We start from the raw sequence: 144,179 nt of genomic DNA on the forward strand, positions 1-144,179 counted from the left end.
AGTGGAGCTGGGGGCTCTGGTGGGGAACTGTGCTGCTCCCCCTGAGTGAGCTGCAGGGCTTGGCTGTCACATTGCTCATTGCTCCCAGAGTAATTCCAGAACAAAAGCCACCACTGTCCCCTTTATGAACCCCTGCATGACGACTGCAAGGGCTGCATCTCCATCCCCAGGCAGATTTGGAGGTTGTACCAAGCAGTGGGATTAGTCTTGGGCAACAACCATCAGAGCCTTTGCAAATGTGCAGAGATTTATGTTAAATATTCGGGAAAAAAAGTCACAGAAAGAGTTGTAAAGCTCTGCCCAAGGAATTGTAGTCATCATCCCTGGAAGTGTTCAAAAACTGTATGGATATGGTACTTGAGGAGACAGTTTAATGGTGAATTTGGTGCTGATGTGGGGCTGATGGTAGGACATGATCTTTTCCAGCGTTAATGATTGCATGATTCTAAACGGGGGTGGTGGGTGTGAAAGCCTTTCCCAGGTTCTCTCAGCTGAGTGGTTGCAGCCGTGCACTGTTGGGACAACACAGGGATGTGTCTGTAGAGGGCATGGAGCAGGGAATCCTGCCTTTGGAGAGAGGTTGGTGGGGCACTGGCTGCAGGATAGTGGTGGCCCAGCCCACCTCTCATCCCTGGAGCTGCTTTTCCAAAGAACATCATGCTCTAATGCCAAAGGAAAGAAAAAATGTATTTCTGATCAGTTGCCTCCTGCCTGAGCTGAATTTTGGGCACATGTAAACTTTATAAATATGAGACTAGAGGTTGAACATGGACAAATATTAATTCAGCAGTCTCAGAGTGATTTTAATGGATAATTATAGGTTCTCAATCTGCAGTATTTATACAACCTTTCCAGTTAAAAAAAACCCAAACAGTTTCCATGCAGTGCATATTCTCCTGGAGGATTTGTTTGACCTTGAGCACCATTTTTATCTGCAGGATATAATTACAGTGAAACTAGAAATATTAAGCATTTGAAAAGGACTGTGTATCCATGCTTAACTGGCTCCCTCCTCTCTGGCATGGGAATGAAATTGCACAGGAATAGGGAAACTTGCAGAGTGATCTCATTTGACTTAGAAGCACTGGGGCTGGGATCTGGGGGAACTTGCCCAGTTGGGACAGGGATTGACTGGTGTGTGTGTGCCTTATCTGGGGGTTCTTTGAGCTTGTGCTCAAGCCATTGCCTTCAGGAACAGTCAGAAGCAAAATTATTTTGTGCCCTGTTTAACCCTGGTCACCAGGGGTGCTTCTGGCCTAGAAATACTTCTCAAGAATCACAGATTAAGGAATAATTGCTTTTTAATTCTCTTAAAATAGGTGGCTTTTCTAACCATGTGTTCCCCCAGCCTTTTTTTTTTTTTTTTTTTTTACATCATACTTCAAATCCAGTGATAGGAGGGAAATGAGTATCCTCTGGCAGAGAGAAAGATTCATATGGAAAAGGGCTTGATGTAGCTCCATCCTGGCACAGCTGCATTGATCCCAGTGGCCTCACTTCTGACCAGCACTGGCAGATGGAGCCACATCCTCTTTGCCTGTTGGCTGATGGTTGGCATACCCACGAGGAAAAGGCTGCAAAGGCACCAGCTCTGATTAAAAGCAAACCCCAAGCCTTGAGCCTTCTGCTCAGGTTTGAGTGCCCCTGGTTCCTGAGTGTGTTGGCACCCCGTGGGTTTTAACCCAGCCCTTGGCTGCACAGCTTTCACTGGGCAGTCATTGTTCCATCACACAAAACAAACAGCTCTTTTTGCAGTTTTAAGCCCTTATCCCACAGGCACTAAAGTGGTGTTTGGGGAGAGTCACCTGTGCTGGCCCCCATGGAGCAGCAGACACACACACACACCCTGCTGTTGGCAGGGAGGAGACAAGACAGGCTGGGACATCCCTTGGTAGCCAAGGGATGCATCTGGGCAAAAGGATCAGAGCACCTTGGATGCTGAGGGGCTGCCATGGCTTTGCTCCCCAGCTTTAACAGGAATTTTGTCATGAGCTTCTGCTTGTGTGATTGCATCAATAGCAGTGTTTGTAGTTACATCCAAGCCCACAGGACCCATGTAAATGGGGCAAATACATCAAAATACCAGCCCAGCTCATACTTGTGTTGGACTAAAAGTGGTGGGAAATGCCAAGGCTTCCTGCTGGGCATGGAAATGAGTTCTGAAATCCAAGCTCCTTCTCTTTTGTCTGTGCTGGGGCAGCAGGGCCATGTGCCAGGGAGGAAAAACCAAAAACCCTCTGTGGGGCAATGGCAGTGAGAGCCTGGGTATTGCACAGAGGCTGTCACCTGAAATGGGGCTGTGTGCCACTGAGTGTGACAGGTGATCAGAGCAAGGGGCTGTCTCATGGACCTGGCTATCTCATGGCCATGGACCATGGGCAGTTCCATCAGATCACTTCCTGTGTCCCCTGTCCTGGGTGCAGCTGGAGTTGTGGGGTGAGTTTTTCTCTCTTCACATCGTGGAAGGTGGGTGGGAAAACCTGTGTGGGAAAAAGCAAAGTCTTTGAGAGCAGTGACTCAGCTTTGAGAGCAGTGTGACTCTGCTCATGACCAGCAGATGCTGTGTGTCCCACTCATGATCCTCAGAGCAGCTCCCTTGGCATCAGGGATCCCTTTATGTGGGGTCAGAATGGAGATGCAGGGTGGCAGGAGCAGAGTGTAGCACTGTCCTCACTGTGGGATGTGTCCTCCATGAAAACACAGTGAGGAAAGGAGCTGGGGAGTACCTGTTCTGTGGGTGGGGTGCTGCTGATGGTCAGAGCCTGTGAATTTGTGTGGGAGGGGGAGAGTTTTTTGTCTTGCCTATCTTTGAATTAATGGCTGGTAAAAGAGCGAGATGTTCCACCAGGCTGGTGTGTGTGATACCTTCAGTTTTGTCATAAGCTGGTTTATGTCTTCCAATGTAAAACCAGCTGCTTTCAGTCCTTCTAAGCTCTTGTTCCCAGCACAACGTGTTGTGAGGTACATAGAGGTGCAAAGATGTCTTTGAAAATCACTTAATGTCCTACCAGCCAGTGATCTGGGCCTTCAGAAAGTGACAAAAAATTTGGAATTTGTGCTGGTGTAGCCTACTGATCAAGGAGCCCACCCTACATCTTAGAGGATGTTTTACATCTTTTCACCTCAAGACACAAATATCCCTGTGTCTGCTTTTCACTTTTACTGACTGCAGTACTCAAACAGCCCCTGAATTTTCCATGTTGGAGAGGAGCCTGATACAGGTGGTGGTGGGAAGGAGCACTGCCAGGCTGATGGATGCACCATGTTTGACTCTTGCTCAATGGATGGACTAGGGTGGGAAGCTTGGGCAGCAGAGCATTTGCATGGAACTGGTATGGAAAAATCTTAAACCAAAGCCTGATCCATCCCCATCCATTCCATGGAAGAAACCAGAACTCCACACATTTTCAATGTTTTTTCAGCAGGTTTTGCTCTCCATTTTTCTGTCATCACCACTTAATAGTTCAGTCATACATTTTGTGAGCTCATTTTTCTGCTTTGATGCTTGTGCTCATGCTTTGGGTTTTCAGGATGGGGAGTGTGGAGAATTGCTGTGGTGTTTGGGGGGGAGGAGGGTTAGGAAGGGAAGGCTGAGGCTCAGCAGCAGGAGGACGTGGTGCAGTCAGTCCCCCTTTGGGCAGGGGACAGAGAGGGGACAGGTCTGGCAGGGTTGAAGCTGGTGGGAGGAGGGGATCTGCTCACAATGGGTCACACACTCAAGTGCCTTTCTGGTGGAACATGGGAGTGTTTGGGTCTCTCCTCCCCTTCTCTTTGCCACAATGTCAACCTGTGCTGGTGCCACCCTGGTCTCCATCATTAGAGGAATGAGACCCAGAGGCTGGGCCAAGCCTCCTGGGAGCTGTGGCATTGGTCTCTTTTTGGGGAGATGGTAGCATTCCCTGTGGTGTTACATTCATTTCCCCCATCCTGCCTTGGTGAAGAGGGGGAGCAGAACAGTAGGGAATAAACAGGAGGCAAAGTTTAGGGCTGCTTTGCTCCCAAGCTGTTTAATGCAGGCAGCTGTGTGCCAGGAACTGCTGAGCACCAAGGGGCTCCCAGGAGCTCAGCCAGCAGCAGCAGTGTGGAACAGCATCCACAGGCCAGGAAAAGGGATGGTCACACAGGGATGGGCCAGGCTTTGGTCCTTGAAGGTGCCAGAGTTGAGTTGCTGTGTAGGAAGTGATCAGCTGGGATGGAGCAGCTCATCCTGTCCTTGCCCAGGGAGGGGGGTGATCATCCTGCCTACATCCATCCCACCTGCTGTGAGTGATGAACCTTTAAAGAAAGGTCTGAGTTCCTGAGGTGCTGAAGGTCCAGAGCTCCCACACATCAGCTTCACTGAAGCCATGTTTGTGCAGTGCCTTTGCCAATGGAGCTCCCACAGCCTGAGGAGCAGGCAGGGGCTGTGCCCACCTGGAGTCACCAGCTCCGTCTTGCTCTGCAGCTCCCACTGGAAGAGCTGGTGGAGATGCTGCTCAAAGGAAATGGACACTCATCTGTGCAGCACAGACCTGCTCTGCTCCTGCTGCTCCCTGTCTCAGATGAAGCAGGGAGCAATGCTGATCCAGTTTGCCCAGTCCCTTTGTATCCCCCATCACTGTTCTCCGTTTCTGGAGTCAAGTCAACATTTTCTGGAGTTCCTCTGACAAAACGAGCCTCTCTGCTGGTCAGTCATGGTTTTATTTATATGTTCTTTTCTTTGATTAGAAAGGAAAATATCAAAAAATTAAAAAGTTTCCAATAGCTGTATTTCTAGTAGTTATGATTCTTGAAGCAATACTCATATCCCTGTGTGTGCCTCTGAACTATCCATGTATTTGTGCAGCTTTTTCAGGTCTGGGTGTGTGAAATATCTCTAAAGAAGATAGCTCTGTACGTGATGGTGTAAATGCATTGTTTGTATGTATCTAAAGTTTAAATAGATTGTACATATGGGATTGTAAATGAACTGTAAACAGCAATCTATATTTTCTTGAATATATTATATAGCAGTATATATTTGTTAAATAAATATTCTTGTATACTCTTCAATAACCTTTTTAATATTTTGTACAGATAAGTTTATTAAATATTTTATTGATAAATAGACCTCTGCAAGATTTTCTTTTGATGACTTGTGCTTGTGTCCTAAACCCAGATGTCAAGAGCAGCCTTTGTAAACCACCTTTATTCCCTGGGCTACCTAAGGCGTTAAACCAAAAATGAAATACCCATTCATTTTAAACTGCCTTCCAGGGAAGCCACAGGTATTTTCCAATAAATAAAGTCATAGAACAGTGAGTGTTTGTGATGGATTTATCATCAAATGTACATCCTTTTTCTTCCCTGTGTTTCTGAGTAGTGTTCACCCGCCATGATGAGAAGCTATCAAGCCCCAGCCAGCCAGACAGGATTCCCTCCATTGACTCCATCAGCCTGGACAAGAGAAGGCTCCATGGAGACCTCGTTGTGGACTTCAGTGCTTTAAGCAGGGCTTGTAAAAAAGTGGGAGAGCAAGTTTTTGCATAGGCAGATAGTGATAGGACGAGGGGGAATGGTTTTACACTAAAAGAGGAGAAATCTAGATTGGATATTAGCAGGAAATTCTTTCCTGTCAGGGTGGTGAAGCACTGGAATAGGTTGCCCAGAGAAGCTGGGGATGCCCCAACCCTGGAAGTGTTCAAGGACAGGCTGGACTGAGAGTGTGGTGCTTTAGCAGGTGCTCCTGCAATGGACATCTCCCAGGTGCCTTGGAGACAGAGAGTGAAGGCAATAAGGATTGTGACTGTCTCCTACATCCCTAAGCACACAGTCCTGTGAACATGCAGGTGTGGAGTAAGGCACATTTTGGAGGCATGGAAGGCATCAGGTATGTGCTTTAGACATAGCAAAGCAAACTGAGCTTTCAAGACCCAGAAGAAACATGGAGAACTGAACTGGAGTGAGGCATGGTCATTTCTATTCCCAGTGCACACTGAGTGACTGACCAAGCAGGACCCACCTTTTGGTCAGTGTTCTGCATCCCCACATGCCCATCTTATGGTGACACTGGCCAAAGCAGAGATCTTTTGGTAAAGGTTCCCTGGGCAGGGAGGCAGGATGGCATTTTGCCCCTAGTCCGCTCTGTGAGCAGTTTTACAGGAATGTGCTGTTGTAACAAGCTATTTTCAACAGAGCAGTGAAGGGTGAGAGCAAATGGTTGTTCACCACGTCTTCACTGAAACTGGTGGGAGTGGTGGGGTTTGTGTTCAGTGGTTTTCACTCCACAGCACTGCAGACTACTCAAGTGATTGACAACATAAAGTAGGCAATTTGTAACTGAAGAGAAATCAAAGGCACAGCAAGGACAGAGGAGATGTCCAAGGTCAAACATGAATACAAGAGAAGAAAATGCATAGCATTGGTAAAACATGATCTGAATTGGGGCTGAACCACTCTGGATACTTAAAATCCCGTGGGTTTATCTTGTGATAAGATCTTTCCTATAATCACCAATGATTTGCAGTACCCCCTTCATGATGAGAGCATGTTAGGACATCAAAACATTTATTTTCTGAAAATGGCATTCTTGTGTCCTACAAGTTAGGTCAGAACAGCGGAATACTTTCCAAATTTTAAGGGTGCTGGTTAGGGAAGAGGAGTAGATGAGCCTTGGCATTTGGAAAGCCTGTTTTTCCCAATCCTAAATTATCTCATCCCATGGATTCCTTCTCAGTGTATAAAGCACAGTATTTCCAAGTCTGGGGGCTTTGTTGAAGATGTTCAAAAAGGGGGGGAGCACGAGGCTCTGAGTGTCTGACTGGCAAACCCTGCAGTCAGGTACAGCCAGTCACATGTTTAAAAAACACCTGTATTTTATTAGCTGCTGCAAACTACTTTCTGTAACACAACTATTCTCCTGCAAGCACATTCCTGCAATAGGCAAAACTCAGGCCTTTTACTATCTCAAGTACTCTGAAAGAGTTTTTAATGAAATCCCCCCGTGTCTGTCCCATCTGAGCATGAGTGTCAGCCTGTTCCATAACTTCTGGGTGATGCTACCGAGAGCAGCAATCGCTCCTGGCAGCTGCTCGTGCTGTTACTGCTGGGTTTGCTGCTTGTGCTCAATCCCCATCAGCTGTTCCAGAAATATATGCTGTTCTAATAGTGCCTGGTCACTCACAAACGCTCTCTGGATCCTTATTTTGTACATGTGCCAGGAAAGAGAACATGCCTGCAAGTGAAGAGATTCAGAAACTTATTGTAGTTGGGAGTCTGAGCATGACCTGTGACAGAGTAAAACAAATCTCTTGGGTCTAGTGAGTCTATCCAAACCCAGTAATAGTTTGAGTGACTTTAAAATGATAACACTGAACATCTTGTTTAAAGTCGCTGGCAAAAAGAAAGGGATGGGGGGGGGGGGTGGATGCACACACAAACCCATTTTCTGTAAAATAAATACATAAATGACCTCAGCTGCAGAGAAGAGATTATCTGCTGTGGCTCATGTATGCAATCTGTCTCTGTGAGTCAAGAATCTGGTGTTTAGCTTGGAGTCCAACTCCAAATTCTTCACCATAAACACTGGGCAAGCACTCATCCAGCTTCCTGAAGGGACAAGCCTCACTGATCCACACACTCTATAGCTCATTCAGAGCAGCAAACATGGAGCTGGAAGCAGCAAGGGGAAACTGATTGATTATTTTGGAGAGACTCTGGATAAAAATGCTTAAGCAAGTCAGGTGCCTACCACCCACATATCTTCTGTGCACTTGGCAGATGTCTGCATTGCATGTGAAATTTGGGGTTTGGAAAGTATTTTTGTAGATTTTGTATGCATGAAGTAATAAAGGAGCTGAACTAGAACTAAACAAGTTACCAAAACAAAGAATCAAGTTACATTTTACCATAAATTTCTTTATTTTTGTCATTGGAGTCGTGTACTTTTATTAAAAGGTATCGATCTAGCAAAACACTTGCACATGAGTCAAAGTCACTGCACTAGCAGGGTCACTCGTGTGGTGAGAATCAAGCACAGATGTGAATGACAGTGAGTAGGTGCTACAGCTTACAGTCAATATATTTGTGATAGGTTTTCCAAGAATTCTTAAATAGTCTAAAATAGGCAAAACCACACTGTGTTTTCATGGTAAATTGGCACATTTGGACCACGAGCACTTTTGACACTCTTTGCCTGGGGTGACAATGAACACCATGGGCTTCTGAGGAGCTGGATTCTCACTGTGTGGGATCTGCCCCTCTCAGGAAATACAGCTGTGGAAAGTAGGCCCGTGAGTTTTAGCAATGAATAGAGTAGCAAATTTTCAGATCTTTGCCTTACAGTAACAGCTTCTAGGCGGAAGGTAGCAATTGAATCAATATGGTTTTTATTTTTAATACTAGATAAAATTCTTTTAAGAAAATTGTAAGGCATTCTTCTGCAGTAGATCTGGTCATCAGTGACCAGATCTAATCTCAGTTTAGGTCTTAATGCAGTTAGGATTTAGTAGAACGGATTAACTTTTGTATAAAAGGCATACACAAGTCAAGTACAAGTATTGCTAAATTAATTCCTCAGACAAAGAATACGCATAATGCACTGTAAACAACTGCTTCTCATAGGTGCTTCCAGGCTGTAGTAGTTGCTTGTCATCTTTGGTTAATGCAAGAATCTGTCTGGTCTCAGGAGACCCACTACAACAGCTGAACTCCCACAAACTATGTCTTTGTCCATTCCCTGACTCCACATACTTTGAAGAACAAACGTTTTGTTCAACCAGACCAAGGTGCAAACCAAACCAACCAAGTGAGCTGTGGCTTTTAGGCTGCTGACATACAGACAGGTGCACATGTACATGTATGTGTACATTAATGTATCTCCACCTACGTGCACGTCCTCCTGGCTCTGCCCCAGGGAGCACCTCAGCCAGCAGAGGCAGGGAGCATCTGCCACAAGGCCATCCAGCTGGGATGATCCCAACAGCTGGGGGCTATCACACAGACACAACTATGGATTTCTACAGTGAGCACTAGGATTGTTTTGATCATGACTGAATATGGACCTGTAAAGACAGAAAGTCCCGTGACTCCCCAGTAAGCAGAATCAGTTGCATGGGCATAGTCTCCTCACTTTGAACGTGTCTGGTTCCTCCCCACGCTGCTGAAACTGTGCTCCCAACATTCCTGCCCCACTCATCATGGCCATTTCATTAGGTGGCAGTGTAATTAGAAGATCCACTGGCTAGTCTCAAAACCTAAACCGGCTTCTGATACAGAGAAGGTCACTTAAATCCACTGTCAGTCTGCAGGTTTGAAAACTAGTCCCAAATATCCAGGAACTGAACTCTATTACAAGTTGCTCTAAATATTAGTGAAAGGTTCAAGGGGGGCTTTAGAGAGCATATAAGTGTATAATTGTGTAAGAAAACGAAGCAATTAATTAATCTTTCTGCATCACAGAGAACATTCTCCAATACCATTCTCACATGTATCAAAACTGGTAATAAATCATGTAAGTTTGATACTCAGTGCATCATCTAAATTCATCTTTCTGCAAGGGCAGGACCTCCCCTGACTACTCTGTAGTGTTTTGCTTATTTATAAATGTCTTTATGAACTCCACAGGGAGACTATTTCACAGGTTCGTGGCTAGAAAGCTTTTCCTGATTACACTTGGCTCTGTTCCCCTTACTTGCAATATTTTCATTTCTAGCTATTCCCTGCAACTTCTTTTGTTATCACAACTGGTAGGAAGTTTTTTCTTTTTTTTTTTTTTTCCTATCTGTAAAGGAAAGGGTTCACCAAATGTGAAGAACAGGCAACCTGTCAGCACCATGCAAGGGGTCTGGTTCTCAACAGTAACGTTCATGCCATGTCATGGGTGCAGCCATGGCACAGTAACAGATGTTTTCTGATGGTGAATGTACCTAATTTGTGGCTTGGCAGAAAATTTCATACTTCAGTCCTTAGAGCAAAGAACTGAAATTTAGACATGCATCAAAAGTGGTTCAATTCTTTAAAGTTGCTGAGCAAGCACTGTTCTCATGGACTTCATTAGGAGAGCCAGGCCACCTAGAAGTTGTTATACATGGATTCTGCAATCCATTTTAACTTTTAAATGCTGGCATTTTTGACCAGTGTACTTTGCCTTCTCTACAGTCAACTTAAAAATGAAACACTTGGCCATGTTCCAGGTAAGAGATCCTTATTCCCTTGCTGAGCAGCCACAGATACCTTACAGCATTTCTAATACCCTGTGGAGTCGTGGCAGTGCCCCAAACCCGTGGTGAGACTTGGAGAAACTGCACACCTGATCTCCACATCTTCCCTGAACCCAGCCCAAACTCAGCCTGACCACCGACCCCTCTGACCCAGAGGACACAACGTCAGGGCTGCCCAGGGCCTTGGGCTGTTCTGGCTGCCATGACCTGGCTTACACAGAGGGGTGAGACATGAGGAGAGGGCCAGGCCTTTCACAGCATAGCAGGACCCATTGCCAGGACCCAGCCACATCCTGACACCTCCAGCAGAGAGTGGGGTGGTAGCAGCTCAGGTACAGTTGTGTCAGCATTTTCTAGAGCACCAGCAGACAGTAAATATTCCACCCATTGCCAAGTCTTCCAGAGTCCTGAAGACTCAGGATGAAACTACATAAGCACTGAGTCAATAAAACTATACTTTGGACCAGCCAGTCTCTCTTTAACTTTCTCTAAAACATCTCAATAGAAAACAAGCCATAATCTATAGTAAACAGAAAAAAAATAAGACAGACTCTCTCACAAAAAAAATTACAGATTCACAAAATAATTACACCATTTTCTTGTTGATGACTGAATTAGTGTTTATAATTTGGTCAGATCATCCTGTAGCCAGTCTGTGATCATGGCAGCCATCTCCTTGCTGGCATCGAGCACGAAGGCGTGGCGCAGCCCCTTCTCACAGAGCCGAATGTCCCCGTCGGGAAAATCCATTTTGATCTCATCATAGTAGTGCTGGGGACACCAGCTGTCTCCAGTTCCATAGTAAAAAATCAGCTAGGAAGAAAAGCATATAAATAATCAGTGTGGAATGCTACTGATGGAGCAACCAAAACAATAGTTTGGAAATAAGTAAGGCATCAAATCCTGAGATGCACTGTGAGGAACAGCAGACTGGTACTTCTTGGTTGTTTCCAGGTCTGCAGGTATGATGAAGACAATTAAATGCTTTGCAACTCAGTTTCCTCACCTGCAAAACTGTGGAACACAATAAAGGTTTAACTCTGAAAACAGAAGTCTGCAGATGATAGCCTGGCTGACTTAGTAAATTTCTTACTACGGCTCAAAACATCGAGTTGTCCATGGAGTTCACCCCAAGCAGCCTAGCTGTTGTGTTTTCCATAGCTGTTAGCAGTTTTCTGTGTTAGCTTTCCAGTTATTTAAAAAAAGCAATGACCAGGCACATCTTCACCTATATTATTACATTGTTCAAATCTCCATCCAACCTGACCTTAAATGTTTTCAGGGCTGGGGCATCCACCACCTCTCTGGGCACCTGTGCCAGTGTCTCATCACCCTCACTGTGAGAACGCTTCTTCCTGATAGCCAGTCTGAACTGATCCTCTTTCAGTTTAAAACTACTGCCCCTTGTCCTATTGCAACAGGCCTTGCTAAAAATTTTCTTACATTCTTGATTTTCTTACAGGCCCCTTTAGGTACTGGAAGGTGCTCTAAAGTCTCCCGGAGACTCCTCTTCCCCAGGCTGAACTGTCCCAATTCTCTGTCTTATCCTTGTGAAGTGCTGCCTGTGTGGAGTGCAGGCACCTCCCAGAGACCAACAAACAACTTTCTTCTGGGTTGGAACATGGAACTAGAATTCTGCCAAAGTCCATTTTGTTTTGATCTTGCCCAAACAACCCTGGCTCATGACATACATGAAGCAGGTGCTACCTGCCCTAGAGCCCACCTAAACACGAAAGTTGTAAATTCCAGTTAAATACCATCTTCAGGGAAGTGACTTTTCTCTCTCTTAGAAGCAGTGAATGCCACGTTTCCCCAAGTCTTTGTTTCTCCTCATTTTCATCTCAACTTTGCCTGCTATAGCTATGCTTTTCAATTTCTACAAAGTATATGAGGGGAAAGTAGTTTTCTGGGAGAGAGTAAAAACCTATGGATTTCAGACTGTACAAGAAGAAGATTAATGGGGAGCACTCTTCATACTAAAATGTTTGAATGCAGGTACCAGAAGGATGCTGATTGCTCAACACATCACACACAGCTTGGCCCAGTTCCATTATGCACATTTGTTTCATATTTCATTTCTGTACTTCAGTGAATAATTGAGCAATGCTAACATAAATTAAGGGACAAGAAGTTTTCCTTTCATCACAAATATCTTCAATTCCATCATTTTTGTAGCCATGTGGAATATAAATAAATGGACCCACTGGGGTAGAGGTGGGCTAAGAGCCCAGACTGCATTTCACAAACTATTACAAGGTTTTGTCTAACTCACTTTTCTCTTGCTGAGGTTTGCCCAAATATTGTACTATTGGCTGTATCCAAAATATAGTATCTCAGTTGCACAGACACCAACCCCAGTTATACTTCTATTTATGTGCAAAACATAGAACATAAACCATCCCATGTTAACAAACATTATTGGTTTCCTTCGTCACTAGCTACCTGCTGAATACAAGGTGTGTGTTGTTTGCTCTAGCACAAAATTTCTTTTGATTTTGCCTTCAATTCATCAATCACAAGATATCACACTAGCAAAAGTTCTTCAGAAAAGCCAATGTAAAATGTCAAGATGCATTCAAGCCTTTTGGAAGCAAAACATCTGACCAAATTATGTTTAATGCTGGGCTCCATTACCAACAGATACAGAAATAAAGATTATGAAACTGAGATGGAAAAAAAAGCAATGGAGCAACTCACAATTTAATGGACTAGTCCTTGAAATGATTAGATTTTTTGAAAGGCAAGTCACAGAGACTCATCACAAGATCATTTAGAAAAAGATGAAAAGCCATTTACACTTACAAAGGTGGATAAAATACTTGGCTTAGTCTGCATGGGCTGTGAAATGGGCTGTTCTCCAGGTAGGGTTGTAAACTTGAGAACTCACAGATTTGAAAATGTCTAAATAGAAGATTTATGTGCATTCTTAGCTTGCCCTTGGTATATTTGCATTACAGTTTAATCTTTCACTGCATGATCCAAAGGATCCTTGATTCACTCAGTCCACTGACAGGATGATGTTCAGCTGATGAGCTGCTATTTGATAGTATTTTTCATTTTAAATTCTGTGTGCGGTCTGAGGATTTATTTACTACATATTTCATGGTTTACAGACAGGATTTATTTTCTTTATGCTCTGCATTCCTCTGGCATGCACTACTACAGGATTCACATGCTCCCATTTATTAATTTAGTTTTGCAACACCTTAGTGGCAATTTTTATCTTCATTTTACAGGTGGGGAGCACAGAAATTAATCTCAAACTACATTTATTAATATGAAAGCATGTAGTGTAGAGTGAAACACCTCGAGCTGGTTTTCCAGCTTGTGCAGCATTACACAGTATTGACTGTACTCAAAGGACAGCACTCCTGGACTGCTTTTGCAGGTGCTCTGAAACACTGTTTATCTGTCTGTAATACACATTTCAAGGTTTTAAATGAGATACTCAGAAAAATGAGAACAAACTGTGACTATCTATGAAAAATACTGATGACTTCACCAAGAGCCTATTCTCTTCACAGTTTAGGTGCCTCTACCATCAACTTACTCACTTTCATTTCAATAGGCATTTTACCCCTTCTGCCACAGATGAGGTTGTACATCCTGCTGTCTCCTCCACTACACAGCTCTTTTGGTTAATGAAAGAAGAAAAAGGAAAAGGGATGTTTTAATGAAAGATCAGCACTGCATACTTACACAAAAGGTGTCTGAATTGAGGTCAGTGCTCCCCAGCTGTGAAATGCTTGGTAATGCAACTGGTTTTAGCAGAAGCTGTGTGTACAGTCTGCTGGGCTTCCAGGAGGTAAACCAAACCCCACGTATTTCACATGTGGCACCTACAAGTACTGCCAACAGTGTCAACACCTCTAGATTTGCTGCTTTAGGCCTCTGTTCCTTAAGGTCCTGGTGTAATTGAAAGAAGCAGAACTGTCAGCTTCTGGCCAGAGGAGCATGGCACACCTTCCTGCTGGTGTCACACTGGAGGCATCCAACACAGAAATTAATGATTTAGTTTGAAAATCTATGGTGTGTTTTTGAAGCAAATGTCCAGTTTGTCCATATTTACCATACTTTGGTTACCATACTTTGGACCACATGGAGTCCTTCCAACTGAAACTAAAGCAAAGCTGCTCTTCAGGATCACACTTAAAAAGCTCCAGTCACCAATGGACATTTAGCCAACTGTTGGCCAAAATAATAACCCTCTCAAGTACCTCCAGGTACCTCAGGACCTGGAACACCAGGTCCTCACTACTTACTATCCATCTCTACAAATTCTCTTATGTTGTTCTGCTTCTGTTCTTAAGGCAAACATAGTAAATGGCATCTGCTGAGAACAAGAACAATAAGATTTTGGAAATTTAGGTTCCATTCCAAGCAGAAAAGGGCAGAACTTTTACCAACTACTGGTCTTGTTGTCCAGTCATTTGCTCACTCTTTACAGGTATGACTTCTTGAGATCCTTTCTGGTCTCAAGACTGCCCTACACCCCCTTTGGTTCTTTATTTCAATTTTATTCTCTATATCTCATTATTACCAATTCCAGCTACCTCTGCTTCCATTCTAGTCAGCCTTCTTGCCCTGCAAAGTCCAGATTTCAGTCTCCTGGGTCCTCTATCTCATTTTGAGTCCCAACTCCAACCCTGGTTGTTTTTTCTAGAGCCCCTACTCCCAGCACTGTTCCTCAAGCACCTCTCAGAGTAGCAGTTGTTCCTGTCAGCAGGGCTGGGTTCAGTTGAGCATAAAACCATCTATGTACAGGTCACTGTCGTGTGGTGTTTGCATGTGTACCAGGCACCCCAATTTCCATCACACATTCAGGAAAGATGGCCTTCCTTGGGTAGTTCCAATCCACCACCTCCTATAGCAGCAGAAGCTTTCCTTTGGCCAAACAAACAGAACCTTTGGTTCTTCCTGCCTCCTCCTCCTCCTCCTCTCTGTTTACTGCTCCCTCACTAGTTACCTCTTTACTAGCTCAGCATGTGTCTCCTCTTCACTGGAATGAGAAGCTTCCCTCTCCAAGCTAGGAACAGCCACCATGAGAAAATAGTTCATTTTCCCTGAGCTTTATTTGTAGACATTGTAGAATCCTTTGGATTGAAATAAAACCAGTCAAGGTAGGACAAACACGTGTGTCATACATGCAACTAAGAAAGGTTTGGGTCTGTTATAACCAACTAAGAACAGTTTTTAAACAGAAGATTTGGGGAACTTGATTTGATGCTGCAGTTATTTTGCCTGCTTATTTCACGTGCAGGTGTTGGTGTGTGCACTCTGTCCATGTGCCCATGCCTACACATGAAAAACTTTAACAGAAGTGATTTTTAATTTCAAATTCTTCCTTATTACTGGATTATGAGAAAAAAAAAGACTGCAACCAAGGTGTAAATTTTCAGTGATCCAGATGTTGGCACAGAGCCTAGGAAACCTGACAGCTACTTGACTGCCATTTATGAGACTGACCATCTCCTTCTGAATGACAAAATGAATCTGCTCTTTGCCTGTGTCACACACAGACATGAAATACACAGACTTTAAAATGTCACCCTCTTTCCTAATACGTTTAAGCACAATTTTAGATATATTTAAATAAAAGTTTCCAGAATCCATCTTCCCATCTTAATTTTAACATCAGGAGCTTTGTTATTGCAGCAGGCAGGCAGGAATAATTAACAAACCATGTGTAACCAGAGGCACATGGGATCTCCATTAGTGTAGGGAACACTGGCATGCACTATATGGCCTACATGGATCTGTAAAATGCATATTTTCCTGTGGATGGTGGATGGCTGTAAAGACATCCTGAGTCAGCACAACCACTGCACCAGCAATGGAAAGCTGCTGCCAATCTAAGCATTCAGAAATGATGAGTCAGGCCCCCAAAATAATTAGACTAGCTTAAAAATAAACAGATTTGCAAAACAATAAATAGGAAGTTCTTTCTGGTTTTGCTATGTGCTTAAACTTTCCAATATTTTAATTTTTTAAAAACTTTTCTGCCATGAGGGTGAGAGGATTATCTTTTTTTCTTTTTCAATATTGAATGGTGAGACTTCCAGGTATTCCTGACTCAGAAGGGAAATGGCACCTACCACTGGACATGACAAAGACTTTATGATTCCTGATGCAATATCCTGCTTGCTATGAGTGACTAAAACATGCCCTCCTTCAGGATCTCCTGATCCTGTAGGCACAGTGAAGGGGACGTGGGCTGTCTTTGCCAGCCATTTCAATGCTGTATTTGAAATAGTTATGCAATTTCTAAACTCCAAATAGCTTTAAAATAACAGCAGTATTCTTAGATGATGATTTATCATTAAATGGCTCAGAAGTATTTTCAGCCTTAAAATACTGTAAAATAAAACACAAGTCTGTAAAATAAAACACAAGTCCAAATAGTGCTCTGTCAGCCTCATACCCTGTAATATGGTATTTGTACTCTGACACTGCACAATGATGGCAGCTGCTAAGTAAACATCAGAAGAATCTGAGATTTGTATCAACAGGATGTTTACATTTTAAAGAGTTTCTAAGAAAATAATAAAGATTTCCTGCAGTTGACTCCACTTGTCATAGTATGTATGACAGTTCACAGAAAGTGAATTACAGAGAGATTTCTTTTCTGCCTCTTCTGTAACTGTCAAAGACCAGCCCTGAAAAAAAAATCAAAAAAGTTAAAACTTATTAATTGATTTTTTTCTGTTTCTCTGGAATTTGGTACATGTTATAACAACTTCAGGATCTTATTACATGGGCAGGCACCACTGCAGCTGATAGCCAAGAGTGAAGGACTGATCTCTGTGGATATAAAGGAGTGGCACACATGCAATAGCAGGACTGCCCCAGTGTCCTTGCTGAAATCCTTGTCTCTGATACATTCACATTTTATCAGTATTACTCCCACATGCATTCACTGGCTGCTCCAGCAGCTTCTCTCTGGGTGACATCTCTCAACAGTAACCAGTTTCATTTGTTCTTGGATGAAAACTAGTTTAAAAGGCATTATCCCAGAATTAATTTTAGTTTCAACCCAGGTTTATAGAAAATTACTTAGCTTCTCTGGAATTACAAAAGTGTCTCCACCTTATCCTGCCAAAAGAATAGGGGAACAGACTCGTTTGGGACATACTTTTTAAAATCTGCTTCAGTTGTACTTTGGCTTCTGGGAATTCAAAGAGCTGGCACTGCCTTAGGAAGCCCTAAATGCTTTGGGATATGGTTCTCTGAGGTACCATCTCTTTCTCTCATGATGCTGCCATGGTTGAGATCAGCCAGTTTGATGGTAAGGTCCTGGGGAACTTGCTTCTCAGCTTGTTTTACAAGAACTGGGTTTTCTCAGCTTTCCAAGGGCAGTGTGAAACCAAATGTTTTCAGTTGGATTGTTTGGAGAAAAGGAAGTTGACAATCTGGGTCCTGATGCTCTTTTACTGCACCTGTAGGACTTGCAGTGAAGGTGTAATGGGTAGTTCCTTGTGCGGAGTTTATTTAACATCATGGTGGTCAGTTGTTAAGCCAGCATAAATAAAAAACAAAACCAGCTTCCCTGTCTGGAAAGGAGGTGAAGAAACATTTTACTATCAGAAAAATTAGGATTCAATCTCTTAGACAGGCCTGATGTAGTGGCTATTTTGCATGTGATTCCAGGTGTGTGAGGGCTCTCCCCAGTGTCAAGTATTCTCACACAGTTTTCTTGCCTTTATCAATGTTGAGACTTGGTACATCAACAAAGGGAAAACTCTGCTGCAGTTTATTATCAACACTACTGGCTGCTCTGCACAAAGACCCATGAGATCAACAGAGACCACTTTTATTTCCACTTTCTCACAGATAATGATGGGTCAAACTCAATGCAAAGTAAAACTGTGCTTTTAAAAAGGATGCACAGGATTTATCAACAAATCAGGATGATTAACTTATTTATATTATCTATGTTACTTTTAAAGACTTAAAAGCATTTTGAGGGTATATATTTAGATGTGTCAGGAACATGAACATTTCAGAAGTCAAGTCTGTATAAATACCAAAATAAAAACAAACAGACCTGAAACCCTTATTCAAGCAATACTACTGCTGGGACAGATTCTTCCAACTGTATTTACTGCAAACAGTTTTTCCTTTTGAGTATCAGCCTGACACAGTCTACATTCAGTAGGACTTAATGTAAGTCAAATGTCTCTTGCAACAGCAGGATCAGAATCTGGCTGTAAAAGGCAATGCTCCCCAGTGGGGTGCACAGTGGGAACTAAGAAATAAAGGGGTAGTAAGTAGTTGATGGTAACTTTTAAATATTCTTCAGAAGGCTGGGGAAATACTGCTATCTTTGCACATTGTGTGCAGCACACACCTTATATCCACCCCAAAAATTTTGGAAATTCTTGTCATCACTTCTTTACTAGAATACCACACAGCACAAATGATGGTAACAGGCACTCAGTTACAGAGTAAATGAAACATCACAGCTAAGTATATAGTGGTACACTGACTTTTTAAAATGCTCACTGGGATCCTTTTCCTCCAAGGAGAGAAGCTGCTGATCCCTGATTAGGCATTCTGGGCACTTCAAAGAAAAGCTTGTTCTTGTGGTTAAATGACACAGGCACCAAAATCCCCAAGCAGATGTGCAAATTCCCTGGCTTCAACTCTGCACCTCCAGGGAGTGGAAGCCAAAAAGGATGTGAGACCAGCCAAAAAAAGAGGTGTTCTTGGCTAGAGAGAACACTTTGCACCTATTCAGAAAGAGTCTTTGGAAGGTTTTTCACAAATGTAGGCAAGCACCTCACTCAGGCTGTGGGCAGGCAAAGTATTTGTAACATTCTTTTAAGCATGTATCTTCAGATCATGCTCCTGTCAATGGGAATCACAACTAAGCCACATGGATGTCTACAGAGACTCAAACAAAAAGACTAGGCAACATCAAAACAGTTGCTTCAGGGGTCAAAATAGTTCTTGGTTGCTTAGTTTAACAAAATTTCTCTAGCAAGGACAATTTTGCAAAAGAAAAGCCTAGCACTTCTCTGTTGAAAGGAAATACTTAGTTCTTCAGCCTTTATTCCACATCCCTGCATGTCACTGTTTAGTTGATACTTTTGGAGAACATATTATCTATGGCATCATTGGTGTGATATAAACTTGCACTGCTATAAATTCTAAATCCGCCACTGGAATAAGCACGAAGTAGTAAACAAAGACTTCATTAATTCAATTTTTTCAACACTGTACTTCTTCCCCACTTAATCATCTATAAGGTCTATAAGCCACCTACAATATAAACTTCCATGTTTGAGTGAAAATAGGTTAATATGTCAATAAATTTCCAGTTTGTAACTTTCATCTTTGTATCTATACTTCAGATGTTTCCTGTCTTTTTCCTTATGCAATCAATGCAACTGCTACACCAGACCACTGGCAAAAAACTCAAGGAACATATAAATGTTTTTGGATAAACATGCCAATCAAAAGAATCCTGATTTGCAGTTGGAGGAGATGGTTTATGATCTTAAAAAATTATGAAACACTACAAAAGTTCACTGATTCAAGAATTCCTGAAGCCTGTGGAAGCTCTTCAATGGATTTAAAAGGGCTCTGGAGCAGATCCTACATTTCAAAATAGGACTATTGTGTATTACACATGGACCAATGAACCAGATATATCTCTCAATAAATACAAAATCTGAGGGGTGATTATTTTAGGAGAATTTCCTCTGTAAGCACCTAGTTTTACCCTTTCATGCAATTATCTTCTTGATTTATATAAGGTTATATTTATTATAACAGATTTATATGCTTAGAAAAAGGCTCAATAAGGCTAAGTCTTAAAAGAGAGCAATGAGCAGGACATGATGCAAACTTAAAAAGCTAAGTTCTGTAGAGAACCTCTATAAGGAAATATCAGTGTCCATTCCAGGCATGCTAGTGAATGCCCAATTTTCCTCTGCCTTTTAAATTTTTTTTATTCTGTTTGTAAAAGCTTCATGATGCCTAGTGCTGATCCATCTTTTAAGAACATGCAATTACACCCACTTCCTTTTGTGCAGGAATTACAATAAACTTCCTCTAGTTCAGTAGTATCTTTGCCTCCAGCTTCTGTTAGGAAAGGGAGTTGGTGTTATTACAGTGAATGAACATAGGTAGCTGAGCTTAGACATGATCAGCTAATAATTAACCTCCAGATGTGAGGAAATCTTCTATCAGTATCCCTTACCTTATTTGTTTGGATTTTCTGGTTTATCACAGCCCCCCATGTCACTGCAATATGAAGCTCAAATTCCTGTACATCCATGTACAGCTGGATCTGGACAAACAGTTTTACACAATATTTTAAGGCTCTGTCATATATTACTTCATTAGAAGACAGGTCTCCATCCTCCTCATACAGTTCCACTGCTATTTAATGTGCACAAGTCCTGACTCTAAAAGAGTTTAAGTGAAAAACCTCACTTAATTATCCAAACAATATTCCAGCTCCCATTCTTTCAACATAAATCCAAGCAATTAACTTTGTTAGACTAAGAATCTGCAGTCTGGTGATAAAATTTCTCCTGCTCCCTAGCTAGTATTAATTATATTTAAACCTGGACATGGAAAGATTGGAATAATTTTGTGTCTCTTCTTTCAGATCACAGAATGCAAATAAGATCCAGAAATAACTTTTCTATTCCGCAGCAGCTGGCAAAGTCAGGTGTTAAGATTGGCTTTTACCATATGATCACAGTGACTACTAAACAGTATAAATTTTTTGAAGTAACAGCTTGCCAGTTCTATAGCAACTTGGACTATAGTTCCTGTTTTTATAAACTTCCAACCTTTATAAGTTAAGCCCATTTTTATTGTCAATACTCTTCAAATTTAACATGATGCCAACTGAAAATTTTTCCCTTAATTCTTACATTCCCAGAAATTACTAGAAGATGAAAAAAGGGAAGGATTTAGCTTCACTTTTAAACCTGCTTTTTCTTCAGTTAACTAACTCTTACAAGCTTGCTGCAGCTTTTTGTTTTCTTGAGTATGTTTGCCACACATGTATGAGGTCACAGAAGAATCAATAAAAGAAAGTTAACACAGGTTTAAAACAGCCCCTGCCTGCCAAGGCCATGCTTAGATTGACAGAGTCAACAAAAGCACAGATGGAGCAGACTAGGACACCTGCAAGCTTTACTGTTAGCTATGGGCCTTCATTCAGTACAAGAAATCAGAGTTTTCATCTGATCGACCACCTGAAGTCACTGGAGCTGCAGCTGATTGTCACCACCACCATCCCACCCAACAAAGCATTCCTGCTTGACTTCAAGCACATGTGCTTGTGATTAACATTTCCTCCAGTCCTGCTCGAGGAATCCTGCTCCTGCACTCCTCACTTGGTACCCTGGCCAACACAGGGACCTGCAGTCCCACCCTTCAGGGCACTGACAGCCCTCACCAGCCCTGCCTGGCCCCAGGGTCTCCAGCTCTGTCCTTTAGTCTCATCCTCCCAAGCTACATTGTGCAGTGACTGCAGCCCTGGTCCTGTGTCCCAGACCAACTTCAGATCTACACTGTACACAGCCTGACTCCGGGATGGCTCCCATCTTGCAGCTCCCAATCTACCATGCCTTTGGTAATCCCTCCTGGATAGACTTGGACCCACATTGTAGCCTTGTCTCCACTCCTGTCTCTGCCCCTGTCCCCTTTTGCTCCTGACTGGATTCTCTGGAGGGATGCTGGACCTGTTACATTGCTTTGCCTTGTCTGGAACAGTAAATAGACCCTGCTCCTGTGCTCTGCTCAGGTGCTGTGGGACTGCATCCTGCTTGGAGAGGGCACTGCCTGTGTGTGGTCAGCCTTGGCCCACGTTTCAGGGAGCAGGCAGACCCTCCAGCTCCCTGACACTCGGAGGAGTGATTCAGTCAATAAAATCAACCATACTCCTTGAATTCACTGGGCTTTGGACCAACCTATGGAAAGTTTTTTTTTTTTAAGAAAATGGGAGTATTTGCAGTCTGCAAGATGAGCCCTTCAGTCTCTTCACTGAGATTCCCCACAAAGTACAGAACGAACTTTGAGTGCTCTGCAACAAAAAAGAGAAAGCCCAGGCATGTCAGGTACAGTACAGGGATCCCTGTTAATGTGTGCTACTTCAACCCCTTTAAAATATGAACATACCTTCTGAAGTGCAGAGAAGGCAAATGGGCTAACTAAAATATAAATATTTTCAGCCACAAAAAGAAAGACTGCTTTATGAAATGAACTTTATATCATTTCTATTTAAAAAGCACAGAGTAATTTTAAAGAGATTTAGGACCTCTGTCCTAGAAAACTCCACTCTCTGAGGAAAATCTTTTCCAGTGCAAACTGCTAGAATTATTCTTCCAGAAAAAGAGAGGGATGATACAGAAAAAGGTAGAGAAGGAACACAGTAGAATATGTTACCCTGATTATCTACTTTCACAGGGGCTATCACAATAAAAGTTTATTAAATGTGACAGTTTTCTGGCTCATAAACCATCTGGAATTGTCTGACCACGGTCACACTATTAAATTAACTCCAAAACATGGTGACCACAGGGTGACCACCTGAACTGCCATTAGAACATGCCACCCTTGAAGCGTGACTGGGAAAATGTGATTGGTCCAGATAAGAACTTTACAGAATCTCTTTCAACAATAAATTCATACAGACAAGAAATTTCAGTGTGAGAAACCTGCCTGAAATGAGTTAATTCACCTGTAGAGCAGTAGCTTTAGCCTCTGAGGAATTTCTCTTACGTTACAGTGCAATGGGTGAAATGGTGGAGCCATTGCTGACTCTTCTCTGTTCCATTCTGAGGCCATGGAAGATTAAGCCTGCAGAATCCCATGATAATAACTGACACCTCACCTGTGAGATCAGAACCCAGGTAACTACAGGCCCCACTGGGAACCACACCTCATGCCCAGCCAGGACACAGACTGCTTCTTCTCCAGCAAGGAAAGCAAACTAGATGGGTTGGTACATCTGATAGTGATGAATGCTACATCATCATAGTGATGAATGCTACATCAATGCTACCAAGGTGTGGATTCACACATTTTAAGAATCAGTGATCCCTTTAATGGAATGACACTCACAAAAAAGCAGAATCAAGCCTGCTGAAATTCTGGTTTTGCATAAATGTAACTGGTTTTAACATCTCCTCATGTATGTGGGCTTCCTTTGAAAACTGAGGATTAAACAGTTACCTTCTTTAAATTTTGCTTTATGGTTGTACTGTCTCTCTCCACCACCTTCATCATTTCTTGGCTTGCCATGTACAAGATGTTGGCTGCAGAAAAAGAAACAGGGAATAATGTAAATACATAGCAAAACTGTTAGAAAGAACAATACATACACAGCTCTGCAAAAAAGCAAAGCAACTAGAGCAGTCATCATCTTGACAATCCCATGGTAAAGAATGCCACTGACAGGAAGAGAAGAGCTTATCTCACCTAAACAAATGATTAAAAAGGCATACAGACTGAATTAACTGACCTCCTATTAATTAATTTCATAATTAATGGAAAGGGAAAGGATTTTTTGACTGTAACTCTATTCATCCATCCTACAGACATCTGGATCAGCCCATGGTGATGACTCTCCTGACCAGAGAAAGAATTTAATGACTAGCTTACACTATGTGCTTTTAGAAAGGTAAACAATTTTCAAGAAAATCTCCCATGAAGGGTTTTCAAGACATTTAAATACAAAACATACATTACAAGGCATTATTGATCAGTTGATGATTAAATTATTGACATATCATTATGCAAGTCATTCAAACATTCAACACAAAAAATAAAAAAAACAATGGCAACTACAAATATGTGGTTGTCCTTTATAAAATTGATGGCCCGTGTCCAGTCAAGACTGGACTGGACACCAAATATCTAAGCCTTAGCTCTATGGAATGTAAAGTATTAAAAATAGCTTAGTGCAATTTATTTTGAGTTGATCAGCAAGATACTGTCTCAGAGACATAAATGACTGAGTCTAACATTTGGACACCTAGTTAATTTTATGAAGTCTTGAGTTCAGGTATGTCTCTTATATGTTAGACAGCAACTAAGCACTTCTGTAAAATGGGCTGGTTTTTCTGGATGCCTAAATATTCACCAATTTAAACATCCTGACACAGAAGGATCACACTCTCCACCTAGCCTGATTTCTCATACAACAGAACCTACAGAAGCTCAACATACAGTCCAAAGTCTGGCTTTGAACAAGGACTGCAGATTATTAATTCTGCTGCTAGAAAAAACCTTGTATTCAACTGCAGAATCAGAACTTGCTCCATGCATTATGAGAATATGGTTTCCAGAACATGAGAAGATCTTCAAAGGGGATTTTAATAAGGGCTACCCATTTTTGTCATCATCATGCTGTACTGAAGAAATGTGAAACTAGCCAAAGAATTAGCACTTTAAACTCTTTTTTGGACCAGTTAGCTAACTGGGCTAATAAAATTACCAAGCCTCTCCTGACCTCTGATCACAGAGACATTCATAACATATATATGGGACCAAATGACAATATTTTACTTTCTCACCAGTTGTAAAACCAATGTGGCTAAATTATCCAAAAGCATTTCAATTTCTAGGTCTCAGAATAACTGAAAGTATTTTAAGATACTAAATCTTCTCCTGAAAAAGAGGAGAAAATGGAAAGACTGATAATTTTAAAAATCCGAACCAATGAAGTTTTGTGCACGAGTAGTTATCGACAGTGTTGGATCTGATGCTGCTTCGAGACAGGAGTAAAACATTCTCACACTGTGGGATAGGGGAGGAAGTGGCAATCACACAGTTCTTTGGTGGTGACCAAAATATGGAGTTGGTTGAATTCCAGCAGTGCTCTAAGGAAACAGAATGCCACTGGAGAGGTGAGTGATGCCACTGGAGATCAAATGTTAATAGACAAAGCCAGTGCTCTCAAATGAATTAAAAAAATCCTAGGAAGTAATATTTACTTCTGAGCCAGCCAAAGCAGATGAAGTTCAGTTATAGGCCTGCAGAGCTCTGCCTTCTTCAATTAAACATTGAATGCGGCTTGTGCAAGTTCTTCCTTTCCTTGACAAGATTGAAGGGTCGTCATATACAATCCAACAAATCTGCTGGTCCCATCCTTCTCTGCTGGGAAAAGGGGTCTCTGTGCAGTTTCACTTTTAGCAACCCAGCCATCCAATCCTGTGGTGCAGCTGGCAAAATCTGTGCATCAATAGCATTACTGAGTTCATATCCTGACACTGATTGTTGTCCTCTCAATTCAGCTCCAACTGATGAATTACACACCTTGTTTTTAGAAGGATGCACATCCTCAAATGCATCTTCAAAAATCATCCAGGAAAAACTTAAACAAGAGATCGGAAAGACAATTGGAACAAGTCCAGAGGAGAGTCACTAAACTGACCACAGTGCTGGCTGGAACACCTCTCCTGTGAGGAAAGGTTGAGAGAGTTGGGGCTGTTCAGCCTGGATGAGAGGATTTGGGGAAGATGTATAGCACTTTCCAGTATCCAAAGGGGCTGCAACAGAGACAGGGAAGGCATTCTCACAAGGGCATGGAATAATAGGACAAAGGGAAATGGCCTCAAGATCAAAGATGGCAGGTTTAGATTGGATATTAGGAAGAAATTCTTAACTGTGAGGATGGTGAGGCACTGGCACAGGTTGCTTCAGAAGCTCTGGATGCCCCACCTGTGGAAGTGTTCAAGGCCAGGTTGGATGGGGCTTTGAACAACCAAGTCTAGTGAAAGGTGTCCCTACCTATGGCAGGGAAGTTGAACTGGATGATCTTTAAGGTCCTTTCCAATCCAATCCATTCTGTAAGTCCACAATGAGGAATTCCATAGGTATGTAATTAATTTCTGACTGAGTTCTGTTTCTAATGTGGTAACTCTATGACTTAGTGCTCAGAACTATTACCTATAACTGAAGCTGTCTGCCAAAAGCCCTGCTCTGTGTCAGAGGCAGGATGTGGAGAGCAGCCCTTGCTACTCCAAGTACTGGTGATTCAGGTGACCAAGGTGGCTCCCTGGATTTAGAGGATTTCACAAAGCACTAAGTGCAATAGCCTGGATTTGGCAGGATATCTGTGGCAAAAGCACTTGTACCAAATGACATATATGAGGATCTCAGTATGTCAAGACTTCTAATTTCCAGCCCAGAATGCAGTTCTTGTTAGCAGGCCACAGCAGACAGCACACAGGCAGTCAGAGCTGCTGCATTACCCTGCAGTACCTGCAGTGGATGGAGGCCAGGAATGACAGTACCAGTGGCCCTCAGGGCAGAACCTGACAGATTCAACACTACTGGGATGCTCCAGCCCCAGTTCAGTCATCCAGTGGGAACAGAAGTACTGTCCTGCTCCCCTTCTCCCATCTTCCTGGCTCCTCTGTCCTACCTCCTGTTCTCCGTGCACTCTGCTCATACTTCTGGGTGGCTTGTGTGGTTTTTCAGTAAATAATAAGAATTGAAGTGAAATTCACACATGTAGTAAGTTGAGATTAGTCACAGAGATACTAAAAGTAAAACTGTAAGACAGCAAAGGCAGTAAGGGCAGTACCTCAAAAGGAAATGTTTCTGAAGGTTTGGGCTCTGTGCAAGAAAGGGAACCAGGAAGGCAGGATTAAGCTAAACCGGATGAACAGCAAGGTTCAAGAGTCTATTTCAACCAAACAGGAATCCTTCAAATTTTGGAAACATGATCCTAGGGAAACCAATAAACAGGAACTTAAACTTCAGCAGGCGTTAAGTAAGAGGAAATTGCAAAGAGCAGAAGTAGGTTTCCAAGAACAAACATTAAAGGATTGAAAAATAAACAATAAAATATTCCTTATGTATATCAGAAACATGAGGCCTACAACAGAATTTGTACAGGCTAAGGGAGCAGCTAAAGAGGATAATGATGCTGTTTGAGAGATAAATGACTTCCCTTTATGGCATCCAACTTTCTTGTTCAATACCTTCAGGAGGTTTATACTCTCTATATTCTTTTTTTGGTGAAAAAGAATATAGAGAGCAAATACAATTTCTTTTTGAGTAGTGAGATATCGAGAAGTAGCTACAGTGGGGAGGGAACACAGGATATATTTAGGGTTTGAAAGAACTCTAAATAGAGAATTGCTGAGTTAATAATAATCTTGCTACACAAGAATCACCCTGTCCTATGTCTTTAGGAGTAGAAAAAACTATCTAATTGCTACTGATTTTACAAAGAAAATAGGGTTTTACTGATCTTTAAATTCTGAAGTATGCATAACTAGATTGCAAAACTTACAGGTGTTTAAAAAACTCTCTCACATATACACAACAAACTTTGGCTAGAATGAAACATCTATAAAATGAAAGGCTGTAATATGATAAGGAGTTTGGAAGCAAATAAAAAAATAGGCTTAGATAATCTGGTATTCATAACAATAAAGAAGGTCTTGAGTCATCACAATTTAAAAAATAATAAATTTATAATAACAAAATGTAAATAAGTCCTAATAAATTATTACAATTTCAAATTTTGTTTTAAAATCTCTAAATAATTACTGAACACACCTGGCAAATTAATCATTTCTACTATTAATCACTTCTCAAGATGACTCTATTTTTAGTGATAAAACCTTTGGATCTTAATCTGAATTAAATTACTAAACTGAGGTGGAATGAATCCTGGCCAAAGATTCTAGTCCAGGTCAATATTAAAAACAAATGGGTTTCTTAATGATCTGGTAAACAGGTAAATCCTTTATTGACAGCATTTACACAGGACATGATGTTAGTCAGGTAGTGAGGAACAGGAGGTGAGAATGAGACAGATCCGATGAGAACAGAGAAAAAAAATCAATGCACTAATGAAGTTCAAATTACAGAAATCAGGATACATGCAAAAAAACCCAGAGTATTTTTTCCAGTGCAAAGAACATAACTGGAATCCAGAGATCCCCAAGATGACTGGTGTTCACTATCCCCATTAACTCTAAAGTCCAATCAGACCATATACTAAGTTTCTTAAACAGTAGGAGGAGGAGGATGCAGAATTCTGCAGTATCACTACAGAAATCACACCATGTGACCACACCTGAAGAACCATTTATTCTGTATGCTGACAGCCACAACCCCTGAAGGACACTGCAAAACTGAGAATGGTGGGGAAAACAATCAAGGAAGTGCAATTAAAGATCTGTTGCCATCACGTTTGTGATATTTCATGACACACTGGTTTCCCCTCTCTTAGAGCACAAAACATTTAAATACAAAACAATAAAAGGAAATAATTTTTAATGTCATATTAATTATGAACCTTGCTGCCACAGGAAACTGATCTGCAACTTATTTGACACATTCACTATAAGTGTGGTGCCCTTAGCTTCTCTAATTGTAAACACAGTTCATAAAATTTATTTTATTTAGATACCTTATAGATACATCAACATCACCTTTTAGATACCATTCTCTACATCTGCTACTATTCTTTCTGTGGATATGACCAGTGGCTCATCTCTCTCTTGAATTTTACTGATGCAGAATTTCAGCTCATGCCAGTGAATCTCCCTCTCTTTAACAGCAGAGCTGCAGCTCTTTCAGCGCTTGTACCTCTTCAAATGTATGAGAATCATGCCTCATTTTACAACATGTTAACCCACATGAACTTGTGACACACAATATTCCCATTATATTTTCTTGTGGAACTATTCCTTAACCAGTAATTTACCACGTAAGAAATTTACACACGGAACAACTTGGCTCTCTGAGGAATGACAGCATTCCCCTCTCCTTGCCCCCTGGCACTTGTCTTAGCTTGTGAAGGTCACTTTGATCCTGTCCCTCTCCAGCACATCTGCAGCCAATTCAAGCATGGTGCTTTCTGTAACCTCAGAAAACACACACACTGGTGTTCTGCTGGTCACATAGGGAACAGCTACTGAATACTAAAGGTATGAAGATAAGATTGTCACAAAATCCTACTAGATACATCTTTCCAGTTTCAAAAATCTTCCTGAATCCCATTTTCCAGGCAGTCATACATCTGTCTAGTAGATGCTCTCAGGTATGTCTTATTTCCCAAACTTTGTTAGAACATAATGGGAGACACTGTAAACATTTTTAATAAAGTCAAAATAACCTAAATCCACTGCTTCCCTCTAATCCACATTACTGTAAGATGTTTAATGTCTGGGGAAAGCTATATTTAAAGCTATACCATTATAAAGCAGGAACAGTAACCTTCTCTCTGGCTGCTATGGAATGTCAATCTGGGCTTCTTCAAAAAAGCTATTTTTCTCAAAAGCTAAGTCACAAGTTCAGGGAGAAATCTCTCTGCTATTTCCTAATACTATACTCTGCTAACCTTGGCATTTTTTGAATATTTAGTTCTTTCCTTTTCAAAAAAACTTGTTCTGTTTCCTTATTTCATGAATACCAAGCGGCTTTTTCTAAGGAAATAACTCAGAACTTACTTCTTTTGTGTGCAACTAGAAAGCCATCTCAAAAGGCTCTCAAGGACTGTTACTTTGAGCTTTTCAGCAGCTCTGAGAATCAGGTTGTGAACTGGGCACAACCAGATGGTGACACTTAAAAAATGAACAGCGTCTGAAATCTGTCACTGAGTTTGAAGAGGGAGGTTGTCCTGTGAGATCACCTGCCCAGCGTTTGCTACCTGTTGTTACAGACTCTGGAAAGATTTCCAACCTGTGCCAATGCTTGCTTTAGCAGGAAATCTCTAGAATCCCAGAATCATTACCAAGAGTCCTGGAAAAAATATTTATTGGGTTTTATTGTCATGATTTCAAGTAGAATATAAAATGCAATGTAGAGCCCACATGCTGAACTTCCCGTGTGAAGTTGTTTCACCCAAACCTGCAGAACCTTTCACTGCACAAAAATCAAGCACATCCAGCACCCTGCAGGACTGTGGCTCAAAATGCAAATGTAGGAACTGCACTTAATGGGCTGTGTGGAAGCTCTGCTGGAGCTGGGACCTCAGTGTCCATGCTGGGCTAGGGTGAGTGTGTAGCTTCCATCTGTTTGGCATCCACCACCATCACTGAAGAGACAAATATCCAGGGTTCAGTAAAGGTAAAAGAAGACAGAAATTAGTATCCTGAAAAATCATTACAAGTGAAAGATAAGACTGTGGGATGAAAGGTCAAGAGGCCTGGAATTTTTGTGAACTATCACTGAAATCCTCTGAGACTCAGTGCAAATTAAAAAATCTCGATGTCTCAGTTTTCTCATTTTAAAAACACGCTTCAGGCTGCGATGACAATGAAGTGTGTTTTGTAGGCTGTCTTAAAAATACTTGCAAGTGAAAAACATTGTGTAAAAATGTCTATTAATTAGTCCTTGAAAAATATATTTCTTTATCCATAGCGAAAATTACAGAGCCAAATTCATCATATTCCCTTAGAATTGCTCACCACTACCTTGAACACTGCTTTTTACAGTGATCAAGTAACAAAATCTTCACAGCTATCTGATGAAGAATACCTCAAAAACAGAGACAAAGGTTAGTCTGAAAGTACCCAAAGTCAAAACATGCCTCCCTGAGAAAACTGTGCTTGTTGAACTTAAAATCTTTCTCTGATCTGGCTTAGTGAAGCCAACACCAAAGGTTTGGAGGACCTAATATTGCACACCCACACACTTCTGCATATGATGTGCTGCCTCTGCTTTTAGCAGGAATGTTTGAAGTGACAGTGTTAAATATTTGAAGGATGAGAACTGTCCTGTAGTTTGAAATTTGTGTATCTTCCACCAGTCCCTAACTGATATTTAGTTCAACTGAAATAAGCTGATCCTGTCATAAAATGAAGGTGTACGCTGAATGAAGGTGGTTGCCTGAGCTTTATGAGAAGTTGTGCTCTTGTAGAGCTTCCTCCCAAAAGCAAGGAGAGACTCAGTGACAAACCATGAGAACACTCAGTAGAAGTCTGAAGAAGCTCAGCACTGCTGTGATGGGATGTGTAAATTAGATGAACACCACTTACATCTGCACTTTTGGTAACCTGGATATTCAGACCCTGAAATGAGGAGGGTGTTCTCACAGACATGAGTGTGAGTGCTCCACAACTCCAGTCACAGACACACACAGTGGATTGAAAGCTCTTAACTGGGCAAGGATGGTTTGCAGTATCAAGGCTGGAGTTTAATCCTAAATCCTATCTTGCAGGGATGTGACTTATGGAGCCATCTCCCTACCTGCTGAGGATACATAAACTGCAGTTCTCTCCTGAAAAGAGTTTAGAAGAAAGGGACAAAAATTATTTTTTCTTATCCTTTGCATGGAACACAAAAGTCCAGTGACCTTGCACTCTCAATTCCTATCTAGGAAACAGGCTCCTAACAATTTGGATTTGAACCAGTCAAGGATTTCTAGGAAAAGAAATATAGAAGCTCTTCAACTTTTCCTGTAAACATCTTTTTGCTTATTCAATATGTTGATCTGGTTTAACAGTCTAACGCAAATTTGAGTGGCCTTTGTTCCTAATATTCATGGTATAATCCCACTCCTTCAAATGGAGTCCATATACTGGACTGATGCATGATGAGTCAGCCTGAGTCAGTGGGATATTCCAAAGCACAGAAAGTGAAGCTTATGACATGAATTTTTTCAGTATCACAGCCTTTGTAAATATTCCTTCATATAGGTTTATTTCTTACAAAACAAACAGAAAAATGTGGTTGCAAACTTACAAAAACTGGCCAAGGTACCTGGTGACAACTGTGGAACCCCCAAAGTGTTTTTATTATGTTCTATTCCATCTCAAGCTGCTCATACCCCTTGTAATTCATAACCAGGTTACCAAGATTTAGTAACAAAAAAAATCTAGTGCTAATTAAATATTACAAACAATTAGGCCTAAGAGCTTAAAAGTGAATCAAAGCTTAAAGAGACAAATACCATAGCTATTGTGTTTTTAACACATAAACACCTTAAAATCCTGTAACTTTTGCAGATCTTTTATATGCACAGATTACCTTGAAAATGAAAGCTCCTCATTTATTCCCAGGTCAGGCTTATGAAATTTACTGCCAAGTTAGCTTCTCCCCATGATCCTGCCAGTGACCTTTTTCCTGCCCTGGTAGGATCATTCCCTCTCCATGGATTAAAGGTGATTAAGGATCAGTGTCAGTTCAGTCTCATACATTTGCTAAGCAGAGACGACAAACTGTGCCAAAATGCATTTGATTTATTTGTTAGGGTTTTGTGATAGAGGAACCCTGATTGGACTCAAATCAAGGATCCAGAAAAGAATAGAGTGCTTTATATCACTGGTAGCTCTTTAATGCAAAGTGTCACAGCAAGGACTTAATATCCTTCAGCTAAATTATTAGTTTTCACAAACAGTAATGACTGAAATCAATCAAGCTTTTCAATGCTTCGGGTTCTTTAATCTCCAATTCAAGCAGCCAGTTGTTAGATGGATACCTATAGCTATTGAGCTAAACTTCAAACACATTGATACAGCCACAGTGTAGCCAAGAAAACTATGTGTGAAATAGAAAACTTCCTGATTTTTAAGAAATGCATGCCTAGAATTATTATCATTGTTTTCTAAAGATTTTAGAACCATAGTCAAAACGAATTTCTCATCTGCTGACTCACTGGGTATCAAGAGATCTATGTTAGAACTTGGGAAGTTGTGCAAATTTCAGGGAAGAAACACATTTCTTACTCAGGACAGATAAACTTTATACTTGATTCGTGAAGCAATAGAGATTTCCTGCACTGGTACAGAACTATGTGTTTTTCCTCAAGTCTTTAAAATCTTGCTTGATTATTGAATATCCAAAGAAGATTTGCCTGCTTATTTGCAAAAAAAAAAAAAAAAAAAAAAAAAATTAGATTAGGGCTAAATTAATCATAAACTCACACTCAAAACTGAGGGGTCACACTATCTTGCCTGAGAAAATTCGAGATGATCTGGAACTATGTCTTTATCGAAAGAATTCTTGAAAAAAAATTACTTGAACACAGTGCACGTACCCATAAAATACGAAAGGTTATGTATTTCTGACTTAATCCTGATAAACTTTCAGAGATATACATGCCCTAGATTAATTTGAAAATAGCTCTGTGTTGTAGTGCTGTGGCTAGAGCTCACTCTGTTTGGTTTTCTCTGTATATTAATTACATAAATATTATTTTATTATTTAAATATAATTTACACATAAATATAAATTTGCCTGTATAGTAGTTACATAAAAATGATACTGTGTTCTTTGCTGGGCTAAGGAAATGAATTTACTGTGATAGAAAGAATAGACAGAAAGAGATGCCATACTAATGAAACAAGTGACAATAACAAAGGGAAAAAATCCTTTTCAACTTCAATGGCTAAGAGTTTTCAGGAAATCATCAAAATAGTTCCTTTTCCAACAAAAATGAGTGGTTGTGAAGATAGCCCCAATCTAGACAACTTAATGGATGCACACACACATTCTTTAGTAGCTTGTTCATCAGACAAACATAAGACTACAAAGGGTTACCCAAGCTCACTTCATTTCCCCACTGCTGCTGGCTTTAGATTATGTTGACTCTATCAACAAGATTGCAGCTGTAGGTGTAAATTTATTAAGTCCTACACATCAAAATATTGTTCTATTTTATAAGTTAGTAGGAGCTATGCTCTGCAATGGATACAGGGAGAAACATAAAGCCAAATTTTTACTTCAAGGTCCAGATAGTACAGTTTCAGCAGCATCAACCTTGAAGAACATACTGTAACAGTTTCTAGAGTGGACAAATTCAGAGGAAAAGAAGAGCATGGCCCTGCTTTCATGATGCTTCCAAAATTAAAATCTGGTGCCACTACTCAGATCAACCAACCCCTCAAGCAGATGAATACAGAGAGTGGAGAGACACCTTACACTGTTTTGTGAAGGTCACACATACTAAGATATTGTCTTTTTTTCACCAGGAAATGAATAAAGAACTGAAGGGGTTTGTAAGAGATCAGTGATCCCCTTGTGCCTGTGCTGCAGGCTGTGGGTATTCTCAGTACTTCTGTAGGGTATTCTGAGACTGCAGCAAAAGTTTTAAGACCCTTCCTAGCCATGCTCACCCACCCACTACTTCTGGCACACTTGATTCTGTTCCTCATCTATAGAGAACCTATTCTTTACATACTTAAAAAAAAATTCTTATGTATTCCATTAGCTTTATTTTTCCAGGTTGAATGTCACTCAGTTAATTCATTTATTCTTCAGTAAAACAATATTTTGCAGCTGGTCTCTGTCCTCCCTTGTGTTTGAGGCTGTCTTTTCATGAAAGACAGCTCACTACTGATTAAAAGCCACAAACCGGATGTGCAGCCAGGCCCAGTAGAGAATTCTTGAGTTATTAAAAATATTTTGCAAATAATTTGTAATATAAAGGAATATTAAGAAGTAGAACAACATGTGAAAGGAAAGTAATTTTACAGTAAGAACCATTACAGTAAGAACCTCTCAAGGCCAAGAAATTAGCAAGAGAGGACAAAGACATTGGAGGTCAAAAAATAATTAGTATTCTCTAAACATACTATAATTTAGGGCTATAGGCTGTAACTACAAAAGCCTCAGGTCTTTAAGCCTTTACCTCAAAGAAGAATGCCTTTACTAACTGGCAGACTTTTCTACTGCAGAATTTTTGCCTATTTCTTGGAAGCATTTTGTTCTGACTATTGTTGGAAATGAGAGACCAGGCAAGATGGACTTTGGACCTCATTTCCAGCTGTTATTTCCTGTGTAAGTCAACAGTATTTCTCAGTATGATGGTGTTTATATTCATCTAATTTTGAGCTAATTTTCAGCAATATTTCTCACTATTTCTTAAAAAACCATTCTTGTTTAGTGTATTATTACAAGTACTGAACATCAGTTCTACTAGACTTGAAATAAAAAATTGAAGAGTGGCTACAATTTACTTAGTTATTCCACATTTCTTACATAGAAGTCTGATCAAAGCTCTTTATTAGTTTGCCCTTCTTTGACATTAGAGCATTACAGGTTTGTTCTTAAACCCAATGCATAGTATAGTTTTCCCAGACATGGCTTGATGGTTTGGAAAATGATGGTGCCTTTCATTGTAACTTCATCAAGTACTTACTGGTTATAGAAAATTTTACTAAATTGTTCCATAAAGGCCAGGCTGTAAAGCACATATTTCCACATTGGTTTGCTTTTGATAGTCCTTTGTCCCTTCACTGATCAACAGCTTTGTAAAAAGCCTTTCCTAGTCTTACTCTTCTGCCAACACAAAATGCACTTTCCCAGCTTCTGCTTTGACAATTGTGAAGTCAAACTTCCACTCTGTTTTCAACAATCAGACTGTTGCTGCTTTTGCAGGTACAAATGTAGGCTGTATCTGCACCAGTGTATGAAATGGAGCCAGAAACTATTCTGAGGCCCTGAGGCCAAGTGGAATAGAATGGCTTGTTTGCACAGAATTAGATTCTTCCCCTACTCAAACTGCTTATGGGGACGATGCATGGCAATGCTAACTCAACTGAGTCTGAATAGCTGGAGAACTGGAGAAGGCTGAAACCATACCAGAATTCAGTCACATTATAAACTTTTATATTTGCTTTTAACTAATGTCTGACATTAGGCATGCTTCACCTTTATTTGGGTTTCCTCAATCATTCTATGTTGCATCTGTTCACCTGTTTTGCTTGGTTCTTCTCTGGTAAACTGTCCCTCGTTAAGGGTTCTGAAATTCTCAATGCTACTCTTGTCTATTTAATCAGTGTGTATGACATTACAGGGCTGGAAGGGATCTCCATTGGTCTTTTTCTTAAAATGAATCAATGGTACTATGTTATTTTCAGCAGGAACTTATGCATCCTGTCATTAGGAAGCACTCATGATGAAAGTTTCATTATCTTCATAGGAAATCCCATCTAGAATTCTGCTCATATGATTAACTAAAATCTAATCTGAATCACTTTTGTTGCAATGTACTCCATTATATACTACCTCATCTACCATGGACATGTAACTTAAATTACTGCCCTTTCCTTGAAAACACTTTCTATGTTCTTCAGTTGTCTCCTGTTCAGTCTAAACAACTCTATTTTATACTTGTCATAGGATTCACCTGATTAAGTGTGGGTATGTAAAGCCTACTTTTTCTTTCTTCACAGTCAGATGAAAGCACATGGTTCATCTCATCCTTAAATACTGACCAAGACAGATTAGCCAAGTGTTACCAATTTCTCCACTGACTATGGCAGGATTTTAAGGGGATAAGTGAGTGAATAGAGCTTTATGTTGTAAATGTCTAGCACAGCTATTACCCTTTTGTAAAAAAGCCAATCTGCCTCAACTTCAAATGCTCTGTATCAAACTGCCATATATTCTCTGCCAATTGCTTTTCTGCTCTATTACATATATTATATATATATATATATATGTAAATCAATGCACTGTGAGAAGTAGCTGAACAGTATATTTCCTCCTCTACAACCATCAACCACATTACATATTGCACTTTGGATACCTCCAAATTTTCTTAGAAGTCCCTTAAATCCATCTGTCCATCTGTCAGCTCTGGTGGATGTAATATTCAACAGGTCTCTTGTCTTTAATATGTGGATGCAAAGACAAGCACATCCATCCTCCTCCTTTCTCCCTCCTCTTCTTTCCCAAGAGTGTTAGATCCCTTCATATTGATATCCCAGCTCTGTCAGTTCTCTCACCTGTCTGTTAAGACAATTAACTAAACATTTTGATGATTTTTAAAGATTTGCAATGTGATCTTATTTTCCATACTTTAGAAATTTACATCACCTGCACATCACCTGCCACATCTACCACCTTCCAGTAGTCCTTTTTTCCCTTATGATTTTCTTTCTCCACCATAATTTCACATCATTCATGAGCACAAATTTTCTCACAGTGATATACAGAGGGATTTTTTATCTTTTCCCTTGAATTCATCATCAAGCATCCTTTACTAAATGTTTCAATGTTAATCACCTTTCCATGGCTAAGGAAGCCAAAGTTCCCATGACACTGGTCTGATTGAAAGTGCTCCAACCACTGTGCATACTTGAAAATATTCCTTTGAGGAAGCAGAGTGATTTCAACAGCCAAGTCTTATGCCCTGTGAAAAACAAGCAACCTCATTACCCTGTCATTAGTCTCTTGCTCTCTACAGTTTGTTTCCATACATCTTTCTTTCCCATATTGACACTGCAGCTTCCCAGGACACTTCTGATGCTCTGCCTTACACAACTATCATTTACTGTCAGTTTTTTTCACAGAATGAATCTGCTATTTCACCATTTGCCATTTAATTTCTATTACTGCTATTACTTCAGACTGTTGTTTGTGTTGGCAAAGGACCATGCAGAGACTGGGGACATCTTTTGTCAGGTGCTGGCAATACAGACATGGAAAAGCCTGAAATGATGCTTTCTTCTGTCACACAAGAGACTTCCACAAAACCTCCACAAATTCTTAGACTCATTCTTCCAGAAAATTTAACTGATGCCTCCTTTAGCAAATCTGCCTCATAGCAGGATAATTTCACAACAATCCATTATCACAAAATGCTTCAGAAATATTTTTAAATATGCACACTGACAACTTTAAATTCCAACCCCTGGCCTCTGTAAAGGTAAATTGGACAATATAAAATTAAATTGATAATTTTCCAGTAATTGTAGTGAAAGGAAAGAGTCCTGAGTGCCTGACTGGATCTTTTTTTTCTGTATCTAAGAAAGAGTTATACTGCATGGGAGTGCAAAAGGCCTCAGTCAAGTTGGCTTCAGCATCTCAGAGGCTACTTAGGCTATCAGGAAAAATAACATTTCTGCTCCACAGATTTTACAGTTTATTTCTAAATTGTTACTGCTGAACATCAAGTTGCAGATACACACACAGAGTTTTTCTTGTCCTTCTGAGGGACTTCATGCAAAGGGTACAAGAATAAAATAATTTGACTTTAACAGGACGATTATTGCCAAAGACTCTCTCTTGAGAGTTGGGACTGTTCAGACTGGAGAAGCAAAGGCTCTGGGAGACCTTATGGCACCTTCCAATACCTAATGGGGCTATAAGAGAGCTGACAGGGATTTTACAAAGGTCTGAAGTAACAGGACAAGATGGAATGGCTTTAAATCAATAGAGAGCAGGTTTAGATTAGATATTAGCAATAAATTTATACTGTGAGGGTGGTGAGACACTGGAATGGGTTGTCTAGGGAAGCTGTGGGTGCCCTATCCCTGGAAGTGTTCAAGGACAGGTTGGATGGGGCTTTGAGCAGCCTTTTCTAACGGAAAGTGTCCCTGCCCACAGCAGGGGGGTTAGAACTGGGTCATCTTTAAGGTCCTTTCCAAAACAAACCACTCTGTGAGTCTGTGATTTTCATGTGCTGCGCAGTTCATCTGAACTTCGACATGCTGCAATACAGCTCTTAATGCTGCAATTGTATCAAAATGACCTGCAGAGTTGACTGAATTTTTGAAAATAAGTTTACCTCAAGAAACATACTACTATCTGATCACATTTTTTTCCTGGTAAGTTGCCTGTCTTACTGTAAGGTTCTTCAGTGAAGTGTAACATTAGTTTCATTTCCAGTTTATCCTTTGCTCTTGAGGAAGCAATCTCTGTCATTCCTCTGAAGGAGTCAGAAAACAGTGGTAAGAACTAATAATACCAAACAGCACTGTAATTTCCTATGAGGAAAACATATTTTCTACCAGTAATTATTGCCAACAGCAATCTTGGAAATATCGTATAACTTATTGTTTAAAACATCAAACAGAAGGAACTGCTTTGTATCAAGGATGACTAATGCAGGAACATGTGCTTCCACACATGCACAGACACATTAGATAAAATGTTGATGTTTAGAGGTTTACAAGATATAAATATTGACTTTGGGGTCTGCTTAAGTTTACACTTGAATTTAGAATGCAAACATAGCAGTTAATGTATAACCATGATGGACACAAATAGGCAGAAACAGCTGCAATTGTTATGGATGGGCTTCTCCAATCTGCTTGGTGCTACAGTTGCAGGAAGATCAGAACTATACAAGAAAATCAGCCAGCTGTGTTTGAGAAAGCAGAGAACAGGCTAAAGGCAAAAATAAAAAGTTATTCAACAATTACACCCAGGTGCTTTGCAAACAATAGATGCTTTGTTGGGGAGTGTGAAAAACACTCATTTACTTTGTGTGATGAAGCATGTGCAGATGAAGTGGCATATGTGATGGAAAACTGAAGTGTCCACAGGCTTAATACTGCCTGAAGTTACTTTGGAACAACTCCCACCATCTTCAAATGATAGAACTGTCCCTTAGGTAGAAAAATTCATCTCCAGCTTAACCTCTCACATACCGTGGCAGATGGCTGTGACGCTGGGATTTCTGCCAGCGTCCAGACTTTGGTTATTGAAAGTGTCTGCTCTTACCCTGCAAGAGGGACACAGAAGGGTCTGCTGCAGGTGGTGCTCAGTCCATAAGGAATGGCCAGGATGGACACTGCCTGCAGCAATTCAGCATCTCCACCCTGCCGTTCCTGCCTGAGCTCTACGGGATTACCCTGCTTGGCTAGACAGGGGTCCAGCCTGGGAGTAGCTACATGGAGGTCAATTTAAGTGACCTTCTGGACTGGGACCTGATCCTGATTCTTTATTGAGGAAGCCTCATGAAATTGAACATCTGAATCACACATCCTTTGAAAAAGGTGAACATTCTTACAACTGGAGTGGCTTTGACTCATAAGAGTCAAAGCTATATCACTTTGTACTTCATAAATATAATCCATTACTTTTAAAGCTCACTTTAAATAGACCTGACCTTCGCACTAAGCAGCAAGCAATCTCTTGTGCCACTGGGTTTGCTTAAGAAAAGCCAGCATTTCCTTCCCAGATCCATGAAGATTCTGTAGGAATTGTCTTCTTGTCAATATTGTCACATTATAGAATTACAAATGCTGGGGGACATCTTCATGACAAGGAGCAGCAGCAAAGTGGATTGCCATATTGTTTTAGCTGATCATAGAAATTAAATCCAAACCAGTGTCCCCTTCAGTCCCCTTTAGTCCCCTTCAGGTACTAAATTAATTACCAGCTTTGTAAATGTCATTTTCAGAAAAAAAAAAACTTATTCCAAGACACAAATGTCTAGAGTTTACCCATGGGGATGGATTTAGCATGAGTTTAAGTGCTTTGCTGGTACTGCATGATGAAGGAGCTCACTGAATCAAGGTAAATTTCTAACCAGTAAACACAAGTTATATCAGAGCCATGAATTCTACTTCAGATATTCCTTGGGGGAGTTTTGGCAGACACGTCTCATTCAAAAGGCATGAGCCTACTGCAGAAGGGAGTCCTTCCCCTGAATTCAGGGGTGTTTGTATTGGCCCAGGAAAAATAAAGTGCCAATTTGCAGATAACTGTCTGGCATAGTTTAACACAAAGCAACTGTAGCTGGTAGCACTTCACTGGCATATACTTATTTTCAACATCCTTTCTGCTTTGTTGATGTTACCTCTTCCTTTTTCATGCCATTTGCAACACATCATTAGACTCACTGCAAATTTGTGGGCGTAAATCATGTCCCTGGGGAATGAAGCCTCGCCAGGGGTGAATAAACAATCTCCCCTTCCCCAACTAAATCCCAACTGTGCCTCACATTTCATGGAAATGATCAGCAGTTCCACTATCAAAACATTCACGCCTTATGAGTAATATTTATGATGGGAGTTTTTATGTTAGGTTTTCCCCCCAAGAAGAAAGAGAGGAATAATTAACCAAAACAGACCAAATGAGAAATTTCCACATTATTACTATTATTTTCATAAGGCTTTCACAGGAAAGTAAAAGCTTTTGCAAGTAATAAAAGTCCTCATTAAACATCTTTCTTTCTTTTGGAAATGGGGTAAATTATGAAGCAGATTAATAAATAAATAGGACTATAAATACATAAAAGTCATTGCCTTCCTCCAGTAATTTAATATGAGCATCCTACTCTGAAATAAGGAAAAGTTTATTCACTCAAAAAAAAGAATAGAGCAGATGTGAGGTTTTTCCATCAGCTGAAGTGCTGCCTTGGTAAGGTGAGTTGTCCGACTACATTAAACAAACATTTTAGTCAGGCATCACACAGGAAAATAAACAGTAGCAAAGGAAACATGAAAATATTAAAGACTGTTATTCTTTGGCACCTTTTCCTGTGAAGCAGGTGATAAAATATTACTGAGTTTCCACAGGTAAGGAAACACGCTCTTAAACACTTTGCAGAAACACATATTACGATCATCACTTAAAATGTCAGAAGTGGATAGGACTCAGCTCTGACAGCACACAAGAGCCTGCTGAGAAATGCTGCAGGACCAGAGGGTTTTGCACACTGGGCCAGGCTGCTGGGCTACCTAAAGCAGACCTCTGGCAGAGCAAATTCAGAGGGGCAAGAAACATCTTGCAGGAGACAGCTGTAGAGTTACCTGATTTCAGGACAGACTTCTCTTGAACACTAATTAATCAGATGTAAGTGAAGAGGGAGAGAGTATTTGTTGTATCATTTCTGGCCTCTTTCTGTCCCACTGAGCATCAAAGAATGCACATAAGAAGAGAGGAGACCTGCTGAGCTGCACTGTTTCTGCCCACCTGTGATATACTGCACTATGCTGCACAGATGTAGCATGGTTTAGTTTATGTAGATGGAATTTATGTACCATGTCAGTAATTTCTGTTCACCATGAAATTTTGTCTGGCTATCTATCATGTCTGAAATTCTACACATATTTAAATATAAAACAACCTTGAAATGGTTTCTGCATTGTAGCCAGAAGTTATCTACAATGTACATTCATCAGAAGAAATAAAGCAATCACTTTTTACTATCAGGACTTGGATTTCCATCAGCCTGGAAAACCAACTTGAAAATGTCCTGGTCTGGGTTCAAAGATCTGCCCAGTTACCCAGTGCCCAGAGTGTAGGGAAAGCTCTTATTCTCCTGCCTACTATGATGGTAGGATGGTAAAGATGTAGGTGTGAGATTGCAAGGTGCTACTGAAATCCTCTGTGGTATCAGTTTCTGTCTCTATTTTAAAATGTGCTGTATGCTCCAGCCTGTCTGGCCAGTGTGGTTTGGGGAAGCTGCTCATGACTAACATCCATATCTGTATTTTTAGGTTAAACTAGTGGCTAGGCAGGTTCAGTAGATCAACTTGCAGCCCTGGGATGCAGGTCTATATAGAGTTCTACTGCTGACCAGCTGTGTGATGCTGGCCAATAGCTCATCCATTGTCTTGAACACTGGGTTCTTTTTTAAACATGGTGGTTCAGCATTTGAAAAATAAAACCTAGATGAGTACATAATGTGCATATCCTCCTTGGCTGTGCATGCCTCAATGGATGAGTTTTATTCCATTCAGCATGGAAGGCAGAGCTCTTCTGATTTTTTTTCTGTAAAACAAAATCAAAATCAATAGAACTATGCCCTCCTATGCTGAATTTCCAACTGCTCATCCTAACTTCTGTTGCATTTTAATTTAAAAAGCAGAGCAAGAAAGAAAAGTAAATGAAATTTTTAGCTGTGCAATTACATAGCTTTTTAAAACATTTTTTCAGGGGAAAAAACCTCTTATTTCACCATTTCATGTGAAGATTTTTATCAAGTGCTTACCTAATACCTTAAGCACTGGTTTTTATATCTGAAAAATACAAGCAGAATAGGTGGAGGTGCTACTGAGTTCCATGAACACAACACGATGCACTGTCCTTACCCAAGTATTTTAATTGGATGGGTATTTCCTCAGCACTTCAGTCCCAGAAAAAGAACTCCAAAAAATTTCCCATCCTACTTGTCAGGAAATTGAGGTGAAAATGTAAAATGTGTTTTCAAAGAAGGCAGGAACCAAACCACAGGACTCTCACTAGAAATAAGCAGCTGTAAATTCTACTGCAGACAAAGTATGAGATATCTGACTGTCCTAGCAGCAAGGGTAAAAGCTGCATAGAACACATTGTTTTCTGGTATCTGAAGCAAAAAGAACAGTCAGTAGATTCTGAGTGGCATTTATCTCCCTCTGCTTTTGGTTTCTAGTAGAGGGAGTCCCTCTGTGATCAGTAAAATGCACCAGTCATTGCAGGGTGTGATTTGCCTTTCCTGCTTTAAAGCCAGCTACTCAGCCAGCATGATGTTCATAGTGATCAGATGAAGACCAATCATAATGTGACACTTCAAATCTCTCTGATAAATAAAAAGAATTGGAAAAGAAACAGATCTCAAGCCATGATAACTCCTGAGGCTGGGTAGTTCAAAACCAGAATGCTACCTCCCAGTTGGCTTCCTCGAAATAAACTTTTAAAATAACTTGAGTCATGTTCCATTTTCATAGCAACTGGAAGCTTACATTTTACTGGCTTTTGATGTAAATTTATCTCAAAGGTGCTATTTTTTAGTTGTGTAAAATTTATCCCACAATAAAACCTTTTACTCTCTGGCACCTCAGGGATTTCATTTAGTCATCCTGTACAACTGACAGGGAGAAGCAGCTACTGCTGGGAGACAAGCCTCAATACTTCAGCTGGGACTTGCTTCCTTTACAGTCCTGTGGAGTGACTGAAACTGCCATAGCCCCTTTTTCCTCTGTAAAACAAGGGAAATTTAAACATTCCACATGAAATCTGAATGTTTCCACACTTGGAACAAGATAAAATTTGAAACACAACTCTAGAGTTTTATCTTAATTATTTGTTTTACAACTTCTGTTGGATGCTTAAATTAACTAGGCATCTCTTCTTTCCAGCTTTCACTCATGTGACAGCCTAATTGCCTTGTTTCAGGCTTCTGAGTCCCCTCCTTCCTAACCTGCCCCAACAGTACAAAGCAGACCTCCCCCTGCCCCAGGCTGCAGTGCTCCCCTGCTCCCCGACCAGGTTAAACAAACAGGGAGATTCCTCCAGGGAAGTCACAGGTTCAAGATCACAAAGGGCCCACCTCATTTGGGCCAGTTAGAGGTTTTTCTTGCTATTGTGCTTATCTGTATCTTCCCTGTCATCCAGACATTAACCTCTGACCTGTGAGCCTGCCCCTTGAAAAAGCTGTGCAGTGTTTACCCATTATGTAATGTCTGTGCTTTTGTGGAAATTTTACAGAAACAAATGGAGGAAGTTTGCCAGTCAAACGGCTGGACAATAAATCCTGTTCCATGTAGATAGAATGGTTTACTGTCACTGTAAGTCTGCTACTGGCATCTGTCACCAAAAAAATGTTTACAAATTTCAGGGCACTGGAGTGCCAAAGTATTCCAGCACTGCAGGACTATACTTGATTTGTAGAACCACCACTGCTGTGTTAGATAGGGGTAGCCTTGTTTTGCAAGCCTGAATAAACAGAGTGACAATGTTTCAGATAAGTCAGGGTCACTAATGTTCAATATTTCTGTCTATTCATCTCCTAAGTTCATAAATACAAGTACCCAAATGCTTGTTTGTTCATTGTAATGCTTTTTCTGTCCTAAGATATCTTTGCTAGAAGTTAAACCAGGTAAGCAAAGGCCCTTCAGCCCCTTTTGCTTGTTTCTTACAGGTTCTTTATTATTTATACACCGTATGTTCCCCTCCTTCCTTACAATCCATCTTCTTTACAGTCCCTGCTGTCTTTTCTCCTTCTGGGCTGTTTCCTCTCTGGGACAAGACATTCTATTATGTTCCCTTTCTGGACAGTGTCATCACAATTCCTTTTGCTGTGTAACTGGGGCTTCCATATATCATCAACTATGGAGTTAGAACAACAGAAAGATGTGTTTGGATAAGAAGCAGGGACAAACATGATTTGGAACTGTGGGGCAATAGTAGGTAATGTAATTCTTCCTTCACTGATTCTTTCAGCCAAGGGCCTGATCCTGCAGCAACCAAATGGAGCTTTTCACACTCAGTGTCAATGGGAGAAGCACTTGGTCTTAGAGTTCTTCTCTAATTAAGCTTTCAAATCTCATTTCCTTTCAGAGGAGAGGAAACATTGTTGTGACTAAGCTTTGGATGTGGTAACAAATCCCTGGCAGGTTGGTTTGTTTTAACGGACGTATTAGATTTAAGGAAACTTTTACCATCTTTTCTGCCCTTAATCACAGCTTTTTTTACAATTACAGTAATGCAACAGAGTTACATGCCAAAGGCAATATGCATATTTTTAATGAGTTGACATGCAACCTTCCTGGAGAGAAGAAACAACCTCATTTGCTGAATGTTTCTGAACTATATCTAGTAATTTATAAGAGGAAAAGGAAATGTTCAGAAAAGCATCTACCACAAATTCAGAGGCTTCACAGATGAGCAGTCTCATAAGACACACTCAGTTGTTGTGCTAGATTTAGCAAATTTTTGCTGAATGGTAACATTTTCTATTGTCCTCAAACAATAAAAGAGAAGGTTAACAGGCAATATCCGGATGCTCAAAGATTATTAATCCATGCATGTGGTCCTGAGTCACTGGGCTGTAAAACACCATCAGTTTCCAAAGATGCAAACCAAAGGGGAATTATACTTGAGAGAGATGCTATCACAAGCCCAAAAGAACTTGCATCAATAAGGCCTGTTTATGCAAGTTTTACAAGACTTTGGATCCCAGGGGTTTTCATTCTGGTGGAATTAATTCAGGCAACAAACTGAAAACAGTCAGAGAACACATCCCATGAGTGAAGAGCCTTCAGCCCGGTGTCTTGCCTCCATTTACCTTACAGCTAGGACACAGGTCAGACACTGGTACACAGAGGAAATTATAACAGGCTGACAGGCACACATCAACCCGGCTCATTCACCTGGGGACTAAAGAGCTCAGAGGGTCAGCCTCCAACAGCAGAACACAAAATCCGTTCTGTTCAATTATTCCTGCCGCTGCCGTGTGGCCTGGGCCAAACAACACATACAAACAATGGCTGGCCCTGCTTTTTTGGAGGTTAACACAGGCCAAGGACCATTTCCAATACAACCCTGGCTGTGTATAACCTGTATTTTAGAGGTAAAAGTTTATCTGTGGGGACCAGAGAAGGATTCCTGGCTTGTGGAGATGTGACCTCACAGACCCCCACATACCTTTTTCTGAGACAAAACTATCAAAGGAAGACACTTGAACACCTCCTGCAGGTATAACTGCATGCTTGCTTTCTCCTTGGTCACCACGAAACTGTCATCAATTAATAGGAACTCAAGCAACAAACTATAGGAGTTCAATCAGAAATGTGTATTATCAAGCAGGAGCCTGCTTTTGTCAGGCACAGGGCACTGCAAGGGAGTGACTGTCATTATGTCCAGTCTGTACAACAAAAGTGGAGCTGCCCAGGCTGGCAGCACAAACCCATCCTGCTTTTGGTCTGTGTACAGTCCTACAAGGAGCTTCCCACACAGAGCCACAGATCCATGAAAGGCACAGCCCCTCACTGCAATCCCAGTTACTCTGGCACATCTGTTTGGATGATTAGTAAGTAAAATTTAACTGATAGAAGACAGAGCCCAACTGGAAATGTAGGAATGTGTTTTTACAACTATTAATGCAATCAAAACTTCCTTCTTGCTATTATTACTGCGTTAGCATGTCAATTCAATTCCAAATTGTTTTAAACTGTTAACTTACCAAAATACCTGGAGTATAGCACAATTCACGTTCTGGTTTTCATTCTACACTTAACATAATATATCTGAAATTATTCTGCTTCTTAAAGTTGTTTCTCTTGCTAGAATGTGTAAAATATATGTACAATATGCACCGGAGGAGCGTTAATCATTCTCTTTGTGCCCAAAAAAGTGCTGAAATTCAGTGCATAAAGTAACTTCTGTGAGTCTTTGTAGGCTGAAAGTCCTTCTCTGCATTTACCAATATTCCAGTTCAGATGACAGAGTCCATACAGCTGGGTAAAACAGCTTAATAAAAACAGATGCAAAGAACTCTTTGTGAAACTGATTACTGGTTTACATTCACCATCCAATATGAATGAAATGTAAAAAGCAAGCAGACGTAAGTCACATAAAGTAGATTGTAAAAAGCATGTTTTAATCACATGAGAAATCACGTCAGTAGTATAGGTCAGTTTGCTTAAGAAATATATATTCTTTGTGAAAATATTTTGTTATTTTGCCTTTAAGATTTTTTTTTTACTTTACTCTTATGAGACTTTCCTGTACCGATGGTCTTAATTTTAGAAAAAAAACTCATGCTTTAATATTAAAAAACTAAATCAACATTTACTAAATGAGAAAAATACAAAAAAAGGTTTAACACAGAAAAGGTGCTCACCAATGCAGTCGACACTGAAGAGATTTATGGAGGTTGTTATTGAAGACTCGTCACAGGTCTTCATCCCCCGCAGTGCAAACCTCACCAGGGAGGCCTTGACTCCCTCGGGGAGGAAGGAGAGCAGGAACACGGGCATGTAGAGAGCGTAGCGGAGCTTGCACAGCAGGGGCGTCATGAGCTTGCCCTGCGGGGACTGAGCCATGCGCTCGATGGTCGGGAACAGCAGCACGGAGCGCAGGACCTGTCAGAGCGGGGAAAGCACCGTCAGCAAGGGCACGGCAGCACAGCCCAGCCTGCAGACACGGGCTTTAAATGAGTCTCCATCACAATGACATTGAGCTTCCAGGCACACTGCCCCAAAGGTGTGTGATGCGCCCAGATTCAATTTTTTAAAACATGAAGCAAATAAATACCCGGTTACAAACGTATGTTTTCTGATAAGAAACTCAAGAGGCGAGTGGCCTTTGGGAGCACCAGCAGGAGCAGCCCCAGCAGAGGGCAGCAGGCAGGAGCCCTCCGCTCAGTCCCGGCGGGCTTTTTATGTCGGGAAAAGCACACTGCTTTTTATTTCACCTGGTAAACGATTTTCTCCGAGTAAACCAACGAAACAAATTTAAAAATGTCAGCTGCTGTGATGGTAACTTTAAAAACTGACAACACACAGGGTTTTCAATTTGCGGCTCAATACAGATAAACTTGGTCAGAAAAAGAAGCATACAGCCTCTCCACTACAGTGGGTACACTGGCATAAAATATTGCTTTTTATATCATAATGAAATAGACATTCTGAAGGTGGTAATTTTTCTTATAATAATACACTATATCCTTAAAATACAAAGAAATTAATTAAAATCACACCCACCATACCAATCACAAGTGAGTTAATACATTTACTCATAGTTATAGTTCAAGGCTAACATCAAGCAAATATTCTAAAAGAATAACTGCAACTTTTTTTGGAAGTAAAAATATATTGCAATAACTCATATAGGAGTAACCCTCAAAGAGACACAGCCCTACCTAACAGAATTATCAATGAAAATAATTAAGAGAGGATCTGGATATTGCACTGGTAGATAATGAGGTATAAACAGCTGGGCTTTCTTGGTAACTCAATATCAATAAATGTAGTTTCCTATGTCTGCTTAATGCACATCACTTTATGTGGTGTGCAAATTAATTATTATCTTTGTAAAATATGTTTATGATAATTTTCTTTACTCCCAGATGAGATGCAGCTGGTGTATTCCACTACACCTGCATGCAGCACCCCTGGTCCCAGCAGCTCTCCAAAGGAAGGCAGGGAATGCCACCAAGAGATGCTTACACAATCTGGGCATTGTAACAGAACAAACGGCAAAAATTCAGGAAATATAATAAAATCACAGAATCCTTTAGGTTGGAGAAGGTCTTTAAGATCACTGAGTCCAGCTGTTAGCCTAGCACTGCCACATACACAAATAAAACATGTTCCCAAGTGCCACATCTATACATCATTTAAATACCCCCAGAGATGGTGAATAAACAACTTCCCTTGGGCAGCCTATTAAGTGCTTGGCAACCCTTTCCGTGAAGGAATTTTTCCAATCTAAACCTTCCCTGGTACAACTTCAAGCTGTTTTCTCTTGTCTTATCACTTGTTCTTGGAAGAAGAGACAGATCCCCACCTCGTTACAACCTTCCTTCAGGTAGCTGTAGAGCAATATGTTCCTCCTGAAACTCCTTTTCTCCACTCAACTCCCTCAGCCACTCCTCATCAGACTTGTGCTCCAGAACCCTTCCCAGCTCTCTTGTCCATCTCTGGACACACTCCAGCACCTCAACAGCTTTCCTGTCATGAGGAGCCCAAAACTGAACTCAGCACTCGAGGCATGGCCTCGACATTGCCCAGAACAGGGTGAGAATCACTGCCCTCATCCTGCTGGTCACTGACAGCTGTGTGTCTGTGCTGGGTAGCAGGTCACTAACCATTTCCCCTCAGAAAGTGGGGGCTTCATTCTGCTCACTGTCCATGTCTGGATACTCAGAGAACAACTGGTCAGAGTCAGGTATTGATCTGCTGGCTCTTCCTGTATCTTCCTTCATCATTCCCTGCAGCTGGAAAGACAGAGAATACTGCCTGTGCTTTTGAATCCTTAACCAGCTGTCCCAAGGTCCTGAAGTCTCTCTTGATTGTCCTTGGGCTGCTTGTTGCAATTTAATTGCTGTCTACCTGAAGAATCAATAATGGATAATAATCCAAGAGCTGTACCAGGGTGGGAAGATGGGAAGCTTTCTCTTCACATCTTTAACCTGGCTCAGGGAGGCAGCAGGCTTCCGTAAGAAGTGGGTCTGTTTCCTTCAGAAGGAGTCTCCTTTGAAAATTACTCATCTTTTTTTTCTCATGGTAGCAGCTTTTATGGAAGCAGGTTGTAGACTGACAACCTCAGCAACACCTTCAAGCCAGGTGAACCATTGTTCTGGTTCCTGTTCTTGCAGAGCCTCACAGCTGTCACTCCAGGGCACCTGGAGAGGTGGAGAAGTTCCAGAGGAGACAAACCGGCAGTGCCAGGCAGGAACTTGTCACCACTGCCCCGTCTCTTAAGTCACTGTGTTCAGCCAGACAGAGAGAGGGAAGGGAAACCTCTGTCATGCATCCATCATCAGAAATGGTACTTCTTAGAGAATTTTAAAAGCAGAATCTGAAAGAGTTATTTATATAAAAATACAGAACTATTTTAATAAATCCTTCTGCTTTCCAGCTGATACTACTTTGGTTTGAGACAAAGAAAAATACCTTCTCAGGGAAATCAATTCTGGGCCTCTTTTTATTAAAGGCAACCAGCAGCTGAAGTATTGGAATGCAAAACTAGTACTAAATTACATGGTAGTTTTGTGATATTTCAGCTAGGAGCTGAACCCAAACTGTTGTGATCTAAAGCAGATTTGACCTGCGTTCCCAGGCACACTTTAATCCTTTGACATTGCAGTTTATAGATATAGGATTAGTTGCTTGGATGGCTGTACTAACCACAGACAAAGCTGCTAAACCTTGGCAGAAAAAGGAGAAACCAAGAAAGCTGCTACCCTGTCCTGTACATTCCTGCATTTTGTAATGACCCACAATTTTAAAAGATGGACGACAATTTTATTTAATTTTTTTTTAAAACCTTTTGCAGACAATAACAGAGAAATGTAAAATTTGTATTTTTCAAACATTTATCCACTATTTCTTAATTTACTGCTGAATTCCCAAGCCATGATCCTGAAATGTGCATTTGGCTGCAGAATTGCTTAAAAGATTTAGTTCAACTTCTTTGCAGCAGAAGTGTAGATATGAGATTTAACCCATTTTGTTATAATGACACATATAATGATAAAAAAGCATGTCATATTTGTGTCTTGAAATAAACGAAGTAGAAATATTCAGGTAAAATTAAGGAAATTAATAATATTCAAATGCTCACAATCAGTTAATAATTTTTGGGTTTTTTATTTTTTAAATGCCTGAAATTTATCTATAAACAGTTTACACTAGCTGAAATCAGGTAGATGGCACAGAATTATACTCAAGTTAAAATTTTCAGAATTATTATAAAGCCAATTATTTTGAAAATGGAGGACACTGCCTATCATAAGCACCACATATGGTCACAACTATGAATGACACATAAATACCATTAAATAATGTGCAGAGCTTAATTATCCTCTTATTTATGGCAACCCTTCTAATAATTCATTTAAGTTTCTTCAGATAACCATCAATCCAAATACAAAAAGTATGACAAATATTTATTTATATAATAAAAAAAGAGTATATACGTACATATTTATCTAAGTTTAGATATAATGCACAAATATTAACAATATTAGAGAGTAACATTCAGATCCACCTAGTTTAAACTACCCCCAATTCAAAGTCCAGTAATATTTATCAGTTAAGCACATGGAAAAGCAGGGAGCTGAGCAGGAGGAGACTCTGGAAACAGACTCCAATGGATCCAGGGACTACAGAAAGTTGGCCGGTGATTCGACTGAAGGCAAACACACCTCATGTCCAGCAGTGGCTGAGGGCTGTGTCACCTATCCTTGACTCTGCTTTGGTTAACCCACTGAAAACAGTACAAGTACACTTAAATTATACTGTAATTGTCACTACTGATGATTGTGACAATCAACAGCATTTGTACAACTGGTCAATTTATTTATCAGTTATTCACTTATCACGCTATTGAACGGCGAGATTTCAACCCTCAGGACAGCCCTTACACTGAAGTTCACTATTCAAGGCATAGATGCTCTCTTGGTTAGTCACCAAGGCAGCTGCTTCTATTTCATCATTAATTTTTAACTGTACATTTCACAGGGCTCAAACCCCGAATGGTTCAAGGGTGTACAATCTGATGCAGTGTCTCAGAAGTTCCATATTTTGTTAAGAACCAAAAGCTAATATTACCTGTAAACTCTTCACATAACTCATGTGGGTGCCAAGGCAGCTCCTACTCTGTCGTCTAGCAGTGTGTATGTATCACAGAGAGAATGAAATGGTGCATGGCCTGAGCATGCATCCAGAGAACAAACCAGCCCAGAATGTTCTGCTCTTGATTCTTTCAACACACACCACAGGAGGAAGGCATGGGGACTTTGGGAGTTTCCCTTTTGACACTGTTTATATATTTCTGTATCTAGAGCACTCAGTCCATTAACTTCAGGAATGTATGACCTGCACAGTAAATTTTAGAACACAGAGGGAAGAGAAACTACTTATTTTACAGGAAAAGTGAGGTCTGAAAACAAGGAATATTAAATACCCATTCTGTAACAGCAGGGTGTTGACCAAGGTGCTTTGTTTAGGAAGGATCCCCAATGAATATGATTCACTTCCCATGATCACTGGTCCACATAAATATTAAAGAATAAAACAAAGGCTTCTAGCAAGAGTCCACACATACATTCCTGTACATCCAAGCGTTTGATTGAGCTTTTATCTAAATCTATCCAAAGCAAGATGACAAAATGACAGTTGAGTACTTTCACAGCTTCACTGCATAAGGTTATGTCCAAACTTGGGTTTGGATTTGCAGTAAAAGTTGCAAGTTGTTTTGTTTTGATTAAAATGAGAACAGAGTACAAAAAAGCCAAACCATTAAATTTGCAAAAAGTTGCTGTTTAACACTGCACAATTTAATAGTCTCAACCACACCAGCAAAGGATTTTTGTAAAATGTTTAAATGATTTCCTTATAAAAACAGTACAAGTATGCAAATTGGATAAAGTTAAAAACACCCCCATAGTAATATTTTCCACTAGTGCCTTCTACTGAATGAGTTGAAATATATTCTTTAGCTACAATTTGAAGTTTGAGTGGGTAATACTACTTGTTTAAGGGACTGGTAAATGACAGTGCTGAGAATGTAAAATCATGCTTGAAAACTGGATGCCACTTACAACCAGTACTTAAAAAAGTGATTTAATTTTCAGAGCAGTTAAGTCCTTCAATGCCAGCAACAGGAGGCCAATGTTTTTTTAATCAGCCATTTTTGATTACACAAGAAATGCTGTTTGCAGGCTCAGGCCCCCAGGTCTGTGCCTTCTGAGCTCACACAGCCAGGGCCCAGAGAGGGCTGTCACACCATGCCACCTGCTCTTAATACAGAGAGACATTTTGCTAATAGAAATAAAATAGGAGAGAAAAGCAGTCAGGATGCAAAAAGGCAAACGCTGACCAACAGAAAAGAGCAAGAGGCATTTCAAAGATTTTTTTTCAGAGGAGGCTCCAAGTAGATGAATACACTAATTACAGCCATGCTTTCTCAGTCCTGCCCCTTGGATCTCAATGAGCAGACCATCCCTGCCCATGACAGACCACAGATATGCACAGATATCTCTATCAGGGCCATAAAATACAAGGACTCTGGTCCACTGAAGAAAAGACCAGGAAGTGAAACTTCCTCAGAAATAAATCACTGGTTCACTCTGATGTAACGACAGAAGCAGTGGTTGCTGGAGGCTCTCATTGGTTTTTGAGCAGGGAAGTTTTTGGAAAGCACTTGCTCCTGCTGCATAACCTGTTCTTGATCACCGGGATGGCAGAAATGGTTAATACAATAACCACCAAAAAGATCACAAGGTTCAGATCCCACACCAGTTATGCATTTCAGAGCCCAAAGGGAACTCAGACTTCAAATCAGGGGGCAGAAGGAAGGAAACAATCCATGATTGTCGCTAACGGACACGAAAGAACCAGACGCACACCGCTGCTCCAAGGTGAAGAACAAAAGAGAAGATTTATTTCCTGACCCCAACATTTATAGTTTTCCAAAAGTGACAGTGGATTGGAGGGTGACAGTGCCACCTCTCCAATGCCACTGGACAAACTACCAGTCCATCAAGTCTCTCCTCCTCCATAAAGGAATGCAAAACAATGTGTTATCTCCAGACAGTGTGCGATAAAGTTCTCCACAAGGAGGTAAACATCAGAAGGCTTAGAAAATCCTAAAAAATCAGGGCGACACATGATGTGTTACATCAGAGTCACTGCACCATCCAGTGCTCAGTAATGGAGCACCCAAGCATGGCGCAGCGCCCACACAGCCAGCTCAGGAAAGAAAACAAGTGAGGAAGTTTAATTTAAAATTCCTTCAAAACCCTTCAAAAAGCAAGAGCTGCTTCTCTCTCAAAAGCAGCACTTCTTTTTTTTATATATATTAGGTCACTTCATGTATTAGTTTGTTATTACCCTCTTGTGTGGGCAGAAGAAAAGCTATTATCTGTCAGGTGATACCTAGTAAATTTCTCAAAGATAACATAATGATGCACTTAATGGTAATCTACAGTCTACCCTTGACACAGAATGCCACATTAATCACACAATTTCTTCTTCTCAGTATGCAGAAGCCTGCAAGCAAAACAACGAGGATCAGGGAAGTATTCTGTGCTTTATTGCCACAGCTGTGCTGAGCAGATTTCCAAGAAAACGCACAGGATAAACCAGACAGGGTTGGCTTGAGCTGTCCTCTCCCCACAGCAGGACCTGCTGGGCCTGCCTGTTCACTTTGCTCACTCATTAATAGAATATAATATGTAAAATATAGAGTTCTGCTTTAAAATCTTGAATAATTTCTGCTTCATCTGTTTAAGATGTCATTTGGTTTTTGTACCAGTGAACTCTGTCACAGCTCAATATCAACAAATCCACAGGATTTCATGACTGCAAGAGAGCTAAAGAATGGACACAAATAACAAAACACTTTTTTTTTCCTGGTGTGAAGTCAAAACATACTGGATGCATTTTCTTCTACTTCACCCTATGGATCTCCTGTAATTTTAAACAAATGTTTGGCATATTAAAGAGGTAAGAAAACAAATATCTCAAACACAGTTAACAGAAGACCTTATAAGTGTTATTTCAAAGTGCCTTATAAGAATTAAGGACCAGAGAGCAGTCTTAGTATGCTTTTTATGAACAAATAAACTGAAATTTGTGAAGATAGATGACTCCACATGAAAATATACATTGCAAAAGCAGGAATATTTTAAATAACTGTACGGTAAATTACAATTCTCTGCTCTAACTGAAGGTTACTTTTCTGGGTAACCAAACTGTTTTGGTAAAACAAAAAGGTAAAAAATTGTAAATAACCAACATTTTAGGAAAGTTTGTATTTTTTGTTACAAATAATGTCATGGTGGCTTAGGTCACTAGTGGCTGCTTAGTGCAAGAGAATCTTCTGTTAACATCTTCTATGGACCCCTCCCAACATACAGGGGCTATAGAACAGGGCAGAAGAAAGTGCACTTGATTTCAAAGTTTCCTTTAAAATTTTCTATATTTCCTGTTTCTTAGTGCCCAAAATTTCCCTTTGTGTCCCAGCATCAGACGCATTCTATTTTTTTCTATTTCTTTCTTTCCAGACTTCTAATTCCATTATATAAAATCTGTGAGATTAAGTGACAGAAGGAAAGATTTTTAAATTTTCTACAAAATGTCTTCTATGAGGTGCATAACATGCTCCCTGAAGAGCTGAATTTATTTTCTAAACAAATGCACAGTTAGTATATGCAACTCTGTGAACATGCTGGTAAAATTAAATAACACTCTTAAATACTCTGACGGGCTGAAGGAACTCTTGCTCCCTAATAAAAACAGACTTTTTGAGTGCCACCAACAGCATCATGTTCATGTTTGTCAGCTCAGTTTTACTAAGGATATTTGAATTTTCATAGTTTGTGAACAAACTGAATCAAGGATCCAGGATTGATGACCTTCTGGTAGAATTTCCATAGGCATACTGAGGATCCAGCTAGGGATTGAATTGTTGAAGGGAATCAATACATGCAGGGCTGTGAAGGCACATGGAGGATGCACAGACAGTCACACAGGCAGAAATTATCTCAGTGTCTGAAGATATTACGGTTCAGCAGAACTACCTGATGCTATCTTTAAACATACAATGACCCAGTTATTTTCATGTAGGTAAGAGTACAGCAGTAAATGCAACAGGACAGCAGCAGAGAGCAATGATCCTAGGAATGAACATGATTTACAAGGTCAGGATGCTATTTTCCTTTTACATAGACACATATGCACTCCAACAATAGCACCAAAGATATAAAACGTGAGTATGTAAAATCAAATGAACTTTCAAGGACTAAGAATAAAAGCCTGCAAGCAGTCCATAGATCCATTTCCCACATAAACTTTGGATTAAATTTTGCTTGACAACTTCAGTGCCTTTACCTCTAAGGCATTAGGCCTTGGCATTGCCTTGGGCATGTGCCAAGTCCAACACATGCACACACATACGTGCGCATACCCAGGTACATGCTTCTAATTCTTCCCTGAATAAATACAGCAATACCTAGAGATCCCCACCCAGCACTCTGGTTACATGAATATTAATGACATCTTACACTAAAAGAGCAAATTCATAAATATAGTAAAGCATGCATACATGCACAGAGCATTTGAGCTGTGCCAGAGGAGCAGTATGACAAATAGTTCTCTTTGTCAGTACAGCAATAACCTGAGCTTCATCGCAGCAGAGGCACTTACTATTGACAAGCTAGCATGATTTTTCCCCTTGTATGGCTTCTGTAAATTGAAAGAGGTGAAACCAATACAAAAAATGTTATCTCCTAATATGTGATAAAACCCATGTTTTCCAGTCTGACTTCAGTATTTGTAAGTGAAACTGGGCTAGGGCCTAGGTTCCAAGACCAACACCTTTTAGTGTATTCTCTGGCAGGATTCTGGCCAAAGCCAGCTGGACATCTGGGCACAAGCGAGAAAACAGTGCAGACCAGGGATTCTTCTAAATACAGGATGTCTGTGAAGCAATCAAGAATCAAATTTGGGTCTTGGAAGATTCATGCCTGGAAACTAAGCTGTATTTTGCCATTTGCTGTCAGGAGCCACAGGTATATATGTATGTCAGGGCCCTGGTATATTTTATACAAAAAAAAGAATTTAAATACAATTCTTAGCATATTTACCTCAATCAATCAGAAATACCTTGACCTTTTCAGTGATATTTAATAATCAGTTTTGTCTACATGAGGTTCTAAACACACTGTGGGGTAACCTGGGCAAGTATATAAAGATTTCCCATCTGTTATCAAGGGATCATTCATCAGATGCTCAGCAAGGAAAGAAGGACCCATCACTAACTCTGTATGTGTTTACAAGCACAGGTATTAAAGGTTTCTGCTGAAATTGCACCATGAAATGGTGGGAAAATAACTGATAATAAACCTCTGCCCTTTCAGAGTCCATCTTGGTTCAGTGTTATCCAAGTTCACTACTGGTTCTTAACTGAGGTGCCTGAGATAGGCAAGACTCCCAACTGAAGTCTGTCATGGACAGATCCTCAAAAAATATCAAGTGATCTAAAAACACTTTCTAGTAGAATTAATATGCTTCCCACTAATTACAGAGGACCTACAACTTCTAACTAGGAGCTTCATCATATAGAACAAAATGAGACTCCTCCTCCAGGGAGAAGCAGCAGGGCATACTTCTAAGCAATATTTTGAGGGAAACAAAATGCTACCATTAAGCAGTACCTGAGCAAGTGTTCTCTAAAGAGGCCCATCCACAGCAGTGTATGAGCTCTAGCACTGAAAACACTGTAAATAACACTGGTACCCCTTAACATGGTAATGTAAGAAGACCAGAATGTATTACTTGCTTTTGTAAAAACTGAAAATATGCATTAATTATGTTATCAGGAGAATGTTTGAAGATTTGATCTTCAAATTGCAGATAGGCAGTATAAGACAAGAAGCAAGAGGTATTTCATACTGACTGTCACTACTTCTTTTGTAGCTAGACTGCAGTTTCCATGGACATGGTGCTTCAATACATGCCAAACCACCTTTCTGAGATCCAACTTGGGTGTCTGTTTCACTGGTTTAAGGTAGTTTTCCTAAGCAGAAGTTCAGAAAATACCTGCCCACCAACAAAAGCCCCAAAACAACACCTACCTTCACCCCACTCCTGAACTGGAAAGCAGTGGTGTAATAATGAGATTAAGTTAAATTTGGTATTTTAATTATTCAGCTCACAGAACAAATTCAGACGCTACTACTGTTTTTAAATATGCTAAGCAAAAATAATCTAAAGCATGAATGAGTAGCAAAAATCCTGGCATGTAAAACAGTGGTAAAGACATGTGGAAGATGAAAGTTCAATACGATATGGTGCAGATAGCAAACAAGAGAGAAGCTCTGCAACTTCACATTACACACAGTGAGAAAACACATCACAAATGCCAGAGGAAGCTCTGCCTCTGGGAGATAATGCAGATTGCATCCTGTGCTCTACATCCTAAATGGAAAGATTTCAACCAAGAGCGAGCCACAAATACAGTCTAAAATTAACAAAAGGCTTGGATGATAAAATTTCTGGAAGAAGTTATAGATAGAGAAAAAAAACCATGAATTGTATGGCAAAATGGGAGCAAAAAGGTAATGGGATGGAGAATCATACCTACACAAATTTTTAAGGGCTATAAATGCAAAGGATACTCAATAATATTCTGGGTGAAACAAGTGACATAAGTAAATGTGATGGAAAGAAATGAAAAATCTAAAATGCTAAAGCAGGTGTCAGGAGTCTGTATTGACACAAATTTTTATGCTGCATCAAGGTATACTGTTCCAGCTGCTGAACTGCTACCAGCAGGAATGGTGCAAGAAAGATAAATGCCCCCTTACAGATGTACAGACAGCCTGGACTTCCCAAACCAGAACATTGTGTCACGGAGCTGTAAAAAAACTAGTTAACATAAAGCCTGATGATGTTACTTATATATTCAACTTTTCTCATGCAAGTACATTGTCCTGGGACTGCATATTACAGATGTTGACTAAATGAATGATGAAAAGCAAATGCGTTCACTTAAAAAGTGAGGGTTTTCCCCCTCCTTTCCTTCTTTCGTGTAAATGTTTAACACGTTCAAAAATTAAAAATGTATTTATGTTTCAGTTATACAGCAAGCTGGCAGAATGCCTGCAGAGTGGTTATGCTCAGGAAAGAAATATATCCTTTCAGGAGGAGAAAACCAATCACACATTATTCCTAAAGCTTTCACCCTTCCTCCAAAAAAAAAAAAAAGGAAAAATTAAAAAAAAGGGAAGTTGAAAACACCATGGCATAAATACTTATAATTCAAAGTCCTCTGTTAAAAAGATGAACTTTTCAACACTCCAGCACAAGATTGATCATCAAACCCAGTCCACAACCACTATTTCCTTCCCATCAAGCTGTAAGAAACCCTCCAGCACCCAATGACATATTTTATGATGCTTTGGAAAAGATCCAAATGCCCACAATTGATGATACAGCACAGGATGAGAAGATGGCAGACTCACAACACTATCACTCTCATGGGCCCCCTTTTCTAATATGGAACTCATTAAATTAAAATATTTTTAAAAGCCCAGGAAAGGATTTTTTCTTCAGCCTAGAGAAAATGCTACCAAAACAAAACACAGAGATGAGTGTTGATGGAGAATTCCTTTGTGATTTCAAATACTTGATGAATTTTACTATGAGCATGTAAACAAGGTTTACAGTGCTATAGGGAACACTGCATATACTCTCTACCTGTGGTCATGTTTTACTGCTTCCAAGGAAGGCAAATGAGGACATCATCTGATAATGAGGGCACAGAAGCTATACTTAACATCAGGACAAAAAAATATTTGGTGGACTATGGAAAAGTCCATAAACAGCTTAGGAATAACAATAACAATAACAATAACAATAACAACAACAACAACAACAACAATAATAATAATAATAATAAAAAATTATATTTACAATATCTACGTGGTGTAAGTCTACAGCCACCATAACAGATGTACTCTCTTAGCTTTCTTTACAGTCCTTTCCATTAACTACTCACATCCTAAGCTCAGGCTGACTGTGTGACAAGGGCTGTTTCCTGTCCAAGTGCTGTTTTCCATTTACCTTTGATGTCCAGGATGTCTCTGCCTCTTGGTCTCATGCACTCTCCCTTTTTCAGAATTAACTTCATGTCTTTATAGTTAAAATTACTTATAGCATACTCTAATAGATTGGGATATTCAATTCAGCTTGAGGAGGAGACCATTCTTGTTTCTGTTCCATCATAGGTACAGCCCATGCAGACCCCCTCTCACCTCTAAAAAACTTCACTATTACTGACCTTAAGGGAGGTGGTCAACTTAGACAGGTCTCCATCATTCTGATTTATAAAAGAGAGAACTCCATAGACTACAACAGGCTGGCTTCAGGACAACACAAATTCATATAACCACATATCCCATGGCTTTAGCTGCTCCTATCTGGACCTATGCACGAAGTATCAGCGATCTCAGCTCTTCAGGAAACAGTGTATATAGAAATACACTTCCTGGAAGGTTTCTCTGAGAAAAAACCATACATATAAATCTTCCTGAAAACCTCAGAAATATGTTGTTTCCAAGCATTTCAATAGCATTAACTTCCTTCAAGATACAAGGTAATGAAAGATACAGGGCACACTGAGACCCATCTTGTGAAACTGGGCATAACTCAGTTCTCACAACTTCGCAATGTTCTATAATGGTACCAACTGATGCAAAACATAAGGTCATATTTGGATTTTTTTTTTAAGGGAATTAAGTTGTATGGGCAATGCTGACCTCTGTGATATCACACAAAGGCACTATTTGCAAATGGCAGAAATGTAAGCCAAGAAACAGTTAAGTAAATCTAAGGGAAACTTCCTTTTTGTGTAAGCTGGTTCATATTTCCGGACCATAAGGTTTTTTTGTATCTTCCTTTTTTGGTACCTTCCTTTACAATGGATCTCAACAAACTGAATTTTTATGTTATTTAACTTATTGTTTCCTACATTCAATATATCCAATATTATCATATAAATGATACCTCTTTCAATATCTGAATTTGACCAACTATTTTAAAATATATATATAATCCACACATTTTTTCAAATGGATTAAAACTTTTGCTTATTTTTTTTTCTATTTTCTTTCAGCTTCTACCTGATGATATATATAGCAAGTAAAATTTGCATCCGTTTAAAATACTCTACAGTGATCACACGGTTTTTCCATGTTCTGGCACCTTTTTTATTTAACATATATTATCCAATTTTATTTGAAGTACACCTCTAAGACCCCAAGCCTCCAGTACTTCCTGGCAGTTCCACCTGGATGGAAACAAAATTCAAGGACCAGCATTTTAGTAACGTATTTGTATTTGAAACCGTGATCTCCAGTGTAATGACAAATACAGTGCTGGGTACAATGATTACATCCTTAGGTATGTGGATCTGAGTGTCATTTGCACCAAGGTGAGGTGTGACTAAATTTATGTCTACTTTAAGGCCACTTTCCACTGACTTAGCATAAATTTGATTCTGAGCCTTATGCACTGGAGTCCTGCATCCAAACTCATTGGACTCTCCATATGAAGAGTCCTGCTAAAGCATGAATCACCATCAGGCTTCTACAGTATTAACTTTGTGCTGTATTACTAGGAGAACACTAGAAGTTGCTCTGCAGAGTTTAATTACAAAAGAACTGAAATGGGACAAAGGTAACTGAGATTAAGCAAGTGAGAGGCATGGAAATCTCAGCAGTATCCAGCTACAGCTGCTGAGAGTAAGAAATCACCTTTGACAACAGTGATCACAAGCACAGTCACCAAAAAGAAGAGCCCTAATGAGACTGTGCCCAGTGTCCCTGTGAGTACTCCTATTGCTCTGTGATTACACCTACAGTACAGGTGGGTGTGATATTGCTCCTGTTGAAACTAGTGGCAAAATTTTCAAAAATTTAATATGTCTTAATTCTGCCCCATGAATAAATTCTGATCAAAGGATTATTTCCCAGATATTAAATGTGACAGCCTACATTCCATGTAGATATGACCAAAGACACAATATTCCCAGCTCTAGAAACCAAGACTCACTTATCTATTCTTGGGTAGACAGATGAAGACCATAGCTGCCATAAAACATTGATCGTGGTAGTTAAGAGATTAATCTCTTGGACTGACAAGTGAATTGAGACCTTTGACAATTTCCTTAGAAATAAATACACTTTCAATCACACCTTTCAGCAGGTATCAATATTTTCTGTGTACTTTACTTCCAATGTTGAAACCCGTTTTATAGCAATGGGAGAGGGACTTTCCATACCTCACCTTGCAACTGGGTCATGGCACAGGAAAAAACTATCTGTTGCTTCACATTACTTGAAATATTTTCCAGTAAGAAGTACTCCTAGAATTTTTCCAGCTGAAGCTCAGAATTCTGTTAAATACACAAAAGTCTCAGAAGTATTCTCTACAGACACTGCAAACTATTTTTCAACAGGTCAGCTCTACATACTGAACTATTTGCAAATTATTAAAAATATAAAAAATATTAAACACACAGACTGTTCATTACATTTATAAGTCTCACAGGGCTGAAATGCAAATTACTCTGTACTACAAATATTTGGGTAACTGAAAACTTGCCCAAAATGTTTGAATTTAAAAAAAAAAAAAAGCCTTTTTATGGGTTAAGGTAATAATGAGAAAACTGTTCTCCCAAAAGTCTGTATCTTATTGTTGGACTGAAAATAGTTTAATAGAGAAAATATTCATTGACAGGGCAGTATTTTACATAGAGAATTAAGCCCCATCAAAGTGGGCAATGTCATTCCATCTACAAGGGAAGTGCCAAAGGAGACGGCCAAAATTTGCAACGGTGTGATAATACCAGCAGGGATGGATTTGTTGCTATTATGATTAAAGCATATAAACAGAAGAAGATTAGGAGGGGTGAGAGTGAATAGAGAGGAAGAATAGTTTATTGGTTGGAATAAGGGCAGGGAGAAGCTTATGTTGGAATGCAGTGTCACAGTTACACACCATAAAGCTTTCAGTTGCTCCCATTACATGAATGTCAGACTGCAGCTGCCACTTTCCAGCAGAAATTCTTTCCGTTTTCATTTTGGAAGAAGAGGGTGGGTTTTTTTTCAGTGTAGAACTCCCATGAGATCACCACACTTATCTACAGGTACCCTTATGGCACAGGGACTGGCAAATATGACCTTTGTACACATGCTCTGGCACATTTACCACTTAGGATGAACCAGCAATATGCCCTTAAAGTGAAGAGGTGGCTCAATTAAAAAAAAAAAAAACACATTAAGAATCAGACTTTGTGTTGTCTTGAACCAACTGCTTTCACAGCCATAGATGTACAGCCATACCTACCAATAAATCTCAATGACAATCCATTCAGTTTAAGGAAATGGGGCTGAACAAAGTAAATGAGAAACCAGCTTTATAATTATAATCTCATTCTGCTGATGAAAAGGAAAGGCCATGATTTTCCATCAGTGCCTTGAGATCCCTAGACTTCTATTTTTAAGTGCTCCACTCAAGACATTTGGAAGGGGTTTATTTTACCACTCACTTAAGTCAGCCCTCAAAAAGGCATCCAGTCAAACCAGATCCATAGTTCTTCTCAGCTCAAAGGGTAAGGAGTTAGACAAGCTAGGCTGGTAGTGAATATGGGAAGTTCAGGCCCTTACCATTTTAACTAATTAAAGTCGTTTAGTGGCCTAATGATGTACCCTGGAGAAAGAAGAACAGTAAGATTCTGCCTTGTGATATCAGGGAAAACCAGGAGGAGTGAGTCAGAAGTATACACTGAGCAGAACTTCATATTTTTGTCAGAGAATGAAAAGAAACCATGAATATTTGAGGTCTGAGAGAGAATCTATATCCCAAATTCTTGTCAGGGTATCAGAAGAAGGAAAAAAGAGAGAGAAATGAGTTAGGAATTCTCTCAGTCACCTCATTTTTCCATCCTTGCTTTCATCTTTCCAGAACTGTAAGGATTTTAAATAGTAAGGGAAAAATAGAAAATTCCTTCCTTTGCAATACTAGAGACTACTGCTAGCCTTAATTATTATACCAAATTGAATATATGCAGGAATCTGCTAAGAGAGAAAAATTATCATATCTAATTTATCACACAAATAAAACTGGTCATCAGGTAAGTAAGGGTTTTAGTGCAACTGAAAACAAGAATTTGCAGAATATCTTTCAATTGCCAGGGCCAGGTAAAAAGTCTGAGCCATGCCAGCTGCCATTAAAGGTCACAATTTAAATTCTATTTATTGAGAACTGGAGTTTGTACCTTCCATTTCAGTAAAATACACTTGCAGTAGTCATACTACTGTTTTAAAATAGAGGAGCAGAAATTCAGTGTTTTCAAGAACAATTAGGACTCGGTGAATTCTGCTCCTTATACAAAACTATGCTTTGTTTTGGAATTTGAAATGGAGCGGAATGTTCTTAAATTTTTCCAGTGCCTAAAAATGTTGTAACAAAGTTATTAAAAGCATATTTTCATTAACATCAATTCAACTTCCTTACAGGACTTCAAAGGTAATAGGTTAATTAAATACATTGTCCTTCCTGGACTTCTGCTAAAATGTATACTTAACACTCAATTCCATATAAAAGAGCAAACTCCAATGAGTTTTTTTCACAAAATGTCACAGATAAGTAGATTTGCATTCAAACACCAGAAATTAAGTATTGCAAACACTTACACATTGAAACAAATAGAAAAGGAAGCGGACTTCTATTACTTTTAATTTTGAAGACAGCCTAAGTCATAAGAGTACAGATGGGGATTCCTAAGAAGAAATTAGCTCAACTTCTTTGCTGAGGGCTCTAAATTAGCAGTGAAATTCCATTTTAATATGGAGCTCCTAGGAACAGATATTGTTACTAGAGCTAAAGCTGAGCTCAAAGTGTTAACTATGTTTGCAAAGTCTATGTTCGAATACTCCACAATATCCCTTTACCTGCTCCTTTCATGAACAACTCTTCAATGTCCTACCTGGCTATGTTCTCCTTAGCTTACTATTAAAACAGCATGAGAACTGTTATGTTTTTGGCTGTGTTGTCTTCTGTAAAAGGACATTAACTGCCGTATAAATACATAAAAAAATTTCAAGCTATGCACAACATATACTGAATTCCAACCATTTGGTCCAATTCTCCAATGAGATGACTCTCTGATTTTCAAGAGCTATGTGCACACATCTGCAGAATTTCAAAAGATCTCACCTCTCAGCATAAAATGTTCTTTGGAAATCTGGCTGGTAGAAGGGTATTGAGTTGAGCTCTTCTTAAAACAGAAATCCTAATTGTTTTTGAAACTCACTTCTTGCTTTCAATTCCCTCATTTTTATACAATCATTTCAATTAGTCATTACAACACGAATCTAAATTTCTGGAGATTCAAAATAACAAGATTTTATTAACAAATCTGTAAAAATTCAAAGTACTTAGTAAATCCTGTTATTCTGCCATTTACCATTTTAACCATCTTTTTATTTTTAGTCCTTCATTTCCGCCTCATTCTCATGTTTTACTTTGGATTCCTGATGAATGATCACAGATTCCACTTTTCAGTTTATTTTTCTTTCTTTTCTGTTTATACATTTGGCTACTTTAATGTCTTTTAACTTCCTAGAAAAAATAATTTTTATAGGTGTATTAAAATTTTGACTACATATACTTGAAATCAGATGTTTCGTTAGCAGTGAAATAAACACGTTATGAAAAAAATCAAGTCTCTTGAAATCAAAATGATTGTTTTCAAGTTTTACTTCTTTAAATCATCACATACCAAAATCTTCTGTTTCATATTGTTTCTATATTCAACTGAGCAGTAAAACAGTATATCAAACAAGTTAAGAGAAGTTGATGTTTCAGTGAACATTATTAACAAAACATAATTTTTCACAGAAAATTTTGGGAATTAAGCTTTTTCTCAGGCCTTCTGATCACAGGCTTATGATCCAAATCCTAAGGAAATCTTAGGGCAATGCTGCTATCAACTCAGAATTTCACTCCTAAAATGTGATCAGCATTAAAAGCAGAAGCTGTCATTCATCTGCTTGGGAATTACAAACTGACCGATCCAGTGTTGCTGATTTTGTCAAGCCTCTCTTTTAATTGCAAAAATTGTCACTCTACAATTTACCAATCTCATCTCATCTTCAACACTTGTGGAAGGCAAATTTTCGTGACTCAGGAGAGTACTGAAGTATATGTAATCCATTATTCCTCATAAAGATCTAGGATTGAGCATGTGATACCGTCCTGTTCCACCCACTTCAAGAACCACACAAGGTACACTATGGATACTCATGGCAAACTGTTCAAAATTTAAACCTCCCTCAAGCACATCACATCTTAAGAGTTGTATCACCTTCAACAGGGTTTATCTCATTTTAAGTTTCTTCAATTTATTTTTTTCCATCCTTGAGACACTTCACATTCTTTTGTTCACTGTATTACATGGTGGGGGTGTTTGTCTGTGAAGTAATTTCTAGCAGACCTACACAGCACATGGCAAGGGACAGTGCCTGCTCCTACTGACAAAGGCTGTGTTCATTGAGGGTTATAAAAAAGAGCAGTCTGCCTGTTGACTGCTGCATTTTCTTACCATTTACACTTTTAAAGCTTTTTTTTGAAGGGGAAAGGTAGAAGAGAATATAACTGCATCCCTCAGGGTTAGGGTCTGTCATCAACCAGTGAAAATAATGGTTGCTAGCAACATCTTGGGTGAGCTGACACTTTCAACCTCATTCCACAGTTATCAGCCTTTTGCCGATGGTGTTTTCAAGGTTTATTGAAATTTTAACTCCAAGCTTTTTATGTGAGTGTATCAGTCAAAAGTTACTATTTCCCTTAAAAACCTTTGTTTGCCATGAACCCATCTCTTTCCTGTGTAGCCTCCCACTCGAACAGAGAGTATATTTTATATTTGCCTTAGCTTTTCATGTGAAGATTTTTTCATATTTTCTTTATTTATATATATTTATATAAATATTTATATATAAATAAACATATAAAAATATATATTTATATATAAATACATATTTATAGGAAAAAGAAATTTTCTACAAATCTTCGTAGCAACTTGTTTGATGCTTCCAAGATACAGTATCTTATTTATTTTATTGGTTAGATTTAATAAATCATCTGCACTTCTCTCCAGGTGAGCGAGCTGCAAGTTTGCACATGCCCCATGTTCCTATTGCTGGTTTACTGCCTGCTCCATCAGAATTACTGATACTGTCTGAAGCACCATCCAGAGTTCTGAGGTGGATTTTACAGACTCTGTAATGTGTAAACTGTCAACTAAAGCAAATTTTATTTTGATTGCTGTCTCAGACCGCCTGGGCTTCCTTGTATATGCTGCCAAAGACTTGATACACCAAGAATTGATAGAACTGCCAAATCTCTCTCTCTGTGTCTCATAAAAATAATCAAACTCAGAGACCCACTTAAAACATCCATAAAGTTAAATTAACACACTCATCCCACTGAAGGCAGCTGAACTTGGACTGATGTTTAAATCTGTGCAAAACTGTCTCAGAGTAAGTCTTTTCTTGCTTCCTCAATATGTAAAGAGGAATGAAGGTGGGTGTATATGAGCCCAATGCCATTTGCTTGTTCTTTTAATATATATTTCATTTATATGGATGGATGGACTGAAAAAGAAAACAACACCAGACTCAAGTTTAGTTTTATATCACGGCCTAGAAGTTCACAGCTCTCTTCACAAGATAGACATTTATCTGAAATGTACACCAATTCCCTCGTTAAGTCTGCTAAGCATAGCCATCTGTTTTTTCCCTGTATAATAATTTTACAAATATTGCCACTGAGTTTGTGTTACTGAAAGTCTTTTACCCATTTTATATTTTATGCTAATTTTTTTCACTTTTTCATTTAGGCCTGCAACCAACAAAAAATTCATATAATTATTACTCCCTCTCTCAATAGATATTCCCGTAATATTTCTCTATTTTATACAGTCTTGCTGTACTTTTCAAAATATCTGAGATAAGCTTACTGTTGAAAGGGAGCATTCAAGGTAAATATGCCTTGCTAAGCATATTTTATAACAGACATTGAGACCATCAGAAGTCAATTCACCAAGACAACAGCTATATAAACTGACTTTGTTTAAAGTACCATGACATCTAATTTAGGTAATCAACATTGGAATCAGAAGCTATTATATCAAATGAAACTTTCCAATATGGAATAAAAATTTATATTCCTTTTTCTCTCATGAGTGTTTATATTTTCATCTTTTCTCTCTTTCCATAAAACACAAGAACTTCTAGTCACAACCTGCTACATTGCTCTCCTTTCAGATGATGTTTCTTTAATGAGTATTGGATTAGGTATTTAGGTTCTAATCTCAGCAAAACAGAAACTGAATGACTATCACTGCTTTCATATATTCTTCCCCCCTTCCTTTAATCCTGTTGAAAAGATTCCCTATTATCTCAAAGGTCAGACATGCTTAGTAGTTCCTGTACTGTTAAAAAAATCCCCCTCTGTCAATCTCACAGATCCTGTAGATTTCCAGTAGTTCCCGAGTAAAGAACTTTGTTTCCTTGTAGAAGTACCCATATTTAAAAACATGGTTGTTTTCTCTTTCCTAACATTATGAAAGTGCCTCCCATACTCACAATCAAGTGTTCAACAACTGAAACTAAATAATCAGTATGTGCACAGAAATGATGTGTCAGGGTTTCCAAGTTAGCAATGCGTTTTATGCACAACTATTCCAGGTTCTGTGGTTTTAGCTATCATTTATGAAATCAACAAATTCCAGCAATACCCAATATTTCTTCACACCACTGAGACACAGTAGCAATTCATGGGTTTGATGGGTTTGATTTACATATTAGAGAAATTTAATTTGCTTCCATTGATACTACTCGGAGGTTTTAAATTCATCCTCTTCAATGAGTTTTACAGGAAGAGCAATACTTAAATTGTACTCACCAAGAGTTAATTTACTACCGCAAAGGTGTTAGCATTTCAAAAGCATCACTACAAATGAAAGATTAATTCTGTAAGAGACTGAGTTTCACTAGCAAGGAAACTTGTCAATCTTTGATTAAATTAATGATCAAATGGAGTATTTTAGGAAACACTCAATAGTGTTGCCAGTAAAGTACAAGGAAATCCTCCAAGTAAGGATTTCCATTTTAGAACAGAATGCCTGGAGGATGTAGCATATTTATGGGTCAGATGCATGTTCCAACAACTGAGAAAATAATTTTGTCACAGAGCCTCATTTTTCAGTTCTGTTGTCTGAATAAAGAGCGAAGAAGATTACGAGGTTAAGCCCAAGTATCAGGGAAGCTGTACATTACTGCAGTTTTCCATCTTCACAAAATGAGCCTGATTTTTTTCCTTCCAAGTGCCAAAATTTTTTAGCAGTCTGGCAAAATCTGGATGCTCTACTTCCCACGGAGAGGTGAATGTGGTTGAGACTTGAAGCCCACCATGACAACTGGAAAGTGTTTGTGGTTACTCATGAGCCAGAAAACAGAGCAGCCAGGAATTATTCTGCAGCCTTTCACTGAACAGGAGGGCATGGGATGATCTGTGCTCACATGGATGAGTCTCCTCCTGCCTCCAAACAGGATGTCAGCATCCAAACTAACTACTAGGAATGGTTCTGGACCTCAGCCAAGCCCAGAACCATGCAAGAGCGCTCCTGGGAGTGTCAACTTCCTTTGGGCCAGAAAGTCACTTAAAGACAAGTTTAAAGCATCACTGTCCCAGTGCTAAAATCTGTGCCATAGCCCCACGTAGTTACAAGTATGGATATAACCTGTGTGCCCTTCTCTACTAATCAGACTCGGTTAAAGGCATCAGCCTAAGACTAAGTTTGTGTTAATGGGTCTCCTGAAGGAACCTCAATGGAAGCCTCCCTGAGAGTCAATGGGAAAATGGGGATGGGCTCCAAAACTGAATTCATGCCGGAAAAAATTGGCAATTCCTATTTCATTTCTTTTAATTAAAGAAGAAAGCATTATTTCACACAAGTTTAAGGAAAAAATGCAGTTTACTTGCATTTAATTTAGTTGCAGAGCACAGGGGCCCTAGATAGCAGCAGCATTCAGGTTCAAAGAAGGGCAATAAAGCTGGCAGAGGGTCTAGATGACAAGTCTTATGGAAAGTGGCTGAAGGAGCTGGGTTTTTTTAGTCTGGAGAAGAGGAGGCTTAGGGAAGACCTCTATAACTGAAAGGATGCTGCAGTGATGTGGGGGTCAGTTTCTTTTGCCCCGTCTCAAGTGAAAACATACGAGGAAATGGCCTTAAATTGAACCAAGGGAGAGTCAGATTAGTTCTTAAATATTTTTTTTTGCACTGAATGAGTGGTTAGGCATTGAAATAAGTTGCTCTGGGAGGTAGTGGAGGCACTGTCTATGGAAGTGTTGAAAAGGCATACTGGAAAAGGCACCTGGGGATATGGGTTAGGGATGAATATGGTAGTCCTGGGCTGATGATCTTGACTGGACTTGATGATCTTGAAAGTCGCTTCCAACTCTGACGATTCTGTGATTCTGTGAAAACTGATAGCTGAAGAGGAACCAACGAGGAGAGAGAAGGGGATGTACTTTCTCCTGTTCATGCATGCTCAGGGAGGGACAATCTAGTCTGTATGTGGATGGACTACAGAAGAGCTTTAAATTGTGAAACAAAAATTTCTTCAGTGAATTGGGGTCAGGCACTGGAACAGACTGCACAGGGAAGTGGTTGAATCACCATCCTGGACGGGTTCAAGAAACATGTGGATGTGACACTGTTGGGGACATGGTTTAGTGCTGAACGCAGCAGTGCTGCATTAAAAACTGGACTCAATGACCTTAGAGATCTTTCCCAAACTTAACAATTCTATGACTCTGTGATTCTAAAAATCAAATCTGTTAAACATACATTCCAAATATAAATATTTACTGGATTATTTGAATAAAAAATACAACAAATTTACCTCTAGCTCAGAATAAAATAAATTGTAAATAACAAAAGGCACTTTGCAAAGCAGAGAATTTAAAGACCAAACCCAAAATTCATATAATGAAAAAATATCACCAAGAACTACACAAATATAAAATCAAATGATCTAGCTACTAAAATACACATGTGCTCAAAATCTTGTGGGAATCAAATATTCCAGTAAAAATAAAGGGAGAGATGGAAACACAAGTTTCTTATTATCACACTTCATATGTTATAAAACCTAAGAGTTAACTTATTTTGGCAAAGGGACAAAGATTGCACAATACTCCGGCTTACACAAATATTTTCTATTGTTGAATGCATCTTAAATGTAGCTTGCCATATATTAACTTTATGCACACAGTGCACCATGAGGTCTAAGAGGGTCCCAAAGATCCCTAAGTTTCAAAATACTGACAAAAAGCTGCCAGCATCCGGTGAGCCAGGTATAAAAATGTTACTCAACAATTTTTAGTTTAATTGAAAGCAGATAAAATCATTTGAGCAATAAAGACTAAAGATTTTGACCGCAAAAAAGTTGGCACATTTGAACAAATTAATGCACATATTTTCTAGAATGCTCCTTTCTAAAAGTATGTAAAATTTCTCTTTTTTAAAAAATATTCCTGTTTGTAATCACAAAGTGAAATATGTCTGTAGAAATATATCAGGTTATCCTCATGTTTCACATTTTTAGTTCCTTTTACCTTTAAAGGAAGAAGAAGTTAGATGTGCAGTGGAAATAGTTGCGAAGCAGTGGATATGCATATATTAACCACATGCATTACATGTATTAACCACACGCATATATTAACCCCAGACTTCATGTCACCACTAACATGGACCTTCCTTCCACTTGTACAAAGTATAAAGTATAAAGATTGTATAAAGTAAAGGAAGAAGCAATGATTTAGTAAGAGTGAATGTTTAAGAATAAAAACTCCCTATTCTCCATTTATCAGCCATTAACAGACAGTTAATACTGAGTAGAGTTTGCTATTTACAGAGGGCAAGGATATGGTCCTGCTTCAGCCTTCTTACTGCTTCACAGGGACAAAGAAAAATGTTCAGGTATACAGAACATGCAGTTACAGCTCTCTCATTGAGTTACACAAACCAAGACTGAATTGCAGAAGCAGTGATATTTGCATTAAATTTTAAAATCAATGTTTTTCATAGGAGTACTTCTCAAAATTTATATTAATATTCATTCCCATACATTTTCCCATGTCTAACCAGCAATCTGTTCGCCTCAAGATAAGAGACCACTATAAAAATCACGACCAGTCTTAATTTTTGGTGTAACACATAATGCAATTGCCAAACGTCTAGTGATTTGCTTGTAATTTATTTAAAGATGAGAACAAGAAGTCATAAATATATGTCTCGCCATTATTAATTATTTATATTCCAAGGGCATAAAAGATCCAAATTCAGACTCAGAATTACATCAATCTGCTTTAAATGTTACTAGGATCAAGCCTTTATTTTTGTTTGTTTGTTTGTGTAGAACAGAATAGAGTTTCCACAGAAGCTACATGGCATTAGCCGCAGGCTGACCACGTGCACTGCTTTGCTAATAAAGCAACTCCCACTCAAGAAGGTTTATGTACCTGAAGTTCTGATGCTCGTTTCATCATCTCCAGGGTGATGTAGCAACCAATAGAATGAGCAATCAGTACCAGCTTTATATCTTTTGATACATTCTTTTTGAGGAAGTTCAGCTTATGCTCTACTTGTCCGTTAAGTCCAAAAACATCCTCTAGCTCCTTAATATCTGTGTCTGAAACATAAAAGAAAAGAAGTCCTTTGGTTCAGTGAATAAAATTTCTGGCACTTTTTTTTTTTTTTTTGTCCATCTTCTCGGTAGAACACTGAAATAAAAACATGTATTTATTTTAAAAAACCCAGATAAACAAAACCCAAAAAAAACCCCTCACCAGACCTAAAAATTTAATTTTCAGTTACCACCAATGGAAAATACTGACAGATAAATCACATGCACAGGATATAAAGCCTTATGTGTAGCTTGGGAACCAGCACAAGATATGTAAACACATGGAGATTTCATAGCACATCATCCTTCATCTCCTTCATTCAGAACAAGACCAAACTCAGGGCATTGGATCAGCTTGAATCAATCCAACTTTACATTGAGAGATCAGGACCTACAACAGCAATACTGCCCAGGAATCAGTCCCACCCACAGAAGACAAGCTACCATATATGTCGTCATGCAGTAGCAACCTCCATATATTCATAATCTCCTGTCCTAAAGATGCACAAAAATGTCCCATGGAATGAGGAAAAATAGGAAATGCCTACGTGTCAACACAGAACACTAGCATCTATATAAAATATCCCTGTTAATGCAGGTTCTTATCATTGTCAATTCAGCTGCAAAGAGGAAAATCAAGTTAAGAGCTTCATGGTTCTAGATTACTGTACAGTTTCATTCCTGCTTTGCCAGAGACCTTCTAAAGGAGCTTGGGCAATCCCTCATGAAGAGGACTTGGCTTCTTGCTTCCTGGCCAGTCAACAAGACAAATTGAACTGGCGTCTGTAAAAATATACAGCAATTCAGGCATCTGTAACTTGCTTATTACAAGGGTGATATGTATATCTGAAGTCCCCCCAGTCTAAGGGCATTCACAGCTCTTTCATCTGCTATAGAAAAGAGTTTTACCCACTAAACTAAACACTAAGTTAAGGATACACCACTCCAGTTTATGCTGGACTACTCTACTGACATGACTGTAACAAGAAATACTGAAAAGAGTAATAGAAAAGAGAAAAAAAAAATGAAGGAATGAATGCCCCTAGCTTATCGAGACAAGATGGAGTGGTACTAACATCACTTAATCTCTTAAAACTGTGCTATTATCTCAGGATTCAGTTTCATACTACACATTAAACCTTTGATCTTTTATGCTCCTTACAGGCTGACTTGCCTGAAGTAAGCTAAACCTCCTGGCAGCATACTTTGGACACGCAGTGGGGACCAGCAAGTTACTGAGCATGGTCCTACAGATGGCTCCTAGGCTGCTGGCAAAAGCCACCCACCGCTAATAACTCAGGAGCAGCTGACAGAGTGCACACACAGCCCTAACTGGCCCAGTAAAGTGTTTAATTTCCCACTTGGTGTCTTCTGATGAGCTCTGCTACAGTCTCCCCTGTGAAAAATAGATGTGGAAGAAAGTGTCCATCAGGCAAAGACACTGTAAAGATAAATACATTAAAAAGACTGAAATACATTGAAAAGCTACTGTACAAGAAAGTCATGATCGTACTTCTGTTTCGGATTGTTCTGCACCTGCTTGAGGAAAGAGGTTAACTCTTAGTTAACTGTCTATGACTGTGAACAGCATTTATCAAATTCCGGCTGCCAGTGCTTTAATTCATACACAGTAAATTTCATGGCAACTGGACAGTAATCTCAAATACTAAAAGTTACTAACTCTGCTGTAGTGAAGTTATTGGGAGGTTGATAGTGACAGAACTAATTGGTAGCCCAAGTGGGCTGGCACTGCATCACCTTTTTGATCATCTGTATGAAACATCCTTTAGAAGAAAAATAATTGCTCAAGATGGATATTTTCTGAGTTAAAATAATTACCATCAAAGTCCCAACAAACTTGTTCTTCAGTTAAACTAGTATTTCTGCTAAAACTACCAATGATCATATCCCAGCATAATTTAGAGCAATTTACTCAAAACAAAAAAAGGGTTTACCAAAATACACCCAAGGAATGCAAAATTAGATGAGAAGTGATATTTTGTTTATTAGGCTTTCTGCATGTAATGGAAAACAAAGAGTTTGTTCTATTTTCCAAAACCCTAAATAAAAGCCTAAGGCAAAACCACTGTTTTTAAATTTAGTTTCTACTTTTAGCAAAAGCTGCCTATCCTACATTAAATTACACAGCAGCTCAGCCTTGTGCAGGAATAGGTTGCCTACATCCCAAGTCTAATTACAGGTATATGTAGCAAAAAAATGCTAGCATAGTAGAATCACGATGGCCCATTGGATAGAGCAACAAGTGAAGGAGTAAGTTATATTGATTATATATGCATTAAAACATTTTGTAATATATATGTGTTGGTAACATATATAGTGTTGGGTTGAGTGAGTCAACGGTCCCTTGTAATCATTTGCTATCATTTCTGTACTGTTTCACTCAGGCCCTGCCATCTCAGTTGTTTATCAACATGTCTTTTAATGTTTTACATTTCATTACAATTATTGAAAATAAGTGTTTCCAGCTTATTTTCCAGTTAAAGCAAGGGAAAATGAGGCATAGTAGGTGTATAAATCTTATAGAGAACTCTTCATGGTTCACAAGACCCCAGAAACCAAGAAGGAAACAAGACAAATTTTTATTTGTATTATTCAGTCTCACGAGGCTAATGGCTTTTCCGTACATGAATTCTGCATCTGCTAAAAGAGCTGCTGAAGACTGCTGCCATGAAATTAATAAATAGCACAGCAGAGACAGTCTAGGCCCATCTCAATACTTTCTAAGTTTAGATTAACTATGTTAGACAAATACAATTAATTAGCTACGACATTACATTCCTAATTTAATGTTTATTTACCTAATAAATAGCAGCGTAGACATTCTGGCCAACATACCCAAATCTATTGGCTTCAGTAGAAATGTGTCTGTTCAGAACCAGATGGGCTGCCAGAGCAAGAACCCTGAGGAAGGACATGGCTAAGGATTCAGAATAAAGTGAAAACAATGACTTTCTCCTCCCTGCTTTTGGCCAGACTTGAGAACACTCAATTCAAGCCTGTGCACCAGTGTCTCCTTAAGGGAGCTAGGGAGAGTTGAGCCTGTGGAAGCGATTTTTAATTGGATGGATGGGTCAGTTGTGATTGATGATGATCATGGACACACATTCTACTGTGGGCCAAATCACCCCCAGCACAGCCCTGCTCACACACTCAGAGCAAGGATGCTCTGATTCCCTTGGCTACTGGCCTGTGTTGCACACACAGAGAACCTCTCTGAGACTGCCAGTGAGTCATGACAGCCAAGGCTGACCCCAGAGAACTGTTTCAGCTGTTTAATACAACCTTTACTTTTCTTCTGAAATAGTGGTTTATTGCCAAACCAAATCACCTTGGCACTATTCTAAGTAGGATTAGAAGGAGAAGAAATAGAGAACAACAGAAAGACAGAAGATCTATAGAAAGACGCGCGCATAGGAACCAACAGAGCTGGGTTAGCACTGCCTGCTGTGTGACTGATTGACAGCTCAGCCAATCAGAGTGGGGTTGCTGTGTGATTGACAGCTCTGCCAGGCCAGGGCTGGGCTCTGTCCCACCACAAACCAAGGCCTGACCCATCCCTGGCCCCACACGGGCATTCCAAGATCCCAAGGCGTCTCGGGACATTGATCTCATCCAGCCTCTGACAGAGAAGTCACACTGGGGAATGAGCATGCAGTGCGGGGTCTGGTTATCCCCATGCAAAACTCTCATCATGGACCAACTCCACACTCCTCAGGTGAAGCTCCAGTGGCACATAACCCTGTACTGAAATAGGCATCCTATTTGACATCTGGACAAACATAAAATTGCCCACGCCTCGTGTCACTTCATGTTTACCCAACACAAATGCTACACTTGTAATAGTCCAAAATGTGCAAGAGTTGGGCTGCATCACAAGTCTGAAAGATTTATTTATTTATTTTACAGAATAAAATCGCCCAGGGATTATCCAAAATCAACATGAATTTCTTGGGTGGAGAAGCTTAAATGGGTTCTTTGTATAAGCAAACAGACTTGCACAAACACACTGGCAGTCAGCACTCCAATGGCTCTACATCAAAGAAGAGACCAGAGTGACTTCACCTCAGGTGTGGAATACATGCCGTGGCTGAAGGAGAGCTCATTTAAGCAGTTTTCAGATAGTAGAAATTATACGACTTGTACCTTATGCTACAAACACCCCATCTGGGCCAAGACATGATTTTAAGACTTTATTTATAGGTGTATTAAAAGAAATACTGTATTTCTTTATTTTTTTTGGCAAAGCATTGATTTTCTGGTGTGCTTTCGGAAAAACAAATGCACCATCGCTTGAATGAATGTCTTTTTCTAACCTCTGCTAAAACTACAGGCAGAAAACAATGATAGATTAAAATAAAGTGTTTGCTCTAAGATCAGTCAACAAGTTAATCCAGCTAGGAAAGAGGACTTTGGTTTTCAGGGAAATAACAGAGAATTGTGTTTGTTTGTTTTTCTGCTGTGTATGCAAGGGAAATTCTTATGTGGAAAAAAAAGTGTTGCAGTTATATGAGCAGACTTGAGGCTGCCAATTCATAAAAGTTAGCCTTTCATTAAAAAGTCTGCTGAATCACAGACTTCTTCTGACTGGAAGATTCAAAAAGATACCAGAGGCCTGACCTTCTAACAGAATCTTCAAATTTCTGCACGCCTTTGCACTTCCCAAATTTCACAATTTTACATGTCCAAACTCTGAACTGCCCTGGTCACAAGAGGTGACTGAGTATTTGAGCTCAGTACATATGAACACTTTTCCACTTGTCATGGAGTGACATTGAAGTATGTCCCAAGATCAGCTCATAAACAAGGGCTCCAAACTACTCCTGAACAAGGAAGGAGCCATGAGGAAAGGTGATCTGCAACTATATATAATGAGGGAAACCACTGGTCTACCTGCACTCTATCTTCCTCTTCCATGGACCATTGACTCTCAGAAGTGGTAGCAGGATATCTAAGGACAAACTTCAGTCAATCATTTCTATAAACTCATGTGGTCAAGAATTTTCAGAACTGGACCTTGTGCAGGGTAAGGACAAGTAAGTGTCTGGAGACTGAACTAGTGGGCAAGTTCAGGGACATATAAATTCCTCTGCATCTCCACCAAATACCCAAGTAAAACCAACATATTGGGTCAAGTGTTTTAGACTTTACATACCACCTCTTTTTTCCACCACAAACACAGAGACGCTGGTGGGAGCAGCAGTAGTTTTGACTGAATAACTTGTTTTTAGATGAAGCAACACCTGGAAAGCTTTTATCTTTTCCTTTATGTAGTGAGATGCAGAAACTACAACTGAATTACTTAGATAAGCTGTTAAAATGGTACGCAAAATATGAAGTCTAATTCTGGAAATGAAATAATTTGATTGCTTTTTTTCCTCTTATCTAAAGACCCTAATTCCTCAAAACTGAATCATGCCATTTGCAAGTGTGAAAATAGAACTGTAAGCTTAAAAATTGAGAAAAAAAAGTTTGTGGGTCTATTATGGGCATCCCCTAAGGATACATTGCTCAAAGCCTGTTTCACTTTCATTTGATTAGTGAACCATGGATAATTTGTATCAGCAAGCAATAAAATGCCAAAGAAATAGGATGGAAACCCTGAAGGAATGTTAAATAAATATTGAAGATCTCCTCCTGACACCAAGAACTAGGTCTTAAAGCATTGTGTTTTAGATTAACCCTTAGACCTCAGTCTGGCCCTAGCACCCTCAGGAACTGTTCATGCAACTTTTAAGATAAACACACCACTCATTAGTGTTTATTAGAGCAATTACTTTTTGTAAAGGTATCCTCCACAAATAAATTGCCATTTACTCAAGATACTGAAGTGGTCATATGTATTATTTTCTTTACTAGAAAAATAACAAGGCCTTATTTTACAAACTGAACTACTGATTTCCTTTGCTTTCTACAAAACTATTGCTTGGACACTTGTTTAACACCTAATATGTTTTTCAAAGGAAGCTATATTATAATTAAATTAGTACAGGAGTAGTCTGACAGAATGAACTAATAAACATGACAAGTACTAAACCCCAGATTTTTTATTAAAAGCATACAGAAGTGCTCTGAACTTTTAAAATTATCTCTTAGAAACTTATTTTATTTTACATTTTGTCTTGCTCCCCTCTATTCCGAATAACTATTATCAAGTAATTATGAAATAACAGTACAAACTTTGAAGCAGAATTTTGTTGGTTGTCTCCAATGCAAGGCAAACACCATTAAAAAGTGTTTTATTGTGCAGTTCTACACCAATCAACATCTCTATTCCAAGAACTTTAATGAGCATAAAGCACATGTTATATGGGTGATTTACATAATGTATATGGTAAAGTTTTCTATATTTGAATGACTGCACTTTATAGTCAGTAAACTGAATAACTGCAGGAAGTGCAATCTGTAAGAATTCTCAGCATGGTATTATGAAGAGAGAAAACAAACAGTAAAACAAACTTACAAAAACCCCCACAATTTGCAGGGTACAAGCTAGAGACCCATCACTGTATAGGAGCAGATCTGAATTTCCAACATATATGACCTCAAGGAACAAAAAGCAAAGAGGTCTGAGTCCCTGGGAAGCTGATTGTCCATGCTATGTTTCTTGGTTTTGGACACACTGAAGCCAAGTGCAAGGCTGTGTCGATGCCCCCCACTCACCCACACAAACAAAACTGCAAGCTTCAACACAACTTACTTTTATACAGATTAGCAATGAAAGAAAACCAGAAGAATGATGTTCTGCACACCACCAAGAATGGGGAGGTGTAGCATAGATGGTAAGGAAAGGACAGTAGAAATTGTGTGAGTATTGAAGGGAACAAAAATAGATGAGTATCACTTCACAGGCATTGATTCCATTGGTGATGACAAATGAGGTGCTGCACCACAGTAGGCAAGTCCAACAGTCACACCTATTGAAAACAGCACTTCAAAACTTTGGGAAGTTTAAACAGATACAAATACAGAAAGAAGGACTGAGAGCAAACAAGGGAGAGCCACAGTTTAGAGCAGAGTAAGACAGCTGGCCAAGGAAGACAACCCATGTTATTTCAAAGAGAGGAAAAAAAAGAATTATTTTCCAAGTAAGAGAAAATGAGAAGGTGCACACCATAATGTTAAGAGAAAGAAAAGTGAAAAAGCAGGGAGTTGAGAGGGGCAGTCATACAAGTTAGATACAATTCACAGTGATTGGACAGACTGATGGGTAACATTTTCTGAAGTGTTTGATGCTTCTACTGAATTCAAGCTGTAACTTTTAATTTGCCAGGTCAGTCCCAATTTTTCTTGAAAATCCATCCCAAAATTTTATTCATTAGTGTGGTATCAACCAAGACTGACATGTTCAATTAAGTACGACTCTTCAGAATAATACTAAAATAACAGTAATATATTTCCTGTTTCACCAGCTCCTATAATGGGCATTAGGATGGCATTAAATAAACTTAGTCTTTGTCTTTGCCCTTGTGAATATTCATCTTGGATGACACTGTTTCAGTAGACGCATAAAGAGATGTGTAGGTTTCTATGATCATTTGTCCATAGAAATGTTAAATTTCATGTTGTAAATCATGAAACAACAACATCCTTTTTAAGGAGTAAATTATCTACTTAGGCAAGCATAACATTTTTCCATCTTTCATCTGTATCCCTCAAAACTGATGGATTATAAGAACCCTTTAAAATTATCATCTTATATTTCCTGCTGCAGCAAACTGGCAGCACAGGACTGACTGCAAAGAGCTACGTCAGTTTATGCCAGCAGAGAACACGACCCCCTGCTAGCAGTGCTGAGGGCTGTAGCACAGCACATCTGCAAAATATTCTGCAATGCAGTGCCACCTCACAGGACTCAGTCAACACTCCCAGTGCTACCTGCCTTGAAAAGCTTTGTAATCTCTGCCTGTGCTCCTCTTCACACAAGGAGTGTGACCTGACATCAGAGGGAACCAACCATGGCTCAGTGACTCCCAGCACTGATCCCCACTGGCAAAAGAGAAACAGACAAAACAGCACCTGCAAAAGTCTGAATTTATGAAAATCAATGGTAAAACTCAGCAGAGCAAACAGAATTTCCCCTTATACTTTGTATAAATGTAGCAGGTTTTTTTATCAGTTGCTGATGCTTTAAGTAACCATTTGCATATGCTGTTCAGTGCAAATTTTGTATCTTTACACATTTTGGTGAAATGACTACTTTAAATTCTGATTTTTATCTTTTCTTCTCCAGTGTGCTGTTACACTGTTTAAAATTTAATTCTCCATTACCAAGATAACAGTTTCCTTTTTAACCTTCTTGAAGAAAATGCTGAAAGTTTCTTTCTTAGCCACCCACCTGAAATGCCCAGCATACAACTATGGCAACCTGCCCAAGGTACTGCTGTGATGACTTTATTCTACTTGGAGTTTAACCTGATAGGTAAAATAGAGACTGAAGTGCCACCAGTACAAAACTGAGTACTTAGAGGGGCTACAAGCAAGATGGAGAGGGATTTTCACAAGGGCATGAAGTGATAGGAAAAAGGGAAATGGCTTTAAACTGGAAGAGGGCAGGTTTAGTTTAGGTATAAGGAAGAAATTCTTTACTGTGAGCTGTGGATGCCCCATCCTTCAAGGACAGGCTGGACTGGGCTTTGAGCAGCCTTATCTCATGGAAGGTGTCTCTGCCCATGGTAGGGGATGAATTGGGGATTTTTGGTGGTCATTTTGCACATTTGAGAAGTCCTTCATGGAAAGTAAATCAGTTCACCACAAGCAGATCTAGAGTCACGGTTGTAAAAAGTCTGGTTTCCTCAACCATTTACATTAGCAGACATTGAAGAAACAGCTCAATACAAATATTTTGAAACTGCCTGAGGCTTTACAGTATGATTTATATAATAAGATATCACCTGAGTTTTACCTGCACTCTAGACATAAACAGCTCCAAATATGTACAAGTCCTTTCATACTGAAGTGTATTCAGGAACACTGATATTGCCCTCTTTGTAATTAACTGAAAAATCTCCCAAATCATGTAAACCATAGCATGGAAGGAAGTGGCAGCAAGATCAGCAATAATATGCTTGAAACCATAGTTCTGTTCTAAAAAAAGTGACTCTACAATGGCAGTGCCAAAGAATTTTAATTATCTGCTATAATGTTTAACCCAATGGGGAATTACTTGGCAAACAAGTAGTCACCTGACCAAACCAAGTAATTCAATAACTGTAGCAAATTAGGTTATTTCAATATATGTATTAATTGACAAAACCTCAAATTCAGCCTTTAGAAAGGTAAGAATATGCCTATCCTAAAGAAAGACAGTAGTGTCACATGCTATCAAAACTAGAAAAAAGAAAAACTTCATCCAGCAAGCAAGAGTGAGACTCACTCATTCAACCTGAAGCCACAGTACCACATAATTTAGTTCTTTATCATTTCTTCAAGCACTCTGCCTCTACTCAGATCTTACAGATTTAAGATACACTAGAGGTAACAGTAATTCATTACTGAATATTTAAGAATGAGGCCATTTGCAGTCACTTCTTCTGCCCACTCTGCTTTTCAGTTTCCTGTATTTTCCTGAAATGCATATACTGCTCCTCAAAGGAAGGGAAATTCCTAAAAATGAAACCAAATCTGAAAGGGTCCATGTTCCAAACCTGATTATTTTTAGAATCTGGAATGATGGTTTCTCACTCTTACAGCTATAGATCACTATCAATTAAAAATAAAAATGTCATTAAACTCTGGACTGATCCCATCAAGATCTGTACCACTTGTTGCAAGTTTTGTGGGTATCAAAATTAAATCAAAGGTCCCTAATATAAATTAGAATTACTAAATTAAACTATTGATCAGCTTTTCTTCCTGCAGCCAACCTGTGAAGTGTATAAACTTTTTGACTCAACTACAAGAATAAATCCAGGCCTCTTACACCTTCAGACATAATGATTATTCCCTGCTGTGGTGTTACTTCATTGTCATTCTGTTAGCAGATGCAACAATATCTTTCAAATTGAGTTGTGTTAAAAGATGTCTAAGTGTTCTCCCTGAAGAAAATAACCTGATCATCTAAATACTATGGTTTTTTCCAATTACATTAGGTTTTTACTTTCCCTTTAACAGTATGGTAAATAGTTAAGCAAGCTACTCTGAAACATCATAGCACTGCTCATCCCAGGGAACTGTGACCTGCCTTCAAACAGACACAAGAAGATAGATCTGTTACCTTTTGACCAGGTAGAACATTCTTGAACACCTTCCCCCAGCCCACTAAAAGCCACCTGCATCTAAACAGAAATGGTGGTACCAGTTGGAGAACATACCTATGTCATGGGATGAAATGCACAAAATAACCCTTAAACAATTTCAAAACCTACATCCAGTGTCATCCAATGTTCATTTCCTGGAATGCAGTAAAGACATTAAGCTCTCTAATGGATGAATTCCTGCCTATTTTTTTTTTAACATCTTGTTTTCTAAATAAAGATCCAGAAGATTGTATCAGTTTTCAAAAATCTTTAAAAACAGAATTATATTTTTCTTATTTGTAGGTATAGATAAAAGATTTTGGTTCTTTTAACCAAGGAATTAGTTGAATAAGGGACTAGAATAGATTAAAAAGTTCTCCACATAGACATTTTTAATAGTATTACAATACATATTATGTCAACAGACTTAGTGGAAAACCTTGAAAGAAATAAGAGAATGCAGAGAATCTATTTTTCATATAGCCATAAGAAATGTAAAGACAAAGTCCTATTCCTTGTAATAGCAAGGAAAAATTAGTCACTACTCCATCAAACTCAATGGGATATACATTAAGTGGCATGAAAATGAGCTTAATAGTGTTTAAATGATCTTTATAATTAAATACATGGCTGCTAAGGTATGATAATATAAACACTTAAAATTGTTAACATTTTGAATGGCCAGAAAAGAAAACAACAGAGCAACTTAGAAATACTTCATATTTAGCAAAATTTTAATTTTCTTAGTTTTGATTTTGAATGGAACAAGACTTTTAAACACATGCTTAAAATTAAGCAGGACTGATAAAGTCAATGCCAAATGCCAAGATATCACTCTGAGGATGTATTTGCATAATTATGGGCATGATTATGGGACTTCCATGAATAATTAACTGAATGTGGTTTAAAGGAAAGAAGTAACTGGAGTAGTGCAGCATCCCTAGGGCTGCTTACTTTTCACACATCTAGATTTCAAGCATTCCAGTGGGTTCATAAGATGAACTGACCATTTGTTTCCTTAAAATAGACACTTAGCATTAAAAGCCATACAGTAAAATTCAGATCTTACCAGGCTAAGACAAAAACCTCAACATTTAAATGGCTCCTAATAACTTTTACACATGCACACACACTTCCTTCCTTAGACTGCCTTTTCCAAGACAGGGAAGGAATAAGGTTTCTGAGCAGCAGCAGTTGCTGGATCACAAGGGGCAGCAGGACTGCACTGCAGTGAGCTGACAGTTCCTGTCCCATCCTGTGACAACAGCCAGTCCTTCTGTGCACACCCTGACCTGGGATCCCTCACTGCTGACAAATACCATGTGAGGAGCTCCATGTGATTCATCAGTGCCAAGCCCAGCTCCGTGAGCAGGAACATTCCCCTCCCTATACATTATAAAAAACTACACTTGGTATGGAATAGTTGTGAAACCAGCATAATTCTACCATGATGACATGCTTAAAACTTGGGGTTTTTATTGTATCTACAGTGTGATACCACTAGACTGGGAGACATTGTGTCATATAAATCTTCACTACAGTTAATTTTAATGTATTCTAGGCCATAAACATGACTACAGAGTTTTCTGCATTTGTAATATAGAAATATAACTGACTAAACCTCAAAGGAACTTATATTAAAGGTAATTTATCTTTCAATGACTCTCAGATATTTTAACTGATACACCTAGGAAGCAGAAAATGATGTTAAAATAGAAATGATTGTGAATTAAATGTATGTAACATGAATAAAATGTGTATATGCATAAGCTTAACGTATGCATTTGAGATGCCAGCCCAGCTGCCTTCCTACTGCTTCTCTTCCTATGTATATATGTATATATAAATACGCAAGACATAAATGCTTTTTAAACACAGCTATCACTGCATACCCCAGTGTGGCCACATATCTGCTGTCATAACTAATCATACAGGGATGAAGCACAGATAAGGGTTTGCTGGTTAAAAAACTTCTGATTATGACAGAGATTAATTCTGAGGTGTTTTTGTACTGAGCAAAGAGACTGCCAGTATCTCTGATCCACCTGATTCAGCAATGTAGGCCTTTTCCCTCATCAGCAATTGCTAAAACGATCTATTCTACTTAAAACAAAGAGTCACAAGCCAGCAAAAACTACCAAATGCATACAGAGTCCCTGTGTCTGTGTAACTTCGGTCCCTGGAAATGTTTAAGGCCAGACTGGATGGAGCTGTGAACAACCTGGTCTAGTGGAAGGTGTCTGTGTCCACGGCAAGGGGGTTGTAAATAAATTACATTTAAGCTCCCTTCCAACCCAGGCCATTCTATAATTCTGTGATACACAACAGCAAGGAAAAGTCCCTATTTTTAGGAACTCAGTTCTTGGAACACCAAACTTCCATGACCTCCTCCTCCTCCTCTCCTGTTTGCAGCAGTGCAGACCACAATCCCACTCCTTGCCAGCACCACACATTCATGGTGGCACAACATCTCCAAGGGCACTGCAGCAAATGTTCACACAACAGTGTTATTGGAAAAGTATTCTTAGGTACCATTCATTCCACTCAGCAAGTGGAAAGCAGCTAAAGTGTCAATTGCGTCTGATCAGCCAGATCACAGTTTGGGAATCACTGTCCTAAATAACTCATAACCTCTTATTACAGAACACCACACTCTTTGTCTTGCTCAGGCTACTATTTTAGGATCTTTCCTGCCGGCACAGCATATCATGATGGTAAAAACTTACGGCTCATATCTGCTAATCATGCCCACACTTCTATCTGTCATTTGGTGGACAACTAGCCAGCAATTAACATGATTATTAACTTGCCAAAGTATAAATTCAATTTTACCCAAAAAATTTCAGTCATTTTTTCTGGATTTATACCACTTGAGCTAGAGGCAGACTCTCACTCATAGCCAATTCTGCAATTTCATTGTAAGCCAGAGGGCTGCAAAAGCAAACTCCATTCAGATGAATTATAACAACAGCCAAGAAGCAATATATCAAATAAATTTAAGCTACATACCACTTCCAATTTTTCCTGTAATGCTAGAATTTATTTCTTTTTATGCACAACTTAATTTGAGTTCAAAACTTCACACTGATGGTACATTAACATTTCGGGTTCACATAATCAATGTCTTCACAGACAATTTATTATTCCTTCACCACTTCTCTGCTTTTCCCATACTGTTCCTTAGGATGTAATTCAGTTTCAAAATGGTCTGAAGGCCCTACTCCCTCTGTGTAAAGAGCAAGCAGTGGAAACACTCTTTTGATGGACTAGAAATCAATCATTACCTATCTTTTTTCACCAAGAACTATAAACTAAGGCTAGTTTAGCAGATTTTAAGGTCACACTATTATCTTCTACAGTGCACAGAACATAAAAGATCTAACTAGAAATGTATTTTGTAATTGACTATTAAGAATGCCACTCAAAATTTCCTGTCATTCAGAAGGAAAAACATGTCTTGCTGATTTGACTGTCTAACTCAATACTCATCCATATGGTTTACGAAGTTCTAGAGATTTATCTTGAACATAATTTATTATTTGACCAAATATTGTATCATTAAGTCATGAATGTTGACTAGCTACTTAAAATGTATAAGACATTTCAATACATCAATTGTGCCTCTTTAGTTGATTAAGATATGAATCACAGCATTCCATATTTCTGTAGCACTTGGCAAACACAGACTAGTAGGACAAATAAATTAGTAATTTAATTGTGATTTAATTTTTCTTTACTCTCAGTCTCACTTTGCTACCAAAAGTAGTTTATTGGCAGCTCTAAGGACAAACAAAAGCATGCCTTCCATCTTCTTGAAGGACACTGAGGCACTGGAGTATGTCCAGAAAAGGCAATGAGCTGGGGAAGGGTCTGGAGCACAAATCTGATGAGGAGCAGCTTAGGGATCAGGAGGTGTTCAGCTTGGAAAAAAGAAGTTCACGGAGGACCTTATTGCAGTCTACAACTACCTGAAAAGGGGCTATAGCCAGGCAGGCAGGGGTTGGTCTCCTCCAGGTAACAAGGGATACAACAGGAGAAAACGACCTCAAGTTGTGCCAAGAAAGGTTCAGGTTGGACACCAGGAAAAATTTCTTCACTGAGAGCGGTTAAGCATTGGAACAGGCTGCCCAGGGAAGTGGTGGAGTCACCATCCTCGGAAGCATTCCAAAAACAAGCAGATGTGGCACATGATATGGTTAGTGGGTATGGTGGCATTTGGTTGCCTTGATCTTTTCCAAATACAATGATCCCATGATTCTACACTTATTTCTGTCTGAAATGTTCTATTTCTTTTTTCTCATTCAGCCACAGCAGATGTCCACGGAAATAAACCACTTTAAAACACTGCTAGGTATGTACATCTGCTGTCCATGCATATGTTTTATGCTAATTTTAAATAAAATAAGAGAGCACTAGAAAACTGTTCTAATTTGTAATTTTGCCTACACCTAAGGATTGATGTTGGCCTGTTTTATGTTCACAGCAGTGTTCAAAACAAATGTTTTTTTAAAAGCTGAGGAGGAAGATAAGGACATTGAAACTGAGGTATAACTTCTGTATTGTATTCAGTGAGTAAAATTAAGTTTCAAATAGTTTTGCAAAGTGGATTGATTGCTGGGAGTAGAACAGTGAAATGTTCAATTAATGGTGTGTGCCTCTGTGGAGCAGGGCTTGCAAGACTTCTCTGAATAGAAGGATATCACACGGAAGTAGAAATGAAAGGTGTAGCTTTGTTCAGTTTCCAAATTGCTAAGTGATATCCCTCCAGTCAATTAGGAAGCAGTCTGTGATTGATGGCTGCTGTTGGAAAACTTTAGTCTTTATTAGACTTCCAAAATATACTTGAACTAAATCTTATCAGGCATAGTATTTCTTTATAGTTTGCTACATTTTAGACCCCTTTAGACAGGGCAGCATCATTCACAAGTCAAGTGCACAATTTAAATGTCTGCACACTCTAAATCAGTGGTCTCCAACGTGGGGTGTTTGCACAGAGTGATATAGGAAGAAAATATCAGGAATGCTGGATTTACTACTACATCACTGTAGCTTGTCCAAGTCCAGAAGACTTCCAATATCAATCAGCTTTCAGGACAGGATTCACTGCAGGTTCCCCCCATCTAACTATGTTTGGAGCACCATCTCTTGCTGCAGATCTGCATGGCAAAAGACTCTTAACAGATACACAAGCAACCTCTCCCCTGCAAACATCCCATACCCCAGTCTCAGAAAGACATACTGCTTCCAGGTAATTCACTGATTTAGTACAGCTATTTTTAAATTCAGAGATAATTCAATCTCTCCTAAAGTACTCAATCTCTGAATTGGACATTTAATTTAAAAATGTACTTTTCTAATCTACTCTTCTCAACATAAACACATTCTAGGCCTTTTTCACTGTAACATGTCTCTAATGACTGCCAACAGTAAACTCTCTTATTTTCTTAACAGCACATATTTGTCTGGCAAATCTAATTTACCTAAAATACTTCACTACTCTTCTCATACAACTGAAAATTGTTCTGTGGAAATATAATGGAGACATTTAAAAATCATTTCAATCTGTTTTCAATGAGCACAAGCTTTGCCACTGAAACTGGAAGGGAACAAACAATTGCATGCACAGGTTGCAGTATTGTACCTTCTATCATTTCCATCCCACTCGGAGGTTTACAGTGTCCAGCATGGCTCACAACCCAGACAGGATACTGCTGGTTCAGTCCACAATAAAGGGCCTGTATAAAGGTCCTGTAATAACCTGCCAGTCCAGGGTTACCTGCCAAAAAAACAAAACATACAAACACAGTCAATAATAACCTTCCAACAGCAAGCAATCTGCTTCAAAGCAAACTAAACAGCATTACACAGCAATTTGCTAATTTATTTTCTCTAGTACATTTCCAGTATTCATTTCCCCAATGTTATGGGCTAAGCTATTCAATTTGTTTAATTCCAGTGACCAATGGCACTCATGGGAAGCATTTTATAGAATTACTTCAAAATTGCAAAACCTAAAATTGAAGTCCAACGCAAGTGAAAACATCTTTTTCCATCAGACATCAACCAGCTTGCTTATCTATCCCATCCAGTTACAGGAATGTGAAATGAAAACATCACAAAGTCTACAGCATGTATCACGTGATCCAGATGCCTGCTCTCCAAATATCTCAGTTCTACCACTTCAAAATAGAGTACGTGGTATCATTACTGTACTATAAAAAGGCTGTCCTGACCCTAAAAGAAAGGATGATTTTATCTTAAACACATTGGACCAAATAAATATTTTCCTGCTTGCAACTTCCTTTTCTCTCTGTCCCTTTCTACACCAGTGAAGAAGCTCTTTCCTTTTCAACTCTTCCGCTCTGGTACCACGGGATAATCTGGCCTCCCTCCTGGTGTCCCAGCAGCTTTTGAGGACTTCTCATAAAAGGCTGGTGTCTGAATGGACATGCTTGTCCTGGGAATTCAGACCAACCTTATCTAAAATCCACTGTTAAACATGGAAAATATCAACAGTCATATACCATTGCTGAAGTAGAAACTGAATTACTGTCCCAAAGATAAAAGTGCATATATGAAAGGGATCTCTGGATTGCCAAACAAAACTCTATACTTTACTCCTAATTTTTTCTTTCTCTTTTGGATATCACTAGTGATGTGAATGGGAGAGGAAATTCATATGAAGACGAAGCAGAACTTTCGTAATTTCCATCTGATGCATAAAAATTTCACACAGACATCAGAACATAAAATTCATATTTATTGATTGATTGATTGATTTTCCAGAGTAGTTACACTGATTTTTTATTATTGTTTAGACACCAGCAAAGCTCACCATCATGGCTGGGATTGCTCAGTTATGTGCCTTTCAACTCCCACATGAGGCAATTCTTAGTTTGGATATCATCAACAGGAAAAGGCAGCATGAACAGTATTGTGTAAAAAGGCTGTCATTTTTTAAGACAAAAACATTCCAAATTAACACCAGTGTATTACAAAACAAAAAAGTCTTCATTCAAATTCTGTCAACTCCACTATATGCGTCTGATTGTAATAACAGAGGCTGAGCTGTGCAAGTATTGATAGTGACAGAGAAGGATTAGAACTATAATCAAATTAGTACCTGTGAAAAGGGGTATGGAAATAAAAACAAGGGTTATTCCACTTCTTCTCTTTCTGCACTGGGTATTTTCATATTTTCTTGTTTCACTTCCAGCCTTTTGCTGTTCAGGTAGCACACAGTAAGTTCCCAAGAGGTTCCCTGAGCCCAGTGCCACTGAGGCACCCACAGCCACCCGGAGCGGAGCCACATGCACAGGAGGTGGTACCACAGCTCACCCTGGGATGATGCATGAGCACAGGAAGGGAGCCTTTCCCTCTAGGTAATGTATCTCACACACTTCACCCCTCACTTACATGTATTAAGTGTCTTGGGGGGGTTTTAAATCTTAATAAAACTAGTGATCTTAGAAAAACATTATTTTTACTGGAGTACACAGATGCAGGAAAAAAAAAAATCCCCAAACATAAAACATCACTTTCAGTTATTACGTATTTCTAAGCATCTCTTTGTAAGCTTGCCATTAAAGGAGACTTTAAAAAAATAAACTGTTGTTTTGTTAAAACTCCAGAACACAACTAAATTTGTGCAAGATGATTTCCAGGAAAACAATTTAAAATTCACAAGATTCACACATCCATACAATTGCATCACACTTTCATACATCAAAAATATATAACATGAAGGGCCCCAGAGACAATAAAACATAATCTTGACATCATTTGTCAAGTTCCTTGGATTGATGTTACACAGAGGAAATCTGTCTTTCAGCAAGGCAGAAGAAAAAAGTAGCAGCAATCCAAAATCAATTGTGTCTTTTGTAGTACAAATGATCATAAATGTTTTGCATTATGTTTAATCCTGGAATATAACTGTTAGGAGTTTTGAGATCAAGGAATCACAAAATTAATCTCAATCATAGCATTTTTTCTTTACACTTTTCTCTCATTTAATAATGCAGAACAAGGATGGGGAGAAATGACAGCAGTTTAGACATCTTGGTGCTCTTTCCCATGATCAGCCAAGTGAACCTAACACATAAAATCTGCTCAGGATTTGGTCATCAGCTGAAGAACAGTCAGGTAAGAACTGCTTGAGAATGGTGAGGCTTTGCATCAAATATTTTACAAAGCCTAAGAAAATCTAATACTTCTTTCCGGGAAAGGAGACTTTTATCCTCTGATAAATGTAGTGTGTTTTTTAGGCAGGTAAAAGAGACAATCCATAAATACAAAAGAAACCCCAGTCCTCATAAGCATCTGCTCCTGTTAAGAGATATTCTGAGAGGTCTGAGCTGTTAGAACTGCTACTGGCATTTCAAAATGCCTTGAAGGGGTATGAATGAGAACTGCTGGCACACAGAGGAATGAAAATCAACAAAAATTTTAACAGCAAAAATTTCTACAGAAAATTTCTACAGCAAAAATCACCACATGTAAAGCAGCTATAAATTTATTATTTATTGAACTTGCAATTCCAATGGAGTTATTCCAGATTTGTAGTGACCTAAGTAAATGCAGATTAATAGTCCCTGCTCTTGAAAGCTGGCATCTACAATATTTATGACTGAACAATGTTTATCTCATATGTCTTCAAAGTAATTTTGTATGTTCTTGATTGAGCTGCTGTCAAAATATTTTATGGGAGGAAACAAAAAAAAAAAAAACAAACAAACCTGGACTGGTTAAGATTTTCTTCATATAACAGAGTAATAGTAACAGCTAATAGAGATAACTGGGACTTAATACGTACAGCAGTCTGTGATCAATAATGTTTTAGGCTGATCTTTGCAACTGGACTGTGTTCAATTAAATTATTTTATTTTATAGATAAAGAACTACCAGGTTAATCACAAGGGCACCCAGGCAGTGCTCACTTGTGCTTTATAAGGATTTCCCAGTACAGTAAACCAGAACTGCCTATGCTCTACCACTCAGCAACTAAGTGTCCAAAAAATGGAAACCATAAGTAAATACAGTGTTAACCCCCATGATTTGAAGGTTACTCCAGCTATTTGAATACCACATCAATCCTTAGACACCTCAGGGCAACTGAATCATTCATGCATGCCAATAAATCTCAAATTGCAGTCATGTGAAGCATGAAGCACATCTTAAGCAGTTACTCTCAACTGTGCTTAATTTTCAACAGCATTTATGTTGTTTCAGAAGTCTTTTAAACAATAGCTGTAAATGGTGACCATAACAGAAAAAGAATCAAGACTGTAATATACTGAGGATTTGTCTAATTTGCAAAAGATTTCCAAGCACTTCATGGAAAGAGTGTGTCAGATGGACAACTTATACAGAGAATGAGAACCGCAGGGCCACTTTATCTGATGTAGCTATAGGCTGCAATAGGCAAAGGACTCCTGCCACACTCCCTGTTTTTCTCTGTAACACATGACATTTTACCCAGCTATTCTACATTAAGCACAAAGTCTTTCCATTTTTAATTTGAAGACTGGAATCCACTGCTTCCTTTTCCGATCTGTTCCACCCACAGCTAACACAAAGCAGTACAGAACAACCAAGAGTGCAGAGGAACTTGGAGCTATTTTAGGAGGTAAATATTCTCCACTTCTATATACTGCAGATACAGGCTTCCAAGAACTAGAACTACTACTCTTTAGTCATCCATATAAGTAGAAATACAAACATGACTTATAAAGATGCATTTGCTTACCTTTCACTTGCAAACATTTTCCTGTTAATGCTTTCTCCATCAAATCAAGATTTTAAATGTCATCTGCTTCCTCAATAAGACAGTTAGGCAGTGGAGAGAGAACAACTTCTTTAAAGAGAATATTTACCCCAGGATATCACTTCTAAAGAATAACCTTTATCCTGATTTCACATGATTTCCTATACAATGGATCATAAAGTCAAACTTGGCCTGTCTCAAAATGAAATACTAATAGTTGAGATGATGCACCTCCACAAGAGAAATTATTCAGACTTGATAAATTTAAACTTATATACAGTGCACCATCAGTGCAACTCCATCAGTTTAATTATGAATGGAAAAACAACAAACACATCATGCCCACCTAAAGTCACAGACCACAGCCATTCCTCACAAGCAATGACAGCTTTTATGGCTTACAAATTGCTAAGCATTTTGAATTCTTCAGCAACAGAACACCTTCATGTCAAATAGAAACCACAGGTAAGAGAACACGAGCATTAGATAACCCCATGCAAAAAATGTTCCATGTTAGAAACAAAGATAGTGACCAAAACAAGAAAGAAGCCTTCTGTGCAGAAAAATGTAAGTCAAAAATAAATACAGCTTGCTCAAAAGAAATTGAGACTAAAACATAAAACTAGGTAATTTTTAGCAGTTCTGGAAGGCATAGCTGAATTAAGAAAGACTTATTTAAACAGCATATAGTAAAAGCCAAGAGTGGTGGGGAGTGAATAAAAAATTGCCATGTAACTAAGTCATCCCAAACAGCGATGAGGTTTCTTGCACCTTGCTTTGCAACAAGCATTTGGGCTCCATGCACTGTCCTGTGAGATGCTCCCCAGTGTTTCCAGTGGTGTCTCCAGGAGCCTGACCATCCCTGGGAGCAGCAGCTGGCACTGAGCCATGGTCCTTTATGCACTTCTCCAGCAGTTGCTTTTTGCTTGCTCTGGGACCTCAGCAGGACCATAAAGAATAAAGGCAGCTACATGAATACAAGAAGGAAAATACACAGCCAGCAAGTGGGTTTACAGAGAACTTTAGGGAACTGGAAAATATGCCAGCAATTAGAATAAGTGTAATTTTAGAAATAATAATCCACAGTTTCAGAATGAAGGGTATGCTGCAGTATTTACACTATATTCTCCTGCATAAAAAAAACAAATGCAGCTTCTAAAAAGAAAAAAAAATAAAAAGAGCAGCTATAAATCAAATTTGAAATCCAGGGGTGCACAGCAGGACACATAAAAATCATTTTTGTGGTGATGATTCTCACTGCCTCTTCACAGAGCTGCCAAAGCTCCCAACTCCAGCTTGAAGAGCCCCAGTGACAAGTTCCTTGCTCAAGGAAACTTAATCTGCCTTTGGCATCTGACCAGCCACCATGGAAGAAGATGCAACTCCCCTATGTTAATGAATGGAAAGCAGCCCACGCAGATGTCAGAAGAATTTAAATGGAGCATGCAAAAAACACAATGATGTTCTCACACTTGGGAGAAAACTGCAGAATCTGACACCATGGCTGGTGAGCAGGCCTTAACAGGCAACACGCAGGTCTCTCTGACATGCAAGGTCAAGGGATTTCATATCAAACACGTCAAATAACATTTGAGTGACCATCATAAACTCATGTCAATAAAGCTTTCACCTGTTTGCACGTCTCAGGGACTGGCATTCTACGTCCTATATCCCTTTATAGTCCCTACGCTAGGGAAGCAGCTTCAGCCAAGGAGCAAAACATTACAAGGACGTTATAGAGAAACACATGTGAAAACTCTGTTTGATCCTCTCTAACTCTGGAATAGTGAATTTGGCTGGAAAGCACTTCAAGATATTTGCTTGGGTTGTGAAAATAAGGAATCTCAGGAGGATTCAGCCAGGTGTCTGTAACACAGCTTATTAGAGAGGTTTTTCAAGAACATTTCATTTTTTCCCTATATATACCTACACGCATACGCTGTTATTAGTCTGAAACTGCTATAAAACTTACATATAGGATTTTATAATACACATTCTTTGTATATATTTTGCAAAGCCAATAATCTTGTCTGTTGTTCCCTAATGCTGTTTCACTTTTAGGATAAATGCAGGTTCACTCACCTCTAAAGAAATCCCACAGACAGTCTGGTAAACATGAATTAACCTAACACAGCTGTTTTTGCCAAAGTGACAAGAATGCCTGAAGCCTGTGAATTAAAATTATCAGCTAAAAATTGTGACAGTATATGCTGGTTTTACAATGGCAATAATTAACAGCATCTATCCAGGCAGATAAGATATGAAGTCCAAAAGGCTGATTTCATCCACTGCAAACCTACTGAACTTAGTAATTGAGCAATATTGCAAGGGTTATAAAGTACACAGATGCACTTCAAAATTACTTCTGCCATCTCAACCAAAAGAGGTACATAAATACAAGAGAAGCCTTGATTTTAATTTTTTTAATGTATCTGTAAACTAATGTTTCTTGGAAGGGAGTTAAGACTGAGACATAAAACTGAAATAATTGAGTTCTCAATGGAATAGCCTATTTTTCACACTTTTCAATGGTAGAACCCAGAATTTTCTAATGCTTACAATTAAATAATTTTGTGTGTTGTTTTCCCCATAGTAAATGAAAAATTAAAACATTTAGTTAGATCTCCTGGTACACACCTACACATACACAGTCTCTTAAGCAGATGAAGACAGTTGTAACTACTTTTAATACTCCAGAGGTGGTTGGTCTGTCCCAAACCATCCTACAACCAATGCTGACAGAGAGGCTACTGCAAGTTCTGTGCTGGGTCTAGAATTCCCAGTGGGAATTTTACAGCCAGCTTCGTGGTCTGAAGCAGCATTGGACCAGAAGAAAACAAACCTCCTGAAAGAAAAAGGGAGAACAAAGGAAGTGCATGAAGAGGAACACAAGACTTGATGTCAAATGGGTTCACAAGAAAGCCTATGAAACATCTGAATAACACAGCCCTGATGAGACAACAGCAGCAGGAAAAAGACAAAGATGGGAAAAAAAAAGAATTCAAACTCAAGATAACCACAAATTATTTGTTTTGTGCAGATACACAGCTCTGAAAATTTGATCACTTTTGAATAATATACAAGGAGAAAGGAAACAATACACTCAAAAGGCACCAAAAAGAGTATTTTCAAACCTGCATCAGATTTTCCTATGTTGTACCACTGGTAAGAATTAAAAAAAAAAAAAAAGGAAAACACACAGGTTTGGGTGCTTTGAGGTTATTAGTTTTGGCTATTGCTAGTTTTGTTTTATCAAGGTAGTAACAGAGAGGAAACAAATGACAACAGAGAGCACCGAAACAGTTAATTTCAGAAAAACAGACTGAAAATGTGTTTTTGCAATTTTTCTGTATTGAAACTTCAAGAATGTTGCATTTGAAACCAACAATCTAAGGTGATTTAGTGAACTAATTTTGCATTGCATCTGCCTTAAGTCTTCAGAATTGCAAGATATAAGAACAGGCTGGTTTATGGCTAAACCAAGATTTACCAACTCACATTCTCAGGGACAGACTCTTTGCATTGACACCACTGTATTTTTGAGTGAGGAAAAAGGCCTTGTAGTTAGGGAATTAATACTGGTCCTAAGAGATGCTCCATGAAGACTTCAAATGAAACACTTCTTACAGGAAAACACAAATCACTTCACAAGCACATTTAATCACCCATTCAAGGTCTATTGCCACAAGTTTCTGCCTCTTAAGAGAAAGCTGTGATAATGGATAAAAAAAATCTAAACCTTAGAGATGGAAGGCAGTAGTTACATATCACTATGTATTTACTTATTCCTATGAGAAGTTTTTAATCCAACTAGGATAATCAAAGTTTGTTTACAAAAATAGAAATCAGGACAATGAACAAAAGCTTCCATTATGCCCATAGCAGAAAAACAAGAGCAAGAGTCATGACTGAGTTTCTGGTCACACTGCTTTCCATAATCCAGATATTGAACATAATGGGTCATATTTATTTCTATTACAGATTCAGTGATCCATAAGAGTTACTAACAGATAGAAATAAGACCATGTGTTAACTAGAATCTGAAAGACGATTTTTAGTTTTCATTCTTTTCAGATACAACTAAGTCAAAATGCTTACTATCAAAGCAAATTGATAGTAGCTCAGGTATTTCTGGTATCAGCTCCCAAACAGGAAGTACATTATACACTGCTGCTGTAGCTTTAAACATTTTAAATGCTTTGTTTGTACATGATGCACATGGAAACACTGCATTTCCTTCTAGGTAGGCACTTCACTAAGCAATTTCTTCTTCCCTCCTGCCTCAGACATCCCATAAAGAGAAACAGATCCTTTTTAAAATTTTCAAATCAAGCAAAATACCCTAGAACACAACTTTTCCATAACTCTGGCCAACTCAAGCCACTGCATGCTGCAGGAGAGGGATCACTTCCTCCCCTGATGCTGCTCACACAGCCAGGCAGGAAGGATCCATGCTGAAAATGCCTCATTAGTAGGGAGAGGACACCAAAAGAAGGCTGTGGATTGAGAAATTTCAGTAAGTCACTTCAGTAAGTCCCATCTGCCACCCAGATTTAGTGGAGGGAAATACTGTCAAACACAGCTGGACATTCAACCATGCTGTCATTACTCTGCCTTCTCAAACTTAACAAGCTCAACTGTGCCAAGCCCCCATCAGAGGTACTTCTGGAGCACTGGGAAATTCGACAAAAATGGCATATTTCAAGCCTAGATCTGACATACAGGCTCCTCTCTGCATGAGGAAGTTTTTATTTTTAATGAAAGACTGTGGTTTTTTCTGTTCTAAAGACAATGGAAGCTCGTGGGCTGACCCAGTAAACAAAGCTCAACTGTCAGCATATTTTAAAATATTAGTCACAAACAAGTAGTCCATAAGCAGCGAAAATAATGAAGAACAGTGTCCTAAGAATTGAATTTTTTAATATATAATGTGGGATAGAACACACACCTCTCCTTCAGGGGGTACTCTACCAGCAGGCATGTCTTCTAGCCAAGCTTTTATTTTGCTATCCTTTGGCATCCACTATGTCTCAGAAAAAGCCTGGGGAAAATTCACTAACATATCCAAAGTTTTGTGTGGATTGAAAACAGAAATCAAATAGGTACAGACAAATTAGTATTATCTGCTACAAATAATGTCCTCAGGAAGTCAAACTATTTACCTCAGTAACTAAAGAGGAGAGTCATTTGATAATTAACCACATTTTATAAACAAGAAAAAAACCAAATAATCAGTGGCTGGTAATACTTTAATTTTCATGCATAAACATCTCTAGCTTACAGTACCTTACATGCACAACCACCTGAGGAAACAAGGCTGATCTTGTAATTAAGTCATGAATATTTGCACTAGAGATAAAGAAATGGCTAGAAAAGTTAGGAGTCATAGCTTTGAAAACATCAGGTAGATATGGGTGGGTCGATTGGTTTGTGTGTGTTTATGTGTGTGCTTTTGCTCCTGTGCAAAAGTGCAAATACACAAAATATAATGACACACACTCCATACAAGCATAAAAATAAAAACTGTTTTGCAGTGTTTATGCCTCACTGAAATAAAAAACTGTGCTTTTACTTCCTTACCTGCTGATAAGAAGACCAGTCATAGGGAAAGGGAAAAACATTTTATCTTACTCTGTGTACTTCTACCTTGATTGTTATGCTGCACAAACCTTTAACTCTACAGTGTAGTCTGTTCCCAGTGATGACTTTTTTTATCCCCCATACCAGTTATTGGAGAGTAGGAAAGCCAATTTTTTTTACTCTGAAAAAAAAAAAAAAGTTCATCACAATGTAAAATACAAATTCTCAATGTCAGAATCTGAGAACGCAGGGTCAAATGTAAAGAGCTGGCAGCTTCAGCTGGAGCTGCAGTGGAAACAAAAGCAGAAGCCTCCAGGGAGAGGCATTCTCAGCCAATCACTACCACCTGGAGAGGCTGGTGGGGCACCAGCTCCTGCCAAGGTCTCCAGACAGAGCATGTGAACTCATGTATGTGCTGAGTGCTGGGGACTGACAGCATAATTTAACAACAGAAAGTTCTGTGACAAATCCAGCTGAAGGAACTCCCACCTTCCCCCCTGAATATAATTCCCACCCTCCTACCATGGCTCACCAGCCCCTGAATTACACTGGCACAGCTCTGTGGGGGCCCTGCTGTGAACCCAAACAGGGAACTGTTCCAGCTGTAAAAAGACCCTAGAAATAAATGTATGTATTTATTTAATTCACAGCATGATCTCTCAAAGTATTGTTCTGGCATAACTGAGGGGTGGAATGGCACAGCATGGTGGGAAAAGGAATACCTTATGCCAGTATTGTTGACAAACATTTTGAATTGCAAAATAATCGCCTCAGGAAGTTTTTTAAGTGCTTCAAGCACTAATCTCTTGGATTTCCATTGTCTGGTGAGTCTTAATGAACACTTTACAGACAGTTTATATTTTCCACACTACTTTACACTCAGGAACATCTGCTTTACACCTAACTTCATGGTTCTAACAACTGTGTGAAGGCAAGGGCTATATGAATGGCCAGTCTCTTCAATAGCCACCCACATCTAAAAAGAGGTTCAATTGCTTAAGTGTTATCTGCTAATAAAAGCAGGTAATGGTAGAGATTTTTCAGGAAACCCCCCACTATGTTATGCTGGTCATGTAAGATTACAATACAGAGAGGTGGAGTACAGAGAAAGACACTTGAAAATTTTAGGAACACCAGCTAGTTTTCTCTGAGCCAGTGCAATGAGAAGCCCAGCAGGCAAATAACACATTCAAAGATCAAGTGGCTCCTTCAGTCCTTATGAGATGAGGCCATGATAAAAGAGCACAGCATTTCTCTTCAGGAAAGCACTGCAGATCCACAGCCATACTCTCCACACAGTAAGGAAGAATGTTTTATTGTAAATAATCCAGTCAAGTATGGTATCTGCAGAACTAAGTTTAATTTCAAGCCCTGCAAATATCACAGAATGGATGAATGCTGCTGCTGAGATAAAATGTAAAAGAGAAATCGTTCCTAAATAGAGTATCTGTCCACACACAGAAGGAATTCTGCTTAGCTGTTTGGATATGAACACCATATAATAAGGACACAAATCAGATGCAAAATTCAGACTTTTTTTGGTTCCTGCTGATCAGACACATGGGACTCAAGTGTGCCAGCTGGACTTGATGCCATTCTGAGCTCCATAACCCCCCACGTGCCTTGTCAAGATAGCCAAGACTGCAATCAAACAAGATTTTTAGGTTGATTCCCTGGACCAGATGTGTTAAATAACAACATCTTCACTTTTGAACACCTAAAATTTCCTTTTCCTCTGTTCCATTGTTTCAGCTGAGGATGGAAGCTGAGGATAGACAACAGAAGCACTCCTCTCTTTAGGATAGTATGATCAAAGTGAGGAAAGGCAATAGGGCTCATGAAAACTTGTATCTTACACTAGTAGGGGTAGGTAAAGATAAACACATAAAGCACAAAGTTAATATGATGGAAAACATCCATATAAGAAACAACCTCAGCTTTAGGTCACCAGAAATATGTGAAACAGGATTAAGAAAGTGTTAGTGTATGAACAGAGGACCTCTGGAGCTTTTTTCAACCTAAGTACAGGTGTAGTTACACTTTCAGAATTTCACCTAAAAATTCTCATTGCATGTAGAAGCATTACTTAATTCAACCCCCAAAATCCAAAGTTAAATGAATGATTCCTTTAAAAGAGACCTGAAGTACTTTTATGTGATGAGTTATTTTCCTTAATGTCCTTTGGGTACACTGTACACTGGAGGTGATACCTGCACTGGTACAAGAATTTTTTCCAGAGAATAAGAGCAGAGTTGCCCATGGAGCTGGTCAATGATTTAAACATTCCAGAGAGGAAGTAATTGTTGTCTCACTCTATACTGCTGTGCTTCTCTGTTAATTTATTTACTTGGTGTTAGCTGTGAATGCTAGCTAAGCAGAAATACTGTAAATGTGAATGAAGATTTTTATGGTCCTTTGGGACATAATTTGTGAGGATGACTTGCCATATACTGAGAAGAAATCCAATGGAAAGGTGGGAACAGAAGCCCCAGCACTCCCAATCTTATATTCTCTGCTTTAATTTAACTTGCTTTACCTCACTCCTCCTAATGCAAATAAAAGACATTTGTATGACCCTCAACAACTAACATAACTGGTTAATCATTGTCATAGTCTTGTAAAACTATTATTTTTTTTTTCTGATAAGAATACAGTAGAGAATCAGTCAATGCTTACCTGTGCATTCAGAGGAGAGTCTGAAGCCTGTAGTATGGTATATATGGATATTATAGCAGTAACTTGGCCAAAATACACTATTTTTTTTCCTAATCTTTAGAACAGCTCCCTCTTCTGGCATCCTCTGCTTATACTGTATTTAAGTAGCATGCTTCATTCCTCACCAATTTTTAATTCTATTTGATTCCCAACACTTAACAAACCCAGTTTCATTGTTAAGGTTTTCACTGTTCAGTACAGCTGTGAAGGCAAAGTACAGCTTTTGAAAGGATGACTAATTCTTATCAAGAATTTATCTAAAATTATCCATAGACTTTACTACCTTTTGAAAGTATCCTAGTATCAACCAAGACCAGAATCCACACACGGACAAAGAGCCTGGATGGCCAGTTCAGGGGTCACATTTGCAGGAACACTGAATTTGGAAGGGATTGTCTAAGATCTGAGTCCAGCTCCTCCCTGCTCATGCAGAGTCAGAGCAGGCTGCAGACACAGTCAAGTTTTGGTCACCTCCACAGCTGAAGATTTCACATCTCAGGGCAACCACCTAACTCGCCAGTAGGCAGAAATGCTCATGGCAGTGCCATCCCTACCTACTGGTTCTACAAACTGCCCAGAAATTTATGCTACTTCCTTCAGCATCTGAATTAGCTGTTTAATCAGGCTGGATGAAACTGGGCCTTAGAGTCCCTTTCTGAACCAGGTGTCATGTCATGGACTCAGTTTGACCATCCCCCCACCCTCTCCACCCCCAAAAAAATCCCAACAAACCACCAAGAAAAAGCAAATAAACAAACAAAAAAAACCAAACCAAACTTCTTTATCACTGTTGATACTGACAAAACTGCAGAGAACACATGAGGACAGACTTTTTTTCCTGGATGATGCTCTGGTACTATTCTTTCAAATAAGAACAACCAACCACAAAACTAGAGAGGATAAAAACTGCCTAATGGATTCAGACAGAACAGGTTCTTAACTTTGTTCAACAGAATTGCTGCTGGAGCTCAGTCAGTGCCTTTAGGCACAAAACATACATGACCCAGAACTTAGAACTCCCCTTGTCCAGGAGGCAAAAAAATCTGTTTTCCTCTTAATATGTCTGTCCATTGCCAGCAACATTCCCTTTCCTCCAGCTGCATTTCAAAGGCAAATCATGAACACTGCTATGTGCTGGGGGAGGAGACCCTGGCTGCTGACTTGGAACGTAGCGCCTGAGAAGACAAAGTTCCTTCCCCAAGTAACTCCATGGTCTTGACTCCAAAATCAGATTTTGCTTCACATAAACAGTCTGACCCACCCACATGAGGTGCCAAGATTCCATACAGGATTCCAGATTATACCCTGGCTAAGGTTGCCAGAAGCTACACACTGCAAGTTCATCTGCTGATACTGAGAGTTCTTACTACATCTAATTCAGTTGTTGCAGACCAAGTTATAACAGGAAAATTTTGTACCAACAAGGGCATTCAGTCACATAAATTTTGTATAAATCAATGCTCATTCTAAAATGAAACTAAAGAGAATTTAGCATGCTTTACACAGTTTGCTGAATGAGGAAATAGATTACTTTACCCCTTGGTCTCAGTGGTGACAGTAGACCCTCTTGAAGAACAATTCATTCCAGTAACTGCTGAGCAGAGTGAAAAATTAGTAACTTTCAAAAAACTGGTTTGGTGGGAGCTAAATAAACAAAATAGAAAGAAACTAAGTTTCAGGGATATACAATCAGTTTTACTGAGAAGTATTATAAAATAGTGATTCTTATTATAACTTTCCTTATCAAAGTGTTGAGGGTGATGACAGTTAAGTAAAACAGCAGGTGAAGACAAAGCCAGATAAGGTACAGAAAGCTTTTTAGAGCCCCTATGTTAAAGTTAAAAATGGCAATTTAAAGATTTTAAAACTAACAGGAACTCTCATCTCAAGAGAGAGTATACTAAAGACTTGTCATAATCCAGACAAATTGCTTGCACTGTTTTCACTGCTGAAAAATAGTTCAGCAGTCTTCAAGTGAAGCAGTGCTGAGCACTCTTAGCTAAGAGATGAGAATCCAAACATGCAATTTCTGTTGTGCATAAGCAATTTTTGACTCAGAGAATTAGTTCAGAAGAAATATCTTTATACTTGAAAAAAGTGTATTTTTAAGTCCTCATAGCCCTGAAACATCACCAAGTGACAGCATGAGTTGGTAAAACAGTAACATGATCCAAAAACCCAGCAGTGGTTCAACTGCAAACAGGCAGATCAAGAAACTTGGCAAAGCATAGGGAGTACTCAGAATGGAGGCCAGAGAACCAGATTCTGAAATTATTTCTGTATATTAATGAATGAAACTTGTGTAACATGATTTACCACAAAAAAAAAACCCAAAAAACATTATGTATGCTTCCCAAGTACAAGATTGTAAATTGCAAAATTGCCTCGTTTACAGCAATGGTAACAAAAACTAGGAAGCCTGAAACAAAGGTATCCCAATGTACCCCTGCAATGAAATTCAAGAAAAACTTTGATGAAAGGCGAAATGTCATAAGGTAAACAGCACAGTGGTTTTAAAATTTGTAGAGTATTTATTTACAAGACTAAATGCTTCATAAATACACAGGCACAAATAGATACTAATAAAACAGAAAAAAAATCGATTACACTTTGTGGATTATGGTTTTCAATGAACATAAGACATGTTAAATATTACTGTAGTGGATTTTGTATTTCACTGCTAATTTTACACTAAACAAACACTGTAAAAGCGAAAACAGTCCTTTAGGACACAAGAGGAAAAACCATAATTCCTGTCCTTTCCATGACACCTACATATCCAGAAAACCTGATCCTCCATCTGTACACACTTAATGTTACTCTCATGAGTAAATCTCATCAATTTTACAGTAAAGAATTTATCTTCAGAAAGTCAAACAAGTATATGCATATATTCTGGACTGAGGAAAAATTGGAACTTCTACACAGAAATTACTTTAGTAAACATGTTATTTGTCCTATTCAGAGGTTTTGTGGACACAAGAAGAAATGCTATGAAACAAAGCGTGTACTAAATATTTCAATTAATACGGTAAAGCTTTGTTAAAATTGTAAGTTTACTCACACTGCCACTAACAAAAAAACATTAGCTTGTTGCAGTTAAATGAGATTAAACCCTGCTGCATGTTCTGCTTTTCAACTGCTTCAAGCACAGTGAGCTTCAAGCATCAGTTCTCAAGAGGCAGAATCCTGTTTCATTTTAAGTCTTTGATTTCTGAGTAGAAGATTGTTTTGGAGTTATTTTTTTTTAAAAAGTGGGGAGAGGGAGAAAGCTAAGTTGGGCCTGAGAGGAATCCTCTCTGTTCGGAAGTAACCTGAATAAAACACAAACTGAAAATAAACATACAGGATTTATTCTCAAATCTCCTGCAACAATTCAATTCCAGCTGAGAATTTTGTCATCTTTCTCAATACCCACCCACAACTCTGTTTGGTTTGACTACGTATTAACAAAATCATATGCCTGAATTTCATTAGGACTGGAAAAGTATGTACCAGAACAGTTTAATACACAGAACAGAGTAACAAATGCAGCAGGACTAACCACCTTCAGTTCAGATCACTCAACACTTGGCTGTGCATGCTCTCTTTTTTGAAGTCAGAGCTACCCTTGTCTGAATATTGCTTTCCTTGACTTGTGTACCAAGCTGTACTTTTGCCCCTCTTTCCTTCATTCCATAAAGAATCTCAACCATGGATACATGCCTTTCAAGTGTGAAAATTGCTGGACTCCAGAAGGGCTCCACATTTCATACTTGGGAAGTTACAAAAGCACAAAGGGAACGCTACCTAATCCTGACTGTTTAACACATTGCCAGATGACCCAAATGTGCAGATCTCTCCTAAAGCTGTGTTTTTTGCCCTGTCAGATAATCCTTCCCTTGAAGGCCAAAACCAAGGTATGCAACAGTAGCACAGGTCCCACTAAGCTCCCCGCCAGCCACAGCAAGAAGCTTGGGTAACTTAATTCACTTCTGAATTTGGGCACCTAAAGTGATGAGAGCATTAGAGTGGTTACTGAGGTTTTAAATTGTTTTTGTAGTGAGAGAACTTCCAGCTTATTACCAACATAATTCTGAAATAAGAGCAAAACCATAAATCAGCTGCTTGCAAAAGCCTGAAGACCATGACAGAAGTAGACTGAATATTTCACTGATGTCTATTTCTGAATATCTATCTTGTTAAGATGTTATTAAGGAGTCTTCACTGCAGGAAATCAGCTCCATGTAGCCCTGCCAAAACATTTTCTTGCATTAAAAGTTTCCTATGATGAATATAGAGACCATGCAATGTATGTGACTTGGTACATTTTGAACAGAGTAACTTACAGGCCTTGCAGAGGTACCATGCCTCGGGTGCTAATGTTTGACTTTTGTGCTCCTCTCCTACATATCTTTCTACTGATATAATCTAACTTTATAGATTTATCTTTGTTACAGCCTCTACTATCACCCCAAATAGAATGTATCAGTCTGAAGACAGGTGAAAGCTCCAGAACTTGTGGGGAAAAGAAACTCTAAACTTAGCTGTTCAACTAAACCTTCCACAAATGCCTTAACTGAGAGAAAGCAGCAATTGAAAAGCATGAAATCAGGCTTGTACCTCCAGAGAGGTACTGAAGAGATACTGCATAGTGTATTTGGTTTAGAAGGTTAGTCCCCACAAAACAGGAACAAGATGTACTCATCTATGGCTTCTTTTCAGTTAAGAAAAGAATTTAAACTTCACTGTCTCTGGCTTAAGAAGTTACTATTCAGCTCCAGGAGGCAAAGGCAAAAAACCATTGTGCCCAAGGAAACTAACAGAAAATATTCCATGGACCTTCCAAAACATTGAAAAAAAAACCCTGAAAAATTGCACCTGTGTTCTCTTTCACCACTAAAGACCAAGCCACACACAGTCCCACAAATAGCCACTAGGTACACTAACAGTGAACCAAAGTTGTGGATACTCAGAAAAGTCATTATTTGTACCACTCATTCTGGGAGAAATAACAACAGTATTCAGTACATCCATATAAACAATAGAAAGCATTAGACATCTGCAAACTGTAAGGTGGTCAAAGAGTCACAGCTTGAGTGGGTTCAAGCTCTACTTTTGCTAAAGACAGGATTCCTACAGTCCATTGGTGGACTTCAACGAACTTAGAACTGCTCCATTAATTTTGACATATGCCAAAGGTAAGTTTAGAACTCTCATTTTAAGACAGACACATTTAAATATAATTAGGAACTGTACAATACCCACTGAGTTCAAGAGGGTCAGCATAAAAATTAATGTGTAAAAATCTAAGTTAAAAAACTTTTACTCTAAAAAAAAAACAACCTAAAGAAACAACTGGATCTAGAATATTTCCTTAAGTACTGTGACTTTTATCTGTCAGTTGGCACACAGCTGACATTGCAGTAACACTTCAAGGTGCAAGAGATAAATAGAAGAGCAATGAAAACAAACAAAAGCCCACAATGCTCTCAGTAAACCACCATCACCACGAAGAAAATGAGTAAGGCATCCTAATTTCTAAGTGCCGCCTTCTGGCACTGTTAAAAATAAAGGTAGCAGTTGCAATTAAATGTAACAAAGAAATTTCACCACTGCAATATTATTGAGTTTTTGGCCACGTGCACAAGCCAGAATTTACCACTTAGGTAGTGAGAATTTTGAAAATGAAACTGGACATACCCCTTTCAATCAACAAACTTCTAGACTTAAACAAAAAAAAAGGCCCTTACCAGGAATAATCATGAACAGGAGCCTGGGTAGATTTTTGCTTTCATCTTTTGAGAGATCTTTCCAGGGCCCACACTTTAAGACATGGGTAGCAGCTCCACAACAGTAGATAAATTCTTCATGTAAAGGGACTGGCTCTTCTGACCCCATGTTTGCTGTTGAGCAGAATAAGACACTGTTATAACAGGTCAATACTTAGAGAGTTGTCTCTTTGCTATTATGCCTTCCTCCACAATAACTGCAAAAAGCCCAGCCAAACCACCCCTCCCCCAACAGCTGTCATATCCAGTAATCTGAGGCCAAATTCATTATTTGATGTTTGAAGGGGCTGTAGAAGGTGATAAATGTTTCTACTATATGAGAGAAAGCATCTTTCAGTTTCTGTCACAGAAATACACAATGATGAACTGGACAATAAGCTCTATTCTACCTTAAAAACAAATATTTTAAATTTCTTGTTCATACTGTCCACTGAAGAGATTAATATGAAAGCTGTTTGAAGGCAAACAAATGAAAAAATACCAAACAGAAATAATGCATGAATGTCTTTGCAAGTTCTGTGTACCTCGTAACAAAACTGGATATTGCAGCATAACACCATAACCTTTAACCATCAAAAGCACAGTTAAAAATAACATTAGGCTTTCAACTATTTTTGCTTAGTGAAAAAAGACCATTCATTTTTGAGTACAAGGACACAAATTCTATTTCCTAGTCAGTTTGGGAAATTTCAGGCATGTAAACCAAAGCCTCAAAGATCTACAAGGTCTGCTGCACTATTAAAGTGGGGGGCACTACCCTCACTAACAGTCACTGAAAAATTCTCAGTGCTACACAACTTAAAAGGAACAGATCTGACTGAAACTTTGAGTAATGACATTTGACAGCATTAGAAAAGTACTTCTGAAGAAACATTTCCTTACTTCCCCCAGTTTTTTAAATCTGGGATTTTGAAAAGTTTAAGGTAAAGAACAATTAGTGCAGGAAAGACAGAAAATGTTTGGTTTTGAACTAACAAGTACCACCACGAAAAAAACTGAATATAGTACAAACAGAAAACACTTCTGGAGGGAAGGGAGAAGGGTTCTTTAATGCTGTCAATTACAGCACAATTCTCTGGATGAAACCTTGTACCCCCATCTGCCCATTTCACCCCAGCATCCCCAAAAAGAAATTCTTTTAATGATCATGCAGACACCTTTACTACTTCACTGTTTGCGACATTATTATCTAACTTGTAGTCACTGAAAGGGAAGTAGAGTTAATTTTGCCAAACTATGAAGAGGTACATTTTTAATGCATTATCCCTGCTTGCATGTCTTCATTATTTAAAGCTGAAAGAAACCAAGAACAGTTTCAACAAAGAAAGACAGTTACATCAACCACCAGAGTAAACATAAGTTTTCACTCCTTTTCTGAGGTGTTTACAATCCAAGAAGCAAAAGCAACTAGGTTCCTACCCAAGAAAGTAGGTTTTGGACAGAGTTTCTGATCATGAACCAATAAAATCTTTTGCATATTTTCATTTTGAATTGATTTCACACAACAAATTTAAATGGAAATTCCACTGACAACTCTTCATTCAAAAGAAGCTTTTGCAACATTAAGGTCAGAAGTTAAGCAATGAGAACAGAAAACTCAGCAATACATTTTGGACTGGCACAGGAGGATTTTCAGGTTCACACAGGCCTGTTTTTCTAGCTTTGGTCCAGTCTTTAACTTAACTTCTAATTTCAAAAACACACAGTGTTGCAGTACCTGAAAGGAAGACTGCATACTAGAGAAAAAATGGTTATTTGAAAAACTGCCAATCCCAAATGGCTTCTTTGTCCTAGCTCTACGTAGTGTCTGAGGGATTTTACTTATTTATTATTAAGCTTTTATATACAACTTTATGGCCTTTGGTAATACAAATGGACAGAAGAGAAAATCAGGGAAAATATAGTGAATATTCTCCCAGAATACTATTCAGACCTGTTTCAAGATGAAATCAGTAATAGCCAAAAATACCTCTGGATCTCCTTCCTCCTTCCTAAATGAAGCTTTGGAGAACAGTATTTCTATTACAGGCATCTATCTTTGGCCTGCATTTCCCCATGAAATATCATAAGATGGTCTATCAATTTCCAAACAGATTTAACAGGCTGAGGTTTTGAGAGATGAGGCTCCTACTGGCTCTGTCAGCCCACAGAGAGAGCACAATTTGTGCCACCGCAGCTCCAAGAATGTTGAGCAGACAGAAGGACAAACTTGACTGGTGGGAGTTTCACAAGTTATCATGGAAAAAGTAACAAGACTCGAAGAGATGCATCTACCTAGGAAATCAGACCTTACTACATCCCAAGAAGTATTTTCTTCCTTCTCTTCAACCCCTGCACATAAATTCTCTAACCAAATGCAGGAAAAGTATTACAAGAAATTCAGCTTCTGTCAAGAGTGCTTAATCTAGTATCAAAATTTCTGTTAGAATATTGAAATATGGCTGTCGATTCACAGGGCTTTAGCTCTAGATTAACACACCCGTAATGTAGGTGTCTACCAGAAAACAACCTCCTGTTACAAGATAGGTGTCAGTACATGAACTGATTAGGGGAATAACTGTGGGATCAGTTTCTTGGTTGCCATCTCCAGATTAGAAAAATCCTCTCCTGCTTAGCAAAGACCATAGTAAAAACATATGAAGACATACACGCGCACCTGCAAACCAACACATGTATTTAAGTGTCTCTCTATTGATCCAGAAGCCACCTGCAGTCATTTTTTCAGGCAGGAATATCTGGAAACAGAGTTATCCACAAAGGGCAGATTGTATCTGCCATAGGACCAATTCTTTTCATCTTTGGTTCAACTGACCCCAAAGTAAAATGCTGATAATAAAGCTAAGTGAATTTTGCAAGCATCGAGCTATTTATGCCTCTTTCCTGATAACATATTTTAACTGCTCCATCCTACACTATTAGTTGAACTTGACATTTTATTTCAAAGATAACTTGGAAATAACAAAATTTGATCAACACTTAAAGAATGTTCAGTAAAAGAGTTATCACAAACTCATACTAGCACCATGTAATATAATCAGAGTAAGTAAATTGATATCTGGCATATAAACTATTCAATCACAGACAGGACAAACAGGATGGTGTACCTATTCTGAAGCATGATGCTGCAGTGAAAGATGCAATGATAATTACAAGGGCAAAGGTAACTTGCATAAAACAATGGTGAAACCAAAATAAAGGAGAAAGGAGCACTGCAGCAGATTTGACATAAAAGGTTCCACAAAATCATAAAGAGACACACCCCAAGGTGTCCATGGTCAAGGCTATTGTGAGGCCACTCTCTATTTTTTCTGGTAAGTTACAATGACATTAGAAAAACCTACTCAGTAGAGTGGTGGAATTCCTGGAAGTCTTAAAAAATGTGCAGATGTGACCCCTGGGGACACAGTTTAGTGATGAACATGGAATTGCTGGGTTAACAGACTTAATGATCTTAGAGCTCTTTTTCAGCCTTAACAAATCTATTATTGGGAAACGTGTCTGGAAACTGCAAAAAAAGGCAACCACCACGGCCATGTTAGAGTGTCCAGGGAGCTCTAGGCCAGTCAACCTCATCTCAGTTCAGAGAAAGTTATGAAAAAAACTAAATCCCACTCAAGGTTGCACACAAGAACGTGAAACAACCATTAATGTACCAGCGATGTCTTTCAAGGATCAGTACTGGGCAATAATGTCCAATGTCTCCACTGAACACCTGCACACAGGACAGGAGCCACTCTCAGAAGGGTCCTGCAAAATGCCGGGGGGAGGAAGACAAACCGACTGAAACACCGGAGGGCAGGGCTGCTATCCAAACGGACCCTGACAGGCTGGAAAGGTGGAACACAAAAACCACGGGCAAACAAAGTCATGCACCGAGTTCAGCAACCCAATGCAGCAACACAGGCTGGGGGCTCCAAAGCTAGGAAGTGGCTTTCCAAAAATAGACACAAATGATTAAAAAGCTGAAAATGAGCCAGTAATGAGCCCTTGTAACCATCAAGCTCAAGTGTAGACAAGGCTGCATAAGGAATAGCCTGCTGTCTTGGAATGTTTTTATCTCCTGCTGCTTGGCATTGGAAAGACTGTATCCAGAGAACTGAGTCCAGTTTTGGACTCCTCAGACAAGCAAGACACCAATGTATTAGAGAAAGCGAATTAGATGATATGGATGCTGAAGCATGTGATGTATGTCCAAAGGACAAGGAAAAATAGTCAAAAGTTGCAGTGAAGGAAATTCCAGTAACAAAGGTTTCCCCCCCACACACAATTAGGACTATCAAATAATGCAAGTTGCTCTGAAAGGCAGGACAACCTTCAACTGGACAATGCTTTCAGCAACTTGACCTGCTTTGACTTTTTTGAGAAAGGACCTGGACTACAGTTTAGGGATAACCTACAAAGTTGCATGCATGTAAATTCATGAGACTGGACTAGGACTAAATACACCATAAAGTGTCAATTGCAAGGATGCTGTTTATCAAAAACCACTGTAAATCAGTGGAGGTCTTGATGGTTAAGGATGAAAAGATATTTAAAGTCATAGCCATTTTCCAGCAGAAAAGGCAAGAAAGAGCATCCAAGGCACTATAGGCAGATCTGGCTCAGCTGACTCCACAGGAAAAATCACAGGAGCATGCATTGTCTAAGTCCCTCTGATCACATAAAGGAAGAGATGTTAATCAGAATAAGAGACCAGTCTACCACGAGCAAACCATACTAAGCAATGCAACTGCCCTTAATTATAAAATACCTGGCCACAAGAATAAAAAAAAAAAAAGTAAATGTAATGCACACTGCCTTATTAAGAATTTGGCACTGTCTCCCACTGCATTCTCTTTTCTAGGCCAAGGAAATGCAGGCTGAATAAACTGATTTGCATAGTTTGAAAAGTAACTTAAAAAGCTTAAAAGATAATCAACTACTGTCTGACAGCTGTCAAGTAATCTTGGGTCAATACTGGTGCCTATAAAACTCAGGATTTTCATCAGAAACGTACCTCCAGCACTGAGCCCAGCTTTGTTCAACCCCACCACATCAAGAACAGAAGGAAACTTGGGAGGGTCAAGTAAATAACTAGGCTAGAGGAAAAGCTTTATGAAGATGCTTTTTCAGTCTCCCATGCTGCAACCAAATAGCAACCTAGAGCCATTTGAAGGAGATCTGCAAAAGCAGCATAGCCAAACCTTTCTTTGCAATGGAAGTTGGTAAAAAAAGAGACAACAGCCACAAGTTGTGTCTTGACACTCCACAGCATCATAAAAAACTAGTTGCTAAGAAGGCAATGGATGAACACTAGCAAGGCAGCAGAATGTTTCTTGGAGGTTTTTAAGACTCAGCTGGACAAAATGGTAATTTTGATCTCAACAGAAAGATGGACTAAGTTTTCTCCAGAGTTTTCCACAAATCAACAGTTTACAATTCTTATGGCCCTAAAACAGCAGAAAAAAAAAAAAGCAGGAGGTACAACAAAGATCTCAAACAAGTATTCTAGTACTTTAGTAAATGCAGAGTTTCATGAACACTGTCCATGACAATAACTAAGTATTTAGGTCAGAGAAAAGGAATCTAAATGAAACCAGTCCCCCCAAAATAAAGGAAACTAAACTAGATGTATTCTATTGATTAGCTGTACCAGGTTAAATAAAAAAGAAACCCTTCCCTAATAGGTGGGAAAATAGCAAGATTCATTCAGCTGCCTTCTACACTAAGGCTCTGACAACTTCTACACTATTCCCACAGGAGAATCATCCAAACCTGACGTAAGCTCTTTGATCTGCAGACTGGAACCTACATGCTCATAGTTAGGAACTGGAAAGGGACAGAGCGACCTGGTAAGAAAACTGCAAAGAGGAACACGGGAAGTGAGGATTTCATGATGTGAGAGATGAGGTACGACATGACACACGATGCCCAGATCTCATCAAAGATTTATCTGGACAAACAACAAACAATGGATGCCAGATTTTCTCAGGGAAAACAATAAACACAGGCCAAGGACTTTGCAAGCTGTTGTGACATCAGTCACAAATCTTGACCAATTCTGTGTAAGAAAAGCAGAAGCAGCCAGTAGCACATAAAAATGAAACATTTCTTCATTGTACTTTCCAGCACAATTCTCTGTCAAAGTCATATACAAGTCCCTTTCACACTAGCTCTGAATTAGTAAAGAAAAACTGTTAGGCAGTTAAACATGTAAAAATGAACAAAGCTAAAAAATTTACACTACAGACACATCAATTAAAGCAACATAGTTATACAAAATAACACTGCTTTCTTCTAAAACCAATGAAGTAATTAGGAGGCCTTGTTTTCAGTGACCACTTGATGAGCTAGCAATACAATGCCTTCAATTTGTTTTGTTCCTGTGTCTTTCCCCCATGCCACTCCCCCAGGAGTAAAACTGCTGGGAGAATTTCACTGAAGACTGTATAAAAATATCAGTGACACATGTGGAAATGGGGTACAGCTTACTCATGTTTAGGGTTGTAATGATAAAAAGCTGAAATGCAAAATGAAAACTGGTATCACTTCTCAAGCCTGAACCTAGTTAAGAGACAACATATGGGGGACCGTGCAAAGACCTAGGGAGGGAGAAACCTAGTTTGAAGAACTGGGTCCACCTGCAAGACCCTGTAACATGATATTACCATTAATAATCTTGTAACAATGACCAAGAAAGTGTGCACAGTCCTGGTATTAGAGATGCAGGGAAAATAGCTTCTGGGTATCCATTCTGTACCAGATACCAAGGTGTACCTGTCACTGCCAAACATTATAAAAGCAATTATTGAGACAGCAATTCATCAAAGCAAGACAGGACTCACAAATCAAAAAATTGTTAGCTTAGAAAGATCCATTTGAGGACTCAAATCAGGAACAGATGGATTCCCCACCAACCTTATTTCAAAAAGGTGCTTTGCTCTGAAATAATTTGAAAGAGTTTTGGAGTTAGGAAATCAAGAAATCAGAAAACATTTTCAGATCCTACAATGATACATTGGTCTGGCACAAAATTATTCAACAGATAAGATGATCAAAACCTTGGGAAAATGGATTAGGAAGGCCCACGACGACTTTTAACCAATCTTTGTGTGTCACTGCGAGTTTTAAACTACTACAATATTCTTGGCCTTGACTTCCTCGCTACTCTCAAGAAGGTGAAAAAGCAAATGAAAGACTTCCATGGGGATCAGGCACACTTATGAACCTTTTTAAAGCCTTTATGACAGCAACCACACCTCTGAAAGCATCAACTGGTGGTCTACAGCACTTAACAGTCAGCAAGCAGATACATTTCACTACAGCTCTGGCAATAATGCTCTAAGTTTGATGCCTGGTCTCTTTCTCCTTTGGCAATCACAGACATTCAGCTTAACAAAGGTCACAAAAATCCCAGTTATGTTTGCCCAGTGCTCCAAGAGCAGAGTCCATGTCCTTTGTTACCAGCTAGATCAAAGCTCCTCCATTTGCCACAGTTTAACACTTGGTTAGAAACACAGAGCACTGGAGTCAGAGCGAGCATAGAGGAAACCCTGAGAAGTTACCCTGGTGTGGCTGAGGGTCCCTGAGACTTCACACAATACCAGACACCACAAATGTATCCAAAAGAATAAAGACATGACCTTCTGAAAGTGAAGTATATCAAACACATTTCAGGATACAATGGAAGAGATCCTACATATCATGTCCTGCCATTCTATTTAATCACAACACGATGGTAACTTTCACTTTTTCAAAACTGAACTGTTTGTGAACTGTTGAGAGCTACCGACATGAAAATGACCCCAAACGAGTACAAGTTTTTTGTCTTGGCTTGTTTTTTCTTAAAATAACTTCATAAGCAAAATTAAGGTTGGGAATCCTACAGATTACAAGAAAGTGGTAGCTATTCTCCCAGCAAATTCCCAATTTCCCAGTCAATACACAGGCCTGATGATAACACTAACAATGTCCATGACCTAAAATGAAATTAGCAAGAAAACTGTTGCTTAAAGAAACAAAATCTACTCTAGGAAATAATGATAGTTTCATTTGCATGAAAGCAGATAGGATGGCTTCATTTGGTGTAATATGAAGCATTTTCCAAAACAGAAAGTAGGATTTTTGGGAAACCTTTCAGTCTCAAAGGAAGAAAAAGCTGCTCATTTGTACACACTACTGAAATTTACTGGTGAAATAAAGTAACTTTCAAAGATTGCTTTCCCTCCAAATACTCCATTAAAGTACTGGATCCAGAGAAAAAATGAGGCTTTTAAAACTGAAACCTCACCGGGGAATAAACAGAAGGTAGTAGGCATGAATAACATGTAAGTATAATAAATATACTTTACATTCTGAGACTAAACTGCAATGTTAGCAAAAACCTCAATCAAATAGAGTATCTGCATGAAAGAACATAAAAAGCTGCTGCTGAAGTACAATGTCTACATGGTAAGAAAGGTTTCCAGGGAAAAAACAAAACTATGCCAGGTCTCTTCTGACCAACAAATTTCAAAGACACAGCAGACTTATGTCAGTAGTATCTGGTAAATAAACTTTCCCAGCTGCCCATTGCATTAGAAAGTCAAAGGGAGAATAAATCACTGTGGAATGGATGGCATGAAAAAATTATCACAAATATGGTTAAGTTTGCAAAGTATACAACTTGTTTATTAGAATTATGTTGAAGATCACTATTTTGGGAGGCAGTGGGCAAAACTGAAATGTAACACCATGATTACAGACTGGGTTAAAACTTGGCTGAAGTTAGAGGTGGAAATGTCATACTTCATGAACAAGAAGCCATCCCATCATGCTTATGTTTGAATACAAAGAGAAGAGACATCCTGGTCTCTAAACTTCAGCACAAATCACCACACAAGCCAAAGCATGTTCAAAAGTGAACAGTTATGTGAATTATGGGGAAGAAGACATGGCCTTTCACAGGGTATTGCTTCAAAGGACAGAGAGAAATATCAAAATATGCTGTAAAAAAAAAAGAAAAAAAAAGAGTGAAGGAACAGGTTATCAAGGACACATGGACAAGAAGGAACTGAAAATAGCATTGAGAGAGAAGAAACATACATGCAAATAAGCCTGATTGTGGTCTAAGAGTTTGGGAAAAAAACACTTGCCCAATAAAAAAAGATGATGCTTCTTTACCATGTGGCTCCTACTATTCCTAGTGAAAATAAGAACTTTTCAAAATAAAAAAAAAAACCCGCCAAAAAACTATTTGCCTCTTCAACCATATGTTCTATACTCATATTTTTTTTCTCCTACATCAAAAGAACTACAGGTCCCACATTTCTGCTGGACAGATGTTTAAGTAATACAGGTAATCTGCCCAACATTCAATGAAACATAAAAATGCAACAATTTAAAGTAACAGCAACCTACATATTCACTGAAACCACAGCTCCCAGAAATTAAGCATAGGAAGAAACGTCCATCTTTCAGCAGCAATAATAACATGCAAAAGCAGAAGAAAGCAAGTATCTTTCACCTTATGTTCGACAGCTCCTTTTCCACTTCCTATCAGAATAAGATTCACCACTTCATGGAGAGCACTACCCTTTCTTTTGTCTTGTCAAGTAATGCAAAGTTCAAAGAGCATAATGAATACTAGCAAGAAGCAGATATCAAATTTAAAAAAAAAACTCCACAAGTACAATTAGCATCACACTGCCCTTGATCTGGCTTCCCCCATGCTTTCCTATGCTGTTCACCATAAATCTCCCCACGGAACTATCCCTTATTTCTTTGTTTCTTCCATATTTCTGTGTTAGTTATTCTCCTTTAACCTAAAATCTGCTCCAAATTCAAAACACCTTTTTCTTCTCATTTTATTATTTCAACTTGTGTATGTTCTTACATCAACTGTTTATCCCACCTTCAGCATAGCTCTCCAGCTGCTGCTGGTTTTCTTGCTTTCTAATGAGGACAAAAAAGAATTACTTAAAATCCCCTTGACTCACAGTAGACCAACTTACTAGTCACAGATGCATTCTCCAGTAACCCCTCAACCCGTGCTTGCTGCTTACCACCTCCTCGTGTTTCCTGCAGCAGCTGCACATTCTGACACTCATCCACTCACCTAAACAGGTTAGGAAGGCACTGCAAGCAGAGACATGAAAGCAAACTTTACAGAGCTTTGTGCAAAGGACATAGAAGTCAAACAGGACAAGCCATGATCAGGAGATGTTAATAACAGCAGCATTAGATCCCTTTCCAAGTCACTACAGCAATATAATTGTCTGTACTAATGATGTGAGGCCTGGAGTCCGAGTCCTTCCCTGTAAGAAGCACTGGCTCTGCTCATCAGGAGGGCAGGACAGGGAACTGAACAGCCAGGTTGGACACAGTGATGCAGGAGCCAGAAGGTTTCTCCAGAACCACTGCTGCAGGAAGGCCTACACATGCCAGTGCTCTGACATACAGACCTACAGCTCCAGTCACAAGAGGATCCAGCGACAACTCACCATGCTGGGAAAACTACAGCTTGTTCCTCACCACACCAGTAACCTCTGAAGTTACTCTACTGCAGCATTTTGCACAAGGGCCAAGCTCCTCCCATCAAGATAACTCTGCTAAATCCTGATAACTCATGACTTTGAACAAATACATACAGGAACAAAGCCTGCGCTCATCACAGCTTCAAATAAGAATTTAGTTATCACCTGATACTCATTGAAAATTTCAGACTCTCAGAAAAGTTTGCATCATAAGTGTTTTGTTGGTTTTTTTTTTCAAACTAAAGATTTGAATAAAGAATTGATCTAAACAAAGGACAATGGGAACAGAATCTAAACAAAAGTTAGAGATGAGATGGAAAAAGGAAAGAACCAAGTGAACAGCATGGTAGCAGGAGGAGGAAGCAAAAAAACTGAAGAAATAAACAAGGATAATGATGAAAGAAACCCTGCCAAACCTGAAGTTGTAGCATCACTGGTTAGACATTGTTCTGGCACATCAGGATTACCTAACATATGGTAACAAGGTGCTGTCACACTACATGAGATAGTTGTGCAACCCCAATGAGCTAAACAAGCAGTTCTCATTCATTTCACCAGTGACTATGTAGTCAGGCTAGTATTCAGTGTGAAAACTGCCATTTGTTTCACACTTAATTGTTCTTTAGCTCAGACATTTCATATTACACGGTTTTGTTCCTATTATGAATAATTTTTTACCAGAATAATTTACTTTCCCCAGTATAAGTTGTTTACAAGCCTCACAAGACATCTAAATGTCATCATTCAACATGCAAGCTGGAATCCAGTGTTGTCAAACATTTCACTGGGAATTCAGCATCTACACAGCAGTTTGTCAGGAGCAGAAAAAACAGAGTCACATTGCTATTAAGAGCATGCCTGAATTAAGAAAGTGAAAATTACCTGTCCTTCATATCCTGTAAACACATTTTCTGTAGAAATGGATGCATAGCATGCTCCAAAGCTGAACCCTTGAAATTCTGATTCTAATACTCAATAAAAATAACCTAGACATCATCCAAAATCAGGACCATCCCTTTTTTCAGATAAGGTGCCCTCATTACAACAAACCACAAGAATGGGAAAATAAAGTTTCATTTAAAAGAAATGAAAGCTATCAATTAAAAACAAAAAACAGCACTGAAAACAGTACAATTAGGAAGCTGTAGGGTAAATCCTGTCAAATTTACTGCTAAATTCATTGGCTTGGCCAGTCATATTGGAAATTTTGTTGTACCATTACACATACACAATTTATTGTAATTGTCCTTGTGAATCAAATGAAATAGATAATGCTATGTAGAAGTAGCAGAAAGTGTGTTGAAAACCAACAGATGTTAGCAAGTTAGTGGATTTTTGACCCACAGAACTACTTGAGGCTGGATGTTTGGAAAACTAGAGCTACCTATTGGTCAAAGGCAAGGATGAGTTGATGGAGAAATCCACAGTGGCTCTTTAAGACCTCAGCACATTTATTCCAGAAAGTTCCTGGACTGCACTTTATCGCAAGTTGAGTGAATACTCAGAGTGGAACTACATAAAGAAGAACCACACATGCTTGCCTTTTTCATAGGCATTGGCTTAGGGTACGGTCCAAGATTCATAAAAAATCACTGACTTTGACTGCTTTGATATAAACCTTGCAGTAATTCCATGATGGAAGGTATAAATTCTTAGTGTCATCGCTTACCCAGGTCTGTAAATGTGTGACCACTTCCCTCATTGACATAATAAGCAAGTGTCACAAGAAAATAGGAAGCTGCAGTAATCAGAACTTGTAACTGAAGGCTTCTAGTCTCTGAGGGACACAGAATATAGATTCATATCCAGATTCTGACACAGGCCCACGTGGATGGACTCTCAGGCCTTAACTGGGCACCATAAGGTCCCAGAGGGCCAGGAGTATACAACACCTAAAAAAATAAAGAGTCTGCATCATTCAAGTCATTCAAGGCTTTATTATTATAGTTAAGTTGCAAGAAAATAAGTTGTTTCTTCATTTTTGCAATGCAAAAAAACCCTTACCACTAAGAAAGCTCTCAGCAACCGTCATGCCTCAAATAGCCCTTCATCTTTTTCCTAATTTCCTTCACCGCACATTTCCATTCCAGCATATACTTGTTTCCTGAACCTGCTGCTCACCCTGTCTGGCACAGGCACCTCTTCTCCTGTGTAGTAAACACTGGCATGAAGGTGGGTGCTGACAGTGATGATGCCTCGGGATCAGCAGTGACAGCAAGCCTGACAGACAGCAGGTTCCCAAAAGAGAGTATGAGCCTGCAGGATGCCCTGCTTTTTCAAACCTCCTCTACTAAAATACACCTCTTTCTGCTTAAAAAAATCTCATCTCACTTCTAGCTTTTAAGAATTCACAATCTTATTTTCCTCTTTTCCTATTTATAGGCCCTTCAGGTCACAGACTTTTCCCTCGTTTCTTGTTTTATAACACGCAACCAAGATAAAAAGCATCACTCAGGTCCCAGAGATGCTTCACAGGAACAAGCGCTAACACACAGAACAAACACCACGAATAGCATCACCTCAGTTATTTTCTGGAAAAGGAGACACCACTTAGGGCTCGTTTCATGAAGTCTCCTCCATGACAAAACAAGTCAAGAGAGCACGCACGAAGCGCTTCTTTCGGCATGGGATGTGTCAGTCCATCCTCAAGCGCACGCCTAGAGATCACCAGCGTTATTCGCTGCAAGGGGTCTGTTACCGACCTGACACCCGACACAGCCGGGCTGGCAGCACCTCCCCGCTGGGCGAGGCTGCGGGTCAGCCCCGCACGGCGGCGGGGGGTGACGGTCCGCGGGCTCCGGGCGGCTCTCGGACCCGGCACAGGGACAGGGGAGGCAGGGAAGGGCAGGGCAGGGCCGCTGCGCACTTACCTTCCCCGTTGGCAGGCTCCCCGGCTCCCGGCACGGCGGCGGCCGGCGCAGTCTCTGCCGACACCGGGCGGAAGCAGCCGGCGAGGAGGGGCCGGGCCGCTCCTTCCGCCGGGGCCGCGGGGCGCGCTGAGGGCGGGCCCGACCCGCCCCCTGCAGCCGCGCCGTGAGGGCGGTGGCTGCGACCCCCCTGAGGGAGAGGACCGGCCTTCCTAGCCAGCCCTTCCTAGCCAGCCGTGCTCACCCGGCGTCAGATGCCCGCCCCCCCGCTTGGGAATGGCGGGAGCAAGAGGGGAGGTCGGTCATCCCGGGACGCGCGTCTTGGGGATTTCCTCCTGCCTGCCATTCACTCTTTCTCACAGGTCACGATGTCTTCGGGAATTCTGGAAAAGAGAAAAGGAATAGGTAGTTTTGAAAGAGCAAAATGAGCTGGGGTGCTTAAAAAATGGCAGAGAAAGGGGTAGCGAAGTGCAGGATTATCCTTCAATATGTTTAAAGGCTGGAATTGTAGAATCACCAAGGTTGAATAATCCGGTCCAACCATCAGCCCTCTGCTGCTGCTGCAACACCCAAACCACCAAACCGCATCAACCCGGCACCAGATCCAGACACCTCCTAAAAACCCCTAACGATGATGACTCCACCACCTCCCTGTGTAGCCTAATCCAATACCTGACCACTCTAACAGTGATGATGTTTTTTTTTTTTTCCTAGTATGTAATCTGGATCCCCCCAGTCTGTTTAAGGCCATTCCCTCTGGTCCTGTCACTGTTAATGACCACCCCCCTTCCTCACTATCACCTTCTGTCAGGTGGTTTTAGAGAGCAAAGAGGTCCTGCCGGAGTTCCTTCAGCTGTTCCTCGTAATACTTCATAATGTTTTCTGGACCTTTCATAAGCCTTGTTGCTCTTCCCTGGAAACACTCCAGCATGTCCATGACCTTTTTAAAATCAGGGGCCCAAAACTGAGCGCACTACTGGAGGTGCAGCCTCACCAGGGCCTAGTCTGGCTGGCAAGATTGTTCTTGATATGGCATGTTCCTGACTCATACTGAGCCAGCTGTCATCCAGCACCTCCAAGGATGTTTCCCTTAGCTGCATCTAAGTGAGGAAACTGGACCAGAGCACCTGGTCTGTAGCAACACACTAAAGCACACGCATTCCTCCCAACTCCAAAAAATTTTTAAAATATTATGTTTTGAGGATCAACTTGAAAAAGAACACCATGCAACTAACAACAGGACAGGAGTACATAGTCTTAAGCTGCACCAGGTTGGACATTAGGAAGAAATTCTTCACAGAAAGGATGATTAGACCTTGGAATGGGCTGCCCAGGGAGGTGATGGAGTCACCGTCCCTGGAAGTGTTTAAGGAAAGACTGGGCATGGCACTCTGTGCCGTGGCCATGCTGCTGGTAGGTCATAGGTTGGACTCAATAATCTGAGAGGTCTTTTCCAACCTAATTGATTCCGTGAAGATAATAAATAATTTTTTTCCCTGAGCACTAGGAACCTGACACAGAGTCTGCATGCCTGCTGGGTAAGGTGTGAAAGGAGCACAGAGAAAATGTAATGAATGAACTAAACCCCATGTGTATCAGAGAGGAGCTCAGGGAGGTTTTCATGCTAAAATGCTGCTTTTTGGGTAGAAGTGTAGGAAGAGATGTTTCCAGTTGAAGCCAGGGTATCAGGTAAATTGAATAGGAGAAAACTGGCAAGATTGGATGGTGTTTATTCAGGAGTTACACAGGGGTTCTGAAGCAGCTGGACTATGTAATCACATGCTACAGGAGGTGCTGCAGGACTGGGAAGTACTGCCTCTAGCCAAAACCTGAGCAGCTGCAAAAGGAGTCCCTAAGGTTGATATTCCTGTTGATCAAATCAGTGGGAAGAATAACAAAAACAAGTGGAAATGAAATAGGAATAGATCTGATGCAACTGAGAACCATCAGCTTTATTTTCTGTGGGGGGACATGGTGCCTCAGAAATCTGTGGGACTCTTTGGAGGAGCCAAGTGACTTCATCTGCCAAGGCAAACCAGGCCAATGAACACAGAATCATGGAATCATAGAATATCCTGTGCTGGAAGGGACACACCTGTATCATCACATCCAATTCCTGGCTCTGGACAGGACAGTCCAAGAATCCCACCGTGTGCCTGAAAGCATTGTCCAAATGCTTCTTGAACTCTGTCAGGCTTGGTGCTGTGAGCACTGCCCTGGGGAGTTTGTTCCCAGTGCCCAGCCACCCTCTGGATGAGGAACCTGTTCCTAACATCCAACCTAAACTTCCCATGACTCAGCTTCTTGCCATTCCCTCAGGTTCTGTCACTGGTCACAAGAGAAAGAAAGATTGGTGCCTGCCCCTTGGCTTCCCCTCGTGATGATGTTGAAGACTGCAATGAGGTCTCCCCTCAGTCTCTTCTCCAGGCTGAACAAGCCCGGTGACCTCAGTTGCTCCCATATGGCTTTCGTTCTAGACCTTCACCATGTTTGTAACTCTCCTTTGGACACTTTCTAATACCTTTATGTCTTTTTGTATTGTGTTATCCAAAACTGCACACAGGACTCAAGGTGAGCCATACCAGTGCAGAGCAGAGCGGGACAATCACCTCCCTTGACTGGCTGGCAATATTTGTGGTACACTGGGCATGGTTGGCCCTCCTGGTTTGGGCAAGAATTTCCATTAAAGGTTTTTAGAAGATTCAGGAGTCACGTTTTATTGAGCCACTCAAGATTTGAGCCCCTCAGGATTTGACTGAAACTGCAATTTGTTTTAGTTGTTAATCAGTAGCTATAATGAGACAGTTGTGATTAAGCAATTGCATTGCAAATGTTGCATGCTTGGCTAATCAGTTGTTTTAAGGAAAAGGGAAGACAATCCCAAGATGCAGGAGCTGTCTGGATGACAGCCACCAGAAGCAAAGTCAGCAGAACTGAGCAGTAACTGAGGGAAAGGTAAGTCCAGCAGTAGGAAATCATGAGAATTGTCAGGTTGCAGAAGGACTTCTTGATTCCTACTGATCAATAAGATGAAGGACATGTTGACATATGAGATAAAGCTGAGTATTTAGATGGAATAAAAAGCCTTGTGCTTTCACAATCAGGTAATATTTAGCAGCCATTGGGAAGTTAATGCTATTATTCTTACTCTGTGTGATGGTGGCGTGCTCTCTGCTTGGACAGGGACTGCAGTTCCTATTTCTCAAAAAGGATACTGTAACTTTGCAAAAGATAGGGAAAATGTGACAAAATTTTTCACAGATCTGAAATTCCTCCACATAGAAAGTAGAAAGTAAAATGGAAATTGGAAGACAAGCTAATGAGAAAAGTAGCTTGGAGAAATAATGACAATGGCTTGTGAAACCAAGTTGAATGGACAGTGATTCTAATGCAAAACCTTTGGAAAAAAATTAGGCTAATAGGCAGCAGTTTCAAAACAAAAAGTATTTTAAGTAGTCTTAAACTTAATTGGAAATGTCACAGATTCTTAAAATTTCACAGGAATTTGTGAAAAGATAAGGCAGATTTATGGAAAGAAAATCTCTCAGGGTCTGTTAAACATGAAAATACTCCGGAAAGGCTCAGGTAGCCCTGAGAGCTGTCACTCTGCCAGACCTTGCACCAGGAAGTAGCCCAGTGTGCTTGCCCTTTCCTTGGCACAGCTGTTGGAGGCTGTCAAAGACAGAAAGAACTTTTGTCCTGATCTGATACAGTTTTCATGTTCCTATTTGCAGCTAACATCACTTTTTTTCTGAGGTTCATATCAAATCCTTCAGGTCATTTCTTATTCCAGAACTTAGTTTATCTAATGTGCGAATATATAAAAGAACCACTTAGGTGGTTGATGTATTGTTGATCAGAGTACATTTTATTAAACTGTTTATAAAATTGGTTTGTCAGTGGCAAGTTAGCTCATACATGATATTAAAATAATGAATGCATATATTTCTTTTGATATGAGCTAGACTTGGTAAGTTACTGTAGTGAAGTCACAAAAAGCTGCTTCACTTTGTAGAAGAGGCACTTTGCCCTGGTTTGTGAGCAAAGGGAAACTTTAGGTAGGAAAATGTCATTTTTCCACATCTCCTTGGAAAAAAATGAACTTGACATAGTGTTGATTGTCTCATTGTGCCCAATAGTGTGAGTACAGGCAGACCTTGTGCCTTTGTTATGTTCATATCATAAATGGCAGCAGTAACATTTTTGTAGTTATTCCTGTATTATAAGACTAAAAAAGACAATTGCAAGGTTTTGGAATTGGAAGTTGGTTGGAGGTTGTATATATATATATATGTATGTATATAATATTGCTTTCGTTTGCTTTTTTTTTTTTAAATATATAAAGTCACAGTACAGCGAACACAAAACTTTGAGCATGTGAATGATCTAACATAGAGCAATGGTCCCAAAGTCTCGGCCATGCATAGGCTTGCTTAAACAAACTGTATCCTGGAAAACAGTGATCTTAAAGTGGCTCACATGCATAAAAAAGTTTGGTAGATCAGGGTGGAATACAATAAATGCATTTAAGGGATCATTTAATTCAGGCATAGGGAAAAAATAAAATTTATGTTATGAAAGCTTGGGGTAGCGCTTTATAAGGTCAGATTTTCCTGAGTATTTGGCATTACTTCCCTGGTTATGTTTTTACTGGTAGGTGAAACAGGACCAGTGAGTGTCCTTTAGTGCTGAACCACTGGTTGTTCAGATTGGTCAAGCATTGCCCTGTTCTGGGTCTGTGAACACTCTGAACAGTCCTGGGTGCATTCCACGGCATGGACTTGCACAAGAAGCCATGTTAAGTAGTCAGGATGAAAAAGCCTCCACCAAACATGATGTTTTTCACCTCATGAGCTGTCCTAGCAACCTTTGCATCTCACCCAGCCCATACCATCACAATGCATCCAGCCCACATTTTGTGAAATGAAGTCACCCTGGAGGGCTGCAGTACAGTCTTTGTATCTTTCAGGCACTTATGAATGAAAAAAAACCCTACACAGTATAACAACTTTGTCTAATGGCCACAGTGGTACCACCTAGCTCCAAAAGAGAACTGAGCCAAGTGCTAACAAGTGTAGGTGTGGCCAGGCTGTGCCCCTTGGACGGCAAAAGATCTCTGGTGCTACTTCATTTTACTGCAGGGGCATGGCTTCTGACCCATGGCCCAAGTAGGAACATTTTATATAGCCAGATACCAGGAAGGCCTTGAGGAATATTGGTGCTGAAACAAATAAGCCTGGAATATTTTTGCTGGCATCAAATGAGAGGTACAATGGCATTCAAGCAGGTTTGAGAAGTTAGTTGGTAGTATCTCTAAGCACCAAATAAATCTGCAGGAGTTAGGTTCTTCTGGCCAGAGCCCTGGAGGCCATCTGCTGCAGACTTGTTTAGTAATATAAATAACATAATAATTGCTATGACCTATATATTTAAAGCTGTTTCGTAGTTCAGTTTAAAATGCTTAATCCAAAGAAAGCACAATTAATGTCCAATCAAAATAGAAAATGCCCTTTACATGTCAACAGTTACGGGATAGCAAATCCTGAAGAGTAACAGATGGAATGTCGTTGTTAGTGTTGCCCCACAGATGAGTGGAAATTAGTTTTAAGGTAGCAGAGACAGAAAAAGGTGCATGTATGTGGAAAATAACATACCAAATTCGCTGAAACTGCATAAGCACATGAAAAAAATTGCTGGTAAAACTTCCTGAAGAGACATTTGGTTCTTGAAAGTACCCACTAGTGTAAAATGTGTTTGTAGCTAGCTGTTAATGCAGCTGTGTATACTGGAACAACTCACACAGCAACTGCCTCATATTTAATAGCTGCAAACTGTAAATGAAATAAAACACTGAATTTCAAGAAAATAAATTCCATTTATAAGTACATTTGAGAACTAGTTGAATAATTTTTGGTTTCTTTTTTCTCTTGCCTTCCCCTGTTGCTATCTAAAACTGACCATGAGAACTGTTAGTCATGAATCAGAGCCATGTTTGGCTAAGAATCTTCATCAGAGATTTTCTGATGTTTCAGAGGGTGCAGGCTCCAGCTCAGGTAAAGAACTTAGTCTCTTGTAAAAAGTCACTTCTAGCCCTACCTTTTGCCTCAGCAACATGGATCACATTCTTAGCCAAACATGGCTCTGATCTACTTTACTAGCCTTTGCAGAATATTTAATTTTATTCTGAACTGTTATTTGTGATTACTTGTCTCCCTCTAAGCAGTCATAGACCCATATGCAGAGTTAAAGGGCAACAATGAAATACAAACCACTAGAAAGTGGTAAACTTTCCAAACATCTTTCTACACTATTTCCTTCTTGTTAGTGATGGGACCATCTGCTTTGCCCTTGAGGTCAATATGCAGCAAAAAAACCTGCTGTGGTAATGTTTTTGTTTTAGTCCCGATGCAGAAAGTAAATTAAAATTATTTTTGCTTCAGCCATTTAAAATGTATCATGTTCTTTTTTACAACAGCTTTTGCATAAGTTAAACTACATTAAATCCCCTAAAATGTCATGTGTGTTTTATCTGTACCTTTGATAATAATGCAATATTCTTCATACTCTAAAAATGTATTGTTGGTGAAGTAAAATCTGTGGCTGAATTTTAATTTATTGATGTTTTATAATTTTCATTTAATTTATGTCAGTGTTACATGAAAGAAAGTTTTAACATTTTAGAACCCTTGTTCTCCTTTCCCTGCCACCATGATATTGTTATAGTATTTTATAGGGTAGAGTAGGTGACTTTGATTTTCTATTCCCTTGTTTGATTTTGGAAAGAGATATAGTTCCAAAACAAACGTGAGGTTTAGACATCAAATGAAAGAGAGGTCAACCCATTTGCTCCTGAGTCTAGCACAAATGGTGAATGGAGTACATGGACAAGTGTAACTATGTAGTTATAATTTCGCTCTAGAAGTTAAGCATAGAAAAGACAAACCAAAATGTTATTTTTGTGCTTTTTCATCTCCCCTTTTTAAACTACACTTACAAATACACACACTCACAGGAAGGATAACATAGGAAGGGATTCTGGAGATTTTTCTAGATCAATTCCCTTTCTCAAAGCACAGTCAGCTGCAGCAGGTTACTCAGACCTTTATGACCATTTGAGTGTGAATCTCCCCAGTGATAAAGGATCCACAAGTTTTCTGGGCAACCTTTTTCAATGTTTGACCAGTCTCACCATAAGAAAGATGGTTTGGGGTATTTTAATGTTTAATTTTATTTCCCATATTTCTGTTTGTGCCCACTTCTTCTTCTCATGCCACTGGCTCCCACTTCTTTACTTCCTTACATCAGGTATCTTTATTCCCCTAAACATTGATAGGAGCTTCCTAAGATTTCTCTGGATTGAACAGTCCCAGCTCTCTAAGCCTTCTCTTGCTTCTATCCCTCAGTCATCTTTATGGCCCTTGACTTGCCCATGTAAGTCCATGTCTCTCTTGCATTGGGATCCCATGACTGGACACAGTGCTCCAGACGAGGCCTCACCACTGCTGAGTGGAAGACAAGGATCACTTCTGTCAGCCTCCTAGCAATGCTCCTCCTGCCCCAGCCCCAGGACACTGTTGGCCTTCCTTGTTCCAAGGACTCATTGCTGGCTTGCATAAAACTTGTCCACCAGCACCCCCAGGTCCTTCTCTGCAGAGCTGTTTTCCAGCGACTTGTTCCCCAGCCTGCGTGGGTGTGTGGGATTATTCCCTTTCCTGGTGCAGAGCTTCATACTTTCCTTTGTGGAACTGTGTGATGTTCCTCTATGGCCATCTCTGCAGCCCGCTGAGGTTGCTCTGCCTGGCAATACATTCACCCCACTGCTCCCAGTTCTCCTGAGGCTCTGGCCCATTGTCCAGGTCATGAATGCAGAGGTTAGACTGTGCTGGTCCCACTATTGACCCCTGGCTGTGCTGTTAGTGAGTGGCCTTCAACTGAACTTGGGGCCACTGATTACAGCCCTTTGAACCCAGCAGTTCTTGATATTTTGCCATGATTTCTGGCAGTTTCCCAGTTTGCAGCATGTCAGATTTTCTTACTTTTTCCATGAAAGCACCTATAATGATTCATCCATCATTCTCTGATAAATTCTTCTGCCTTTTCATCTTGTGCTTGTGCTTTGGACTTCACAGGACGTCATTTTCCCCTGCACAGGAGAAGAGAACCTCATTTTGGCTTATTATATTTTCCATCAGTTAGAAGTAGTGAAGAAGCTTTTCCTTTGTGCCTCTCTCCAGAATGCTGCATGGGCACAGACTGTGCAGAGAGTCTCCATCTTTCTTTTTGTAACATTACTATACTTTTTTCTATGCAGGCTTCTAAAAGATGGCAGAATTTTCTTCTGGATTATAGACAGACACATCCCTCTGGTTTCAACTGGTTTTATTATTCAGGTCCAAGGCAGGTTCAATTACTAGATAACTGGGGGAAAGGGTGGGGAAGAGGCCAGAGGTTGTGGTCTTTGTCTGTTACTCTGAAATACTTATCTATTTAAAAATACAGAAATATATGAATGACACAAATATTAGACTGTGGCTTGCTGGCACATGACAAAAAACAAGAGGGTAGATTACATTTAAGGATGAAATTATTGAAGAGCTTGGTGAAACGCTTGAACAGGTTGCTGAAAGAGGTGCTGGATGCCCTATCCCTGGAAACATTCTAGGTCAGGTTGGATGGGGCTCTGAGCAATCTGATCTAGTTGAAAGTGTCCCTGCACATTGCCTAGGGGTTGGACTGGATGACCTTTAAAGGACCTTTAAACCCACACTACTCTAGGATTCAGTGATTCTATGACTGACAACAAACTCCTGTTAACTTACGAGGTATGTTGAAATAATAAATGCAGACAATTCCATTTGAGAAATACTCTGTAATGTTCTGTGGTTATTTTTCATTATAGTCTGTGGGAACCTATTATTTTGGGGTTTTAGTTTTCTTGGGGTTTCCTTTGGGGGGTAACATTTCAAGTAGTTGCTATTTTCAATACAATTATTTTTTAATAGCACAAAGGTGAGGTTAGGCTGTTACTGGAGCTACTGAGCTCAGCTGTTTCGCTGTTGTGGCCAGTTTTGCTGTTCACTCTGCTTAGAAAGCCATTGGAAACTGGATTCAACTGCCTACATGTAGCAAGTGCTATTTGACACATAGAGACAGGACCTATCAGGCTCTTTCTGGTCTGGCAGCTGGTGTCTGAACATCTCAGGACACAATGACATCCCCTAGGACATCTTGGCTGGGACCTTCAGGTGTTTCTGTAGTCCAATCCTGTCCTGGCAGCCTGCCATCATTGACTGAATTCTAGTGAGCAGCACCACCTTACCAACTGTATTTAAAAAGACTGAAATTAGCAACATTTCCAAGTTTACCAATAAATTCATAGGTACTGTCCTTGAAAGAGAGCAGAAGAAACATGTATGCATACCTGTGTGTGTGGAATGTGATTGCATATGCAGTGGGTTGATGGGAAGACTATAAAAATGTTTTTAGTAAAATTATGTATTACCCAGATATGAAATAAAAAAGAGTATTTAATTAAGAAAGCAATTCCATTTGAAAACTGGGAAGCACACACACTTAAAGAATACATTTGGTGTATTTTTAGAAGTTCTCAACAGTCTGGGGTACAGGAGTGACATTCTTGCACTGAGTTTGGAAGTGTTAACTGGCCTTAGTATAAAAGTGCATTAAAGCTGCTCTTGTTACACATGAACTGGAGCTGGGGGCATTGTACTCATGTAAGTGCTGAACTTTCTCCACTAGTTCCTGGGCAGGAGCCCTGTAATCCTCTGGGAGTGTGTTTTGACAGTCCTTTTCATTGCTGAAAGCAGTGCTGAAAGGAATTTCCTGCCTTGAATTTCAGAGGTCTATTGGAATTGCTTTACTGGGGAGACAGATTCTTCAGCAGGCAGGAGGGAGGTGGCTATGGTAGGGCAAGGCTGCTCCATAAAACTTGGCCTCGCTGCTCCTTCCAAGAAAAAGAATGGAAATTGGTCACTTTTTCTTCAGGCTCAGAAGTTAGCAGCTTGAGGTCCCATAGCATTTTTGAACCTTCTCCCCTTCCTTTTTTGTGCTGTCTGTATAATTTAAGTAGAACAAGTGTGTTCAAGAATTTGCTATCAGCTTTTTGTAGGTCATATTTCTGAAGACCTCACAAGCATCACACTGCCATTTGCCAAAAAATTAACATAAGGTAAAGTGAAATTCCAGCATATGGCTGGAAGAAATTCAAGTGAGCGCAATATGTAAATAATCAGACTTTCAGCTTCTGCCCTTTACTAAAGGTGTTTCCTTTGTTTCAATCAGTTCTTTATTATTTCAATATCCCATACCATTCTTTTAATCACCAAATTCTCCTCTATTCCTAATTTCTTCAATTCTCAAATAAAATTTTAAAAGTATGTTTTGCTAAAACATACTGAGTTTAATATTAGAATTTTTTTTCATAATGCTCCAAATTAAATAGGCTTGGAGCAACTCTTTATTTTAAATCTTACATTGCTAAAAATGGCAAAGGAAGTTAGAAAGGATAATAAGTAACACCTTTTTTGACTGCTGAAATTCAAATTCAACTAAATATAAACATTTTTTTCTCCTTGAAACTGAGATCATAAGCAGACAGCCACGTCTTTCCCAACTCCAACTGACTAAATCTAGCTGCAGATTTATTTTAAGCACATAATGCCTTTGCTGATTAATCTTTTATATGTTTATCTTCACAGTATTCCTGTGAATGTAGGAGTTGCTGTTGTGTCTCCTTAGAAAACAAGCACATCAGTTGCATTATGTATTAAAACAATTTAAAATCTACCCTAACTGGAACAAGATATTCACATATAGCTGGCTTCTTGCATGAGTTTTCAGAGATGTATTTGAATTATTTGTTAAAATCAAAATTTGATAATATTCATAGATAAAAAGCAAAGTCTCTGAATTCACACTGTTATGCAGTAGTTAATTCTTCCCTCTGAAGCAGTACAATGGTGTGATACAATTCTTTAGCACTGAAGGAAAGTTCTCAGAATAAAGTTTTCCCTGGCTTGGGGGACATATTCCTGTGAACCTGAGAAGGAAAGCCTCTCTTCTCAAGCAGCCGTCTGGGTTCTCTGGGTACTCAAGATGAGCCCTGCTTGGCCACAACTACCTCTGATTTCTTTTCCTACCTGTACTGATCTGGCAGATGATGAGGCCCTGAAAATTAGCCAGCTGCAGTCCCTCCTTTGATCAGTTAACCCCTGCCCTGCCAAGTATCAGTCACAGGAGCAAAGGGTTGTGATTTACATGGGGTTTGTTGTAGCTCATTGTTAGTGAGCATTAGCAAGTTTTAACTGAGCACCACAGGTCTCCCATTGTTTATACTAAAATTGCTGCTTTGGATGCTGAGAACATAAATTAGCAAAATGAGGTTTCAGTTGGTTTGGGAGAGTTTTTTTGTTTCAGAGGTTGCCTTTTCTTTCTTTGCTTTTTAGAAAAAATAATTAAGCTTTAATATTCTGGGTACATTTTTTAAAAGTGTAGTCTATGTTTATATTATTTGTCTAATACTATTTGTATGAAGTGGCCACCACCTGCATTTAATTTATCTTGTGACAGGTCTTTCCTGCCTTGATCTAAAATTCCTTAGAACACAGAAGAAGTGACTATTTTCTGCTTGGACTTTACTGGCTAGCTCCAGTTTGATTGTTATGGGCCTCTTCGAGCCTGAACAGATAACATACATCCAGCACACAGGTTTTAAACTAATTACTAATGTTCTTAAAGCACTTTGAAGAGTAAAAGAACAATACATGTGTTAATTATTATTAAGAACTTAGCTTTGAACATCATGTTCTGATATGAAAAATGTTTAGTGAGTCCTCACCAAATTGTAGCATTATAAATGTATTTCATTAAGAGGTCATTAAGACATTAAAAGGCATCATTACTAATCTATACATGATCTAAGCTTGGCAAACCTCTGTAATCCAGACTCATTATATTAGCATGAGTGCCTTTCCGGCCAAAAAAGTGCTGAGATTTTGCATGGTAGCGTTTCCATTTATCAACGATATTACAGATGAAATAAAACCTCTGATTTTTGGAAAATCTCCCTTTCTAGTCCCATTACTTTTTCCTGGGCTTGATATGGTGCAGTTGTTGTTTCTGGCATTAATAGCTCTTAGGTTCAGCGTTGCACACATTATTTGAATTGAGTAGTCTTATACATGAAGTGCAAAAGATCTTCAGCAGGCTCTGTCCAGTGGTTTCTTGGATGTGCATCAGTGGATTTTGTGGGAGAAAAAATCTTTCTGGTACATAAGAGTTATACATGTTCTTTGATAATGTGTTCTAGAGAAACTGTTAATTTTTCTAAATTACCAATTGTGATGTGTAGCACAATAAATAGACTGTTGAAAATCATGGTGATTTTCTTTAAAGTATGTATGTATGATGAAAATAAAGTGATGAACTTCCGAAATGAAAAATCCTCAAAGAAATCTGCTAAGAAAAATTCAAGAAACCCAGTGGGCTGCCTTTTCAGTTTTTCTGCAAGCTTTTATCTGTCACTTGTTTCTTAATTTGAGCTTTTCTGCTTTGAAAACTAAAAGAGTGGCCAGCCATTGACATGTGAAGAAGAGGCCCAGTGTTCTTCTTATTGCAATGTACTTCTCTAAACTGTGAAAAGAAAAATGAAATATTTTCTTAAAATGTGAAACTAATTTTTCAAAATAAATTTGATGCTTCAAAATATGAACATGTCTTTTTTGGGATAATTTAATGTACTATAAGAAAGTGTTAATAAATTTTTATAAACATGCTAAATCAATCTAAGGATAAATGTGACAATTTAATATAATGACTGAGATCCACAAACCCTATTTTGCATGTAATTGCAATATTGTAATGGCACAGTGCAATCATCATGTCAGTATTCTTGCTTATAAATTCTGAAGTATTTCACCAAAACCATCTACTGTGGCCAATGTATTTACTTTACTGTAAAATTCATTTTATCTGGAAGAATGCAGAAGATTTTTTGAGGTCCTGTACTTGCAAATGCTCACATATCAGGTCATTTAATGGTCACTTAATATACTGAAGTGCATAAATATGCAGCACTGGAATTTGCAAAGCTTCTAAATGTCTAGTTCTATATAGTTAAAAATTAGGGATTTTACCCCTGACTTCCTTTAAGCTTTCTGTAACAAAATTCTGGTCAATATGCTGACTTGGAAAATACTTTCTTTCCAGTTATGGAAATTTATGCTTAATATTAGATGCCAAGTTTAAATTCTGTTTGGGATTTAGATTCAGATTCAAATGCAGGCATCTAAATTGGGTGTCTTCAGTACAGCTAGTATGACTTACCTAGATAAGAGAACAAACTATATGGCCTTGATGCAGTTGTCCACACTTGAGTCTCTGCTGCCACCTGAGATGCCCCTGGGCTTTTGAGACGATGGCTTCTGATACAGATGTGATGGAGGGTCTGTGGGAGCTCCTTGCCTGGCTAGGGAGGTGGCAGTGAAGAGTCCTGCAGGAAGGGAAATATATTGAGATGCTCAGGAGAATATGTTAGGATGATACCATTTAGATTGTGACATTAGACTGTTATCCTGGAAGTTATGAAATTCCAGGAGAATAACAGGGCTCTCAGCCACAGAACTCTATATCTGCACTACAGTTTTGCCATGCAAAAAAAAAAAAAAAAAAAAAAAGAAAAGTGGTAGAGGCTCTAGTGGCACCAGCCAAGTGAGTACAGCCCTATTTTCAAAGGTGACATAACCCATTTAGACTGAGGGTTTTGCCATTGTTGTACAGTGCCCTACCAGAGATTCTTGAGTGGTTTCCAAACAAGCTGGCAGGCTGGTATAGCCCAGTCCTTTTGGAAGCTGACACCTAGGGTCTTGAGACTTTAGGCAGACACGTTTTAACAAATATTCTTGAATAAGTAAGACTTAATGACCAGAAAATGTAAATATTTTCTGAAAAATGTTATGCTAGAAGAATACTAGTGATGCCTGCAAAATAGAAATTGGGAAATTGAATATTCTTTTTATTTTACTTTTATTTTTGTAAATAATATTAAGTGCACTGTGCAAATATTACCAATATAATGCCCTTTAATATTCTTAGAAGTGGTTCATGATGCAATGTTAAAATTTTCTACCAGAACTTAAAAGCTTTGTACAGAAGACTGGCCTAGTATAAATAAATTGAATATATAAGATCTACACCTTTTCATCACAAACTGACTGACTCCTTCATTCCAATCAGATCAGTTGAGTCTTAGTACAGTGTTACAGAGCATACTCTTGAGTATCAGATAGCAGACTAATATACTGCAGATTGCATTAATCTTTCTTGTTATCTTTTCCTCTCTACCCTTTCTTTCCTATTTTTTGTGGTTTTGATTCTATGTTTGTTTTCATTGTTCCATAAGAAAGATTATCTTTACAGGACACACATTATAATTATGTTTACACATGCCTCCTATATCTCATTTACCTATGACTGGTGTTTGAACTCTTAATTTCTTTGCTGGATTATATGCACTTAATAAAAAATAGTTTAGAAAAAACCCCAACGTTAACTGATTTATAAGCTTATGTGCTTATCAGAACAAAGCTTAAGAGCACTTGGCTATGATATTAAACATATAGCCACGGATGAATGAAGACTTCCTTAGTCGGCACACAATTGGATTTTAATATCTCAAGCCCCTACGCATCAACCCACAGAGCAGCAGCGATGTCTTTTGTACAGAAGTTTCACAGCTTCATAGTTAAGATATGTACCTAACAAATAAGATTGGGACTGAAAAGTTATCTCATAGACTGAGGAAGTTTGCTAACCATGAAAATGTCAGCTGAAGACAGAAAAAAGGCAGTAAGATGGTTAATGCCTTATCTCTCTTGTTGAAGTTAAAATATTTTGTATCTACAAATGAGAAAGTAATGGTGTCTGGAAGGAGAGGAAGCACCAGGAACCCTGATTTTAAAGTTTACTCAGCTTTCACTGCTAGCAATATGGAAACTGGTATTACATTGCCCAGTAGCTAAGATAAACAACAATCCCAGTGTAAGCATCACTTATCCCAGCAGAGTGCTCTTTCCCCTTTGCTTTTGGGTTTCATTATCAATCTTGTTAGAGTGACTTCAGTTTTTAAGGTGACCAAATGTTCTACTGCTTTAGTTTTTAAAAGACAGCTGTCCACATCCTAGGTGGGTATTTCAATGTCAGCAGTGAAGAGTCAGGTTTCATAGTCATCCACTCACAGTGCAGCTGAGGTTGTCAAAAATCTCTGGAGGTTCTTTAGTCCAATCCACCTGCTCTAAGTAAGGGTGCATTAGAGCCTTGTGTCCAGTTGGATTTTGGGCATCTCCCAGCATGGAGCATCTGCAAGCTTTCTTGACCACTCTTCCAGAGTTTGATTATGTTTGCATTTAAAAAAAAAAAAAAGAAAATTTTTTTTCTTCTTCTGAAATGGAGTTTTTTGTGTTTCAATGAATCTCATCCTGTCATTTGGTGACAGTGTGAGGAATCTGGCTCCATCTTTTTCATTCCTTCCCATTTGAACTCTTAACTAGGAAATGTTGGAAGCTTTTAGACTGTAGACTGTACAGCACACTTAGAGAATAAGTTTGTTAAAAATTATTGTAGTTCTGCTCAAATACAGTCATCTTTTCAGAAAGGCACAGCTAAAAGCTTGAGAAAAATCTTAAGCAGTCTTACAAAAAGTCATGCCTTGTCTTAAAAATTAGTAAAAAAAGATGAAGGATCCTAGAACAAAAAGTATCATTGTGAATACCACACTATTAATAGACCTTAGTGTTTCAATCTCTATGCTCTAATGTCAGGCCATGCAGGTAAGGTGCCTTTTTAATGCACTATAAAGAGAGGTGATAGCTATCATTAGTACATGACCAAAGTCACATTGTTTTTTATCCAGAAGCCAATACCCTCAGTTCTTTCCTGAGACAAAAATAAACATGAAGATCCAGGGAAAAAAATTGAAAGAATTTTCCCTTGAGTAAATGGACAAAACAAAACATATTCATGAGTGCAGAAAAAATATATGGATATTTCCACTAACATCCACTGACATGGAGATAGATGGTGAGTATCCCCAGGGTAGAGAGAATCAGGAAGTCATAGAAGAAAGAAAAAGCTTGACTTGCTTGAAACACTATCTTTCAAGTTACATGTGTTTAGGAAAAATAAGCACAGTCTGGAACACAGTCATGGTACTAAGGTGAGAAGGTGATCAATTACAGGAGAATCTAAATAGATTGCTTGGAAAAGGGTTATTGTTTTTTCTATGTGTATTACCAAAGGAATACAAAAAGTTAAACCAAAGAAAAATCCCTTTGAAAACGGAAGTAAATCTAATATTATGTAGCAAATATAAAGCCTAACTCTTTTTGCAACAGGACATTGTTAATTCTCCTTTCATAGTGTGATCTGAATGCTTAATAGTCATGTTCGGTCTCCTATTATTTAAGTCATTAATGAGAGTGTACAGTGAGGTATACAAGCTACTTATGTGCTTAAAATTAATTGGGCACATAAATGTTAGCAAGACAAATTCCTTTGTGCTGCATCAGTCACAGAGGTTTTTGGCAATTTTAAATTTTTTTAAAGCAGTTGAAGCTTTTGGGGTTTTTTTTTGCTTTTTTTTTTTTTTTTTAAGAAAGCCATAAATTGCAAAATGGACTTTTTAAACTTTTCTGATATTCTCTTTTTCTGACCTATTTGAAAGTGTATATAAATCTTATCTGCAACGTTTGGAATTTCCCATTAATAATAATGAAGAAAAAGAAAGGAACAATAAATTGTTTGAGAAGAGCCTGGAATTCTTCACTAAGAGTTATTCAATAGAGTAGAAAACTGAACAAAGATATAAACATCAAACAAATGAAATTTTGATTGTCATTTATGAGGAGAAAACATCTGTAATGGATAGAACAAAAAATCTTGAATCTTAATATTCAGACTTTAATGAGTAAACAGATATTTCACCATCTTGTAAAACAATAGTATTATGAGCTCAGTCTGGTTAGAACTACTCGGGTGCCTAAAGACAGCCTTAAGTGTTTTTCTGGATCAGGCCAGAATGGTCAGCACCCTGCCAGATTAATTCTTGGAAGAGTTTACGAAAGATAGTGTGAAAACTTCTTGTGCATAGCAAGAAATCCAAAACAGTGACCAAACAATGCGCATTGACAACAGGGTGAGCCAAATTCTTGAAGAGAATGATCTGAGGTACAGAGTGTCAAAGAAAAAAAAAGATTTTTTTGTCTTTTTTTTTACTGGAAAAATTTTTGTCCTCAGTGACAGTTGAATGGGTTCCAGGCCAAAGCAGAGTTCCAAAACTTTTTTTTTTTGTATAAAACTTCAGGTTTGAAAACCTACTTCCATTTGCACAAGTGGGTGAATGAGCTCAATTGTGGTTGGGTTTGTGGGAAATGCTAATGTAAAGAAAATCAACACTTTCTGTCATAAAGCAGTGCAAAAAGCAGGGCCTGTGTCTAGATGTATGGAAACTGCTCAAAACTGGAAGAACTTTGAAATAACTTGCCTGTCTTGCTGGCTTGATAACCCCTTTTCATCAGAAGAAAGAATTTGCATATACTATTCACATTGAATTGTTTTCAAGAAAATGTTTTACACTTCTACTTATGCTTCTTGCATTACATCCCCTTTTTTTCTCCCCACAGGATGGGTGTTATGCTAGATCTGTAATACTGCATGAGGATGTGATCCTCCACCTTCATGAAACATTTTGCTTTCTCCTCATTGCCATTTGTTTGGGATCACTGAAGCTCGTGCAAACATTCAAGGCCAGGTTGGATGGGACTCTGAGAGACCTGGAATAGTGGAAGGTATCCTTGCCTATGGCAGGGGGGTTGGAACTGAATGATTTTAAGGTCCCTTCCAACACAAGCCTGTCTATGATTCTATGTGGTTTTAAGGACAAAGGGATCCTTGGTCAAGTCCCTATTTGCTGGTAGTTGGTGACTCTTCTACATGCTTGCTCCATCCGCATTTCATCAACCCGGTTATGCTTTAATTAGTCTTTATTATGTATTTACTACCCAGCCACTCAGACAAATTCTAATTTCCCTTTGGCTCTGCTTGGGATGGAGTTTTCATCACAGCAGCTTGTGCGGTGCTGTGCTTTGGATTTGTGGCTGAAACAGTGTTGGTAACACATTAGTGTTTTGGCTTTTGCTGAACGGTGCTTGCACAGCATCAAGGTTTTCTCCCCCCTTGCCTACCCCCAGTGAAAAGGCTGGGGTAAGGCAAAATATTACAAGGAGACACATCTGGGACAGCTGATCCCCACTGACCAGAGGGATATCCCATATCCTATGTCATTGTGCCCAGAATAAAAAACTGGCAGAAAGAAGAGGAAAGGGAAGTTATGGCATTTGTCTTGCCAAGTAACTATTGTGTGTGCAGGGCTCCTGCTGCCCAGGAAGAGGCTGGCTGTCTGCAAGCCTAAAGGAAGTAATGGATTCATTATTTACTTTGTTTTTCTTGCATGTGCAACCTTTGTTTTCTCTGTTAAACTGTTATCAACTTGGTCTGTGAGTCTTCTCACCTTCCTTCTACTTTCTCACTGTCATAGGGGAGAGGATCTGCCTGAGTGAGTGAGTGAGTGAGTGAGTGAGTGAGTGAGTGAGTGAGTGAGTGAGTATTTGGGAGCTAGCCAGGGCCAACCCACCATCTTGGCTAATTAATTGCTTGAATTAATGAAAGTAATTAATGAACCCTTTCCTTGTATAATAATAATAATCTATGAAATGTATCATTTGAATTGACCCTAAAATATAATTCACCACAAAGTGTGTAAAATCTGGAATTTTTTCTTCATTTTATCCATCTTTTTTCTAATGTTTAAATTTCAAGTGTTTTCAAGTCTGTAAGAGAATTTTATGTTGGCAAAACTGCAGCAATTTTACAGGCTCCAACCTCAGACACATATTTCAGGTTTTCAGAGTTCTTTCACTATGTACAGTACATCTGAAGGCCTTGTCAGTTTGTATCCAATTTTACATGTATTTGCTCTCTCTGGGTAGACTTTGGCCTATTTTACAAGAAGAGTTAGCTGATCTCTTTGAAGTCTGGAAGCACTGCTGCAGAGATTGGCTATTAAAGGAAGGAGGCACAGTGCCTGCTGTAAGGGGATTTCAGTCCTCATTGATCTCTAACATTTCCAGAGAGCAAATAATCCTGATAACATGGCTTATCAGTAGTCAGGTTAGTCTTTAAAGCAGATCCATACTGATAAAAGCAGAGAGGTAAACACAGTGAATTGTGAATGTATCCTGTATTTACTCAGCTCTGAATATTGCAGTGGCTATTTGTGAGGTTAATGAATACTGAGACTTTTGTAGATAAGCCTCCAACACTTAATTAGTGTTCCTTGTGGGAACTTGAAGTACATATCGAGAAGCCAAAAATAATGGGAATATCTGTAATTTTCTGACCTCCCTGAATTCCATGGTAACCTGAAAGGCCAAATATTAGAACATTGTTGCACAGTATTGCATAAGGCACTGGAATAGGCAACTTCTTTACACACAGAAATAACTACTCTATCTGTCATATTTTGGTTGTTGCTGGCACCTGTCAGTAATCAAGGAAACACCGATAGCAAATCCTCAATGAACAAAGCAATAATTCTGACCCCAGCAGGGTCAGTGATTTACTGGTTTAAATAGTTGAATGATTTAAATATTTAGTTTAAACTATTTTTAAAAAATTAAATAGTTTAAAAAAATTAAATATCATGAGATTCATTTAAGAGCATACCATAAGCAAGTCTTCCTTTCAGAAGCTCTGAATCAAACACAACATTATTAATTCTTAGGTCAAGCATTGTGTGATGCAATGAAATGTAAATTTGCTCCCTGTACAAAAACCTGTGTAAATAAGAAAAGGTGATGGGTTGTAATAGTAGATAACTCCCTTCTGGTAGGTACAGGAGCACCCATCTCCTGGCCTGATGTGCTCTCTAGAGAGGTGTGCTGGTAACAGGGATGTCACCGAGAGACTGCCAAGCTTTGCAGAGGACACAAAGCATTACCTACTGCTGTTGTTTTGCATGGGCACCAGTGACACAGGCAGGAGCTGGCTGAGCAGGATCAGGAAGGATTGCAGAGCCCTAGGAATAACGGTAAGGAACTTGTGCAGAGCTGGTATTTTTTTCACCAGTCCTCTTAGTCACAAGGACTTAGTCACAAGGGTTTGAAAGGGCCAGTTAAATCTGGTTGATTGACAAATGGTTACAGGACTGGTGCCACAGCCAGGGGTTCAGCTTCCTTACTACAGGAGTTTGAGATCTATGGGGTGGCAAGGAGGGCACACAGCAAACTCAATACCCTGGACTTCAGAGAAGCAGACTTTGGCTTTGTCAGAGATCTGTTTGGTAATGTACCGTGGGATAGAGTCCTGAAAGGAAGAAGGGCACAAGAAAGCTGGCCAATATTTGAGGATCACCTCCCCCAAGCTCAGGAACGATGCATTCCAACAAAGTGGAAGTCAGGCAAAAGCTTTGGAAGGCCTGTGTGAATGAACAAGGAGCTCCTCAACAAACTCAGATGCAAAATGTAAACGTACAAGAGGGAGGAATCGAGGACAAGCAGGCTGTGAGGAATGTAGAGAAATTTTCTGAGGACCAGGGATCAGGTTAGGAAAGCTGATAGAATTAAACCTGCCCAGGGACATGGAGGGCAACAAGCAAAGCTTCTATAGGTACCTCAGCAATAAAAGGAAGACTAGGGAAAATGTGAACCCTCTCTGGAAGAAAATGAGAGACATGGGAACCTAGGATGTGGAGGAGGTTGAGATACTCTTTTGCCATGGTCTTCACCAATGCGTGTTCCAACCACACTGCCTGAATTCCAGAAGGCAAAGGCAGGGATTGGGAGAAGAACCACCTCCTGTAAGAGATGATGAAGTCTGAGACCATCTAAGAAACTTAAAGGTGCACATGTCTATGGAATAGATGAAATTAATCCACAGGTCCTGAGGGAATTGAAGGATGAAATCACTAAACCACTACCCATCGTATTTTGAGGAGTTGTGACATTATGGCGAAGTTCCCAGTGACTGCAAAAGGGGAAACATAACCCCTGTTTTAAAAAAAGGTAAATAAGGAAAATCTGGGAATTACAGGCCAGTCAGTCTCACTACTGTGCCTGACAAGGTTTTGGAGCTATACTGAGGCAATGGAAATCAAGGAGTTGATTTATGACAGCCAGCTGTGTGCCTCCTGTGCTACACTGGAGGATAACATGAAGAGTAGAATTAATCTTTGTAATTTGAGGGGTTGAATGAAAATTGCTTTAAATTCAGAATGAATTTCAAGTTCAGAACCTAAACCTAAATAACTGTCAAAATTTGTGCATCTGCATGTGAGCTGGCTGTCTAAGATTCCCTTACTGATGATGCAGGCAACTGTTTGATTGCTGAACTGTAAATTCCTGATGCCTGTGACGTGGTACCCGAGATGTCCCCCTGGAGCAAGCAATGTACAATAGACCCATCTGGAGGCCAGAGAAGATTCTATAAGGCATATGAAATGGCATGGGACTCCTTTGTATTAACAACTCCCAGATGCCATAGAGCTAGATGAGACAGATCATTTTCTATGGAAAGAATATTTAGCACAAAAGGAATTTTTATGGTCTGCAGTCCTCAAGAGGTGACTAAGACCACCTTTCTATTTTACACAGCCTATAGAGAAACTGTCAATTGGCAATAAAGAGTAGCCAAAAATTACTTTGTTTACATTCTCAGGTATCCTTAGCTCTGGTGAAATGATCCTGTGTGGGGATTTTCCTTTTTGAAAGGAATGTTACATTTAATTATAATAACTCCTCCCATTACTGTTATGATCATACAGTCCCTTCAGGATTGATTTCTTCAGCAAAACTTACTCTCTCTTGCAGCAGCAAGAGGGTGGGTTGCATTATCTTATGTTTTGACTGCTGACCCAACTATTTGCTGTTGCTCATTGTGTGCTTGACAATCACTTTAACACCATAACAGCCATAAATATAGTAGGTCTGTGTTTTTAGGAACTTCTGATATGCAAGAATAAGGTCATAGAAAGAAGAATTTGTGGCTGCTCAGTTTAGCAAGTACAGCTGTAGGTAGTTTATTTATAGAAATTCAACAAGTTGCACTGGAAAACATGACACACTGCTTATGATGCCAAGCTTTACCTACAAAACTTGGTTTTTTAGAAAAGATAATAGTGTAATTTAAAAAAAAAAATCCCTGTAAAGTTATTATACAGCTACATTCTCTGACTCCATGAATCTTCATAGTTTTGCTCATACATAATACAGAAGTACCCGTAAGTGTCCTAAAACACAAGATCCATCATAGTGTGCATCTCTGAGGAGGAATATAATCTTGTTATGTTTAAATCTCTAATATCCTAAGACTTTTTTTCCTTTTCCACAAATATGGGAAGAGATTAGAAACAAAGCAGATCTATTCTGTTTCTAGCCTCTCTAAAGGCAGCCAAACAGAAATGACCTTTGCTGAGTAGGAACAAGCAGCAACGACTCTTCGCTACACATCCTGCTTTTGACTTTGTAGATATTTATAACATATTGCTTTTTACCTTGTTAAAATATGTTTTGTAAAGATTCTGCTCTGAATCATTATTTTATCCCAATATTTTTAATAACCTTCTAATAGTCTGCAGCTTCCTTAAAGGAGACCAAATGCTTACAGACTTTGAAAAAAACAGTTATGAGGAAGATCCTTATGGATACTATGGGTTTTTTTGAAATACTGATATTTGACATAAATGTTACAGAGTTTTGTGAAATAACAAAACACAAAAAATATTTAAAGAAGCCATAGATGCTTCCAGCTGAGTGCTAGGGCATCTGTGCTAGGGCATCCTGACCGCAGATCTGGAACTACAAAAAACAAGTCATAAACCTCTGGACCTTGGAATTAAGAAATCTGGCTCAAAAAGGCAAAACCTATCTGTTCATCCATAGTTAAGTTATGCCTTTTTCACAATTGAATATGCAGAAGAAAGACATGTTTTGTTGAATAAACAAAGCTTACCTCAAGCAAAAAAAACTGATGCTGTTGGAAAAGTGTGAAGGACATTAAGGAATAAAATAGTCATCAAGCTTGAGGCAAATGCAGAAAAGGTAAAAATGAAATGCAGAAAATAAATGTGTAAAAGACATCCAGACCTCTGGTGCTTTCCTCAGCTGACTTTGTTTCATTTGTTGCCTTTTTTCATGCTCCCTAATGCCAATGTGTGTGTACAACAGAAACTGAGGTACAATGGAGAACCTGGGGAAAAAAAAGACAAGAAAGGAAAAGGAAAATAAGAGATACTAGACAAAACTGGACATGAATTAAAAGAAAATGCTTTAGATGGCACTAATAGAAGACAAGTAGGAATGAGGAGGGCGTAAAGATGATTCACACAGGATTATGCACAAGGGTAAGGAACATGGTGGAAAGAAAAGAGAATCTGCAAAAGGAAAAGATGAAACTAGTTACTGATAAAATGGGAAAAATTTGATTTTCTAGGGTGTAAGGGAGAAAAAAACCAACCCAAAACATAAAGGAAAAAGTAGGTAGGGTACCATTAAAAAGGAAATGGAATAGTAAAATAGAAAAGAGTAAAGAATAATTGAGCGGAGGCACTAGAACCTGCTTGAACACCTGCAAGTCCATGGAAATTGAATAGACAGTTGTATCAAATTGCCAAAGTATCTGCTGGGGACTACCCTTGCTAAGTGTCAATTCCTTCTGATGATGCAGTTCTTTCCTTCCTTGCTCCTACACAAGAGGTGTACTTTATGAAACAAGGTTTCCAATGTAACGCCTTGCAATTCTTCCTCCTCATCACCAGAAGCGTTATTCAAGTTATTTGCCTTTGTATTGTCATGCCAATAAGACAGTGAGCTTTCTTTAAACCTGCCAGGTGGTCTTCTTTCTCAAATTCTCTGTGTCTAAGGCAGAGAGTTAATGAGTTGGGGAAGACTAATAAAAAACGGAAAAAATATGATAGTTTTAATTTCATTGCATATACTTCCCACCTCACTTCTAGGAGGCTGGCTTAGATCTGAAATGTGATATTGGGGCCTTGTTGGTGTTTTATGCCAAAAAAAACCAGTAGTAATTAATATCAGGCTGCACTAGGCAAATGGTAAAACAGAT

General features: G+C 39.2%; 1 protein-coding gene across 2 annotated transcripts; it reads right to left on the reverse strand.

Annotated features, from left to right (window-relative positions):
- Positions 1-7,854: 7,854 nt before the first annotated feature.
- On the reverse strand, positions 7,855-120,096 carry LDAH (lipid droplet associated hydrolase). 2 transcript variants are annotated; one of them, XM_018921225.3, is made up of 8 exons: positions 119,991-120,071; positions 118,790-119,012; positions 106,589-106,741; positions 88,440-88,574; positions 72,379-72,548; positions 47,395-47,635; positions 23,376-23,458; positions 7,855-10,991 (listed from the first exon to the last, which is right to left on the reverse strand). In XM_018921225.3, the coding sequence occupies exons 3-8, from the start codon at positions 106,734-106,736 to the stop codon at positions 10,800-10,802; spliced, it is 969 nt and encodes a 322-aa protein (XP_018776770.1). In that variant the 5' UTR covers positions 106,737-106,741; positions 118,790-119,012; positions 119,991-120,071; the 3' UTR covers positions 7,855-10,799. The 2 variants fall into 2 exon arrangements, with proteins under 2 accessions (XP_018776770.1, XP_018776785.1); XM_018921240.3 differs by lacking the exon at positions 118,790-119,012 and having other exon boundaries at positions 119,991-120,096.
- Between the last annotated feature and the right edge of the window lie 24,083 nt (positions 120,097-144,179).

This window comes from Serinus canaria, chromosome 3, assembly GCF_022539315.1.
Source record: "Serinus canaria isolate serCan28SL12 chromosome 3, serCan2020, whole genome shotgun sequence".
Classification (NCBI taxonomy): Eukaryota; Metazoa; Chordata; class Aves; order Passeriformes; family Fringillidae; genus Serinus; species Serinus canaria.

Bases quoted from the DNA above. Each gene is read 5' to 3' on its own strand.
- LDAH (XM_018921240.3), bottom strand. From the start codon at position 106,736: ATGGGGTCAGAAGAGCCAGTCCCTTTACATGAAGAATTTATCTACTGT. The intron at 88,575-106,588 runs GTAAGGGCCTTT...TTTTTTTGGCAG, and splicing joins CCTGTTCATGATTATTCCTG to GTAACCCTGGACTGGCAGGT. The intron at 72,549-88,439 runs GTACAATACTGC...TTTATGTTTCAG, and splicing joins TGGGATGGAAATGATAGAAG to ACACAGATATTAAGGAGCTA.